The following is a 144,179-nucleotide window of genomic DNA, read 5'->3' on the forward strand; positions in this document are numbered from 1 at the left end:
TTTTGCTTCTTGGATTTGTTTATGTAATTCATTGTCGAAGTGATCTTTCATTGTCTGATTTTGCTGTCTAATGTCTTCCTTGAGACTCCAGATCATCTAAAGCATGTAAATCCTGAATTCTTTATCTGGCATTCCATCTGCTGCAGCTATTACCTCTTCTAAAGTTGAGTTGACCTGCATTGCTTGTGGTCCTTTCTTTCCTTGTCTTTTCATACTGCTTGCATTTCTTTCTGCTTGGTGAAACTGTTGTGTTATTGAATTTTCCCCCTATATATTTATATTGCTCTTGTATCGCTCTAAAGTCTCCCTTGCAGGGGCGGGCGGCAGCTGTGCTCCTCCTCCAATTGGGGTTATCTGTCTATCTCGCCGGCGGGCCACTGGGCCCCTTCTATAGGTCTGCCTACCTTGCGGGCAATGGCTGGGCCCCTCCTCCAATAGGGATGATCTGTCTACCACGCTGGCAGGCCGCTGGGCCTTTTCTCCAGGTTGCAGGTCTGCCTACCTTGCAGTCGCAGGCGGTGGCTGTGCCCTTCCTCCAATTGGGGTGATGTGTGTACCATGCCGGCGGGCCGCTGGGCCTGTTCTGCCGGTCAGTGGTAGGTCTGCCTACCTTGCAGGCACGGGCGGCGGCTCTGCTCTGCCCCTCCTCCAATTAGGGTGATGTGTCTACCACGCCGGTGGGCCTCTGGGCCTGCCCTGCCGGTCGGTCGCAGGTCTGCCTACCTTGCAGGTGCGGGCGGCAGCTCTGCTCTGCCCCTCCTCCAATTGGGGCGATGTGTCTACCACGCCGGCGGGCCGCTGGGCCTGCTCCGCCAGTCGGTTGCAGGACTGCCCGTCTTGCAGGCAGGTGCGGCGGCTCTGCTCCGCCCCTCCTCCAATTGGGGTGATGTGTCTACCACACCGGCGGGCCGCTGGGCCTACTCCGCCGGTCGGTCACAGGTCTGCCCACCTTGCAGGCCTCCTTTTCATTTTTGTAATTTATTTTGGATTGAGTACCTTTTGTTATTCTGTTTATCTCTTTCCCTAGATAACTAGTTGCTTCTCTTTGTTTTGTTGTATTAGTGGCATTTTTCAGAGGTTAAAGCATACATCTTTAATTTATCATGGCTACCTTCAAGTGATATTGTACTTCCTCACATATAGTATAAGATTCTTAGAATAATATACTTCCATTTCTCCCCTTCCAGCTTTTGTGGTATCGATTGCTATTTCCACATTTTCCTTGTGTGTGTGTGTGTGTGTGTGTGTGTGTGTGGCAGTGCTGGGGATGCAGTTCTAGGCCAGCTTCTACCACTGAACTATGTCCCCAGCCCTATTTCCCTTGTGTTTTAAACCCCATACCACATTGTGATTATTTTCATTCAAACTGTTCACCATAGTTGATCATTTGGGAAGGAAATTTGAGGAGGTTGATAATGACACAGTTCTCATTGTCTTCAGCTACCTATGTGTTTACTATAATGGTTTAACAAGATACAGAGTGGGGTCTTTTACTGAAAATCCAAATTCTCTGTTTGCAACAGACAAAAATTACCTGCCAAGCATGGTGGCTCATGCCTGTAATCCTAGGGTTTGGGAGGCTGGAGCAGGAGAATCATGAGTTCAAGGCCAGCCTCAGCAACTTAGGCCCTCAGCAACTTAGCAAGACTCTATCTCATAAAAAGTGGGAGAGGGATGTGACTCAATGGTGAAGCACCCCTGGGTTCAATCCCTGGTACCAAAAAAAAAAAAAAAAGAAAGAAATTACTTAAAAGTTACAAGATGATTTGTGGGTTTTCTTTTCCTTTTACAATGAGACAGGTGAACCAGATTTGTTGACCATTCTGAAATAAAAGGTGACTATCAATAGGATGTGAAGCCATCAAGAAGATAGTTTGGAAAATTGAAATACTTAATCTGTTTCTCTAAGGAAGTTTTTACATGTGTGAGAAAGTAACTGTTCTTTGAAAGATACTCATGTTGTATAGAGAAAGGATTTAGAAAATAAATGTTTTAAAATAGTTCTTTCATGACATGATTTTGTACCTATATAACCAATAAACAGGGAATAATGGAAGTATAGCAGGAGATTATGTTAGTTGATAAGTGATTGTCATAGGTTAAATATTTTGTACCACCAAGTTAAGAGTAACTAAATGCAAATACAGTTGAAAACAGTACACTCTAGAAGAATGTAGTATTGAATATGATATCCACTCGCCCCGTGTTTTTCTTCTTAGTTTAGTTAAAACATCAGCCTTTGTAAACATAACTCATGACCTGAATTGTGGATAAAAACTAGAAAAACATGTATTATTAGACATATGTATACAATCACTTGCAGTTCAATGTGCTAAGTCCCCTAATGAAAATAAAGTTTCAAGGGATCATAAATAGAAGAACAGCTGTCTGAAGAATCCAGGAAAAGTTCATACCTGAGGCATTGGTATTTAATGCTGAAAAGGAGCATTAGAAAGAAGTATAGAAATGCATAGGAACCATGTAAGGCTCAGGGAATAGCAAAAAGTTTGGGAAAGAGTAGATCAGGCAGGAACTGGAAAGAGTTGATGTGAATAGTGTGTATTGTGACTTTGAATAGTGGCCATAAAAAAAGGTCAAATATATGCACTAAATTAAAAGTGAAAAGAAATTTTATCCATGCAAATAAATTTTGATTTAATTTTTAGGCTAGGTATTCTTTTTTCCCCTTTTAAAATTATTATTATTATTATTATTATTATTATTATTTGTTCTTTTTAGATATACATGACAGTAGAGTTATTTTTGGCATATTGTACATACATGAATTATAATTTATTCTAATTCGGATCTTATTCTTCTGATTGTACATGATATGGACTTACCCTGGTCACATACGCCACTACCTGAATCAAGGATTTTGTAGACGGGCTTCATGAAAGTCAATAAATGCAGATGTTGCAAGAAAAAAAAAGTCTGTTTATTTTTTCCAAAATATTTATAGTTTATGAATTTATTGGCATAAAGTTGTTGTTCATAATTTCCCCTTATCTCTTTTTTTCTTAGAATATGCAGTAATGTTCCTTCTTTCATTACTGATATTTTTGTTTTCTCTGTTTTTCTTCATTATTCTTATTAGGATTTATCAGTTTTATTAATTTTTTCAAATAAATGGCTTGGCTTTGTTAATTTTCTCAACCATTTGTCTATTTTCTATTTCATTAATTTCTCCTCTTCATTATACTTACTTTGCTCTTCTTTTCTTCTTATGATAAAATTTAGATTATTTATTTCTTTTCTAAAATAAGCATTAAATCTATGACCTTTCCCTTCTGAGTGTTGCTGTAGCTGCCTCACTTTCCCTAAGATGTTATATTTTTATTTTCATTCACTTCAAAAATCTCTCCTAACTTCCTTTGTGATTTCTTTCTTGATCTATTTGTCAATTAGAAGTCAGTTGTTTGGCTTGTAAATGTTAGGGAGAATTTTGTTTCTTGTTATTGTAATTTTAATTCTATTGTGATCATATAGAATATTTTGAATAATTTTTATCTTTTGATTTTTATTGAGACTTATTTTAAGGCCCAGTATATGATATATCTAGACAAATGTTCCATATGCACTTGAAAAGTATGTGTATATTTAAAATATCTGTTATTCTTATCAATTGCAGCTTCATGTGCTTTATGTTACATCATCAGGTATGTACAAATTTAACATTATTATGTCTTTTTCATCATTTTAAAATTCCTTTCTCTATGGCCATGCTACTTGTTTCAAAGGCAACTTTGACTGAAAATAATAGCCACACTAGCTTTTTTACAATTTGTTTTTCCAGGCATGTAATTTTCCATCTTTTTATTTTCAAAATATTAGTATCCTTACATTTATGTACATCTCTCATAAATAATATATGGTTAGGTTCTTATTTAAAAATCATTTTTTTCTCTGCTTTCTAATGATAATGTTTGTCCAATTTATATTTAATGTGAATATTGATATGGTTGAGTTTATATCTACTGTGTTGCTATTTGCTTTCTATTTGTTCTATCTGTTCTTGTTCCTTTAGTCTTTATTTTTCACTGTGACCAAAACAAAACCTGACAAGAACAATTAGAAGAGGACACGTTTTATCTGGCTCACAATTTCAGAGGTCTCAATTCACAGGCAGCCAATTCCATAGCTCTGGGCCCAAGATAAGGCAGAACATCATGGTGGAGGGGTGTGACAAAGGAAAGTACTCAGGACATGGCAACAAGGATGGAGAGAGAGAGAGAGCGAGAGAGAGAGAGCGCGAGCAAGCTGTGCTTGCCAGGGACAAAATGTATAATGTAAATGCACACTCCCAGTGACCTGCCTTCTCTAGCCACGTCCTACCTTCCTAGGGTTACCTCCTAGTCAATCCTTATCAGTGGATTAATCCTCTGATTCAGTTATATCTATCATAAATTAATCATTTCACCTCTGAAAATTCTTGCATTGTCTCACACATGAGCTTGGGGACACCTTTTGCCTATACCATAACAGAGAGCTTAGGTATTTTATTTTTATGTTTTCTACTTGCTTTATAACTCTATCACCTCTTTCCCCCAGAGAGGTTGCTCTATAGACTACATTCTTATAGTCTATACTAATTCACATATTACCTATGAAACTTCAATGTTATAATGTCATTTATTCCCTTCCATAGTTTATTCTATTTTCTCCCTGTATTTTACAACATCATACTTTTAAGCTATACATGAAGTATTGTTATTTTGCTTTAAGCAATCAACTGTCTATTAAAGAAATTAGAAAAAAATATTGCTTTATATTTACCCACCTTTTCTTTCCTTTTTCCAATTCCTGTGCTGCTCTTTTCTTTCTACAGTCTCTATTCTGTATAATTTTCTTTTAACCTCAGTAATTTCCTTTAGCATTTGTTATAGTGGGGATTTGTTGTTAAAACAGATTATCTCATCTATTGCTAACTGAAAATAGCTTTATTTTGCCTACATTTTTAAGGATCTTATCACTGACTGTAGGATTCTATATTAATGACTTTCTTTTTTTAGCACTTGAACATATAATCCCATTTTCTTTTCCATTCTTTCTTATGAGAATTCAGCTTTAGTTCTTATTGTTGACTCCTTCCTGGAACTTCAATTACATTTGTGTTAGACATCTTGTTATTATTGCATGAATCACTGGTGTTCTGATCCATTTATAGTTTTTGTTTTGTTTTGTTTGGGGTTTTGGACTCTGTTTGAAAATTACTTTTGACTTAACTTCAAATTCCCTTATCCTTTTTTCTGTGGTGTCCAGTTTGCTGTTAAACCCATCTGATATGTTTTTCATAATAGATACTTTTAGTTTTTGAATTTTCACTTAGTCCTTTTTAAAGTTTCAGTTTTTCTGTTGAAATTACCTTTTTGTTCACCAATTCTGCCCATCTTGTTCTCTAAATGTTTGAATTTATTTATATTAGTTTAAAAGTTTTATCCTGCTAATTGTACTGAGTTATGTGTTAATCTGTTGATTAATGTTTTTGTCTCTTAATTGTGCATCAAATTTTCTTTCTTAAATCTTTGCATGTTTTATGATATCTTTATATGCCAGATATAGTGTATAGAAGAAAAAAATACATTGTATGTTTTATTTGTTTGTTTGTTCCCAAGGAGATGCATGCTTTCTTTTACCTAGCATCTATAGTAAAGAAGTGATAGATAGTTCAACCTTCATGAAGGGGTGACTGAGGTGCCTCTTTAGCAAAAATTAATCTCACTTCTGATAGCCTAATCTTTAATCTTCCAGGCTGCCTCCATTGAGAAACTAATTCCCTTTTTTTTTTTTTTTTGCATTAGTTGAGCTTAGAAGGGGTTAGCCTATAATTTTTAGTGATTTTTCCATTCCTTATATTTAGCTGCAGTAGGGTCTTACATTCCAGGTATCATCAAAATATGTAAAAATATAAAAGATTGTTCAAATTCTACATTTTTCTAAGCCTGGCTTCTCTGCTGTTTTCTCTCAGCAAAATTTGGGTTAGAACAAGAAGTATTATGCCAAGTGAATTACTGATATGTTGAAGCTCTTCCAGATTCCAGTGTGCCCCATCAGTTCTGTTGTTAGTAGACTGATTGCTTCGCCTTTAACCAAAATAAAATAAAATAAAGGAATTATTCTGGAAATGAGTTCATCAACTTTACTTCTACTGCTCTTAAGTAGTCCCCTCCATTAGTATGCTTTTTATTTTGTCTCTCTTTTTCACTTGCTATGGGGCAAAGGACACCCATGATCTTTTACATCATAGCTAAAACATTTTTTAAGGAAAGATTAAGAAACAAAATTATAGGTCCATGAATTACTATTAAAGAACTTCAGGTAGAGGAATTACATAACTATAGGTAGCAATGATATAACTGGTAATTTATGAAAATCTTCTAGTAGATATATGATTCCTGAATCAAAGTGGTGAGGAGGCAGAGAAAGTGAAATGTTTTGTAAGGTGATTGTTATATTCTGGACTAAAGACAACCTGAACAGAATCTACTGTGGACGGATGTAGAAGAAAGAACCAACTTGAGAAATTGAGATCCATACTAGATGATTGATGGAAAATAGGATTACAAGATTGTCCAGTGTACATTTATGAACTTGTCAGGACTTTTAAATTCAATAGGTTTTGAGGATTTTTAAGCAGAGAAGTTCAGAGATTAGTGTTTCAAAAAGTTAGTTTAGAAATGGCATGGAGAATCAATTAGAAACGAAAATAAATTTAAGGAGGGCAAAGCCAGCTGGGAAGGATCTTCATGGAATACAAAAGAGATGGAAGAATAATAATTATTAAAATAATAATCTTAATAAGTTTATTCCTTTTCTTATTATGAAGGGGCACATTATTCCCTGCCAAAAGTTTAATTTGAATCTGTATCAAGTTTCATCATTGGAAGTTGCTATGTACTTCTAACATTTGGTACTGTGTTACTAAGTGTACTCAATGTACAATAGCAGAATAAAAGGAAAATAAACCAATTTAAATGATTAAAAACTTGATAGCATCTGGCAATAATTAGAACCTAACCTAATAAATGAAACTTCATAAAGTCTAAAAAGAATCCCCTGTTAGAATACTTTTTAAAACAACAGAATTCTGGTTTCAGTAATGCAAAACAATAGTGCAATTAAGTATACAATTATGAAAGGTAAAGGATTGTACTACAATCAGTTGAAAGAATTTTCAACTACTATCATGAGACTATTTCTAGATATATTCAAACTTTTCTGCAGACAAAAGCTTTGAGCAGGCTGAATAGGGACCTGGACCCATACTAAATTAGAAAAAGTACAGCCTCTCCATCTTCCTTCTACAGCCGGGTTCTGTAAACTTTTTCTGTAAGGATCCAGATAATAACATTAGGCTTTGTGGCCCACACAGTCACAGTCAAAACTACTTGGTTATGTCACTGGAGTATGAAAGTAATCAAAGATAATGTGAAAGAATCAACATGGCTGCATTCCAATAAAATCATATTTACAGAAACAGGTGGTGAGCCAGATTAGGCTTGTGGCTGGTAGTTTACCAATCCTGCCCAACATAGTCTGTCTGTATGGCAGAGTCCTGGAAACTTAACTCTTCCAGGGTGATCTAGAGTAGTGCTCTCCAATAGAACTGTAATGTGAGCCACATGGAAATTTTAAATTTTCTAGTAGGTGCATTTTTAAAAAGGTAAAATTAATTTTAACAATACATTTTATTCAACTCAATATGCCCATAATATTGTCATCCTGAAGTGTCATCAACATGTAATAAAATAAAATACCTAATAGATTTCTAACTTACTAATGAGATATTTTATATATATTTTTTTCTAAATCTTCAGAACCTGATGTGTATCTTATACAGTACATCTCAATTTGGACCAGCCACATTTCAAGTGTTAAATAACCACTTATGACAGATGGCTACCACATTAAATGGTGCAGGGTTATATACTTAAGTTACCACAGATCTAAACACTGTCCTCCAGACTGGAAGTTACTCACTGGTAAGACCCTTTCTTACACAGAAAGGTGCTCCTTATACTTGCTTCCTACTCAACTTCAACTTTATCAGCATCACCACTGGAAACAACAAGCCCAAACAATGTTTCTCTAATTTAATATACATGACTCACCTGGGAATCTTGTTAAAAATGCAGATTTTGATTCAGTGGTTATTGGAAAGAACCTGAGATTTTGTATATCCAGCAAGCACCTAGTTAATGCCAAGGCTACTGGTCCAAGGACTCTAAGAACTAAGGGTTGAAAAGAACACTCCAGCGAATATGGCCATCACTAGAACTGATGGCCCATCTTCCCATAAAAATATCAGGTCTAATTCCAGCATACCTGTTCAGGTCACTACCAGAAATGGAAGCTCTTAAGGCAGCAAGCACTGTCTGATAGAATAAGATGTGAGCTACACAAGTAATTTAAAATTTTCTAGTTGCCACATTTAAAATAAGTAAAGTAGCCACATTTTAAAAGTAAAGTCAGGTCTGGGAATGTAGCTCAGTGGTGGAGCATGGATTAACCTATGCAAGGCCCTGTGTTTGATACCCAGAACAGAAAAAAAAAAAAGATGAAGTCAATTTTAATAACAATTTCCTTAACCCCGTATATCAAAAATACTATTCCAACATAAAAATTATTGAGATATTTTAGTGTCTTAAAAATCCATTGTATTTTTACTTATATCATATCTTAATTTGGACCAGCCACATTTCTAAGTGCTCAGTAGGCACATATGCTTAATGGCTACCATATTGGACAGTGCATCTTTAAGGTCATCATTATTATAACCTATGTGTTTATCCATGTGTGGCTTTGTTATCCCTGAATCTGACCCAGTTTCTCATCCCTTTTTGTTCCTATCAAATCCTTTCACTATCTACTCTGGAACTTACAGTCTTTCATCAGAAAACAAATAAACAAATAACTCCCCTCTATAATTAACTCATCTCAAAAATGCTCCTTTCAATTTATTACTCTAACAAAAACCTGATTCTCTCTTAGGACCCTGCTTTTCCTCCTGCCTTGTCAAGTATGGGCTGCTGTTTCTCATATACCCTTGGGGATTTGAGGTGGGAAAGATGTCCTTCTTTTTCCTCATCACTCTGTTTAGGCTCTTTCTTTTCATTCTTCTCTCAAAAATCGATTCCTTTGGTCAGATTAAGTTACTTGCTAGCTATCCTTTTTGTGGTCATTTGTGGTCTTCTGGGTGAACAGGTGGTGTAGTCTGCTGTCACCAGCTGGCTGGGCTGGCGAGATGAGCTGAGTTCAAAGGAACTGCCGCAGCAATAAACTAAGGAAAACGGTGAAGAAACCGCACAAAACACAAACATGAATTTAGAGGGTGGGACTGCTCAGTGACCCCAAGGGTCAGCTCTACCCTGGGCAGCCCTTGAAGGAGCAAGAGAGAGAACACACCCGGAAACCCTCCTATTTATTGGAGAAAAGACATTGGATAGAATATTCCACCCAGATAAAGCAAGGGGTTGGGTTTTGGAGGGTGGAGTCTTACTTGCTGATGTCTTGTGGTCAGCAGATTGATTGACATCTTGGGAAATCACACCCATCTCAGGTGCTGTGTGGGATCACAGGTAGAGAGGATAGGCACACAGCCCAATCAGAGCCTAACACCAGACCAGTCCCCTCATATTGCTCAAATGCGCATAGCTCACACACACAGCCCACGGATGGCTCAAGACAGCACTTGGCTCTCTACTATCTTACCACAGCATCTGCATGATGCTTTGACCTCCCTCCCACTCACTCATCTTTTCCTCTCCCTTGTCAGGTATCTCCACAAACCACTTCAAAATTCAAAATTCCCACTTTAAAAAATGTTTCCAGCTCAGTTAAACTTCTATATCCATAGGCCAACAGTTCTTCCACCTTTTGTGCCCACCCATCAACTAATTCAACCTCCTGTTCTTCTTCCTCATATCATCATTTCTTATACCATCAATATTAAATTCCATGGCTTATCAGTATAATTAATCTGGCGATTCCCTTGCCTCTCTTTCCCTTATCATTCTTGATGGTAACCCCAATGTTGGTAATTCCTACTCATTGCCAACACTCATCCTTACCTGAACAGATAAATGTGGTTAAAAGAAAATATACAATCATGCTTTCTGGTCTCATGTAAAACTTTTTACTACAAACTCTAATCAAATCTTAAATCATCCTCCACATTATATACTCTTAGTTGATAACTTTGTGTCTGATTTCATTGAAAAATCAGAAGAGAAGCGGAACCTCACACAAACAAATGTGCCACCTGTAACTACCTTCTATCCTATTACAATGAATAGCACGTCCCTGCTCCTGTCTAAGGCCAATGTCGTGACTAGGGAATTGGATCCCATCGTGCCTTTACTCAAAGCCTGACCCCTGCAACTACACGCTTTCTCTTATACATCATCCTTTTTCCTTTACAATAGTCATTCTTAATAGTACATAACCATGCTGTGGTTGCTCCCAACTTAAACAAAAACCTTCCTTTATTCCAGTAATCCTCCAACTAACACCCATTTCTCTGCTCTCCTTTCTGAGAAAATTCATTAATAGGGTAGCTGTACTTGCAGACTCTTTTTTTCCACCATTATCCCTCACTTTATCTGTAACTCACTCCAATCAAATTTTTGTCCTTATTTCTCCACTGGAACTGCCTTATTAAGGAAGCCAATGACTCTCGTCTTGCCAAAATAACCCATTCTTAGTTCTCATTTTACTCTTGGTGGCATTTTATACAGTTGATTACCCCTTTCTTTTTTAAATGTCTTTGTTGGTGGTGATAGGAGTACTTCCTGGTTATGCTACTGTAGTTCTAGTCACCTCCTTTTCGGTGTCCTTTGATTCTTCTTTTCCCTGCCCTGACCTGTACTTTTTGGAGTGCTTTAAAACCAACCTTGGCCCTTTCTCCATCAGAACTCACTCTTACCACAATCTCATCTAATTACATGGTTTTAAAAGGTTATTTCATACTTCTACTATGAGCCTCTTATCAACTTGGATTTCTAATGATCATCTCAAATTTAACCTGGCTAAAAATGGAGCCTTTCCTTTTCTCTTCAATCTGCTCCCCCTTCAGTCTTCTGCCGCTCAGTTAAAGACATCCACAATTACTCCTTCATCCAATTCCTAAACAAGTTTCATAGCTTTATCTGCAAAATGTCCTGAATCCCTCCGCCTCTCACCACCTCCACTGCTGCCACTGGTCTCCCAGACACCACAACGATCTCTAGCCTGGTGTTCTGTGATAACCTCCTGTAACCTGCTATCTGGTTTCCTTGCTTTCATTCTGCTCCCCTGGCCCCCACCCTTGAGTTTCTTCTTTAAAAGCATCAGGAGAGATCTTAAAACACCCTTTGTTTTCTTCTTAACTGGGATAAAATTTCAACTCCTTATCCCGGGCTTTACATTTCTTCTCCAATACTGCCTATTTTTTCTATTCCTCCCTCTCCTCTCACTACACTCCAGCCACATTCATTCTGTCTAAATGTTTTAAAAAATATCAATCTTGTTCTGCTTTGAGGGGCTTTACCTCTTGTCTGGAACACTCATCCCTGAGATCTTCACAGATCTGACTCTTTTATATCATTAACATCTCAGTTTGAATGTCAACTTCTAGGTAAACAGTTCACCCTATTTCAAATAATTCCTCTTATCAATCTCTATTCTTTGACATGGCTCTATTTTCCTCCATCACACTTAGAGCTACCTGAATTTATATTCTTAATTATTCACTTACATATGTGTGTGTATGTTAAACTCTTTACTACAAACTCTAATCAAATCTTAAATGCACATATATACACACTTGTGTATTTTTTTCCCTAACTCCTTTTCTAGAAATTAAGTTCCATGACTAAAGGGACATTATGTTGTCCTACACACTGCTGTGTCTCCTACATCTAAAACATCTCCTGCATCTAAAACCCGCACACAGTGAGTACCAAGTAAATGAGTCTAAAAGATCTCAGGAGATAGATCAGGTAGCTGACAAAAATCAGCATTAGTATCTTGAGTTTTCTCCTAGTGCTGACCTGGACCGTATTGAACCAGAGCTTTCTGAGAACGAAGTTTCTAGTACAAAGTAATTCCTGCGGTCTCGTCCATACCAGGTTCTTAGATGTTGGATGCAGAAATTCTCAACAATCCCTGCTAATCAGCTAATTTGCCCATAGCCATCAATAGTCGCTGGTTATTAGTTTCTGCTGTCCAGTCTCCATCTAACTTGGATTACAAGAGCTTGCTTTTAAACAGAATTTTCTTTGCTTGCTTTGCCATCTCCTTGCTTGGCTTTTCTTTCTTTAACAAGCACAACAGCATGCTGCTGCATCTTCAAAGAGTAGATTAATTCCGTCTGCAAAAGGGTCAAGTGCTAGAAAGTGCATAGCCATGCAGTTTGCATGGCAGGATACAGAAGATATGATGCTAATAAGATTCTAAGATGAGAACAGCAGACTGTCTCTCGGGATTCAGATGAAGGGGTCTGTAAATTTTAAAAGAAATGGTCTCCGAAAACTAATGATGTCTGCTTTCCAATTCATTAATAATGTGGAGTGGGGAGATGGGAGTGAGATCCAGGCCATGCTTTGAAATATCAAAATGTAACGAGGAAGAAAACAGTAAGAGCGATCTCAATGGGGTCATAAAGCTGGGAGAAGGAGGCAAACCGTAAGAAGATGTGGTGATGCTATATGGAGGGGAGGGAATCAATCCACCCCATGTGTGTATATTTATGTGCATATAGTACCTTTATCTATACATGAGTAGAAAAAAATACTGCAACATTGATAAGGCTTTTGCAATTTTCATATTTAAGGTGACTCAGAGAGAATATTTCAAGTATTGTAAAAACACGTCTAAGCCATCTGCTTTTCCATATTTACAAACCCTGCCCTTCACCTCTTTGCATTGCATACAAGGAACTGAGTAACAAGAACCTCAACCTTGTTTGTAGTTAATAGTGGAAGAAAAAAACCCTCAGGCAAAGCCTAATGAACCAAGAGCAATTCTGAGCTCTCCTCTGTAATATCTGCAGAGGCAGTGTCTTTCCAAGGGCTGCCTGGATGTATCGTGTGACCTTGCTGCTTTACATCATTAAAATTTCCCATTACTGGAATGGTGTTTGCATGGAGGGGCCGTTGTGCAGATATTATGGCTGGGTTTCTCCCTGCTGCATTCAGAGTTTGCACTAATAGAAAATGCCTCTCTGCTTGAACAGTTCCCTCGAGCTAGGAGGTGTGCAGCAGCAGGAGAGTTTAGCTTTGGCTTTTATTTTGACAAAGCTATTACATTTTGCAGATTGAGGTTATGGTCTTTTCTCCTATCTCTGTATTTTATCTGCATGATATTTTCTGATCTCCTTTTTAAACCCCCATTAGTTATGATTGAGGCTCTGGGGTGGCAGCCTGCCTTGGAGCCTTGATATCGTCAGCTTTTCTTACAAACCACTAAATAGACTCACTGATTCAGTGGGGTTCAGTCATGTGGAACCCTTCTAAGGGGCCCAGCCTCAGGAAGGAGACCCTTATGTGCCAGACAGGGACCTCATGGCGGGGTTGGGGGTGGGGGTGTTGGTACTGCAACCCCCAAGGGATGTACAATCTTAAAAACAAAAGCACAGTCTCATTCTCCACATCCTCCTTCTGAGCTTCCTTTTTCCCCAGTTGGCCTACTGGACCTCAGATTTGGGGAGGTTGACAGAATTGGTGGTGTTTCCAAACCCCAGGCCCACCCTCTGCCTATTCTATTACTCCTCCTAGGAGGCTGCTGTCCCAGCCATTCTGCTCCAAACTTGGTTTCACCCACAAGTCACATCGGTACACTTTCATGCAACTCTGATCTTTTGATTTTAGCAGAAAGTTTCACAATAATGAATGCTTCTGCCTAGAGGTGGCGGAAATATTTCGAAGTACTGGTTATTCAACTGTAAACTGTTCAGAACCAATCTAACTGAAAGGGAGAGTTTCCTTGGCCAGCTCTCACAAGTCTCTCAGGAAACCATAGTTCATTGAGAGGGTTTGAACCCAAAGCTAATGCTCTAATTTCTAAAAAGCAGGATCACGTGATGGTTTCTTTCTCTATGGCTTTTCCTAGTTTAAGAACCACAGCGAATTCTTCCCAATAAATGCTTCTGAAGCTGGATTGGGGTGGGGGTGGGGGGTAGCACAGCCACGTGCCTCAAACACTTCACTTTGCTCACCATCTCTTGAATGTGTGGGACATGGCAGTCTAGAGGGGGCTGTCACAGAGAGGGGGTTGTAGAGGTGAGGAATTTATTTCCCCAGGAAATCTCATTAGTGATTCAGTGCCTGTTTTTCATTGAGGTTTCTGCTCCTTGGCTTTGTTTTCGGCTGAGTAACCGAGCCTGAAAGCCGTCTGGTGACTCACAAAAGGTCACGCTGAGAGTCGGGGGCACAGACCAGAGCACGCTGCCTACCTGTGATTGATGTGTATTAAAGCTGTCTTGAGCCACTCATAAACACAGCAAGAATCCTGTTCTCTTTTCATCAGTGCTCTTGACCAAGACTTGATTTACTGTTTTGAAATCAGCTGCTCCTCCAGTCCTCTACAATAGCTTCTTTAATAGCTTGTCATAACAGTTGATGACAATTTGGAAAAGCTCACATATTCAATATATTTTTTAAATTGACTTTGCACTATTCCAGGTACCAAGTCTTTATAAACAGTCTAATTGTTCCCTGAGTGTTTGCTGACCTAAAGGAAAGTGTTGATGAATCAGACCCTTCTTTTCTATCTATGAGGGTATTGAGATGTGTATTCAATATTGTAGCAAATCACTGCTGAAAATTGGTTCCGTGTCCCTGAGGCTACTTACCTCTAAAGGTGAAATGGCAGAAGTACCTGCTAGAGAAGACCGACCAGCTCTGCTATTTCTTGATGAGATTGCTTTAAAGTTTGTATTGAGAAAGGATTGAAATTGGATCTGAGAGTGACAGTACAGTTCTCATTCTGGTAAACAATCATTATCATCATCTATGCCCATTGAGTGGGTTTTATCAGTTTGACTCATATGCCTGTATGACAATGAAGTTTAAGAATAATGTCCAACTGAGGGCCATTGCTCAGTGGTAGAGCCCTTGCCTAACATGTGTGAAACTGGGTTTAATATCCAGCATGGCAAAATAATATATATATATATATATATATATATATATATATATATATATATTAACAGGACTGAGACAGTTTCTGCATGATAATAAAAGACATGTTTGCACAGATATGTCTCTATTACTTGAGACAGAAACAATTAAAAATAAGTCTAGGGCTGGGGCTGGGGCTCAGCAGTAGCGCACTTGCCTGGCATGTGTGAGGCACTGGGTTCGATTCTTAGCACTACATATAAATAAGTAAAATAAAGGTCTATCGATAACTAAAATGCATATATATATATATATATATAATAAATCTATTTCCTGTCAATTTGTTTGTTACTTTTTGATGGTCAGGGGCAAGTCAAACTGCTCCCTGACCTCCAACAGTCACTTCTACATCTGTGTTGAAGAATGCCCCCAGGAGTATTTTCAGAATACCTAACAACCCATTTGACAGGTCCAGCAACCATTCAGAATGGCTTCACTAGTTCACAGAATGGATGCCAGCCATAGCAGCCAGTGCTGTTGTACCAAAATATCCAACTAAACATTAGCCCTGCTCCTTATTCCTCTCCATATGTACAGATCTTGCCAATCCTCTAGGATTTGGCTGAAATTTTGCTTCTTTATGAAGACTTTCTTGTTCTAGTCTATTTTGTTTTGTTTGTTATTGTTTGTGATGCCAGAGATTGGTCCCAGGGGTGCTAACTACTGAGCCACATCTCCAGCCCTTTTTTAGGTTTTGAGATAGGGTCTCACTAAGTTGCTTAGGGTCTTGCTAAATTGCTGAGTCTGGCCTCAAACTTGCAATCCTCCCACCTGTATGAAAATATTTTTGAAATGTTTACATATGACAACATAGCAATTGCTGGGATTATAGGCGTGTGCCATGGGCACCCAGCTCTATAACCTATTTCTTGATTGTGAGTTCCACAGTGCTCATAGCTGTGTTCTCCACTTGTCCCTATGTTGGATGCTATTGTTATGCTACCCACAGTTCAATGTTGTCATATGTAGACATTTCAAAAATATTTTCAAACATGGAATATTTTGGTAAAATTACCCACAAGATGATGTTTTAAGATGCTACATTGGGTGTAATGCTGATTTGAATTCCCTTTACGGGCTTGAGCTCAAGATTGGAATGCAGGGCCTTATGCATGCAAGGTAAGCACTCTACCAATTGAGCTACTTTCCAGCCCACCATTTTCTTTTGAAAGAGTCATCTGAAGGAAAAAAAAATGCATTTCAGAAAATAACTATAGTACCAGATTCTGTCACCAACACTTCTTCCACTGTAAATTTTCTTTCTATATCCATTCTACACATTTATCAGATGATGAGAAACTGCTCTGTTCTCTTTAATTTGGGGTGGAATTTTGAGTGAGATCTGCAATAGTAAAGGACAATTTCAGTTTTTACCAGAACGTATGGAGATTTGTTTATGTTATATTTGATTCTGAATACATTAGGTCATAGTTTCAGATTTAAGCAGCATATATAATTTCTCTTTAGAACAGAAAAAAAAAGGCACTGAGAAATTTTATAGGGATTTCTCCAATGTTTGGCTTTTTATTAAAAGGTAAGTGTGCTTATTTAAAATTAGGAATATGGAGGCTTTTCCTCTATAGAAATGATATCAAGAGACTTAGTGTTTCAGGCCAGCTCTACAGTGAATTAATAATCAAAGCCTCCAGCGAAGAAGGAAGCCTAGACTTTGCCAAGGGAGTTTTAGGGAAGAAAGGTGGAGATGGATTCTCTGAGGAAGACTGTGAAGGCAGAACATCCAAAGCATTGGGTATGGTCCCCAGGTGATGGCTAATGCATTTTTTTTAACAAAGCTAGAGTTGGGTTCCAGGAGTCTTATAAAGCAAATGTGAATAAGTGGGGAATTTCCTTTGCTTCCTGGAAGCATTTAGGATAAGCCAGGTAGACAATAAAATGTCAGAACAGAGTTAGGAGAGCTAGTTCTAGACCTGGCTCTGCCACAAACTCTCTGGTGGACACTGAGCATGTCATTGCAGCTCCCTGGACTTCATCTAAAAAAAAAAATGACAATTTCACCATGTAAGGATGCTTTCAGAAAAAACATTCTATGATACTACGATAATACCTTTCTCATAAGGCCACTCTACCCTTGCTGCCTGTCCCCTTCATGCTGCTTTGTTTCATTCTTCTGAATCCAGCCATTTCTTCCCGCAACCTACTCACAGCTAACAGTAGTAAAACAAAGACTGGACAAATACCTAAGCACCTACTAGATATTGTAGTCCATATTTTATTTGCTGTAAATATATTCATGCTTGTTCTTTCTTAACCTGTTAAGTCCCAAGTTCCCAATTCTGTAAGTATTTAAATGTAATTGCCACAGATGCATTGAAATATGTTGGGGAAATTATAATCTAGATCTTATTGTATAATTTATTCTCATTAATAATATTAATTACATCATTAATAAGATTAATGAATATTATTACTAATCACTCACCAATTACTTTTCTCAAAATAATAGAACTCTTAAAATATATTTATTTTGAAGTTAACATAAATGGTATATTTGTTGCTCAGTTTAAGTTTTTTAGGCATTCCATTAATGGGACAATTTAGGACATAATAAGAATCTGAAAGCTGCATGAGACCAAAGACAATACCTTCGGTTTATTCCTATAATACGTCTTATAGCACCTGATAGATAAAAAATGGTTTAATGAAGACAATGATGTTGACATCTTGAATTAAAGAGTGATATTCTTCTTTCCATTTTAATATTTCTGAATATATAGCAGAATATTGCCACTTATATACACACTTGTCATTAAGTCTGCTAATTTGAGTAGCTAGAGTTGGTACAAATCAATGCTAATTGTTTTTATGACACTACCAACTAATGCCACCTGTGAGTATATTAACTTGGTCTGCATTCCATATGATTTTATAGTGAATTGAGAAGCCTCTCCATTACATACCAGTGTGTGTCTAGGTAGCATCTCTTATAGAAAGAAATACAGATGGCATTATTGCTTTAGGTTTTGGGCTCAGGCTTTCTGTTACTGCTTACCTAAGTTGATTTTGTTAGCTCAAATTTTGGTATTTTTTTCAGAGAGGAGTGCTAGTGGTATCACCTGATTTAGATGAATATTTTCAAAAATCACTTTTTTTCCTATTATAGAGCTCCAAGGATGATAGAACAACTTCCAACTTTGTGCTTTCATAAGTAACTTGGTTCCTTAATTGTTTTGTTATTGTTATTGAATGTGGGAAGAGATACAAATGATGTGCTTTAAAAAAACAAAAAAAACATGTCGTAAAGATCTGTTCTTTCTTTCCACAGTAATAGAGTTACAGCATTGACATGACTAGTCCCCGTGCCCAGATTCACTTCCGGTAAGTTATGATCAAATGAGTAAGTTCTCCACAGTGGTATGTGGGCACGATGTAAACCACTTCTAGGCTGTTTTTTCATAAAGTAACAGAAGGCCTGAGCCAACAACCTAGAGCAATAATGCTATCTGTATTTCTTTCTATAAGGGACACTACATAGACACACATGAGGGCCTTCTCCTTACACTTGTTTCTTCTACTGGTTGGAAAGAAACAGTGTTCTGTGTATTTCTCTGCTTTAGTGAGCAGCAAAAATATCTTTCCTGGTATGTCCCTAGAAAAATTCTTATATCTTGGAACACATGGCTGTACCTAGCTCCAAGAATATCTAGGAAATTGATTACTTAGCTATTTTAGCCACTATAGTTACAAGTGGGCAAAGAAAAAGCAAGTTAGGAATAAATAGCTTATGCCTGCAACAATGACCTAACCACAGGATACAAGAAGTTAGAAGAGAATTAGTAAAATAAGCCCAATTTGGAGGAGATAATTAAGACGTTAAAAGCAGAAGACAATGAAGTAAGCAAAAGGCTTCAAAGGGCTACTCAGTAGCCATTAACTAATTATTTAAAAATTCAACACAATTTTCAGAGCTCTGACAATTATGATAAAAAATACAAAAGAGACATAAATAAACAATATAAAGCAGGAGACAAAAATGCCAACACAAAGATTTTCTTCAAGTGTGAAAGAAAGCTCAGTACAAATTACTGTCAAAAGTTTGGAAATCTAAACTAAAGGGTTGATTTCTCTGTGTGTGTGTGTGTGTGTATATATATATATTTTTTTTTGCAAAAAAGCAACTCAAGAAAAGAATAGTCAGTAGTCAAAGCTTTATCCCTTAAAAAGACCCTAACCCAGATGGTATCACAAATGAATTATATTAAATAATATAATATTGATAATTCCTAGGTGACATAAATTTTCCATAATACAAAAAGAATGGGAAACTTCCTCATTAACTTTTAATAGCTAGATAATAAATAGATAATAAATTGCTTATAAAGCCATACAAATAATAATAAATAAGAATAGAATAAGTCAGTTTAATTTATGAACATGTTTTAAGTCTAAAATAAAATATTAGCAAGTAAAAATCTGCACTGGGATAAAAGAAAAGGGTATGTTTATAATTAATATAAGACTCAAGTTATTGCTTGATTAAAATTTATTTCTGGAATGCAAGGATAGTTTAACATTAGAAAATCTATTTAATCTATTATGTTACTGGATTAAAATAGAAACCCATATAGTCATCTTAAAAGATGTCAAAAATCAGTTCAATAGCCTTTATTTCTAGTTAAATCCAATTTTTAAAATTCTTTAGTAAACTGGGAAAAGGAAAAAACAAACTCCTTAATCCAATAAAGGTATATGTTAGAAATCTACAATAAACATTGTATTTCAAGGTTTTTGGCAGAGATGGCTAGCTGTAACTCTAGTACTTGTTTCTTTGTTTCTTTCTTCTTTCTTAGAAAGATAAACCTTGTTTTTTAAGCCTGGCTTATGTCTGCCGACATGGAATAAAAACTACATTTCTTAGTTTTTTCTGGCCACCAGATGTAACCATGTAAATAATCTGACCAAAGGGATGTAAAACAAAGATATCAAGAGCAACTTCAAGGAACTGACCTTGTCAGCAAGGACAAATTTCAGAAGTCCACAATTTCAAGTTACATTTTGATGCCAGCTGTGTAAATGTTAAAAACATATAAGTCAATAAATATTTTAGAGGTACACATAAAAATCATCAAGATAGGAAAACATGCATGGGAATGAAACACACCAATTTCAGCAGGAATGAAAAGGGAAGGGATGGTGCTTTTGCTATATTTAGAACATTTTGTTTCCTTTAAACTAACTGAAACAATACAGAAAGAGTTCTGAATCAAATATGGCAAACAATCAACAGCTGTTAAACTTGAGTCACAATAACTGACCCATCTATTAAAGGAGGTCAAGTTATTTTTATGTGCTTTTTCTATGTGTATAAGATTTTGCATAATTTAAAAATCTTCTGTTACATAAAATAAGAGCTTGAAACAAAAGGAAGTCAAAGCATCAGAGATGATTGTACTAAGAGCAAAGAGGCCTCCCAGTTGCTTTGTTCTCAGATTCCAGGATGGCTGAACATATATGAGCCTCAGGGCTTGGCCTAATTGCCTCCTTCCCAAGTAAATAAATGTCCTAAAGCAAAGGCTAAAGGTAGTCACTTTGATTTGTCATATCACAGAGAGTGTTCTGATAAAGGAACCAATTCAGATGCTCTATTACTAGCAATAGATTATTAAGCAACTATCATCAGAGTAAAACTATCCTTATACCTTTATTTACTGGAAGAATTTTTGCTGACTTTGTCTAATAGAGGTGAATTAAGATAGGAGAAAATATAATATAATAGCACATTCATAAACAGCAACAAAAAACATGCAATGCCTAAGAACAAACCTAACAAGAGATATGCAAGAAAGTGACTTGCATGGAACAAAACTGTAAAATTTTACTGAAAATCATAAAAGGAAACCTAAATAAATGGAAAGATATTTTCTCTACTTCCCAGATAGGAACACTTAATATTAATTCTCCCACCTTAACCTACACATTTTAATGAAATGCCAATAAAATAAAACCTGAGAAGCTCATTCTTGATTCATCTGAAATAGAATCTCCAGTAATATTTTTTTAATATTTATTTTTTGGTTGTAGTTGGACACAATACCTTTATTTTATTCATATATTTTTATGTGGTGCTGAGGATCAAACCCAGGGTCTCTCATGGGCAAGGCAAGTGCTCTACCGCTGAGCCACAACCCCAGCCCCTCCAGTAATATTTTTTTAAAAGAAAATTTAATTTAGAGGGCATCCATATCAGACATCTAAATATATTTTGAAGCCTTAATAACTGAAACAGTGTGATATTGAGAAGAAAATATAAAAAATAGAACAATAAGAAAAGAGGGTCCAGAAGCAGATTAATACTTATGAAATTTAATAAAATAAGCATTACATTTCAAATCAGTAAATAGAGAAAAATACATGTATACATTATACATACTGCTATTCTCTATTTAACATTTACAAAAGTAAATCCCAAATGAATTAAAAAGCTAAACATAATGAACAATAAAATTATAATACTATCAGATAAAAACATAGAAAGATATCTCCCTGTTTATGGTGAGGAGGGCTGTCTCAAGCTGAAAACAGTATCCAAAATTCATTAATGAAGAGATAGGGTTGAATATCATAAATGCTGGGAGAAAATATTTGCAACCTGTGTAATTAAGAAAAGACTAACAAGGGCTGGGATTGTAGCTCAGTGGCAGAGTACTTGCCTAGCATGTGTGAGGCACATTCAACTATCAGCATCGCATATAAATAAATAAATAAAGGTCCATTAACAACTAATAAAAAATATTAAAAAAAGAAAATACTAACAATAAGAATTTATAGACAGACCCTAAAAACCAGTAAGAAAAACTCCAGTCAAAAATTTAATATATAAAGACAAATACAGAATAATAATAGAATATGAACCTAAAATGATCAATACATGTGTAAAAAGATCCTCCATCTCATTAGTAATCAGGCAGAATACAAGTTGAAAAAAAGGGATGAGATAGCCAATAAACAGGACAATACTTTAAAGATTAATAATACTTGGTATTCACAAGAGCCCACAGAAACAGATACTTTCATATACCCACTAACTAACTTTGTTCGCTTCAGTTCTGCCACACTGGGACGTCCCTGACGACCCGGGGTATTTTGCTGTTCCCTCTGCCTTGGACCCCCTCCCCTCAGAGAGCTGGGTGGCTTGTTCCAATACTCCTTTCAAGCTTTTCTCAGAGATTGATGCAACCCACCTGTTACTCCTGATACTCCTGAACATGCTTTACTTTTCCTCCACCACATTACATACGTAGGTATGTAGGTAAGGAGCCCTGAATTAACCTTTTTTTTGAATGAATGAAAAAAAATATGCCACTGATAAGAATGTAAATTGGTATAAGTTTCAGGACATTTTATTTGTAGTTAAATACTAAAATAGATAAAATGTGTGTACTCTTTGACACAGCCATTCCACTTCTAGGTATCTGTTCTTAATAAATATATTGATCCATAAGGAAATAAATACCAAGATAACCAAATATGTTCTTTGCAACATTGAGTTTTAAAAATAAACATAACAATAACATAAATAGCTACCAAATGAGAGGTTAAACAAAATATGGTATATTTTTGAAACATAAGAATATGCTAATGTTATAAAAAAATTGGTTCTATGTCCTCATGGAAAAATATTCTGGTGTTACAATCTTGAATGCAAAAAAGCAAGTCAACAAAAATATCTAAAATATAATCTTATTTATAGAAAAACAATACATGTCTATATACACACACATATATACAAATAACTGTAAATGAGAACGTAAGATATTGAAGACATATACCAAATTGTTAATATTTTAACTTCGTTCTTTGGGAAGCAGGAGTTTGAGCAAGGAAGAGCTGATATAGGAGTATATTCAATGTATTTCCATTTTGTCTGTTACAATAAGAATATATTCATGCATTACATTTTTAATTAAAAAAATAGAATGTCTCCAAGGTTATCCTCTGCAATGTCAGTCTCACTCATTTGTATCCTGAAATGCTCTCTTGGGTGGCAGTGAATGAGACGAAGTAATGGCCAGTGATCTGGGAATGGCGTTTAGAAGAGCATTGTGCTAGGGAACATTAGTCAAACCACGTGTGCCCCCGCAGGAAAAAAAAAAAAGGTTGAGAGCCCTGTTCATGCCCCATTGTTTCATTTCCTCCTGCAGCATCTAAAAACAAAAGAAGCCTCGTGTTGCCTCTTGTGTGGTCACAATATGTCAAAAGTGCAGGAGGGGGATTTTTTGCAGTGTAGACACAATTCCTACCTATAGAATAGCCCTTTGTGCTATATTCTGAGCAATTTTAAATAAATAAATGCTTCCCTGCTAACATCAAATACAGTGAAATAAATTGCAGGATTCAGGGTGCATAAATGAGTATGCTGGCAGTCCCTTCTTTTAGCTTTATGTGTAGATCAGGAAATAAAAGATAATATGTGGTATACTGACCTCACCTTTCCAGGCATTTATAAACCTTTCCTAGGTGCATTTATTCTTAGTTATTGTACTGTTGTTTTTTTTCCAATTTATACACAAGCATGTTTATGCTAACAGTTGGGAAAATACACACACACACACACACACACACACACACATTGAGCCAGAACTGCCTGTCTCAATCCCAGACTTTTTCTGGATAAGCATTGTTTGACCTTGCATCTATTTGCCATCGACATCCTTTTAATGACTACCCAGGGTTACAACTCACTGACCCATGGGCTAGCAACAACCTTTTGGGGCAGCTCTGTTTAAATCAGATTCACTTTTCTTCCTTCTTTCTTCTTGATGTGACAGGACAGAATCGAGTTGATAGGGTATGAGAATGAGGAGAGTGATTTCCATCTAGACTTGTTAACAATAACAGCAATACCAAAATAACGATAATGATGACTAATGTTATTGAGTACTTGCTATTTGCTGAGCACTATTCTAGGCATTTCATGGGTCTCATTTAATCTTCACAACAACTCTACAAGCCAGGTATTATCATTATCATTCCTATGTCCATTTTACAAATGAGGAAAATAAGATGTAGAGAGATTAAATAACTTGCTCAAATGCCACACAGCTATTAAATGCTAGAAATGGGATATAAGCACAGAAACAAGCTTGATAATGACCCAAATCAGAAAGAATTGAAGATCTGTGTGAATTCATTTTGGTTTTTACTGTTTCTAATTCATTCAATATTTTAAAATTACTATAATAATACCTGCTTGTGATAAGGGAAAATAATAAGATAAAACATTGTATCTAGGTAAGACTGATCATCCATCTTCCCTTTCATAAAACCCTGTTCACATCTCTTAACATGCCTTTCTCTGTATTTATTCCATCATAAAGGTATACATACACTTAGAAGTCTTGTTTATTTGTATGCATATGTATAAGGGGGTAACATTCTCCAGAATTTCCTTTCTTCTGTGGTTCTGGACTGGGATTGGCCAAAGGAAAAAATTTACCTGGGATTTGAAGGGAAAAATAAAAATAGTTTGATTGGAAAGTTAGTGTAGGATCAAGTGTTATCACAGCTTATACACATTTTTTTGTAGACCTACTAGCTTACCCTATTGGTATCAGATAATATCTATGCCCAAAGTTTCTCCAGCTCCTACAAGATTTCCTCCTTCAGCTTCTTCTGCTTTTACATATGTTCTGCTTTATGACCAAGACTTATCCTGCAGGTCACCCACATCACAAAAGTGGGAGAATTGGAGGAAGTAAAAGAACCATTTGGGTTCCAGTTTTAGGTTCCATTTTGTTTTGTTTGGGTTTTTTTTTGTTTTGTTTTTGTTTTTGTTTTTTTTTTTTTGGTAGAGACAGGGTCTCACTGTGCTGCTTAGCAGCCTTGCTTTACTGTGGCTGGCTTTGAACTCTCCATCCTCCTGCCTCAGCTTCCTGAGCCACTGGGATTACAGGCATGCGCCACCATGCCTGGCCCATTTTGGTTTTGAGGCATGGCATTTTATCACTATCTTTCCTTCCCAACTGCCTTCCCTGAAGATTTTAGGCCCTACATTGGATACAGAAGCCTTAGCCATACACAAACTGTTTTACCAGCTCCCACAACTGCACAAGGCCAAACTGTTATAATATATTCCTATTCTATATGGCTCCTAGAAGTTCTGCTTCAGAACTTCAAACCCTGACTGATACAGTGCGTTGGTTTCTTTTAATCTAGATAGAATCTTATTATGCAACTTTCTTTCTTAACTGATAGGTCGTGGAGATCCTTACAAGTCACTAGATCTCACCCCCTTCCCCCATCCATTTCTCTGTGTATGTTTATACACAATCACACTAAAATGTAAATTTCTATAAGTGGTATATATCATGCATTCTAAGTTCACTTAATGATTTATCTTTTTTCTTATTCTTCCTTTTTTCTCCTAACTCCTACCTTATGTCCTACACCTACCCTCTAGACAATTAACATTAACCAATTTATATATGCTTCTGAATTTCTCTTCATGCTCATATATAAACTAAAAGCTTTATTGTTTAATAAACTAATAATTTCCACCATGCGACCAGCGCACTGGTTTCATTAAAGAGGTTCTTGGCATAAAAGTTAGCTAGTGAGATCGAAATAAAACACACAGACTCAGTTACCTTTTTCTATGACCAGGTCCGAGATGGCTCTCCCTCTGATTCATACCTCGAACCACCCGGTAGGGCAGCAAGGATTACTCAGGGCTAGCAGGAGAGAGAGAGAGAGCACGCCAGGGAGTAGCCTTTTATTGGAGAACAAGAAATTCAGGGGAGAATTCCATCCAATGAAGGTTGAGGGGGGCAGCACTCCAAGGTCAGGGTCAGTGATTGGCCCCCGGGTCAGTGTTCAAGTCACACCCCCACATGGACAGGCTCTGGCACCAGGAGAGGGTCGGGAAAGCTCCGACACAGTTTAGCCAGAGCGCCTCAGACCCAAACCGGGAGTTGCCCAGTCACGTGTGAGAATGGCTCCCCACATATAATCTCCCTACCAAGGTATACTATCAATTTTTTTTCACATGTTAAATTCTCATATAATCTATTTCTGAATTTCCTATCTTATCAATTGATATATCTGTTCTTATGGTGATGCATAGTGATTTGATTACAAAAGCCATATCAGGTTCTTATATATTAAGGACCCCCACACATATACACTGTTCCTTTTTATATACGTCTAGATTATTATAAGACACTTATTCATATATGTAAATTTGAAGACAACCTATTTTTTTAAATTCTGTTAAGATACTAGTTGTAAATGTATTTTCTTTTATATTGGTGTGGAAGGACTACCATTCTATCATCTTTCATCTCCATGTTCAAGAACATGAAATGACTTTGCAGTTGCTTACATCTTGTTTTAAGTGCTTCAGTTGAATTTTTTTTCATATAATCCTATGCCTTTCTTTGTACTGCTTAGCAGCCTTGCTTTTATTCCTAATTTTTTATAGTTTTTGTCACTATCATGAACAGAATATTACTATTTTTCCATTTTTATTTCTAGGTTCATATTGCTAAAATACAGGAAAACTTTATTTTAAACATTTATCTCATATCCAGCCCCCTTAATAGATTATTTTTCTAATTCTGGTCCTCAGAGTTTATTCAGAGAAACAGAGCAACTAGTATCATGAAATAGGTTTAATTATAGGAAAAGACCTTACACAAGTGTTTGGAAATGTTTGGAAGAAAGTCTCCAAATGGGAATTAGAAGATGAGAAAAAAGTCACTAATGAGACCTCTGAAACGTATGTGCATGGAAGTCTGGAAAGCTGGATACATCTAGAAGCCAGAGAGAAGACACAAAGAACTGGCTGAAAAGTTTATGAATAGCTGGTCTCTCTGCATAGCTCCCACTTGTGGAGTTGCTGGAGGACCTGAGTTACTTGTGGTCAGGTCTAGCAGGAAGTAGAGTTAGAAATGGAGTAGGAAAAGAATGGTGATGAACTCAAATTCACTGGTACTTCTACAATTATCCATCAATTATCCCTGCTCTAGAGGATCTTCAGAGATAGTGACTTCCTCTGCCTCCCAAGTCTCATGTGACTTCTGATTTTGGCCAACTCTTGCACAAAATCACAAATGTGAGGAATTCTAAGAAATATATTTCCCATTATAACCTCCTTAACCATATAACAATCCAGCACAACTCTCTTAGTGGTTTCTTTTCTAATGCCTATGCATCTTAATTAATTTTCTTGCCTCCCTATAGTTACTAGAATCTCCAAGGCAATATTAAAATAGTAATTACTAACAATGACCCTCCCTAAATAGTTCCTGATTTGAATTGAAATGGTTTGAGAGTTTTCTTATTTAGAATGACATTTTCTGTTGGTTTCTGGAAAATTGCCTTCATTGTAGCTAAGTAGTTTCCTTCTACTTATTATTTATTGAGAATGACTTCTGAATTATGCTAAATGCTTTTTCAGCATCTACTGATATAATCATTTTGTTTTTCCTTTTGGATTTCATGATGTAATGAATTATGTTGATAGATTTCCAGACATTAAATACTCTCTTTGTCTTGGAATAAACCCTTCTTAGTCATATTATATTAATATTGTGATATGTTACTGAATTCCATTTGTTATTACATTATAACTTTTGCTTATATATTTATAAATGAGATTACCGTTTTAACATTAAATCTATGTGAATTGTGGAGTATTTTTCTGGGACACTTTATGCTGAAGACCCAATAATTTAAATGTATCATTTATGGCATTAATAGGTGACCAGCAGAATGGGAAAAGGAGAGGGGATTCAATGCTCATTCTCACAGCAGCTTTCCTATTGGTTGACCTCTGGGTCCTGAGATAAATGACTCACTGCACAACTGATCTGCAATCTCTCATGTCTTTCTCTTCAGCATGTTTATTATTTCATTACGTACTCATTAATGGGAAGGACCATCTGCTATGATGTTTTTATATAACAGATTTAATTAGTCATTCATTTGATGCTCAGAAGATAGAGGAAGGTATTTATATAAAATATTATTAAAAGTATTTTTTTTCTGAATTCAGTAGGAAATAAACACTATTATTGGCTATCCTCTTCACAAAATTCATATTTACACAATGTTAAAAGCATAACTTCAATTCCATAAAATTGGATGCTCTAGGAATCCAAGTGTTTTTCATATACATCAACCACAATGGTTTTGATATTTCACTAAGTTCATATTAAGTTCATTCCCTGAGCCTGATATTGTCATCCAAAAAAAAAAATCTGCCACTTCCTCTTTTTTCTAAATATGCAGATTTCCTATTTGAATTACTAAAAGCAAGCAGAGACTTGTATACAAATGTAATTTATATAGTCTGTTCTCTATGAGGAAGAAGAAAAGGTTGATTTAATTCTTTCACTTGCCTTTGAGGGAACATGTAGATATAAGCTAGTGGTACTAACATCAGGCTCTTGTCGGAAGGGCTCAGAAACAGAGCAAGGATTCTTAGGGGTCAAAGAATCCATAAAGGCAAATTGGTCTGCGCCTGCCTCAAGCTGTGGTGTTAATATTAGTAGAGAAGATGCTGTAGAAATGGGGGGGACGATAAAAGTGATATTTAAATTGCTATGAAGCTTGAATTGAGCTCTTTTCCATTATTCTAGAATCATTACTAATATAAGGGAAGGATAGAGAAACCCAAACCCAATGAAAAGCCATAGGAAGCTAGAGAACACATGAAAATCTCAGCTGGTGAATAAAATCTATCACATTGGCAAAACAGTGTGAGTGAAAATCTTTTAAACATTTATCAACCACAGGGGCTGAATGTTGAGTACAAGATTAAGATGATGCTGGGGAAAAGGGGGGGGGGGGCATTCATGCTCACCCCTCTAAGAAAAGCTTGCCCGTGCTCCACTGAGTCACATACCATCCTGGTGATAAGGCAAGCTCAGCTGCTAAACACATGTCTTGCCTATGATGTATATATCACAAAGCATGACAGAGATGTTGTGGCTCAGCTCCCTGAATCAAGTAACCTCTAAAGTGAAGATTAGATATTAAATAGTTTTCTTGCTCTATTATCAGAGTTATAACAAATCTAAGTGCTAAATTCCTTTGAATATATTGTCCTTCACACCAAACTGGCAATACCATAAAGATAATAACTAAAATAGAATATTTAACAAATATTTATTGATCACCTACTATGTGCAAAACTACAAAGATAAATCAGATATGGTCTCAGAGTTCCAGGAGTAAAAGTTCATGTTCTGGGAGGGAAACAGACATACGTAAATAACACCAAGCCGAGTGTAACAAGAATAATAATAGAGGAGCAGAATTCTGTCAGAGTGTGGGGGGAGGAGGAGGAAGGATGAATAAAGATGACAGCCGGGAAAAGGTAGTTCATACAACATTCTGGCGTGGTTTCGGAGTTCTCATCCTGACTGGATTACTAACGAGCTGCGTGACCTTCAGCCGGTCTCTGGGCTTTCGTTTTCTCTTCTGTAAAATGAAAGAGTTTTTCTATAATGATCTCTCAAGATCTGCCTTCAGAACAGAGTCTCTCTAATTGTGTTATCCTATTCACACAGAAAAATGGCAAGAGTAAAACGGTTCTCAGAAATAAACTTTAAAAATTTTACCATAAAATAGTTTAAGTAGCAGAGCATCTTATATACACTTTTCACTGTGTATTTCATATTTCTGTACAGGTCTGCATCAATACGTTGGGAAGTCGGAAGAGAACATCTCAAAAGTTTTGCATGAAAAAAAATATTAAAATACGGAAAATTACAAAGAATAATACAAAGAACAATATAATTACAAAGAATACTATTATAGTATGTTTAATATAATTCATACTATTACAAAGAATAATCTGATTATTATAATATATTTACTATAATTAATATAGTATATTACAAAGAATATTATAATAATAATTTATAGTCTGCATTTAAAAAACAAAATATTACAGATAAAGCTAAAATCCCCATAACCACATCCCTCTTGTGCAGTTCTCTTCTTACTCTCCAGAAGCAACTACTAGATTTTGTTTTAAGTTGCTTCAAATTCATTTTTTATCTCAACATATATCCATCCACAGACAATACTTAGACTATCTGGTATGCTTTTCACTAATACATGTATCTTATCTTCTATTTTTTTTTTTTGCTTTTATTGCTTAGTGTCAGGTTTTTTGAATCTACTCATCTGACAGCTTGTTCTTTTTCATTGCTGTGTAAAATTCCATCGTATGATTTTTTTTCCCATATGGATCATTAGGAGTCAAAGAATCAATTCATAAAGGCAAATTGGTCCAAAAGGATTTTTGGATTATTTTCAAATGTCTAATATTAGAGTCAATGCTGCAATGAACACACATATATACATCTCTTTCTGAACACATATGAGAGTTCAGAGTAGGACATATATACTGAAATGGAATGGCCTATTATAGGGACAAGTGTTTACAAACCTTATTAGGTATTGCCACATGCATTCTAAAGTTGAACCAGTTTGTACTACCATCAGAGGTGCATGAAGTCCCCACTTTCTTACCAACATTTGATATTGTCTGACATTTAAACTTCTTCTGATGGTCTTGATGAAAAAAAAAAGGTATCTCATTATTCTTTCCCCCAGTAAAACATTTTTTTTGACTGTGCCTTTTAGCCAAGTAGATTTGAGTTGTTGCTCCTTTCTGTTTGCCAACATTCATGTTGTTGTATAGGAGTTTTAATTTTCAAATTTTATCATTTTATCCTATTTAAGAAAGACTTCTTAATCTTGAAGCAACTCTAATAGTTCAAGTTTGTTTTTCCCTTTAGGTCTTTAATCCAACTGGAAAATATTCTTGTGGACAATGAGGTAAGGAATATATATATATATTTTTTACATGGGAAGGGAGTTGTCCAAAACCATTTGTTGAATAATTTGTTCTTTCACTCAAAGATTTGTGAAGTAACTTCTTTTAATTACCAACTTGTCATAAATACTCATGTCTGTTTCTGGATGCTTTATACTGATCCATTGATCTATTTTATTCCAGTCTATTTTTTTATTTCCTAGTCATTGGCTATTTTAATAAAACAAACTCATTAAATGAGTTTAACCATTTCTGTTATTTTAGCCCAAGGATTTTCTCCACTGCCCTTCCAGATATCCAAAGTCAGCTAGCAGCTACTGTGGGGAGATGCCTGCATGGAGTAGGCATCTAGTGTCCCTGGAATGGAACAATTGGATCATGGTGTGCAATCTTTTTCATGTGTTTTTGAATGCAGATTGCTAATATTTTGTTAAGAATTAAAAATTTTATTAATAGTTTTTTATTAAGGTCCATATGGATATTGGTCTGTAGTTTTCTTGATGTGTCTTTATCTGGTTTGGTATTAGGGTGATACTGACTTCATAAAATGAATTTAGGAGTGCTCCCCCCACCTTTCTTTCTCACAGAATAATTTGAGGAGGATTGGTATTAGTTCTTCTTTAAAAGTCTCATAGAACTCAGATGAGACTCCATCTGGTCCCAGGTTTTCTTTGTTGAGAAGTTTTCTATTACTGCTTCAATCTTGTTGCTTGATATTTGTCTGCTTAGGTTTTCTATATCCTCTTGGTTCAATTTGGGTTAAGTCATATGTGTCTAGAAATTTTTTAATATCTTCCATATACTTTATTAGAATATTAGTTTTCAAAATGTTTCCTAATGATCCTTTGGATTTCAGCAATGTCTGTGGAGATGTTTCCTTTTTCATCTCTAATTTTGTTGATTTTGGTCTTCTGTCTCTTTCTTTTGGTTAGTTTGGCTAAGGGAATGATGAATGGATCAGAAAAGAAATGGGGAGAAATGGGAAAATTTTTGGAAACAAATAAGAACAGGGATACAACATATCAAAATCAAAATCTCTGGAACACAATAAAGGCAGTTCTAAGAGGAAAGTTTATAGCATTAAGTGTCTACATTTTTTTAACAAGTCCCAAATAAATAATCTAATGTTATATCTCAAGGCCCTACAAAAGCAAGAACAAACTAATTCCAGAACCAGTAGAAAACAGAAAATAATTAAGATTAGAGCCAAAATTAATGAAATCAAGAATAAAAAATACAAAGATCAATAGAACAGAGTTGATTTTCTGAAAATATAAACATGATTGCTAAACCCTTAACCAAACCAAAAGAGAGAATAGACCATTTTTGAACCTACTCTATCTTCTATCTTGTTTTTCTCCTTATTATCTTAATGTGCACATAAACAGTCATTTCAAAGGATTCACAAGGCATTTTGAGACCTCTAGATAGCCTTTCCAAATCTACTTTTTTGTTTTGTTTTGTCCCCAAATCATGTCTGATTTCTAGCCCAAACTCAGATTTCTTCATTAATTCAGTACATATTTATTGAATTCTTGCTCAAAACACTTTACTAAGCACTTTAGGAGATATTAATTTACCACTCTAGAATCCCTACCTATGTAAAATCTACCAGTCACTGGGGAAGTGAAACATTAAATTCTGACTATTTGTGTATTAGTGACCTCTCAGGTACACAAACTAGGGAAGTTCCCAGAAAAGTAATAAAAAATTTCTACCTGGGAGAACAGGGAAAGTAAAATTCAATTCAGGCATTGGGGGACTTCTAAAAGCAGAAATAATGGAAGAAGAATAAAATTATTGCAGAAGACAAGTGGAAATATTTAGGAAACAGGAAATATGACCATTTGGAGAAGGGGTGCTAAAGAGTAATAAGGGTTTAGGCATTGGGTGAAGGACATGAATCCTTAAATTTAATTTGTTGCCATGTGTATATCCACAGAAGACTTAGGTAGAAATAACAGATTAGAACTGTATTATGGAAGATTGTCACTTGTACATGAAGTGGTATGGAAGTGATTTAGAACTTGCAGAAATTATGAGACTTCTTAGAAAGCTTTACAATATTGCATTTGAGGTAATGAGGGTTGGATAAGAGCTCACTTAAGAAAAAGGAAGAAAGAGGAGGCAAGGCTAGAGATTAATGAATGCCAAAGAAGCAGAAGAATCAAGGATCCCCAGTTGGCTGGTAGTCAAAAGTCCTGGCTCTTAGTCCTAATTTATTTATAATCTTTGGGTTACAATTTTGGTGGGCACAGCTACTTTGAACAGAGTGTAGTAGAACCAAGTGGGGCCATGCAATGGCCATCCTGTTTTCTGATCAAAATTTTCTTCATAGTAAGAGTCAAGGACATGATAGTGTCTTCAGGAAAATGAAGCATCTTAGGCTATCTGATTCAAAGAAAGACTTGAAGTAAGAACTGTTTCACATGTAACATAGGGCAAAAGTATAAATTCTTGACTCTGTTTCCTTGTCAATAAAATAGGGACAACAATACCTACTTCAAAGTACCCCCCCACAAGGATTTAAGACCTAATGACTTCATATATATAAAATATCAACACAATGTGAAGAACATAGCAATGCTTAATAAGTAGTAACCCATGTTTTCTTCCCTAATTGTGATTTCCAAACCTTGCCAAGATTGGTTTTTGTATGAGAATAACTTAAAGACTCATACATATGTACTAAGAAGTTATTTATATAGATCAATCTCTTCAACTTTCCTTATTTTCACTTAATATTTCAGCAATTGTTTTTATAAAGCACTGCTTGGATAAATCAGAAAAGGTAGTTTAATTGAAAAATTTTCAATCCATATAAAAATCTTAAAGCTGATGTGGGCAAAATAACAGTCAGAATGGCCAAATTTTGAACAGAAAGTGTATACCTCACTACACAATGAGCTTGATTCTTAAAATTCTCAGTTAACTCGAATTTTATAAATTTAATTCTCAGAATTTCATTGTCAAATCTGGATTATAACTTCACCACATTTATTCAATAAATCTATTGACAGCAGCCCATAATATGTTGGTTTCAGTTTAATAGTCCTATTTGCATAATTTTAATCTATATAAACAAATAAAAATGCATTCGCCATTTAAAAAAAGTCTGCTGAGCTTTTAAAAAATACAATACATATTATTCCTTTGTAATTTTTATGATGCAATTTGTATTTCTTATTGTTTGCTCATAAGTTTTTTTAAACACTTTGATTTATTCCTTTATTTATTTTTAAATAAGATCTATGAAGGTGAAGAACACATTTGCTTGGTTCTCTACTGTTTTATTAGCATTTAGCAGAGGACCTGGAACAAAGCAGGTATCCAATGAATATTTTGTTCAAGGAATGAATAAGTACCACAGGTAAATCATACTCCTACACACAGACTTTAACTGTGATTTTAGTATATAATGTGTTCAAAAATAGCATATACTTGCCCTCATTAAGCTTGTAACTGAATAAAAGTGCAGAGACACAAGTAATGAGGCAATTCTATCATTGTTTAATAAGTTCTGTTATGAGTACTGGACACCACGTACTGTGGGGCTTTTTGGCAATGTAGAAAAAGAGCATTAACTAGAAATAAACATACTGTTCAGAAAGACAAGTGTCACATGTTTTCTCTCATGTGAAATCTACAAAGAGAAAAGACGACATGAATGTAGAAGAGAGACATACTGAAAAGGAAGGGGATTGGGGGAGGCGGGAGGGGAGGGGATGGGTGGGTAATGGTGGGATGGAAATGATCAAAATGTTGTACACATGTACAAATATAATACAATGGCATCCGTTATTCTGTAAAATTAATATATGTTAATTACAAGGTCTTTAAAAAAAGAAAAAGATAAATATACTATTTGTTGCTCTTGCATATGAAAATCAATTTATAATCCACTATTTATAAGCCACAAAACACTGATTTTAAAAAACTATAAATAAGGGGCTAGGATTGTGGCTCAGAGGTAGAGTGCTCGCCTAGCATGCGTGAGGCACTGGGTTCGATACTCAGCACCACATAAATATAAAATAAAGACATTGTGTCCCTATAACTAAAAATAAATATTAAAAAAACTATAAATAAATTGCAGAAACATCAGTAGAGTAGGTAAAGGGGAATGGAGTGGGGGAGGAGGGAAGACAAGGAAAGTGCTGGGGACTGATTTAGTGCAAATTATATTCCATGCTTTTGTGATTATGTCAAAATGTATCCTGATGTTATATATAACTAATAAGAATCAATAAAAAATAATAAAGTGGGGACCTGCTTCATTTATTCACTTACTTACTTTTCTGGTAATTATAATCCACTTTCATTAATTCATTTTCTCTCTCTTGGTCTCCCTAGTGATTACCCAAGACCATTACATGTATTCTACTTCATGACTATAGGTTGCAGCTCTCACTTCCAAGAATTTCCTCACAAACTCACGTTGGTTCTTCACCACAATGATAAGCTCAACAGGAGGATCAAGATGCAACAGCCCAAATCTATCACCTACTTAGAAGTTCTAAGTTCATAGTCAATAACTAGTTCAGATAAAATATATAATGCTATATTTTACAGATATCCTTTTACTGCTATTTATTTTAGAGTTCTTTGAAAACACAAGTCAGATGTAAACTCATGCTTAAGGAGAGACTGGTTAAGCAAACAATCATTCCTGGTCAGATGCTTTCATTTGTAAAGGTTGAATATTCTGGTTAAAAAAAAAATGCCATTCAACTCAAACTAAGGAAATCAGGGAGTATTTGGTGCACTCAACAATTCTTTCTGCTTCCAAGTTACAAGGAAATAGCTAAGCCACTGCTTCAATTAATCATTAGTGCTAATGGAGATTGTGACCATAAAGATCCCTGCAGAGTGAGATGAATAAAGGAATTGGTCATTTGGGATATGGTGACAAAGAGTAAATCAAGGAAAAGTTTGTTTTTTCTTTTGTTTTGCCAAATGCTTCATGAAATTTGAATAAGATGACAGAAAACTTTGTCACTTTAACTCCTGATATTAGTATATAACATAAAATTGCCTTCATTATATTAATCAAGTCTAAAAGTGTCTCCTCTTTAAATTGGATATCAAAGTTGTCATAATGGAATTACATTTCAAAATGTGGTTTCATCTCAGTCAATAAACATACATAAAAATATTCAGGAACCTCACAGGCTTCAGTTTTGATTGCTGTACGGTAGCCTAAAATTTTACCATCACAGGTTTGTTGGAAGGTAATTTAGTGGAAGATTCTAATGCAGTGGCTGGCATTTCCTTAGAATATAAATGTTCACTTTATTTCTCTTCTGCTTGGCAAGGAGGAAGCCTTATGTATTATCTAATTCAAATTCCCACTTAGCTGGAAGTATCTTGCTTCTGCTCCAAAATAAAGATATTCAATGCCTGAGAAACCAGTGCCTTTCCTGGGAGGCTCTTGTCCCTCTAGAAGAAGACCAGGAGATCTTCTCTGCCAATTGGGATTCCCCTTTACAGTTACTTGCTGCATTTTCATTTCCTCTAACCTGAGATTATCCTTCTGGTCAGATGATGGAAATGCCAAGGAGATTCTCTTTAAATGTCAGTTTTCTAATTTGTTAAAGAATCATCCATTCTTTTGTGTACTTTCTTTCCATTGACTCATTCATCAAAAATATATTATATACCCAGCACTGTTCTAGGTGGAAAGAATACAGAAGAGACAAAAAGCCTGATGCTTTCAAAGATCTTTCAGACCATGGTCAGCCAACTGCATTGCTCCGGGCCCACGGTGAGGCAGAACATCATGGCAAAAGGGGGTGGTGGAGGAAAGCTGCTCAACTCATGGCAGTCAGGAAGCAGAAAGAGCCCTGTCACTTATAAAAAAAATTGAAATGCACAAAATAACGTGAAAGAAAATAATTTTGAATCAAGAGTCATGATCAAGAAAATAAAAATTAACATAATTGATCAAAATAAGGTCAGACATTGAGAGATACAGAAATTTTATTACCCAAGACCTCTCTGTGAAATATTATTTAAGGATATACAGTAGCCAAACCAAAATGAATATAAGAATAAGGAAGATATGGAATACCAGTTACTTGGGAGTAAACAGATTCAACCAAAAGTGTAATTTGTTTTTTGGCTGGTAAGATATTCTATGAGTGAAAGATTTTTATTCCTTCTATCAGAAATCTACAGATATCATAGATAAAGATAAATAAACATACAGAAGTTTGAATAAGATTGACACGATCGAATTTTAAAGATGAGAACTTTAGGAAAACTAGTCCATATAGGAGCAAAATGCCAGAGGGCTCCAGAACAGATAATTCCTGGAAAAAGGAACAGGTTGGTTAATTGACATTGGCCCCACTCTGTCAGTTTGAGAGAATAAGTTATTGAAAATTAAGCAGATGAAAAAATCATGTAAGCACTGACTCCATGGAAAACAAAAAGTTGTAGAACAAGAAAATACAACCATAGTACACTCTATGACTCAGTTGTCACTAGTATCCTGGTGGTGATAATACTGTAAGCACTGAATAATGTCTTAATAAGAAATTGTTCTATGACCATATTGAGAAGACGGCTGAGGGACTGTGTAAGTGTGTAAGGGCATGCACAAGATGTGGGGCAGCATCAGAGTTAAAGCCTCATCTTACACTCTCTGAAGTCAGGACAGCATGCCTGAAGTAGAAGAAAAAATCAAGACATTGCAATATCAGCATGTTCTTTGGAAATATTTAGACCAATTACAGAAGAAATGTCTAAAATATGTTATATCATTGACTCTAGAGAGTGGAAGTTAGAGGTAAAAAATACCTGGAACAGGGGGTTGCTTTTTCCATTATAATTTATGTGATATTTTGACTTTGCAAATGCATCTATTTAAAAATCCAAAGAACAAAAATTAAATAAATAGGTCATCAAAATCACATTGAATCTGAAAAAGCAATTGACTATTGATACCTAATCATCATAGGAAATGATGTGCAATCAAGTTAACTGAAGATCAAGTACAAAGGACTCAGCACACCAATCAGTAATGTGGAGATACACGAAGCAGCAGGCTCTGTCCAACTTGACATGCCCAGAATATTTTTCCATTATGACAAATAATTTTTGAACATCTCTTGTTATGAATTTAAAATCATGTAATTTGTTAGTGAAATTAACTATTAGTATGCTTTATGGTTGTTTTAAAGTCTTGGTTTATCATAAAATGGGAATAATGATTTTTATCCTTCTCATGAGATTATTGTAAAGATTAAATAAAATGATATAGGTGTTATCTGTTAATCTTACTAATGTTCAGAAGGGGCTTGATGATTATTAGGCATTATTATTGCTTAATAATAATATAACATTAACATTAGTCTGTTTTTCAATATAAAATATATTTTAATATTTTCAACAAGCAAAAATATTTTTGAATTTATATCCAGTTGCATTGGACAATGTCTGTAATTGTTATTTGAGTTCATTTGCAGTTATTAAAATTGATTACTAGAATTCAATCATTATGAACAATATTGACACCAAAGTAGTAATTCCATGTTTTGAGTTTTAGGTATTGATCTAAGCATGTGATCGACACTGATAATAACCTATCATTATGAGTAGTGAATGGATGATTTTAACCTGTACTTAATTATGGACAAATCATTTGTTTCCCTTTTGTTTGTAAGTGCCTCTTCTCTGTGCTTTCTGAGTTCTATGGAGAAGACTAAAATTTTTTAAGTCAAAGACTATCATGTACGTTAACAATGGCATCTCCCTAAAGAATGACATCAACCAAAGGAAAAGCACAAGTGAGAGTCAGGATGCAATTCTAGATGGTGCCAGTCCTTCAAAATGTGTCAAAGCAATGCGTGTCTGATGTATTTGGATCATGCCAGCAACCATAAAGATAGAGACTGGAAGGAAAAAACACAACAGTATAGTAAGTTCTAAATGTTATCATTTAGATCACAACCATTAATCCTTATAATAACTGTGAGGAAGATTGTTTGGCCCAATAAACTGCAGAAATGAGTCAAATCTAGGTTCAAAGTGAACAGACAGTCTTTCTACCATACATACTGCCCCTTTGGGCAGGTACCCCAGTAAGTGCCTTCTTGGAGAATATCATTGTTATAGTTCACATCAAAAGAATTGAGCCTAGGCAACATGTATTTAAAAGAAAAACAAGAGCCTAGGTGATTTTGCTTTATCAGGACTTGGCAAACTTTTTTGAAAAGGAATAGTTGACAAGTCTCTGTTGGCATCCACTCACCTCTGATAGATACAGACAATATGTAAATGCATAGATGAGCATGGTTATAGTCTACTAAAACTTTATTGACAAATATAGACAAGTAGCCATACTTAGTATGATCCATAGGCTATAGTTTGGCCAATCCTTGCACCATCCCAAAGATAGTAATTTTTGACATATTTTAATCTATTTGGTTTCAGAGCTTTCTCTCTCAGTAATTCTTAAAATTTTCCTAGTTCTGCATCCAATAGTGGTTTCCCAGTGTCCCTTACCATGGAAGCACCCACATTTTATTAAAACTCAGACTTAAGAGAGGGTGTGAGGCAAGACCCAAGCCTGTGCCCATGATGGTAAAATTTGTGTCATTAGAAGAATATTTATAAAGGGACTTGGAAAAGTTAGAGTTGGTGCCCCACTGTGTGTATCAGAGATGACCCTGTGACAAGAGATCTCATACAGAGGTAGGCTCTAATTGCACAGGATAAGAATCTGGCCTCCTGTGAAGGTCTCAGTTGGAACTATTGATTACATGGTAGAACAAGATGAGATTGACAGCACTTGAGCCCCCAGTATCTAAATTCTGTGCAGAGAATTTGGTGCCAGTCAACTTGCTGATAGACCCTGCCATGCTAGCCTGTGTCTTGGTTTTAAAACCCCTACAATGCTACCAAATTATTCATGTTGGCCTTGTTTTCCTACTCTTTCTTCTTTTCTGGTATTTTGTGTTTTATATGTATGTGTGGGTGCTTTAGAGACATTCTATCACCCTTCTGACTTGTCTGGATCAGGGGGAATAGGCGGGTCATGAGTGCAATCTTAATAACCTGTCAAACAGAGCATTTAAATCCTGTTCATGTTATTTTCTTTCCTTACCATGAAACACAGATAGCCAGGAAGACAAATAGGGGAGGCCCCTTGGTATTTTTTTTTTCCTTGTTTGTATAATCCTGAGGGTTTTGATGAACTGGCCTTTGCAAGTTACATTGAGATTGTTCAAGCCAGCTTCAGCTGGGTCTGACTTGTTTAATGATTTGGCAAGGATCCAAGGCATCGGAAATCAAAACAAAACAAAAAAAAAAGAAAAAAGTACTCAGATCAGATCAGCATACATCATAACAATATAATCATTCAGCATCTTATCTGGTTACTTATTATAGGTTGTGCAGTGATTGAAATGGAAATAATTTACTCTGGCTACTCTGTGTTACTGTTAAATCATTTATGTGCTGTGAAAGGAATTGCAAACTGTTGAGACTCAAATATCCCCTAACTGCATTCTCCCAAGGAATTCTCCACCACCCTCCCTGGTTCTATTTTATATTTTAAACATTTTCTTAGAACCTGAGCTTTATTATCCACGTTCAAATTCAGCAAGCCTTACTTGTCTAACTAGATCACCATCAAGAAATATAGTAATATGAAATAAAGCTACTTCTGACATTTTTATAGTGTGTGATATATGATATAACATGATGTATTAAGCTCTTTGTAATAATTTTTATTTTTGAAATAGCTGATTCTTTGGGGACCATTTAATACATAATTCTATAGATTTTAGTGATATCAGATATCTTTCAAGTATCATTTTAATTGAGCTCTGGAGCTTTTTGTCCCCATCAACTGTGAATCAAACAGGAGTTTGTCAAATCCTATTGAGTAGTAAATCATAAGCCAAGGAAAAATTGGCTCCTAAGTCATGCCTGAAGACAAATAAGATCTAATCCCTGCCTTCAAGGAGCGTGTGGTTTAATAAGAAGAGGGAAAAGTTCATAGTAAGCTATAAAATAAAAATGTTATAAACTTAGTAAGATGCAATAATACATCATGGGAGTTAGAATAGGTGATAATAACTGTTATTTATAGTAGCTACATTTAGTGAGCTGCATTTACTTATTATGTGCTAAGCAGTATTTTTATACTTACATATATTTTTAAAACATAACTTTGAGATACAATACATTGTTCAGTTGAAGAAAGAAGGCCCAGAGAACTTAAAATGCTTGGGTAAAGTTGAGTTATTAGTGGTAGACCTGGGATTGATAAGCCAATGGAATAAAGAAAGTGCATCACAATACTGGAAAGATTGGATCAGAGATTCAAACAGGGAGTCCAGTAAACAGAATCGTGAAACAATCCATAGATTATTTTGAGAGATGGGACTAGAACCATGGCCATGGAGATAGCAAGGAGTGCAGGAGAGCAGAAGGCAAGATTTCCACAAGAGTTTTGGAAGAAGGAGTCAAAAATGGTACCTGGTAATGAATTTGATAGTATGGGGTATAGAGAGAGTGCGTCAGAGATGTCTGCAGTGTTGTAGGCTCAAGTGAATAAGTGGAATGATGACATAGGGAGGGGCAGCCTTAGCAGATTAGCCATGGGCTGAGCACTTGGAGTGCACTGTGCACTTTCTCTGTTCTCAGCTCTCATCACACTATGTCTGTAACTAACTGTTTACAAATTTCTCGCCCCAATTAATTCTAAGCTCCTGTGCCTCATGGTTTAGATATGCCCAGCAGCCAGAAAAGGGTTTGAGACATAATTACATCTTCCATAAATATTCCTTTGGAATAAACTTTAAACATATTAATATAGAAGTGTATTCCTAAGTGATGCTTAGGAAGTTGACACTATGCAACAGATGTTTTAGAATGCCATCAGGTTGGGAAAGTAGATTTTTTAAATGATTTTGTTTGTTTGTTTGTTTTTAGTTGTAGATGGACACAATACCTTTAGTTTATTTATTTATTTTTATGTGGTGCTGAAGATTGAACCCAGTGCCTCACACGTGGAGGCAAGCACTCCACCACTGAGCTACAACCCCAGCCCATGGAGAAGTAAATTTCTGTTATCAGAAAGAAATGATATTTGAAATCCTGAGAAATATTAACCTGTTAATATTTTGAATGAGAATATGTAAGAGATGGAAAAGTGAGTAAGTAGATCTGAGGGTTAAAGAAAACAATAAGGGAAAAGAGGAAGAAAGGTTTAGAAACAGAATTGAAAGAGATCTTTATTAAAAGGAATGGCTGACCAGTCATGTCAAATGCTGAATGTTGAGGGAGTTTCTGTCAAATGCTGAATGTTGAGGGAGTTTCTGACTCTCTGCAAGAATCCAGAAGAAATTTGGGGGATTTATTACTTATTTTATAACTGTATGTTATATTTGAAGAGGTACAGATGCTATATACATTAGAATGCTTATTAGGCATTAGCCTTGTATTTCTTTTAACAAATGTGTGTATCCTCCTCAAGGGAAAAGGAAATATTTCTATAACTAATAAGTTTAGATGAAAAAAATAATACATTAAAATGAGCTAATTACAAACTATTACCTTTAAGCCAGCCTCATATAATCACCCAATGTGGAATAAAAAGTAACTTAAACTTACTTGAAATTTACCATTTTGAAAACTTTCATGCTACCTACTACATATTACAATGTCAGATATTTTTCACTAAAGGTTTCTGTTTCTAATATTTCAGCATTTCCTGTTCACCTTCCCCTTAGACAAAAGCATTACATACTTTGGATAGGTCCTGAGGACATTTGTTTGGGAGAAATTTGGGAGAGTGCCTAGTGAGCTCTCTTCTATTCATATTTGAAATATTTAAAATGTACTCATTATCCAGTCATCTTTAATGTATTGACTTATGAAAACTGACTCCAAACATCCTTGCATATATTATTTTAAAAATACAATTGCTTAGTTGCATTCTTTTTAAACAATCACAAAAGACCTCATCTCCTTAGAGAGCTATGAACTCAGACCATTAAAGAAAAAGAATCACCAAAGTTATTAGCATGGTAAATATATTATTCTTATAATGTATCATAAGAATAAACAATTAAGGACTTTATTAGGTAAGATATGCCATTTCCCTCCAGTTGTCCCATATCATAATTAATACATTAGGAGGAAGAGTCCCTTTTCATGCATACTGGAGTGCACATTTCTTAAATTCAGAATAGTAACCCTAGAATGATGTTTTAAAAATCTATTCTGTATTGGAGTCAGAATGCCATCTTAATATCTATAGGTAGAAAACTTAAAAAAACTCAATAGATGGAATAAAATCTAGGTTACACACAGGCAAAGAAATAATTAATGACATGAAGGGCAATAGTGAGAAATTCACAGGAAAACAAAGAAATAACACAAAAGTAAAAGCATTTAGGATAGATTGTGAGGCTCCAAGTCACATATAAAAGTAAATCCACAGGAAGCAAATAGAGGGAATGGAGGGGAAAACTACATTTTAAAAAGTGGTTAGCTGGGCTGGGGTTTGTGGCTCAGCGGTAGAGCACTTGTCTAGCATGTGCAAGACCCTGGGTTTGATCCTCAGCACCACATAAAAATAAATAAATAAAATAAAGGTATTGTGTCCAACTATAACTAAAAAATAAAATTTTTTAAAAAGGTAATTAGCTGAAATTTTTCAGAATTCAAAAGCCAGAAAGTTTCTCTTTTAAATTTCACTTTGAATAGTGAGCAAGACAAATAAATGTACAGTCATATCAAGTCACATTATGATAAATCTTCAGAACATAAAGGATAGAGAAGAATCTTACAAGCTATCATGGAGAAAAATACAGATGACCTAGAAAGGGAAGACTATGCTTCCATCAATCTTCTCAACAAAAATAGTAAATATCAGGGGCTGGGGCTGCGGCTCAGTGGAAGCACACTTGCCTGGCATGTGTAAGGAACTTTATTTATATGCTGATGTCTCAGCATCGCATATAAATAAATAAAATAAAGGCCTATCAACAACTAGAAAAATATTTTTAAAAAATAGTAAATATCAGAATATGATGGGTTTTTGGAGAAGTAGTTGGCAATTTAGAATTTTATACTCAGCTGTACTGTCATTTAAGAAGGAGAGCAAAACTATACAACCAGAAAAATATTAAAGAAAATGAGAAACGAAGTTAACCCAGAGGGAGACATGGGTTATTAAAAAGAATCACAAGCTTAAAAGCTGATAAGTACATTGTTAGTTGCCAATTGCAAAGAAGTTTGGGGACTTTTTTGTTGCAAAAAAAGATTAATCCAGGGATTCGGGTTGTGGGTCAGAGGTAGAGCACTCACCTCACACGTGGGAGACCCTGGACTCGAGCTCAGCACCACATAAAAATAAATAAGTGAAATAAAAGTAATGTGTCCAACTACAACTAAAAAATAAATATTAAAAAAAGATTAATCCAGAAATAAGAAAAAAAATAACAAGACAGTAAATAGTGTTATTTCATGGGCAATAAAAGTACACAAATATCCATGTCATATGTAAAAGGAAATATATGTAAAATATGTCATATGTAAAAGAAATATATCTGATAAAATATTTAAAAGTTAACAAGTAATTTATGGTTTTCCATCCTGAAATGTAAAGCAGGAATATCAAATATTTATTCAGTATAGTATGCAGATAAAAGGAGTCAAAATTAAAGTAGGCCTGGGGCTGTGGCTCAGTGGTAGAACACTTGACTTGTGTGTGCTAGGCCCTGGGTTCAATCCCCAGTTGCACAAGAAGAAAGTAAATAGAAAATACAAAATTATTTTTTATAATGAGTCCAGATATATTAGTAATCATAATAAATATATAATGGATTTATTGAATATTGGGTTCAGTGGAAAAATAAGCAAGAAATAGCCCAGTTTTCCTCCCACTAATCCTCTTCACACTCCTGTCTGACATACTTTCTCCCAGATAGACTCCATTGCTTTTTGTCACTTTCAGGAATTAATAAGCAAGATCTTTTCAGGCAGTAAAAAGTCTAATCCATTCTAACTCCAAGTTTCAATCTCTCATCCACTTGAAGGCTTCTACCCTTCACTATTCCAACCAAGACATAGGAACTTGCAATAGAGAAATAGCCTCACAGTTTGTGATTATGTGGCTCCTCCCTGTCTTGCCTGTTTTCTGTGTTGCCTTAACTCCTCCAGGGTTGTGTGGAGAAGGTAAGAGGGAATTCTGTCATTGCTGTCATATGCCTATTGTCGTGGGAGAGATGAACATAGGCTGGCTCCTTATCATGGAGTACTTTGGCAGGTTCCTTTGACCATGACCCTATCATCATTCCCACATCCTGCTGACCCTGGGCCCTGAACAAATTTGTGGTAGGATTTTCTGTACCATACAAGCCTCTGAAGCAGAAGATGTACTCTCAGGGGACTTCTGATGGCCACTCTTCCCAACAGCTATTGCTCTGGGTAGATAGTTATTTTCCTCTGAGGTCACCTGTCTCAGTCAGGAAGGCAATTCTCTTAGGAACCATCCTTCATGGATTTAACCTGATTAACCTCCAGCATCCACTTGGCTTCTGCAAAATTCCCTTGCTCCTCCTCAGTGGAAGGGACCTTGGCCTGAAACACTTTTCCTCATATTGCCATCAGGGTGAACACTAGCTGGACAACTTTCAGGCCTGTGCTCTCCAGCCCTAGCAATTGCAGGACTTTAGGTCCTAAATACTTCCTCTCTTCTTTTGGCTCTATCCCAAGGCAGCATCAAGTCTGTGGTATCTTCATTCAGCCTTAGCAAATGAGTAAGATTTCCATCTCCCCTCTGGCAAGCACTCCACCCCTATTTTCACTTGGCTTGCAGGAATGGGTTAGGGAGGGTATAGCACTCCTGCCAGGCTAATTACTCTTTTAATGCATTCTCTTCTCTTCTCTTCTCTCTCCCTCCCCCTCCCTCCCCTCCCCCTCTTTTCATCCCTCCCTCTACCCACTGCCCTCCCCCATCGTCTCATCATCCACCCCTCACATTTTCTTCTTTACTTTTCTTCTCTCAAGCTTTTTTGGTAATCTGGATATAAATAATGGGGTAAAGGTTGCAGGACCAGTTTTTCTGGGAGGCCATGTGTACATGAGCATGAACAGAACCTGTGTTGTCCTCTCTAAGCAAGGCACAGAAAGTCTAGCTCCTTCCTTTGTCATATGATGTTCTTCACCTACTGCCTCTGGCTGTGACTGAGACTAAACGTCTTTCAGTTAATATCTTACTACGATGTAATTAATTCATTCATATTTCAAAGAAGAAAGAAAATAACAAAGTTCTGCCATTTTCAGATCACAAAATACATATCTAAAGCAAAAATGCAAGAAATGTTGAAAATAAAATGTTGAGGGATAAAGAAAGACTTACCAGACAAATACTAAAAGATGTTTTTGTAGTATTTAAGCCTTGTTAAAGGCCTTAAGAAGGACAAAGCACAGGTCTCAGTGGAAGAGCATGTGTGAGGCACTGGGTTCAATTCTCAGCACCACATATGAACAAATGAATAAAATAAAGGTATAAAGGTCCATTCATCTAAAAATATTAAAAGAAAATAAGGACAAAGCACAATAATACAAAATACCATACTCAGAAATAATAACAATCATGAACTTGAAATAGAGAAAAATTATAGGTTTCAGGAGGATTTGAAGCAAAACTATAGTAGTAGTGGGAGATTTTAATACATCTCTGTCACAAATGAGTACTACACAGAAAAAATATGTATCCCCACACAGAGATGGGGTCCACATAGAAAAACTATAAAATATGAGCTTGTACTAAATGACAAAGTAAACCTCAAGAAAGTCCATGCAAATTTTTCTTAGTCTACACTGAAATTCAATTAGAACTCAACCATTACAAAAAATAAAAGGCATGTATGTTTGGAAACCTAAAAGTTTATTCCTTAATAATTTTATGGTTAAAATCAAAACCACCAAGAAAATTTTTAAATATTTAAATATGAAAGAAAATCAAAGCACTATTAAAATTCATGAACTGTAACTACATGGTACTCAAACATAAAATGTATATTTTTAAATATATTTGTAATGTCAACTGAGCATAAAATTAACCTCATCACAAAGAAAATTACACTTATTTGGGACTAATTAGGATTTCAAATTTGGGTAAACACTGATTCAAGCAGTCTTCAAAATGTATACAGAGGCTTTATAAAATAGCAGCTATATTTATTCTTGAAACCACGAAGGTGTTGGAAATTACAACACTTTTTAGTCTGAAACTATGATTGATCTTTAAAAAGTTAAGGTGTTTTGTAAGTAAAGAATTGGGTGTTTTCTCAATCTTGGTATTTGGTGGAAGGGTCCAGTTGTACAGGTCAGCAGATGGTAACTATGTTTCAGGGCTAACAATGGGGAGTGAGTGAACTTGTCTTGCAGCCAAGTTCAAGGGTTTTGTGACTGAGTAACAACAGCCTCCAGACACATTTTAAGTACCAAACCAATTCTTCTCCATTTTGATTCTTTTTTTCTCTTGACACTTACCAACAAGAAAAATTGAAAATAATACATATTCAACTTAAGAATCTAGAAAAGACTAAAGAATGTAGGACAGAAACTGAAATAAAGTAGAAGGGAAGAAGTCATGCCTGGTACAGGAGGTACTGGCCAACACAATAAGGCAAGAATGAGAAATACCAGGCATAGTGTGGAAAGAATGAACTAAAAATTCATCTTTACCCACAAATTGCTAATAATCTTTATTGGAAATTCCAAAGAACCTATTTTTTTAAGCTCTCAGAGCTTCTTCCCTGAGTTTAGCAAAGTCTCATGATACAAAATCAATAATATAAAAATCAATTGCATTCCCATAGAATAGCTATAAAAAATTGGAAAATGTCCTCATTCAGAGATGGAGAAAGTTTATCTGATTGAATGTTCTGGAGAGGAATTGAGCATTCCCATCTGAGCCCCACCATTCTCCTTTCTGTGATCTTGTCATTTGTAGACATCTTGTTAACCTCTCCACCCAAAAGCTGAAATGTCAGAAACCTTGGGAAAACCTGATTCAGGTGGCTTTCTTTGCTTATCTCTGGGGTAAAGTATTAGGAAACTCATTGTTGCTGCACACCCAAGCCATGTTTTTCTAGCTTACAGGAAGAAGCTAATGTGGTCTTTAGAATTTGGAAGAGAACGTATATTGTGTGCTACTGCACACACTTAAGCCATGTTGTCCAATATAGACCTCCCTGGTTACACAGCAGATTTTATTCCCATCTTCCTAACTTCTCTCTCTCTCTCCATTGAGACAGAACTTGGTTAGAGAAAAGGATATAATCCAGCTTCCAAACTTCAACTGTAAGTACAAAGATGTTGGTTATATTCTTTTTGTATATATATATATATTTATTTATTTATTTTAATATTCATTCCTTAGTTGTAGTTGGACACAATACCTTTTATTTGTTTGTATGTGGTGCTGAGGATAGAACCCAGGGCCCCGCATCCGCTGGGCGAGCACGCCACCACTGAGCCACAACACTAGCCCTTTTTTATATTTTTAATCAAGAAAAATACTTTAAAGAGACACATATAAGTTATAAGTATGTGTATGTAGGGAAGCTCCCACTTTCCCTCAATTCAGTAATAAAATCTGCTAAAACGAATTGACAACAAATTAACAGTAGAAAGGCATACAAGTTTGTCAATGTGCATGTGTGTGCATGTGTCATATAAAGCATGAAATTCAGAGAAGGGCAAGATGGTTGAGGCTTAAATACTGTCTTCATAGGAAAGAGGGAGGTAGAGGACTAAAAGCAGTGTTGGAGGAGTTGGACATGATTTTTAGGGAGAATGAGTCTGGAGAACAGACATTGGCCTGGGACAAAGTTCCTCTGGACTCTAGGTGTGGCGTTTGATTTTTAGATTCTTCCTCTGTGGTATGAGTTTAATCTTCCTTTATTAATGAAATTTTAGTAATAAGATTGGAAGGCCACCGAGTTCCTCTTTGATGGATCCAGCCTTTAGGTGGATAAGGGAACTTCAGAGAATGAACATGCTGCCCCCCAGGTACTCTGATTTTCAAGTCCAAGGCAGCATGTTTGGGGAATCATGTGTTCACAGATATGTATGTATTACATGCACATACCTAATATGTATGGACTATGTGTACATATTGTGTACACATAATTGTGTGTATATGTGTGTGCTCATATACATACATCTTTATGTAGTTGACTTTTTGTGAGAATTGTTGATTTCCCACAATGATTGAAGAATAGTTATTGAAGTAGGAGGATCTGGCTGAACAAGAACTATATTTAAAGTCAGAAAGTGCAAACCAGGGAAATAAATTAACTTTGTTTTTCTCCCACATCAATAAAATAAAAATACTCTGGAAGCAAAAATATCCACATTTTGAACAAACTCAGAATGTCTTTGTATCAACTCTATTAAAAACATACATGAAATGGAAAATGGATTTTATGGGAAAAGATTTGGGGTTTTCTTTCATATCAGAATCATCCAGTATAAGAAATTAGTAAAACAGGTATCAAAAGGGATAACTGGTTCATCAAATTTATAATTCCTTCAGGTTTGACTCCTCCCCACCCCCTTCACTTCTACTTTGCTGTTTTCCTGTGGACCACGTTTCTATACTTCCAGGACTAGAGCTTGCGCTAAAGAAGAGACAAAGCTGAGGTAAAATTAGAAGGTTTCATCAAAGCTTTTCTAGAAAGCATGAGCCATCAGCAAACACTGAACTGGACAAAATGAAATGCCATTCACATAGAAAGAGTCAGAGCTTGCAGTTTTCCCCAACCAAGAACGTGATTCCAAAGCTTACTCTCCCTCATCACTTCACCACACGCTTGTCCCAACACTGGGTGTGTATGAAATGTGGGTTGTTGGCAGAAGGGAGTTTGGGGGATGGGGGCTGAACAGGGAAGTCACAGGACTTTGCTTCCTGTTTGCTGCACAGAGCACAAGTCATTATTTTTCAGTGATGGTATCCAGAGACTGTTTGAATTTGCTCTGAGTTTTGTTTTGTTTATTTGTTTTTTGCATTGGTTTTCATTTCTTAGAAATTGGCTCATACTTCAGCCTGTAGATACATCTGAATGTGTCATTTTTAACCACTATGGGAGAAACAAAATGTGCTTCTGACTTTGGAAAGGAGGTCAGAGAAGAAAGAGCATGTGTCAGAAGGACTCCACACCTAGATAAAAAGTAAGCACAAGCTGGTTTTTTCCAGCAGGCTCAGCACTGTGAGCTTTAATTATGACTCACGGGTCAGCATTTTGTCAATTAAAAAATACCCAAATGTGATCAATTAAGCTAGACCAATTATATTGTTTCTAGAATTGACTGTTTTCAAATAGCTCCCCAAATTTTGCAGAAATACAATGAGAATGTAAGAGAGATGTCAGAGGATTTCAATAATAAATCCACTAGTTCTTTTTTTCAGAACTGATTTTAAAGGAATAAATCTGTATCTCTTCTCTTAGACTGTAAGACCCAAATGTTCATTAAAATAGAAAATAATGTTTACTCTTAAAGAGGTAGGATATTGTGTTTTTTTTGAGGGTTTTTTTAAGAATTTTGCCTGAGTGAAATTAAATTCACATTTGCTAATTTAAATATATTTCATTCCATCTTTATCAGAGGAGAGACTCAGCCATGGGCCACCTGGCTGCTGCCACAGTAGCAGAAAAGTGGCCCAATGGGAATAAAGGGGGAGGAATAAACACCCAAACTTCCTCCTGCCCTTCCATCTCCTACTGATGTAATTAGTACATAAAGATCCACACGATGGAACAACAGACATCAGCCCAAGTAGAATAGCCAGTACGCTGTCCTCTGCCAGTGATGGCCATTCATCCATATGCTCGCATTTTAGTTCATATTAGAGATCATTACTAATAGTACATAAGAAGATAATAAACATACATTTCATTTGTCATTCACTGCAAACACCACCCTCAGCCACACAGTACATCCCAACATCATATATTATGACCTTAACCTACCTTTTTATCTTCATCCCTACTAACAATTTTGAATTTTATTCTCTAGGTAATAAAAGTTGAAGTCTTTAAAGAGATTTAAAGTTGTAAAAAGAGAGAGATTTTTTTTTTTAGTCATACGAGAGAGAGAGAGATTTAAGATTGTATTGTGTTGTTTGTTTAGGAAAGTAAGTCTGGAAACAGTGAAAGACAAGTCAAGTGGAAAGACATTGGTGGCTGGATGAGTGTACTTGACACAGTGCTTACACTATAGTGGGGTTGGAGAGGAGAGAGCACCACAGCCAGGTTCAGGAGTTGCTGCTGGAATATATTCTACAGAATTTGGTGATAGATTTAAAATGATGAGCGACGGGAAGGGAAGAATTGGGATTGGAGTTGACACTTCTAATTTTGGAGACCAGCTCAATTTTTATACTATTCATCGAGGTAAAGAAGCTATAGAGGAGCAGGTTGTAGTGAAGAAAGATAATGAACCTAGTTACATGCAGGTTCGACTTGAGACGTCTTAAGGAAATCGCTGAAATTCAAAGAAGGGGATTCTGGTCAAGATGGCTGTGCAGGTTCATATTCTGAGCACTCTAACCCTCTCCTCACGCCCCACCCCTGCCTACAGAAACACACACACAAACAACAACTCATTTTTTTTTTAATAAGAACTGTGTTTGCACTCATAAACAAGATAAATCTCTCTGAGGCCAAAAACTGAAACCAAACTGAAGGTAGTATGTGGTGAGAAGAGCTGAGTCCGTAAATCTGGAGGCCCATGGGCATGGAAATGAGGAGGCCTGGGAAGCTAACCCCAAAGGATGAAGGGGACTAAAAGCACCCTTTTTGTGAGGATGGAGATGCAAATGGGAGCCAGACTCTGTTTCCCACTAAAGGGGGACTGCCTCCAGCCCTGAGGGTGGTTGAAGGAAGAGCCTTCCCTCCTGGGGCTTCAGGAGGGAGCGACAATCTCAGTTTCAGAAAACAAACTGATCTTCCTACTGGTTCAGTGACTGATGTGGTGGTGTCCCCAGTATCACTTGGTAGAGGGATCCTCAACCCAAATTTAAGTCTTGGTTTTGAACTTGGAGCTCTGAATGATGATTACTTAAAGTCAACTACAAGAGAGAAGAGAAGGTGGGGGAAGAAAGAAGAAAGAAAGAAGTTTTTAAAAACCTCCCCCCTTAAAAGAGTCTCCAACCAAAAATTCAAAAAAAAATCTGTGCTAAGAAAAACAAATAAAAATTTAATCAAAACATTAATTAATTCTAAATGATATAAATTTTAAAACCTACTTGGACAAAAACTTTAAAATATCACTATATAACCACTAAAATAGAAAACAACCCCCCACACACACACACACAAAGTATAGGCAAAGGTAAGTAACTGCTAATAGGAAGGTAAACTCATTCAACCCCTTTGAAAAAACCATTTGGCAGTACTTACAAAAGCTGAACATATGCATACCCATTATTAACCATGAAAAAAATAATGTTCTACATATTCCAAAAAGTCTACTCCATAGATAGTTTGAGGAAGTGTCAGTCTATATCTCTCTTCTACAGCTTGTTTCAGGTTTTACTTTTCTAAAACACACAAGTTTTAAATGGCCAATGGCTAATTCTGTTTACATTTTGTCCACTTCTGTGTTTACCATTTTTCTTGTGTTCCATGCTGTCCTGGGTCACAATTGTCACAAACCATTGCTTAGAACTTCCCTTGAAGCAAAGTGCAGACTTACACCAGCCTGAGTTTCGATCTCCTCCTCCACTCATTGCCTGTGTGACTTTGGACTGTTAATACTTAAGTAGTTTCTCTCAAGAGATTGTTTCCTTAACTCCAAATGGGAATAGTACTACTTACTATTGCTACTTCCCACCAGAACATAGTAGGGGTTTTATTAGAGCATGCATCATATTTTAAAATCTCACAGTGGTAATTTTTTTTTCTTTTTTGAGGGAAGATTTGATTTTTTTTTAAATTGATAAAATCCATTCATAGACAAGTCTTGTAACATGGTACGTGATTAAACTGAGCAACACTGTCTAGGATTTTTTAAAATTAGGTGTTAGAAGGCTTGTTTTCTCTCCTGTCTTGTGTACAGATGCTGAGAGCAATTCTGTAAGAGAAATAGCAAGAATGCTTTAGTGGCGATTAGTGCTGTTGGAGTTAGCATATAATCTCCTGAGGTAGCAGCTTCACCTTACAGAGTGTAAATCCCAATTTCTTATTCTACATCGTGTATTCCCCAGAATTTGCATAGACCTAATAAGCATATGCATACCCACTTCTCTATTCCTCTTTCCAAATATTTTTCCTAATAGATTTTTGTTGGAAGCTGTACTTTCTTTTTCCTAGTCCTGAAAAGCCACTATGTCACTAAACCCAAGAGACAAGAGAGAGAGAGAGAGCAGCTTTGTGCTCCTAGACTCAGATTCGAAAAGAGTGGGTGGAGGAAAGGGAGGTCAGAAAATAGGTTGTTATTTCCATTGCTGGCAATTTAGATTCAGAGGCATTTCATCGGCAGTTCCCTCAAGTGTTGAATTGAATAAAAGTAGTAGCAGAAGCAGTGGGAAGGGTGGCTGGGGGAGGGGCTGTGAACACTTCCAGCTAAACGCAGAGAGACAGGCAGCTTGTAAACGTGCATCCTCAGCTTGGAATAAAAAGCACAAGAAGCCTTAGAGCCAGCATTTATTGAAACAAGATACAGCCATAGTGAAACAAAACAAACCGAAATCCATCTACACTCGCAGGGTGGTGAGATTTACCGTGGGCTCCTCTGAGCGGGGTGGGCTGTGAGTGACAGGAAGAACGCCGAAGCAGCGCTGCGTGCATCCTGCCTATCAGGTGGATGATTTAGGAAGAGACATATTTCACATGCACCTTTACTAAGAAATATGTCCATAAAGATTTCCTCCTTATTTTACATGCGATTCAACCAGCACTCACATTTGCAATGAGCCAGGCGCTATGAAATTACTGTGTACAGGAAGCTTATTGTTTACAAAGACGTGCTATCCCCAATTCCCTTTTTAAGACATGTTAAGTCGGTTTTCCTTTGAAATATTGTCACGCATGGTGGTAAACATCATAAGCTAGCCCTCGAAGTTCTTTTTAACACATAATATGCCTAAAGGGTAATACAAATATAGAGAAAATGAATTGAAAATAATGCTGAGGGATATATTCCATTCATGTACGGATATGTCAAAATGAACTGCACTACTACAGATAGCAGTAATGCACTAGTAAAAACATTTTTTAAAAAAAGAAAATAATGCTGAAGGAAGATTAGACATTTAAACAGGAAAAAATAATTAGATAACAAATTTATTTATCTCTTTTGCTTGTAATCCTGAGAAAATGACCTAATTAGGAAAATGATGGAAAAGACAAAGATATAAATTTCTGAAGCACATTTTTGATGTGCTTTGAGGATGTAGAGATTCATAACACTGATTCTTTTTTTTAAAATTTTTTTAGTTGTAAATGGATCTTCTATTATTTATTTATTTATATGTGGTGCTGAGGATCGAACCCAGGGTCTCACACTTGCCAGAAGTGCTCTACCACTGAGCCACAACTGCAGCCCTTTACACTAATTCCTTATTATAACTAACTTACCTAAAAAATATCTTTCCTTTTCATTGATGTCATTCCAGAATTATATAATAGGTATTAAGCTCATTCTATACAAAATGTAGTACATTATGTGCTGTAAGAGACAGAAGTACTATTAAAAACAGAGAGCCCCTCATCAAAGTTCTGATGATTTAGTCAATGAGATAAAACATACATGGTACAAAAATATATGTAATCAACACCATGAACATAAATACAGAGGTGTAACATGGAGAAGTGGGAGAAGGATGGACTGCAATGTCAGTTTTTAATAGCCTTAGTTTTTAATAGACCAGAATGTCTATCAGCTAAATAACTATGAGCAAATTTCTTAATCCCTTGGAGCTTTAGTTTCCTTACATATAAAATGGGAATAGCAATATCTGTCTTGTGAAGTTATTATGAAAATTATATGAGATAATGCAAATAATATGCCTAGTAAAGGCATAAAGTAGGTGCTTAATTGGGTAGTTCCCATGTCTTCCTAGGACTGAAAAAACCCACCATACCTGGCAAGTTAGTGAGGAGTAGATATTTGAACAGGGCCTTGAAAGCATGATTAAGAATAGTGTTGGCTGGAATTGGTGGTGCATGCCTGTAATCCCAGCCACGCAGGAGGCTGAGACAGGAGGATTTCCAGTTCAAAGCCAGCTTCAGCAAAACAGAGGCACTAAGCAACTCAGTGAGACACTGTCTCTAAATAAAAATACAAAATAGGGCTGGGGATGTGGCTCAGTGGTCAAGTGCCCCTGAGTTTAATCCCTGATACAAAAAAAAAAAAAAAGAGTAGTCTTAATTTCATTTTACATTTATTTTATGTTTTAACCGTCTAAATTCCCTTCTGGTAACTGAGGCATTTCTTTCTTGTGTCTTAATGGAGACCCCAGACACTAATTCTCCAAGTCTATTCCAGGTAGATTTGACCAATTAGGCATTGTCATGATTAGCAATATTCTTACATTTCTATCTTGATGCTTCAGTCTTAGGTGGTACCTAATAGAATCCAGGTTGCTAAAAGCTGTGGTTCTTAATATAATTACATTACTTCCCATCCTCTTTGCCCTTTTCCTTTCTTACCCATAATTTCCATCAGTTATGAAATTTGTAAAGTCTTCTAGTGGTTGTCTTCATGATTTGAAATATTCTTAAAAGCCTATTTCTTGAATGATTATCATTAGAAAGTATAAAAAAAAAAGATGGTGAAAATAGTGTATCTTTCCCTCCTTCCATCACATCTTTCCATTTGCCACCAAATTTTTGGTAATTGCATGTTTTTATTCTTCCAGTGTAAACATTTGTAATATTTCTATAACTATTATTGTCTTATACACATTGTCCATGCTATGATTCTAAGGATTCAAGATATGCAGTTTTTACATTATGATAGTCCTGTCACAATAGAACTATATAGAATGATAGAGAAGGAGGTGTAATGCTAGACCATTGGAAGGTTGCTCTTTGAAGAAGACTGCCTCAGACACTCAGATCTCTCCAATTCTCTTTAAATATCTTTCTTTCTTTATATCTTCCTTTCCTTGGCCACCTGTTTGTTTGGTTTTTTTTTATTTTATGTAATTCTCTTCTTTGGGACCCTTTGTCATTTATTCAAAACAATCTACATAAGTAATTTTTTAATATAGGATCTCTGGGTGATAAACGTTTTTTATACAAGTAGTGAGTACTTATTACATTCCAAAAAAATGTTACATCTGCACTTATATTTAATTAGTAGTTAGGCTAAATGCAGACTTTTTTTTTCTTCCTAAGGTCTTTGAGGGCATTGCTTCAGGGTCTGCTAATACCCAATATTGCTAACAAGAAATGTGATATTAGTCTGCTTTCTACTTTGTTATGGATAACCCCACACACACCAGTGCTTCACTAAAAGTGAATTTTCTCTTAACTCTTAAAGTTCTGAATTTTCACAAGGGTTTAGGTGTAAGCCCTGATACACTGGCTCTCTTTGGTATTCAGTAGTCCCTTTCAATACAAAAGTATACGCATTTTTTAATCACTCGGGGAAATTGTATATTATAGTCTATTACTTTTATGATTGTTTGCTTCTATTTTATTTTCTTCTTCTAAAACTTATGTTAAATATTTCTGTGCCCCATCCCTTATTTTTAACAGTTGTACTATATTTATATTTTTAGATCATATAGCTACTATATACCATGATCTCTTTTTAATCTCTACTTAGTTCTTCAAGTCATTTTATTCATCTAAACTTTTCTCTTTAGTAGATTCTTTAGGTATAATTTGTGGAAACAATTTCTCTGAGATCTTACACGTTGACAACTATTTGCCCCTTTATACTTGAAGGTCAGTTTTGCTGGATATAAAATCCCTGGTTTACACATTCTTTTCTTGACTATCTTTTTTCCTCTGATGTAGAAGACAGCTGTTGAAAGTCTGATGATTGATACCATAATCTCGAATCCATTTCTTTTTGATTTTTTAAAAATGTTCTCCTTTGATGCTTCTTTTTCTAAGGCCTTATTTATTGTGCCTATTTGTGTGAATATCATAATAGCAAAAATTTTATTGAATTCCCCCATATGTCAGGCACTTGGAGTACAATGCTAGGCACTGCCATGCTTTCCAGGGTCCCTACAATAATAGAACCCATATAACATTGAATATCAGAGCAGGTTTCTCAATACTGGTCCTATTAGCATTTGGGGCTGGATAACTCTTTACTGTAGTGGGCTACCTTGTTCACTGCAGAATATTTTGCTGCATCCCTGACCTCCATCTACTAGATGTCAGTAAAGTACTCCCCCATCCCCATTGTGACAACCAGAAATGTCTCAGACACTGCCAGATGTTCCCCAGGAGTCAAAATCAGCCCCAGTTGAGAACCACTGAACCAGAGAATCATACAGACTATTGTCACAAGTATAATAAGAACTCTCTGTTTCAGCAAATGGCATTCATCAATTCTTGGGTCAAAAATCTTAAGAGTCATTTTTGGCAACTCTTTCTTTCATATCCACACCTGTCTTAACAGTAGGTTCTGATTCACCAACAAAATTCACCAGAAACTGTATCCTGATTCTGATTTTCCCTACCACCTTCATTGCTGCCACCCTAGTTTAAGCCAGTGTCATTTCTCACCTGATGTACCCTGGTAGCTGGCATCTCCATTCCCACTTTTGCCTCCCTGTACTCTTTTCCCCCATACAGTTGCCAGAATTCATCTTTTATCACGTAGATCAGATAATGTCATTCTCTGCTCAAAATCCTCCAATGATTCCTCATCACTCTTAGAATAAAAAAATCAGGCCTTACCTGGCCTGCCTGGCCCGACATGATATAGCTCCCGGCAACCTCTCTGAACTCTCCTTCTGCTGCTCTCCCCCTTGCTCATTGCACTTCAGCCACACAACCTCCTCGCTGTTCCTTAAATATGCCAGGCATGCTCCATCTTTGAGCTTTGTATTTGCTTTTATTTTGACGGAGAATGTTCCTCCCCCAGACATTCCCTCAGCTCAACTCAACTTCAAACAGGTCTCGGCTCTAATGTCCCTTCCTCAGAGAAGCTTTCCCTGACTTCCCTGCTTTAAATGACCCCATCACTCTCCCCTCTGACCCTGATTTATTTCCCTTTCTTCCGAGCCCTTATCGTGACCTGACATGACAGCATCTGTTTGCTTGTTTATTTGCTCACATCCTTCTCCTCTACTGGAATGTAAACTCTATGAAGGCAAGGACTGTGTCTCTGTGAACAGCCTTCCAAGGCATTGAGAATACCACTGAAAGAACAAGGCCTGGGGCACGGTAGGTCCTCAAATCTTTCTGAATGAATAAATGAATGAATGAATGAATGAGAAGAAGGAGGAGGAAGGGGAGAAGAAAGAGAAGAAAATGATGATGTCATTGAACTGGTGCTTTGAAGAACTGACCTGATCAGAAGCATCAGGGAAAGCCATTTTGAGGAAGACCGGAAGTTAACCAGGTAGAGGGATGGTGGGGGGAGATATTATGAAATTGAGAAAGGAAGGAAGAGAGATGTGGGCAGTGCTTCCTATAGGACCCTTAATAGTTGTGAAATAAAGAGAATCGAAGAAAGCAAAGTCTTAAAGGCACTGAAGAAAATTCACTGTTTTAAGAAGAAGGTGACATGCTAAGGTTTGTATATGAAAAAATTACCATTCTGGCTCAAGAATGGAGAACAGATGGAGTGAGGCCAAGAGTCAAAGTTTGAGAGCTGTTTCAGGAGGATGGTACTTAGGACTAGGATGGTAGCAGTGGAAGAGAAAAGTAGAAATACTCTAGATCTGTTTGTTTAGGAAGTAAAATAATCGTGGCTTGTGATACATTGGACAGTTGGGGAGATGGAAAGTGAGGGAGAGAGAAGCTAAGTGCCTCGGAGTTCTGCCTTCACTGAGACAAGGAATGTGTGGGAAGGATCAGGTGGCAGGGACAGGAGGTAGTGAAGGCTGTGAGTTTTGTTTTATACCTGGTGAGCTTAAGGTACCTTTGTGGCATCTCAGTAGAGCTGCCCATTGAAAGGAAATCGAGGAACCAGGAGATGGGTGAGCGAGAAATGAAAGACAGAGACCAGCAGAAATACACAGGAGAGTTTAATTGTCAGAGCTGACAAATAAAGGCACATCTCTCCATAGACAGAGAGGCGCAAAACAGGCTTGGGGTTCAGGACTTTTATGGGGCAGGCTCAGGGTTTAGAGTTGGGCAGGTCCCAATGCAGGCAGTGAAGGGTTGGGTTGGTATGAGGGAGTGGTGAGCCTTTCTCAGAAACACCCTTGGTGGGAAAGCAAAATTTTTCTTAAAATGGCAGCTGTCACTTAAGATGGCCATCCAGATGCTAAGCAAGGACCTTACGCTCATTAGTTACCTGAATGCGTGCAATCGAGCTGGGAGAAGAGGTTTGGGAGAGAGAAAAGAGCTTGACACTCACTTGATAAAGGTGGTCACTGAAGCCATGAACATGGATGAGCATGTTAGAGAAAGCCTGGCCTAAGAAGAGAAGACCTGAGGCTGAACCTTGGAGGGTGTTTAATGACCATATGGGAAGAGGAGGTAGCAAGGAACCTGAAAGTGTCAGAAGTAAGAGGAAAACTAAAGCTGAGAAAGAGAGTGTTCATTTATATAAAAACATGGAGGTACGGCTGGTACAGGTCATATAGATATTGACCTGTTTGCGGTGGTGAAATCCAGAATAGAACACTCTGGTCAGTCTCTGAGGTGAAGATATGGAAGAAAACTGAGAGAGTGAATGTCATTGCCTAGGTCGGCTGTGTCTATCCTACCTAACCAAACAGTGCACACCTAGTTCTCACTGGGGCATTCACTTCTTTTCCTGGGCACCCTTGCTTCTAGTCTGCTAGTAACAATGGTGATTCACCAGGATACCAGAGTTGAGAGGCTTCCACAGGGATGTCAAGTGGCAGTTCTTCATCTTGTGCCAGTTGACATCTCATGCTTAGAGCTTCAGGTTGTATATTTGTTTTTAATGGGTAGCTTTTAAATACATTAATTAATCTGAATTTTAATTATTAAGAGGGAGTCAGTACATTTACAAGGCACAAAAAAATAAAATAATTAAAAGACATATGTTGCTGTACTGGGGATGTAGCTCAGCAGTAGAGCATTTGCCTAGCATGAGAAAGGTCCTGGGTTTGATTTCTAACACTGAAAAGAAAGAGGCATAATATTGAGACACCTCATTTCTATCCTGGGGAAAATGAACCTGTCATTTAATAGATATTTTCAAATTCCTCACCATGAGAGTTATACCATTTTGCATTTCTACCAAAAATCTAGGAGAATGCCTATATTAAATATTAGTTATGGTTCTCCAGAGAAACAGAAGCAATAGTTTATATGTGTGTGTGTGTGTGTGTGTGTTTAACTACACACACACACACACAGTAGAAGAGAGGGATTTATTTTAAGGAATTGGCTCACATGATTGTGAGGGCTGACAAGTCCAAAATCCACAGGGCAGGCTGGGAACTTCAGCAACAGTGACATTGCAGTCTTGAGTGTGGAGGCAGAATTCCTTCTTTGGAGGACCTCAGTCTTTCTCTTTAGGTTTTCCCTGATTAGGTGAGGCCCACCCACATCATGGAAGGAAATCACAGTAACCTAAGTCTGATTAAATTTTAGTCACAACCAAAAAAATACCTTTACAGCAACATCTAGACTCATGATATACCTAATGACCAGACACCATAGCCACTTTGGGTGGGCAGATAAAATTAACCATCACAGTGCTTATTTCCCCCACAACCTTGCTAACAGTATTCATTGTCAAAGTTTTTGACTGTTTGCCAATCTGGTAGGCATAAAGGTGGTTCCCAACATAGCTTTAATCAGCACTTCTTTTATTGTTAGTGAGGTCGAGCATCTTTTCAAATATTTAAGAAAACATATATTTCTTTTTCTTTGAACATTCTGATTCTGTACTTTATTATTTTATTCAGCTTTTGGTACTGTTATTTTAAGTATTCTATTTTGATTGAAACCTGTTATTTTGTTTAATATGAAGTGCCTCCTAGTTATCCATACTCTGCTGTGCTTCCTCTTCTCGCCCTGGTAGAAAAAGGAGACGGAGGGAGAGGCACTTGAAGTAGATGAGGCTTTAAAGGAGTACGAGGGGAGATCTCTGTCCTGATGCTTCTTTGCAATATCTTCTGGGATGTTTTTTAAATATCACCTTGGATTTTTTAAATCCTGGTTGTTCTTTCAAACTGTTTTCCCTCCTAATTCTAAAATATTTAGAATTTTTGATGCCCAGTAAGTTCATCGTCGACTCTCTGTATGGATTTCTCCTTCCGGTCATTTGACCTCCTGTTTGTAGAACAGAACCTTCCCCTGTGCCTGGGACACTCCACCCCGCACTGTCTACACAGCTGCCTCCTATTTCATCATTTTCTCAATGACATCTCCCCTGGCCATCCTAACTAAAATAATGAGCGGTGTCCATCCCAAGACTACCGTCTCACATTCAGAAAAATACCTGGAATCCAAATAGTAAATTAGATAAAAACCTATTAAGCAGACCTAGTTATTGGGCAAGAAAATATAACAGCATTGTTCCTGTTTATTCACCCATAAAGTGAAAATAATATTATTTACCTCATTGACTTTTTGTAAGGATTAAAGGACAGAATAAATAGAAAGCTCTTTGCAAAGGTCACAAAAAAAAAAAAAAACAATAAATGTACCTTTGAAAATACCCCCAGCGAAGTCCTAGCGGCAGGCCTGGGCCGGGGCGATGGGGACACCACAAGCTGGAGATTAGGGTTGGTGACATAGTGTGAGGAGAGAGCAGGCCGTAGGAATAGTGGAGGCAGAGTGCTCATTCAGCAAGCATCGACTGAATGCCTTCCACTTAATAGAAAAGAAAAGAAAAAACAGGGCATAAAGGGCATTAGGAACTAAAACTGACCCTGTGGTAACAAGAGCTCTGTTTCATGCCTGGTCCCCAGTGCCTATAAAACAGAGCCACAGGGCTGGGGATGCAGCTCAGTGGCTGAGTACTTGCCTAGCATGCACAAGGCCCTGGGTTCAAATCCTAGCACTATAAAAATGAAATAAAAAGGACTGGGGATGCAGCTCGGTGGTAAAGCACACTTGGGTTCAATCCTCAGTACCCCAAAAAAAATCCAAAACAAAAAACACCCATACATTTGGTGCTTAATATAATAACTCTTTGTATAAAGGATCTACCTTGTTGGGGGGATGAGGAGGAGGGATTCCATAACTCATTCACTACAGAGATAAGTAGAAAATACAAAATCCAACAGGCGGGGTGGTGCACACTTATAATCCCAGCAGCTTAGGAGGCTGAGGCAGGAGGATCTTGAGTTCAAAGCCAACCTCAGCAAAAGCAAGGTGCTAAGCAACTCAGTGAGACCCTGTCTCTAAATAAAATACCAAATAGGGCTGGGGATGTGGTTCAATGGTGGAGTGCCTCTGAGTTCAATCCTCAGTACCAAAAAAAAAAAAAAAAAAAAAAGAAAGAAAATACAAAGACCAAGTCCTCCACAGTGTGTAAGCACTCATGCACAGAAGTGTCTCTCAAAGACGGCAGGCAGTGTGGCCAAGGGTCAGCAGTAGAGGAGGCAGGAACTCCAGTGGCTCCATGCTCAGCACAGCTGAGTGGCTAGGGGAAGGACCTGAGGGGAGTGATTATAGAAAAGAGAGGGAGAGAGAGAACAAGAGAAAACCAAAAAAGGGAGAACAACATGGTATGGTCAAGTCCCTGTGCCCCCAACATTTAGGGTGTTCACACAAGTACCCTGTGTGACTGGTTCCCTCCAGCACCTTTTGTAGTACTGAGGACCTCCCGTGGATTGGTACAGACCAGGGGAAGGGTTAATTCCAGAGGCATAAAATGCACAGTAAGAGCAGGATTTCCAACCACTCCCACCCAGGAATTTGCAAAAATCTGAGGAAGAGGTTGAACTTCCCTTTGAATGAGGGTCAAAGAGAACAAATCACTTGAAAAAGAAATCTCAAAGGCAAAGTGACTTTCACTTTGCAGGGGTTGTACCTGATACCCTGCTGGCTACTTCTGACCCAGAAACCACCTCCTTCAGAGTGATCCCAGGTTATACCTTTACCCTGTATTGTAATTATCTGTTTATTTTTCTGCCTCTCCCATTCGATTGAACGTTCAGAGCTGGGCAGAGTCACAGTGCACTGGTACCATTACAGGGAGAGGCTGCCACTGACATTAGACATCCTGTAAAGTGGCACTGAAGGCATTAGAGGAAGGGTCAGAAATAACAGAACACAAGGGGCTGCAGCTGTAGCTCAGTGGTAGAGCTTGCACATGCGAGGTACTGGGTTCCATCCTCAGCACCACATAAAAATAAATAAATAAAGATACTATACCAACTACTATTAAAAATATGTTTTGTTTTTTTTTAATAAAGGGAAGAAACAACAGAATCCAAGCAGAGTTGGTCAAGAACCAGAACAAGGGGCTGGGGTTGTAGCTCAGTGGTGGAGGACCGAATTAAGCCAAATAATAATATTTCAAATCTGAGCATCCTCAACAGGCTAAAATGAAAATGTAAGTATGCCATGTGGGTACTCTGGACACCACCAAGGTCTCATCCCATCTGAAGCCAGGTGCAGTGCCGGTGCTTGGACACAGCAGAACTAATTATGGAGAGAGGTGAAATTTTCTGCATCTTCTTGTCACTCCTTATATTTGTTGATGCAAGTTAGAATCCGTCTTTGTGGCCCATGTCACATGAGATCAGAAACAGAATAGCCTGGACCACACTGAGGAGTGGGGACTATTCCACTTGTTGTTGTAACCTCCTACACAAAGCAAAAAGAGTCTGAGAGAGCTTTTAACATGTGAAGTGTCTGTGCAGAGACCTAGGACTTCTGGGACTGTGTGTACAGAAGAACTAAACAAACAACAAATGCAATTTAAGGAATTTATATATTTTGTGGCTGTGACTTCTCCCTGTTACCCTATTTCCGTTTTTTGCTTTTCAAAAGCAATTACTTCCCTGTCATTTCTAGACATTCAGGCAGAAGAGTCTGTCTTGATTAGAGTCTTTCCTTTCCTCTTTTCCCCTTACTTCAGCTATCTCTCTTAATACGAGAATAAAATTTTTTAATTCTTTTATAAAGGAAGACAAAAGATGGCTTTTAATATGTGGGTCAGAGGGGCTGAGGTTGTAGCTCAGGGGTTGAGCGTTTGCCTGGCATGCGTGAGGCACTGGGTTCAATCTTCAGCACCACATAAAAAAATAAAATAAAGATATTGTGTTCATTTACAACTAAAAAAAAAATATTTAAAAAAAATATGTGGGTCAGATACTGTGCGCTGCTTTTACTAGATTAACCGGAGAGTGCAGTGTTTTTCCTTGTGTCGCCGGCAGTTCCATGTACGTGCATAAGGACTAAGGGACACGTGAATATTTTTCTACGTGGTGGCCATCATGTGTGCTTGTGCCCTAGCACCGCCATTTGTGAAAGTTCGTGTGTGCCTTGTGCAAAGGAAAGAGACTCCTGCTCCATTATTCCAAGCAATTAAATTCCAACAGCACAAGCATGAGGAAGCAGCCCTGATTTTCTTTCCTTTTGCAGTAATTGCCTCAGCAATCATCTTTGATCAGGGAAGAGCAGAGGAGGAGAGTCCTGCAAGTTGACATCCCCGGTATAAATATATACATTTACATACACGGGGCAGCCGCAGCTCTGCAGCTTTTTACTGACGTCTCTGACCTGAAACCATTGTAGCTCCATTGACACCTCATTTAATTGAATCCTTCCCCAGCAGTGCAGAAGCTGGAGGACTTGAAAGGAGGAGGGAAGTGGAAGGATGGGTAATCAAGGCAGACTCTTCTGCCTGAATGTCTAGAAATGACAGGGAAGTAATTGCTTTTGAAAAGCAAAAAACAGAAATAGGACAATTTGTTCTATTTAGCAAGATGCTAAAGGGGGATAAAGATATGGGGATTTTCCCCAAAACATACCCAAATCCCTACCCCAAGAATAAAACCAATTTGGATTTCTGAGCAAATAAGAATGAAATAGATTCTATTAAAGGGGAAGAAAGAAAAAATACAATCCTAAGAAAGAAAAATCCAGAGGCTCTCCTGTTCAAAATGGCCAGAGACAATAGTAAGATATTCTGAGCCCAGAGCCACAGCACAGCCCCTTTTGTCAGCTTCAAATCAGCGAGCCAGAGGGTCGAGTCAGTTTAACCTGCCTCGGTGACACATCACCCACCCGCCTGACCCTGGAGCAGCCTCATTTTTATGGATGCAGAGGCTCACGGTGTAATTCATTCCCTGGCACACCCCGCTCGTTCAGCTGCCTGCCTCTGCCACAAAGGTGCACTGCATATTCTCTGCTGGCTGAACCGATGAGATCTCAGTAGCTCCCTGTTTAATGCAGGAATCACCGTGCCTTGCAGTTGAAGACTAATGTCCCCTACACAGCATCAAGGTGGGGGCCTAGATCATTCATACCGATTAGCATATGTCCACAAACTCGGAGTCTTGAAGAAAGCAGCCTGGACCTGAAGGAATCATCAGGTTTAAGAATAAAATATGAAAGGTGTGTAATAACTTTTGCCCCTTTTGTCATCAGCTCTCTATCTTTGCTTTTTTGATTATATATATTATATATATATATATATATATATATATATATATAAAACATAAGAGGGTGTGTGCAGCAGGAAGCTGCTTTGCCCTTTGATTTAGTACATGGAGAAATGGAAAACAAAACAAAAATATGGCTTAATAATAATACATGACTAGTATAAAGCACCCGTACAGAGCCCTTTATGTACATTATTAAATTTTTTAGACTTTTCCACAACTAGATATATTAGCAGTAGAAGCAGCTTTATTATCCTGATATATATATATATATATATATATATATATGATATATATAAATATATATAAGACATATGTATAAATATATATAAGATATACATAAGACATATATACACATATATGTGTGTATGTATGTGTGTGTGTATGTGTATGGAACTTGCCTCTGATAAGCAGCAGAGCAGGGAGTCCTGAAGTACAGCAACAGGGGCCCCAGTTCTGGGCCCCATATTAGAGAATTCTGCTCTAACCTCACTTTGGCTACATCCCATCCTTTCCCATTTCATGAGGAGTCCGCGCAATCAAAGGACAGAATACCCACTAACCACTTACCAGTGTTCCCCATCTCTAGACCACATTCCACTCTCCAGGATTCCAGAGTTTCAAGAAGGCTTCCAAGACCTGTACAGGTTTCTTCTTGGATCCATTCTTTTGGTCTGCCACTAGGCCTAAATGGTAGCCAAGGGATGACTATTTACAAAGGGGGAGAATAAGGTTTGGATATGCACATGGTATCCCCCACATGTACATGAAATCATCCATAGCATGAGACAAAGCCAGAGGTGGAAAAGGAAGAGGAATGGACTGTGGTCTGGGACCTGTGAACAAATTCCCCACACAGGCTGGGTCTAAAGTCCAAAGGTTGCTAACTGGAAATGTGGCCTCCCAGGGATATATGTTATGAAGGTATATATTTTTCACAGTAGGAAGCTAGAACATGTTTTATGCTATCAATTAATTTTTAAAAATTTTAAATATTTAGACAAAATGTATATAGATCTCCATTTGAGTTCTTACTCCATGTTCTGCAAATGATAAGGGCAAGCCAGTTGAAGGGGTATTGGTGTATACAGTAGAAATGAATTGAAATTTGGAAGAGATTATACAAACCAGGCTGACATAAATTTCTTTTACCTCTCTTTAAAGAATCAAAGAATATATTGGCCTTCATAATCACAGCATTTCCTCCAGTAATCTGGATATCTCCAATATCCCTGATATTTAAGTGTACTAATGATGAATCCTTTATGTTTTATACTGTTTTATACATGCATTAATACAAGCTTCTCATTAATTTTCTTGCCAAAGTTCCTAAATGATATTACATTGGCCCAAAAAAGTTAGCACCCTGGATAAAAGTGAAACATTTCTCCCAAGCAATGTTGAGTTCCTCTTCATCCGCAAGATCAGACATAAAACTTTTCCCCAGATTCATGACTAACTGCATCAGCTATCCACTTCAGCAGGAGAATCAGTTCTGAAAGCAGGCAGCCCAAAACACATGAGATAATGTATGAATATGGCTCCCTTCAACAGTTCGTGTCTGGTTTCTTACAGAGATCAGCCTGCCGACAGAAGGGACATGCCAAATCTCATCTCTTTCATGAAGTTCTCGCTCCTAAGGCTGAACTTCCTTAGCACTGTCTCCATAAGGTCAATGTTTGATTCTTTATTCATCTGCCCTTTATATCTTATTTTTCCTAATAGATTGCAGAGGTCTAAAAGCCTGCATCTTTCACTTTGGAATCCCCAGAATGTGCAGAGTACACAGTAGATCTTCATGGAGAATTAGTGAATGAATAGACAGATAATGCCTACTTTTGTCATTATTATTATAATTGGCTTTTAGGGGAATTTTTGCCAATTTTTGTGTGTTCTAAAGTCTCAGTGGTATTTCTGTGATTTTCACTAACCCTTGAAGAATACAATTAAAAACAAACGAAGTATCTCTTCTACTTTGGAGATACTCAGAGTATATTCCTGTCTGTAAGTAGAGCAATTTTGTATCAGATGGCATCTTGGGCTGAATATTTGTGTCCCTCCAAAACTCTTATATGTAAGTGCTAACCTTCAGTGTGATGGCATTTAGCAAGTGAGAAGGGCTAGATGAGGTCATGGTCTTTGTGATGGGATTAGCACCCTTGTAAGAAGAGCCACCAAAGAGCTTGCTTTCTCCTGCTGCAGATGCACACACTGAGGAAAGCCCTGTGAGGACACAGTGGAAAAGGCAATTGCCACAAGCCAGAAGCTCCTGGACTTCCAGTCTCCAGAAGGGTGAGAAAATGAATCACTATTGCTTAAGCCACCAATCTATGCATGTTATTATGGCAATGTGGGCTAAGACTGTTGGGAATGCTTTCGGTGAAAGTAACAGGAAATTGAACCTCTGTTTGTTGAGTATGTAATTAAAGACATTTAGTCTCACATAGTAAGAAGATGTTGGAAGGTTGATAGTTCCAGAGAGTCAACAATATTATTGCGAACTCAAAACCTTTCATCCTTCTGTGTTCCATCTTCTGTATGTTGGAAGATGGTCCTAGTGCTTTTTATTTCTGGTAATGGCTGACAAAGTATCTATTCAGGAAGGGAAGTCAGATACACACAAGCCAACACTCCTTTTAGAAAGCATTCTTTCCCAGTAGTCCTTTCCTTAAACATCATTGGCAGGGATTCTGTCACATGACCACCTTCACTTTAAGTTGAGTATCAGATAAAAGGAAATGGGATTGCCAAACAGGCTTATGCCAATTATGACCCATCCCTGGAGGCTGGGAACATTGCCATTTGGGCAGCATTGGGGCTTTTTAGCAAGGTGAAAGAGCTATAATGGCTGCTGGGTGGCCAATGGATAGTGTCTGCCACCATTCCTCTCTAGTTTCAATATTATCAACAGATCTTATTCTGTATCTTAGTCAATCTTGGCTGTCATAACAGAATATCATATACTGGGTAGCTTATAAGCCACAGAAATTTATATATTATAGTTATTTATTATACAGTTCCAGATGCTAGTTCCAAGACCAAGACACCTGCAGATTCAGTGTCTGGTGAGGGCTTGTTTCCTGATCCATCGATCAAACATTCTCAGTGTGTCCTCCCATGATGGAAGGGGCAGGGCAGCAATTTGGGACTTGTTTTATTAGGTCACTAATCCCAATGAACTCATGACCTAATTCCTTCCCAAAGGCACCATCACATTGGTAATTAAGTTTCAACATATGAATTTTAGAATGATACAACTATTCAGACCCCAAATATTTTGTTTTGAGATTATTCTAAACTGAAATTTTCCATTTCAGGGGATCCCTGCCAGACTGTGACAGCCATTGAGTGACTGATTTGTCATATATAACACCCACAAACTCAAGAGAAAAATAAAAATATCCATGGAAACACAAAATTGGAAATTTACAAACCATGATAGATTCTGAAAGTCTTGCCCAGTGGTTCTATACATCAGAATAACATAGGAGGGTTTTCAAAATCACTGGTATTCCAAACTACACCTACTAAATCAGAATTTCTAGAATGAGGGCTCCAGCATTGGGAGTCTTCCGTATGATTCTCAGGAGTAAGAACTACTGCAAGAAAGATTTATAGGAAGCAGAGGTGCAAGTCATCTCAACTTTTACCCTCACTGGAAATCCTTAGATGACCCATGAGAAATTTTCTCTTTGCTTCTCAACATCCATATTTATTCATTAAGATATTTCTTATGTGTATGCTATGCACATGTTGCTCTGTGTGCGAGGTGTTGGATGTTATCAAAGAGAATTTAAACAGCCAGTACCTTGAGAATTTTCTGTTCTTTGGAGTAAATCAGTGAAATATTTTTATTTAAACAAGATAATATTTATTAAATATCAAATGAGAGGCCCAGATATTATGGTCTTTAGAAGATCAGAGGAGGGCCAGATAAATACAGATTTGAATGGACAGTAAAGATTTCATATGGGTGTCAGAAAAAATTGGATAATAATGCTGAGGGAAAGACCATAGTTGTTGGTAATCACACATGCTAACAATTCTGGCATGTTTGGGATGTGACTAAATCAACTAGTTCTCTTGGGAAATAGAAGATAAGATTAGAAGCATTGAAGAAACATGTTTTGATCAGAAACATGTTCTCATCACAGCTGAGAGGACATAGTAGTCTAAACAGGCCTTGAGATCCTAAGTTTGTAGGAAAAAAAAATTCAGGAAGAAGCTCAGGTGGGGTTGGAAATGTCTACTAAGTAGCCAGATATCCAGGAGTATGCATGAGACAGAGGTCTGTCTGAGGCACAAAGTTGATTGTAGAAGCTGTGAACATGGGCACAAAGGTAGAAAACTGGAAGCCAGACCCTCAAATATGTCCTTAGTATTAGATCATTCCCTTCTTGGAGCCAATACTCAGCCTTGTATAAACTATAATTTAAGCATCTGACACAACTGAAGTCCAATTACTTATAGGTGAACAAATGTCTATCAATCACCTAGTGTGTACCAAATACAGGATATAGCAACCACATGATCGAAGTAGGAGCTAAATATGTAAACAAGACCATTTCAGAAATGGGTAAACTCCATCAAGAAAATAAGGTGGGAGAAAGTGAAAATGTGTGGACTTGAGTGGGTCTCTGTAAGCAAGTGTAGTCAAGTGGACCTGAATGATTAGAAGGAACCATGTGAAGATCCAAGTAGAAGGACCACCAAGGGCAAAGTCCCTGAGAAGGGAATGAGTTGGCACATTCAGTGCACAAAGGCTGGAGCATAGAGGCCAAGACAAGAGGGAGAACAGTGAAACACTCACACAAGTCTTTTCTTCTGTCTCCCCACTCTTTGTTAAGAGCCTGCTCTTTAGGTGCTAGGGGAAGAGTGAAGAAGCAGGGTTCATCCCACATGAGAATTCTGGGAGGTCCCATGTATAGGCAGAGTCTTCAAGACTCCAGTAAGGAATCTGAGTTTTCTTTTAATTTCAATGGTGAGCTTCCAGAGTGTATTTTTTATTGGAAAGATGTGATCCAGTTTGTTCTGCTTATTTCCCCATCTACCTCTTTTTGTCAGACCGCGAGGACCTTCGAAGGAGAGACGGTTTCACTCACCTTTGAATCCCCCATGTCTGAGCAGAGGGCCTGTCCCTTCATAAGCATTCAGTAAGTGTTGGTTGAAAGAATGAGGCTGTCATGAATATCTGCACCTTAGCTTAAGCAAACTGCTTGAAAAAGAAACACAGAAAGTAAAACGTACAAGTAACAACCCAGCAATTCCACCCCTGGGTACCTACTGAAAACAGGTGTTCAAAACAAATATGTATACATGAATGTTTATAACAGCACTATTCACAGTAGCCAAAAGGTGGAGATAGTCTAAATGTCCACCAATTCATGAATGAATGAACAGAATGTGGTATAGCCACACAATTCAGCTATGAAAAATAATGAAGTTCTGACACATACTCCAACATGGATGGACCTTTAAAATGTTAAAGGATCCAGACTCTGGAGGTCACATGTATGATTCCATTTATATGAAATATACATAAAGGGAAAATCCATAGAAATGGAAAGCAGATTATTAGTTACCAGGGACCAAGGGGTGGAGGGAATGAGGAGTGATTCCTTACTGGTTAAAATGTCTCCTTTAGGGACTGATGGAAATGTTTTGGAACTAGTTAGAGGTGATGGTAGAACAACATTGGTGGCACTGAATACCACTAAATTGTCTGCTTTAAGAATGGTTGATTTTATGAAGTTTATGTCACTTCACTAAGAGAGGGAGAGACAGAAGTGTCAGTTACTTCAAATCATGAAAGAAGCAGGTATAAATTGTATTTTGAGAAATTTGGCAGAGAAAGGGAAGAGAGGTATAGAAGGATAGCTACATGGACACTTGAGAAAAGTTTTTTTTTTTTAAATAATATAAGACATTTATGTATTTAAAGGAAAAGAGAAAAAGGGTCAGGGAGATGCCAGGGAACTCTCTGGGTCCCAGACCTGAGAAGCTGGAAACGTAGACATAACCCTATAGTAGGGAAGAGAATAGTCATTCATTCTGGCAAAGAATGTTGTAATTTGAAAATTTCAAGGATAAATATAACTGGAAAGAGCCTACATTTCTAGCCTACATTTCTCTTTGTTAATGAAATAGTAGTTCACATTCTGGTAGTAGAAGTCAATTATTGGATAGAACAGCTATAATAATTTGTATTTTATCAATAGTTTGGGGTTCTCTACAAAGGCCATTTGCTGTTGATCCTGGATCATACCCTTCATTTTTAATTTTTGCATTCAACAAGTGTACCTGGTACATGCCAGGAATTCAGAAGACAAGTATGTTTGGTGAGTTTCTCTTTCCTAATTATAGCCTGTGTGTCATTAACTGCTGGAGCCCACTAGCCTGATAATGTTGCCAAGATTCCTGCATGCCAGGGATTTATTTATATTTCCACGTCTGAGATCTGATAGCAAAAGTCTGTGTGTATGTGGTTATGGGTATGTCTATGTGTGAGAGCTATTTTTTAATTAATTAATTTGAGACTATATTCTTTGAATTCAAAAAGCAAAATACAAAGAATCATGGTGAAAATTCTCTCTGTGTTTCCTACCTACCTGGCTCCCTTTCCAATGGCAATCCCCATTGTCAGTTTTCATGTATCCTTTTAGAGATATTTTATGCATATACAAGTAAATACATACATAGGTATACACTCCCTTCCCCATTCTTCATACAAATAGCATACCATACATGTGAGCCTTTTTGTTATTTTTTTCATTTTATAATATATCATATTCTCAGATATGATGATTTTTCTGGAGCTTTCCTGTTATCTATTCCATTTTCCTACAAAAAGAAAAAGATTTTCCATGTAAGAGAGTCCTCAGTATTTCTACAGCTTTATAGTCTCCTGTTATGTAGGCAAACCATTGTGTATTTAACCAGTCTCCTACTGGTGAATATTTAGGTAGATTAAAAGCTGCAATGCAAACATTTGCATGTGCCTTTTCACATGTGTGCAAGTATATCTGTATGATAAACTCAGACTGGACTTGTTAAGCCAAAGGGCATCTGCCTGCAATTTTATTGGGTCTTGAAAAATTGCATCCATAGAGTGTAGGCCAGTTTGTTTGTTTTTTTTTTTTTTACTTCCACCAGCAATGTATGAAAGAATACATTTTTCCACAACTTCACAAATACATTGTTTTATCAGTATTTTGGGAGTTGTATCAATATTTTAAATATAAAATGGTATCTCAGTGTGGATTTAATCTGCATTTCTCTTACTATGAGTGATATTTTAATATGTTTAAAAGTCATTTTATTTCTTTTCCTATGAACTGTTTACTTGTTTTCTATTAAGTTAGTAAACCTTTATACATTGATTTATAGGAGCTTATTATATACTATACAACTTATCCCTTTGTCTGTTAAATGAATTATAAATTTTCCCAATTTGTCATCTCATTTTACTTTGCTTATAATGATTTTTGCCATAGAAATTTGTTTTATTTTTATTGTAATGAATTTACAAGTCCTTGTGTTATGACCTCCAGGTTTTGTGTCATATTTAGGAAAGACATCTCTCACTTAAATATTATTCTTAAAAATTCTTTCATTATTTCTTCTAATAATTTTATTACTTCATTGGTACAATTTTTAATTCATCCAATTTATTTTAGTGCATGTGGTGCATTGTTGGGTGTTGTCCTAATACCACTTTCCTTCCCCTGAATAAATAACTATTTGTGTTTATTCCTCTAGTACAACTTGAATCAAAATACTGCTTTGAATTTCCAAAAGAAATCAATATTGATTGAATTCCTACTATGTACAATCTTATCGTAATGGAATCTTTATAATTTTCTCCTGGAGAAGAAATCGAGACAGGATATTGAGTCCTGAGATGAAGAAATTTCCTCTAGTAGATTAAAATTTTTTTCAGCAGTAGGGACTCTTCATAATAGTAGGAACCATTTATAACTATAGTCAGGGAGACAGAGAGCAAATTAAAATTACAAACAAAGAAAACACAAATGATTCTTCATCCATGTGAGTTCTCCTCTCTTCTATAACCCAATCATAAAAATTAAATAAATGACAGAAAAGATCTTCAAAGACCACAGTATCTATGAACATGAGATGCTGTTATATAAAGACCATGGCTGTGGATACTTCAGGAATATGCATATGAAATGGAACCTTTGGAATGGAGCTCAAAATGGATTAGTACCAAGACATTCTAAGGCATAGTCTTTTGAGTATACTTTCCTTTGGTATGGGAAAGAACATCATGAAAATTGTAAACCTCAAGTCCTATATTGAAACATTCCTACTTATGTAACTATTAATAGGAACCCTGTGATTTGTTACAGCTACTGATGAATGTCCCTGCAGTCTACCTCTACCATAGCCTGGAATCACTGGCTATTTATTCCTTGGCCTTATTGCCTTTATACTTCTAGTCAGAATCTAATTCTCCAATTTTGTAACTCCTCAGCTCCATATCCTAGAAAACTTTCTAATGAAAACCCAGTTGTACTCCACATTGCAGATGGGTAATATGTGTGGGTGTGTGTGAGTCCTCCAGATAGACAGTTACAGAAGTATTCCTAGTGGAGGGAAGGACAGGCATAAGAACCAGTGGACATGAGTCAAAGACAGGGAAGAGAACAAAATGTGAGGAGAAAATAAATAGGATCCTGCTCTCTCAAAGAGCATAGGGAAATTGAGAAAGAACGGGAAGGAGAGGCATTTACGGTTGATACTGCCCATGTGTAGTGGGTTGAATAGTGTTCCAAACAAAAATTCATACCCACCCAGAATCTCAGAATGTGGCCTTATTTGGTCTCTACAGATATAATTAGTTAAGAGTTGCTTGTTGGATTTGGCTGGGTCTCAAGCCTCAAAACTGGCTTTTTCTCCTAATAGAAGAAAAGAGGATACACAGACTAGGAGGGAGGTCCTGTGACACAGAGACAGAAATCAGAGTGATGCCACTACAAGCCAAGGATTGCCAGGGGTTGCCAGGAGCCACCTGGCAATGTTTATCTTAAGAAAACAGACTTAAAGACTTCCTTTCTAGGACTTACTTATTAAAAATAAGTTATCCTAATCATTAGGCATCTCATTTTTCCTCTGTCTTGGAAGGTAACAGGTATCAAAGATGTTATGAACCCCATGTATTCATTTTGTAAATATTGTTGAGTGTCCACATCCCAGGTACTATGATTGGTGATGATGATGTGGTGTTTAAAAGCAAGATAACAAAAGGGTAGGTGACAGAGATTGGCCTGAGGCAGGAAGCTCTAAAAAGGTGATATTTGAGCCAATGCCTAAAGGACAGCAGGAGCAGTCAAGTGAAGACTTGGGGACAGAGCACTCCAGGCAAGAGAGAGCTGTGAGCACCTAATACACCTGGACCCTGGAGTGTTTCCAGATCAGAAAAGTGGCCCAGAGACTCCAGCAAAGAAAGTCAAGGGGTACTGGCCAGAATCTGTAGGGCCAGGCAGACCTTGACCAAGAAGTGGGATTTTAGTCAAAGTGCAATGGGAAACCCTTGGAGAGTTTTAAGCAAGGAAGTGACATTATCTGGTTTCATTTGTAAAAGATCACCTTGGCTACTGTGAGAAGGATTGATGTTGAGGTGCCAGAGTGGAGGAAGGAAGGCCCATTAGGAAGTTTCTGGGGCATGATATGATGGACCAGGATGAATTTGGGGTGGTGGTGGGAACAGACTTAATACATCAGAAAGGATCAACAGCTGTTCTTGTGGATGGATGGGATGTTAGTGTTAGGTAAGAAAAAAACTGACGTCACAAACAGCTCTACATGGTACAGTAGACTCTATAAACCATTGCTATTTAAAATCTCTCTCCCACTTGGATAGATCTGCATTCTCCATTGGGAGAGAAATGAATATAATTGAGCTCAGTTGTGTCTTATTGGCTGCTCAGAACTCAGCTTGCTTTGAAGCCACACACTTAAGTTCTCTGTCAGCCCCTCTTCTGCTTAGGGCTCTGAATACTTTGCCTCTGCTTAAATCTGCTAAAGAAAGCTGGGGTGTTTATCCTACCCCTGGCTCTTTTATAAATTGGGAACATTGGAGTCATTTTTCATCCAATAAATGAGGATATTAATGCCCATTCTGTAGAAGTTTTCTGTTAATGAAATAGCTAGCACACAATCTGGCAGAGAGTTGAACTTCAGTAAAAGATAGTGACGATGGCAATGATAATCAGTGTCTCACAAGACAGATGTGAGTGAAGTCACCTTGATTTCTTCTAACCTTGGAATCCTGTAGTTTCATCTAAGACTCTCCAATATTAAAAAAAAAAAAAGACACCTCACTTCAACCTGAACCAGGGCTGGGATTTGGTTCATCCGGAACACCAGCTCAGGCTGATCAGGTAACCTCTTGATGTCAGTATCTCACTTATTCCTACTTCTTTTATGAAGCATAGGAATAATGTTTTAAACAGTAGAAAGGGAAAAAAAAGTTTCTGATAAAATAATGAGCCTTCCTTATTTTGAGCTTTCCTTTGATGTTTGCCACCTCGCTCCCATTATGTCTCTTTGTCCACCATTGAAAAGGCCAGTGTCCTCAATTTGTGCCCAGCTGGAAAGAGAACATGGAGCTGAAGAGTGCAAAGAAGCAAAGAAATCACACTGAGATGATATTTTCCTTTATGAGACATTTCAACAATCATAACAGAGAGAATGTCTTATGAGCTGACCATCAGTTTTAAATATGGAAAATGTTTCCTGTCTCTAGAGCAGTCATTATGTCCTTATATATTTGATGTCACTAACAGAGCAGCTGAGAGGTTTGTCCTATAAAAATCACATATTTAACATAAGGAATGAAAAGGGGAAAAGAATATGATTGCTTCCTAAATCTTGATATGTACCAAGAGTCCTATATATTTGGTAACATGCATTCTTGATCTGGCTGCACTATTCTCACCACTTCAGTTTATTATCTTTTTTCATAATCCATTATTATTTTTGCATGGTTTTGGTACCTTCTTTTATGTCTTTAATAGTGTTAGACATACTTTTGGCAGTTTCTACCAGACTATTCTATCACCTGAAATTCTCAGAAGCCTCATTCTGCTGTTTGCTTTGCATAGCACTCGCTGGTTTTGATTTTGGAGCACGTGAGTCTATCCTCAGCCATCCTTTATCATCAAGAATCATAGGTGACCCACATAAAGGTGTGGCTCTCCAGAGTATTTTGAGGTTTTCTCCTGCCAAATGCCATAGTGATATGACTGGACTGAGACTAAGTTTGATTTTAATATTTCAGCTTAGAGGCTTCTGAACTTGGTGGATTATAAATATAAATCCCTAAACTCTATAAGTCTTAGTCACAGATTCTCAGGGGGAGACTTATGGGCCAAGAAAAGACAAGCCCTGTTGTGACCACAGATGGGTTATTTTTCCCTAGGCCAAGAGTCCCAGTGTTGTGTGGAGATCTCAGTTCCAACTTATTAACTCCCACGGGCCCTTGTTCCCAGATGGGTGCTAAAACCAAATTCCTGCAGTCACTGAGACTGGGCCAAGCTCCTCAAGGCAGATAAGTTCCCAGGGCCTCCTGCTCTCATTTCAGTTCTCTCTTTGGATCTGGTGCTCGGGGAGTGCCCTACTTGCAAATTTAGCCCTTTATTTTAAAAGAATGCATGTTCTATTTTATTCAGAATATCTTAACATTTGGGGTAGAAGGGTTTTGAGGTTATCTGGTCTACCATATGGGTGGAAATGAAACTGTCAACTCATTCTTCATGCTACAGCCAGCGAGACCTTTTCAAAATACAAGTGTGATTTGTTTATTAACCTCGCATAAAATCTTAAATAGCTTCCCAATGGTCTTAAGACAGATTCTGAAATCTATAACCTCTAAGGCCCGGGATGGAGTTGGCCTTGCTTCTTTCTCCACCCTTATGTTGCAGTTATATCCCTTCACATTCTCTGTAGTTTACTCTCTGTAGTCTAGGGTTCTTTTAGATTCTAGATTGTACCTAACTCTTCCTTATCATAGCAACCTGCCACACTCTGCCCTCTCTTCCTGGAACACCCCCAGTTTACTCACCATTCCAGATCTCAGTATAAGTACACAATAGCAGTCATCTAGGCCTGTTTCCTCTGACATGTATGTATATTGCCCCAGGCACCTCTCCTTTATTGTGCTTATCACAACTGTGACTTATATTTATTTTTGTAATTATTTTTTTAGCTTGTCTCTCACCCAGTAGGTTGTAAATTCTACATGAAAGCAGGGGTCATGTATGTTTTTGTGCACTGTTTTTATTAGTAAAATTAACACTAGCTGCTAAGCTCACATTGACATCAACAATCCTAAAATCACCATCATTCAACACTATACAAATTAATTACTCTTGCCATATTCTAAAGTGAGTCATGCCACTTTTCTCCAGTTGGATTCCCAGAAACCCAGGTTGCAATGCATCCCTGTCACCAATATGTTACCAACAAGGTCACATTGGAAGGGAAAGAAATGAAGGATTATGTGGGAAGTTTTTAATGACCCCAGGCCAGGCACACTACTCTTTCACTCCCATTCTATTGGTCAGATCTAATCAGATCTAATTGCCCCCATGCAAAACAGCTGGGAAATGAAGATAATCTGTGTACCTGGGAAGAAAAGGAGAAAAATGATTATTAGGCAAGCACTCATGTCTCTGCCGTATCATTTTACCAAAGAGTAATTCCTGACAATAGAAAGTTCTTGATAAACATCAATTGAACAAATCAACAAATAGATGAGTGGGTGCGCATATGGATGGAGGGATGGTCATAATGAGGGGCTTATTCATTCTACTATTCTATAAGCTCTTTGTGTGAACAAGCCATATTTGTATTGTTCATCATTATGTCCCTATTGTAAGGGGAGATTTGGGCTCAAGTAGAAGCTCACACAGAGCACACGGTTACCACTACTTGGGAGATTTTGTGGAAATGGAATGCTACTAGGTCTTTTTTAAAAGGTGTGGAAAGACCTTGGAAAAACAATTTAAGAATTTGTGAAGGCATGGGAGAGATGGGGTGGGGAGTAGCAGAAATGATGAAGAAAAGTTGGCATGCATGTGGTTGAGAGGGCCAAAGAAAGGAATTGGTGGTAAGAATGGAGAACATTACAGGGGCAACATCACCTGGCTAGTGTCCATCTGAACACCATATCTGCTGAGATGCAAACTCCATTATTTTCTCTTTGATGTCCTGTAGACTTACACCTAGGAATAAGGGTGTCTCTTCAGTGAAACAGCATATTCCCTCCTCCCATCTTGGCCCACAAGTTTAAAATGAGTAAAATATGCACATGAAGTATGGTGTTTGGATTGAGCAGGAGTTTGGTTCTGTAGAAGGCACTTTGCTTCTGGCCATGCAGAATGGAAAGCCACACAAGTTCCAGCCCCAGCTGTCAGGCCGGGATTTCGCCCTAGCCTCTCTCCAATCAATACATAGAAATGCCTGGTGCCATCAGGAGGGAGCTGCATTTTTTAAAAAACGAATGAAGCAGGACAGCCAAAATCTTTACCTTCTTTATTTTCTTCTTGGCAGCTTCATACCAGGGATGGAGATGATCCTGACGGGCAGCATGAGGGTGCTACCTTCCCCATCCCCAAGAAGGGAATCAGGGCTACAAAAAAGTAGCCCTATAGCACAGGCTTCCGAAATGCACTGTCAAGTTAGTGACAGGGGAGCCTCTCTAGCTCTGGGGCTACAGCAGAGCCGTGAGCTTTAGTGGATCAATACTTTAGTCTTGTCATGCTAATTGCTCATTGGTTGACATTCATGATCCTTCCTTGCTCCCTCCCTATGTAAACTCTTTACAGCTGGAACAGCGGGATGCAAAAATCCCAAGCCTTCAAAGCCAGCTCCTGCAGAAGACAGAGGGCCTGGCAGCTGAGGTATGGTGCTCCCCCATTTCCTTGTCGCCCCCCCCTTAAAAATGCTTCATGTGTGTGTGCATGTGGTGGTGTGATAGGGAGATGCACGAAGAAATACCTGGGGTCACTCTCCTGTAACACGTAAAACAGTATTACCTTTTCAGAACAAAACAGTATCGCCTCCCCTTCCACTCCCTCCAAAAAGAGGAAGAGAGAAAAAAAACAAAACTGAAAAGCATCCATTTGCTCTATGAGTTTGATCACAGCCCTTCTGTTTTGGTGATTGTGTCACTCTCCACCAGTTCACAATGAATATGTACCTGCAACTGTCCTCTCTGCTCCCAGACTAAAGCTGCTGTGAAAGAGAGAGAGAGAGAGAGAGAGAGAGAGAGAGAGAGAATGCGTGTGTGTTCACGCCTACCATATTGGCTTCCTGTCCCTGGAACATCAGCTTTTCTAGCTGGCTGAGCCTGTCCCCATAACCACTGTTGCCACTGAGACCACCCCAACTCCTACCCTGTAAGCTTCAGGCCTATGCTATGCAGGGTTTTGTTAAGCTGTTTAGTATTAATTGATTTTTTTTCCCATTTTTTTCTTTCTTTCCCTGGGCGGGTCAATAGCTGGATGCTTCAGGAGCAGAGGATCTATCAACTGCAGACCAAGCATAGGGAGCCGCAGACAAACCTGGAACAGTAATCCAGCCAGCTCCAGTCGCTCCCAGTCGGCAGCAGGAAGCAAGCTCTGGCCATGGGGCAAGAAATCGACTCTGACCCAATCCTTGAGGTCTGGTAAGTTTCTTCACTTTTGGAAAGTGAGGCAAATAATAACCAAGTCTTTTTTTTTTTTTTTTTTTCGTACGCAAAAAGATTCGGCAGCATTTTGGCTGATTTCAGTTAATGACTAAAGATCAAAATCGGGAAACCCGCAGGTCTGGGAGGATGCATTGGGGAGGGTGGGTTGCTGGATCGACAAGGGCTAACCAAACTGCGATCCTAAGGTGAGCCACTGCAGCCAAGCAGATGTCCTGGACATCGATCCTTGCATCCTGATATTGATTTCCTCTTGGGGCCAAGAATGGGGTGGACCTATGGAGGACAAGAGGGGAACTGACACCCTCCCGGAGGGCCAAGCAGCCCTAATCGGTGATAACAGTGTTAAGTGGTCAGCCTAGAGATGAGGTTTGCTCAGATCTATTGATCTACACTCCCCTGGGATATAAATCCTTCTGAATTTGCTTCCGTGGATATAAATATTTATAATTAAAATAGCTGAGAAGCTTCTTATAGGCACAGGGAGAATGGCCCATCCCAAGATTAAGCTTGGTATCAATCTCTACTGTCTCTCTACTTTGTGTACTCTTCTCATTCTCTTACATCTTTTATACCTCTCCGTTCTCTGTTCTGAACCCTATTTTGCTCACCCTGAGTGACAGGCACAATGTCTCAGACTATCAGAAGCCGGAAAAAAAAATCTATTCTTTCTGAATGCTGCCTCCAGCTGAGGAGGGGGTGCTCCTCTGGCCAAGGCTACACAGTTTCTTATGCATTCAGGAGCCTGGACTTAGAAAGGGATGGGCTATTTGGGGGGATCGAGGGAAGACATTTTTAGTTATTGCTTTGTTTTTGCTTTTATTTGGGCATCTGTTTGGATCCTGTAACAAAAAGGTTTCGAAGTGCAAATGTGTTAACCAATGCCGGGACCCTGCTTTGGCTTGCTTTGCTGTGTTAAATCTAGGAGAACAACTTGAAGGGCCTCACACTCCTATTTCTCAGCACCTCATAAATTTGGGCTCCCATGAAGTAAACAAAACCTTTCTCACCCAAGAAAATGGAAAAAGAAAGGATGCTATTGGGGAACTACTGATGGGCAGAGTCCCTGAAGCCACCTGGCAAGACTGAGACTGTTGATCAAAGCTTTGTCCACTGAAAGGACAACCTTAGAAAAGATTGAAACCATTCAGCTTTAATTTTTAGGACCTTGGATTGAAATTTAGGTGGTAGGGCGAATGGACTTGAAACTCATTCACTTAGCTCCTTAAACCCATCATTTATGCATCTCCGTTCTCTGTTCTGAACCCTATTTTGCTCACCTGCATCAGTCATAAGACATAAATCTGTTCACCTCTAAATCCATCATAACACTTTGGTGTTCAGGATGCAATTTTTTCAGTTTGGGAACTTCTGAGTATTTTTATCAGGTGTCTGTCTTGCTTTGTTGCTTGTATCTTGAGTGTTGTGTCTTTGTGGGTCTATTTGAAGCAGGTTCCATTAATTTATAATTTATACCTACAAAAATTTTAAGTACTTCTGAATCTTATGTTGGTCATCATGTGTATGCATACACTGCATAGGAGGTGAAGAGAGTTCTTTGGATTTTGTGTCTCCCAATTTTGTTTGTTTGCTGGTGGTCCCGAAGGTAAAATCTATGGCTTCATCCATGCCAGGCTCTAAGCACTCACTATAACAACAGCCATGCTTCTCTGATTTTAAAATGTTCAGTCATTTCAGTCCACGTGGGTCAGCCTATAAATGTCTGTGTATCTTCATGCAGGAGTTCATTGGGAAGACATGAACATAAGCAAGTTAGAATTGTGTTCTACATTTCTCTCCCATTCATATTAACCATGTCTTTCCCAGATGCAAATTAAGCTTTGCTTCCCCACCCTTTTTATCCAGAGGTGTTAGTTTCAGAACTCAAATATAGCTCATTTGTCTCTTTTAGCACATGATTGAGGGTTAGGGACTATTTGAATTGGCAGTTAAGGGTTAGTATTTTGGACCATTTGGCTTATATAATTTTTATAAAATAAAAGTCTCACAGGTATAATTTCAATAGCCTTGGCTTAAGAATGTTTCTCAGCATGCATGAGAATAAAAAACACTTCAAACAAAAAAGGAAGAATGTTCTGGTTAGTAACTTGTATGCTTTTGTGGTAATGGAGAGGATTGGAATGCAGTTCTCTTTGTTTGAATTACATGATAACACCCAGAATGTAAAAGGTGTATTTTACCATAGAAATAAACTTTAATATTGACCTAGAGAATGGAAGGCCCAGGCTGGTACTTAAATCCTCCTCTGCTAGATTATAATGAAAAGCATAATAAGAATAGGTTTTTTTTTTAAGGGGGAAAAAACAAGATCTGCATTTTTCGCCTATTGTTTATAATATTTGTCAATATTTGCTTGCATTATTCCTCTGAAGAAGAAGCTTATTTGGAGAAACTTATCTAAATTTTAATATTGAATATGCTTCATTAATGAAATGTGTATGTATTTGTGGTCTTAGTGCCACTAAATCTAAATAACAGATAAGTTCGTTGCTGTCTTGTGCTACAGGTCATATTTGAAAGCTTGGATGCCAGGTATAGGGAATTGATTGTATTATGGAATCATCTAGTCACTTATGTTTTATTGTCTACAGTCTTATAGGAATTTAGCTCCTGTATTATAGATAGATTTGCCTGCTACGTTTGCATCTTGTATTTTACATATCAGATCTATTTTTTAATTCTATTTCTCTATAAAGTTATACCTTCAATATATTTTCTAATGCAAGGATATAATAAAATTTCACTGTTGTTTCTATATGACATAAAATGTAATTATGGTGGTATTTCACTATTTTCATAATAATAATATACGTATTATGTTTCAAACCTTTCTAATCATCTCAATGTACTCATTTGATCCTCAGAGCAAACTTATAAGTTAAAACAAGAGTCATCATCTCCAACAATGAAACATACACAGGTGCCACAAATATTAATGTCAGACTTGAGGCTGTGACCTGAAGCTATACACCCCTGGTCAGGTGTTCTTTCCACAACTACCAGCTGCCTCCGTTAATGTTTGATAGCAGTTTAGCATATTCTATATTTCCAGTGTTTGTTACAACCATTGAAATGCTTGTAAGGCAAATGTTGGTTGATCTTAATTGGTCTGTAGCATCCTACCCATGCAAATAAAAGTAGCAAATAAGTATTTCAGGCATCTTTCCTTGCCTGTATCCTACCACAATCTGCTGCAGAAGCTGATATCAGGACGGACCATTTTTGTTAGTCTCAGAAATTCTGTATGCACTGTTAATATGCTTAATAGGTTTGTTTACCAGGAACATGTCCTTATGAAAATATGGTGAGCACATATTGCCTAGTATATTTTGCAAAATTGTTACATACATGTTTTTTCTTGATACATATCAACATTTGTTTTAAAGAAACATTGTGTGATTTGAAGCATCAAGATGAAATGCTTAAAGTCATGGGGAAGTGTCTCCTTTTCCTGCTTTTCCCCAAACTCCTCCCCATTCAGGGTTCTTAAACTCTGCTGTGTCTTGTACCCCACTGCTAGTTTGCCATAGAGATAAATCTTATGGATGCTTCTGAAATAATGCACTTAAGTGTGCATAAAATAAAACATGTCAAATGACAAAGGAAACCAATTTATATGGAAATTAAATTATCAAGATATTAAAATCAATTAAATATTTTAAAGTTTCTGGTATGATAATGTGTGCTTCTTATTAATTCATTGATAAAGTACAATAGTGAAGCTACTCCTATAATTTTAAGGCAATGTTGAGCCTAAAGGATATTTTGAAAAACCTACAACAATGTCTTATATGGATATGATATGATGTCTGTGATTTCTATTGATGATACAGTCACTGGTACTGTGAATGTTGCTGTGATTTATAATCTATGTTTATAATTGAAGGGAGTGATAAATAATGGTTCAAAGTTAGAGAAAAGAAAAGGTTTTGTTCCCCACCCATGTCATAGGCCTGCTGAATTCTATCTATCTACTCCTTAGAAATCAGTGGGTGCAGGTTAAAAACACCTCTTCCATGTCATTTCTACTTACTTTTCAAAACCCAACTAAAGCACCATTCCTTCTATAAAACTTTACCAACGTTCCCCCAAGGGGACTTAGCTGCCACTCTTCTGTGCCCCCAAGAGCACTCTACAGCCTCTCCAACCTAGCACTTGGCGCTCCACGAGGTCTGTATTAACTTACTTACCTGTCATTCCTACAGGAGCACACATTCTTAAGGGCATGGGTCATACTTTATAGACTTTTTACCACCGCTTGGCACAATATCTGGCATGTAGCCGGGGCTCACTAGACGTTGAAAAGGAAGAGATAGGAAAATTCAAAGACAAGGGAACCATAAATCATAGACTATGATCTTAAAATAGAAAATTAAAAGTCGGTAGCTTGAATGTTTGCTTAAGTCAGATTTTCCATCAGTGATCCCTTTGGATCCCAGAGTGTAAGATGACCACATGGACTCGTTCTGCTCCCCTTTCAGTGCAACTCTCAAGTTACAACCTCTTAGAAACCATGAGCATGTGCTAATGACCTGATAATAACAATATCCCAGGTTCAGACTTGTTTCTTTTCTTGTAGGTTCTCATTTGTACAGGCAAGAGAAAGGGGCAGGAAGGGCTTGGAGATAAAAGGATTTCTTCCTCTTTCAAGGGCTTTATCAGTCAAATTTCAAAAGACAGGGAAGATGACTTTAATGTTAGGGCACATGTATAATGAGTGAGTCCTCCCTAAGACTCTATGTACTTGAATCATCGTTAATATCTCCTCGAAAAATAGAACACTAATAATAAGCTTCCTAAGTCCTCAGCACAAATACTTTATGTAGGATAAAGACAGAGGAAGGCACACTATCAGATGTGTACTCAGCTTCTCAATATTAATGTCATATAAAAATCAGGACTTATTCATGCATATTGACTTAATTTTGTATGCATGTCTCCCTTGCCAGTAATAAATACTTGCCATTCCTATCCAAATGAATGGGTGTTCACATATCAATGTGAAGCTGTATATTTCCTGGGTACAAGTTGATTTTGATCTGCATTGTGTTTGTTTATTACAGGAAGAAGATAGATATCAGAATAGAGATAAAATTGGGGGGGAAATTATAGCCATTTTTATTGTCTAGTAGCTGTCTTCCATTCAGTATTCCAGTGCACAGCATATGATGAACCTGAGTCTTTGATTAACAGTTCAGTGACATTCAATACGCCTTATGGAATATCTGAAATATACTAGTCAGCCTCACTAAGTTACTAAATTGAATCTGATTTATATAAACTTCTAACATCTTAACTTAGATAAAGTTAATTTCACCTCATCGTTTAATAAGACACTGACCCACATGCCCTGCATGTTTCCTACAAGTGGTGTCTTCTCAGGGTCATTTGGTAAAGATCTAGGGAGCAGATGCTCACCAGCACTCACCACCCACTGTGGGGAAAAAAATTGAAAAGCAGGATTCTCAGCCCTTTTTTCCACTAGCATTCCTAAATGGTGTGTGGGTAAGAAATAGAGGAAAAACCAGACAGTGACTATGACAGCAAGTAAGAAGTAGCTTGTGGGAAGGATGAGAGCCAAGGGATTGATCTCCAAGGATCAGCTCCATTTAAGCCTTGTCACCTTTGGAAAGAAAGCTGCCCATGGGCTTAACTGATGGGACTGTGTTTCTAGTTCTAAAGTTTCGCTTATGCATGGTCTTTCCCCTGTCTCTCTGATTTCATCATTCTTTGCTTTGGTTGTCATGCCTCTCGTTCCTGCTCTCTCACTCTTTTGGAAACATCTTCCATTTTCTGTTAACTACTACTCTCCATTTACTGATTTTGAGCTCTTCAGGGGGAAAACTCTACCTAAACCTTAAAGGTGAGAAATATTTTGAGAGAGGAGGCAAGTTGATCTAAATACACACAGAGAAACATTGCTAAGTTTGTTTGTTTGTGGGTTTGTTGTTTTTTTTTCTTTTTGCAAATAAATATAGACATTCTTAGTGAAGATGATCATTTTAGCATTCCAGTAAGAATTTAATATTTATAATCAGATCACCCTTAACTTTACACAAGGCCGTGCACATCTTTCCTGGGTACAAGGGAAAATGACTCTGGGAACACAATCCCAACAAGCAGAATAGGAAAAATAGCTTAAATACTATCCTGAACTTTACAACAGACACTTATCTTAAAGGAAACCAAGAAAGATTATTAAAGCAATTTTCTTATGATTATTTTCTTGGATTATTAAAGCAATTTTCTTATGATTATTTTCTTATGTATTAAGGCAATTTTCTTATGAATTTAACAATGGAAATTATTTTTGACAATGTACATTTTAAAGATTCTTGAAAATTTTTAAATATTTTCTGCACAGAAAAAGGTGTCCTCAGTAATTATCATCTGGTGAAATGTAAACCCCATGCCTAACGATATAACGAATCAGATGTTAAGAGAGAAAAACTGAAAGGCTGTAGAGGATAATGGAGCCCAAGAGCATGAGGTAGCTTTGGGAATGGATAAAGGACAAATCATTCCAGACAAATGTGATCACTCTTTTAAATCGCATTACGAGATTAATGGATGAAGGGAATGCACTAGAGGTAATATATATGGATTTTACTAAAGCATTTGATACACTGCTCCATGAATTTTCACTTGCAAAATTAATTCAAATTGGGTTGAATATGTGCATGGTCACATAGATCGAAAATTGGCTGAAGGACTGTAAACAAAAAGCAGTGACAAATGTCAGTCCCTCACATTTAGGTGGGAGATAGTGTCCACCTCATCTATGAGGACCCATGTCCACATGGGTCCATGTCATATAACCACCTCTCTAATCATCTGGGGAAGGAGAAAGGGAAGGAAATTACAGAATTCACAGATTTTGACATAGGATGTGTCACGAAGCAAGGCATGGTTAGAGCAGGGAAAGCACTAGAGATAAAAGTAGACAATGGAGTTTTATTCAGTCATAAAGAAGAATGAAATCATGTCTTTTGCAGGAAAATGAGTGGAACTTGAGGCCATTATTTTAAGCAAAATAGGCCAAACTCAGAAGGTCAATGGTCATATGTTTTCTCTCATGTGGGAGCTAGAGAGGAAAAAGGAAAAGAAAGGTGGGTCAGGGATCTCTTGAAAATCAAAGGAGATCAGTAGAGGAGAGGAAAGGAACCCGAGGAGGGAGGAGGGAAGAGAAAGAGGAAATACTGGGGAACCAAATGGACTAAATTATATTGTTATGTTGTGTGCATGAACAAATATGTAACAGTGAAACCCACTATTAGTACACCTGTAATGCACTGATAAAAACATGGGCGAAAAGTAGAGAGTAAAATTTCATAGAGGTGATGCTTTGCTTTTGTAATGATGACAGGAACAGAAGATCATTAGGAAATAAATACACATAATTTTTTCATTTTAATTTGCTTAAGTGAATGGATACTGGAATATCAGTCATTTCTCCAAATATGTAATGAAGACAAGGCAAATAATCATCTTGAGAGAACTTTGGCTTATAGGACTCCTTCTAACAAAAAAGTCCCCAAACACCATTTTGATAACATTATTTGGTTATTCAGATTTTCAAAATCATAAAATTTCATTGTTTAAAAACACTATTAACTCTTAACGAGTAGTCTGTATAAAATTTGATTTTTCTTTTACCAAGAAAGAGCAGAATCCTACTTATTTTCAAAGCCCTTTCATATTCTCCATTCTATCCAATCCTCTTAACCATACTGGGAGGGAAGTATTCCCACCTTTGACTTACAGATGTGGAAACAGAGGCTCAGAGGAGACAGATGACTTACACTATACCATTGATAAATGACAGGCTTGTTACTTATGCACAAGTTTTATGGACATCTACTCTTGGGGTCTTTCTCCTAAGCATCGCAGCTTCTAATGTGCATTCCATTTAAGAGACTTTTTCGGAAGCCTTATACCAGGGTCTGACCTTGACTTTAAGTTTATCCTCTGCTGAATTATATAACATAATGAAAAGGACGTCCGGTGGAATCTGGGACATAGAAGGCACCTAATAGTGTTTAGTTCATTCTCTTGCTTTTACCCTATTTACAATTTCATCATTCAGCAGTTCCCAAGCACCAAATGAGTACTGGGCACTGCCCAGCTGTGCAGATCAGTCATCTTAGCTCTTTTTAAATTCAGGTCTCCAAAATTAGACCAGAAGCTCCTTGAGAGAAGACCATTGTGTCTGTCTGGTCACTGTAGTGTCCCCAACACCTCACATACAATCAAATAATGACTTCCTGCCCTATCATCCCTCCCAAGTTCCCTTGAGCTTTGAACAGAATAAAGCCTCGTGTGCCCACCTCATTCCTACATGCAACCTAGAAGAGAAGTCCTAGACAGGGACTGGATAAGGAAGCTGGATCGTGACCTTTTGACAAGTTGTTTGTTGTTGCTTTATTATTTTTTTCTTTCTTGTCTTTTACCAACTCAACCCTGTGGCTTGTATCACCATGACTGATAACAAGTTAACCAGGATGGGAAATCCTTTGGCTGCTGGGAGGACCTACTGCCTAAGGATGGGTACTGACCTTCTTCCATGCCTATCCCCAGCCTTTCTGCAGGAAGCTATAGGCAAACAGCAAGAGCCCATGACTTTGCAGTTTTCCCATAGTCTGCTATCCTGCAAATTTGAAATCAGAGTAGAATAGGGGAAACCCAGATTATAGAAAAGCTTGGAGACCCTTTAGTGAATAGACCAAGTCCAAGGACAGGATAGCTCCGGTTGTCATTCATAGTTCAGAGGCCCCCATGCATATGGCCACAGCTGGGCAAAGACCTGATCACTGCCATCTCTCCTGCTGTGGCCTCTCCTTAACTGTGTCCCTGGCTAGTTCACATTCCCACAGAACAAAGGCAAATATGCATATCCTGCCTGGGATTGCTTATCTCACAGATATTGCTTCCCACAATCAGACTAGTTGTATTATTTCCAAAAAGAATTCTTTGGTAGTTTCCAACCCTCCTCTGCATTAGGCTTATTGCAGTTGGGCGAGTGCACCTGAAGCCTTCAGTGAAGTGTCAGGTGTAATTTAGCACTGGGAGATGAATTATGGGATTGCCCTTTAGGAAAAGGCTGGGAGCTCAGCCCTGCCTGTCAAATAGGTCCCTGCCTTAGAGTGAACTCTGCAGGTGAATGAATCAGTATTTGGCATATCAGCATTTCATAGAGCCTCCATGCTAATGTCTTTTTGAAATGAAACCGAGAAAGCTGTTAACCTCAGTTAGCCGGGTGTCCCCTCTGTGACCGGGATAAATCATCAGTGTAGAGGCTGAGAACTCTGTTCTTACTGCTTTGGGGAATGAGAGCTGGGGATGTAGGAAAGAGGATGGGAAAAGTCTCCAAATCTCAGAAACCTAAATAAGGGGTTTTATTTCCCTTAAAAGGAGAAAAAATATTATTTCTCCTTGCCCAAAAAGGATTTTGAATAATTTCCTTCAAGTAGATATCAAAACCTTACATTTTTCCCCCAAGCCTTTTAGTGTGTGTGTGTGTGTGTGTATGTGTCTGTGTGTGTGTGTGTGTAAGCTCCCAGAGTATCTCACAATTGAAAATCTGGTCTTAACAACCAGAGCAGCTATGGTCAGCCAATTGGGAATTCTCTTCCATTTCCTGAACATTTTTCCCAAGATTCACGTTCAAATAACCTCCATATGAAATCCTCACGTGAACTTTATAAAGCAGGAGTCATTACTTCTTGGTTTATGCTTGAACACACTCAAGTAGGGAGAAGTTTAAGGAAGAGGCAAAGCCTAGGTCAAACCCAAAACTTCTTCAGTCCCTGGTTCCCTAGTCAGCAGCTGCCTTGCAGCCCATTGCAGCCAGATGTGAGGCCAGGCACTGGAGTCTTCTAACAAATCACTGCAAAGAGGTTTGTGACCTAACCACACAGGCTTGTGTGTGTGTGTGTATGTGTGTGTGTGTGTGTGTGTGTGTGTGTTGAACCTAGGGCCTCACAGCATGACACGGGCTCCTTTTTTGCTCTAAAGGCTCTTGACTGCTTCCTCCTCCAGCTGTCCCCAAGGGAAGGCTGTTTATTACTACTTACATCCCCAGCCCTTGGTATTTACAATCAGCTTTGCAACTGCTTCTATTAGCTCCAAGGTGCATGTTATTCCCTTTTCCATTTTGCCTTCTTGAGCTTTCTGAACTGAGAAAGGAGTAGATGACTCAAGGTAAAACCCACAACTCTGAGTATTCAATACAGGCATGGAGCGAGATGCTGGAAGAATTCTCAACCAGCAGGGAAACAAACGAGGGTAAGTGGGCCGCAAGGTTTTTAGAACAATTATGGATTCATAAGATTCTTCAAATATTCTTACATCCTAGAAAAAAAATTAAAAATATAAAAAGCATAAATTATAAAAAGGGCAGTAGGAGGCAGGCATGTGTGGAGGTGCGGCTGTGCTTTACAAAGGAGCTTTCTTGCTTACTTGCTCCTCTTCTGGGTTTTGTGGAAGGAGGATCAGAACAGCAAGGAAACCAGCTTGCAGTGACAGCACTTAATTGTGGATAGGATATAAGATACAAAGGTCGGAGAACCACCAGTAGAATCCACCTGCATCATTTTACAAAAGTAAAAACCAAAGCTCTGAAGTGTTAAGCAATTTTCCCAAGGTCACAAAAGTTGTTAAATTGAAAAATTGTAACTTAAATGCAAATATTCTGATGGGAAGTCAGTGTAATTTTGTTTGTTTCTGCGGTGCCTGGGATCAAACCCAGGGCCTTCCACATGCTAGACAAGTGCTCCATCACTGAGCTACCTACCAGCCCAGGAAGTCAGTGTTCTTTGTGACATCTGAGGTTGTCTAGAGGAGTTCCTTTCCTTTCTCAAAAGTCCCAAGTGACAATCTAAAGAAATGAAGAAAATAACCACCCAGTGTTACTCAGCTGAGAAAGCAAGCCTTTATTTCAGACCTTTATTTCACTCTTATTTGCCAAGGTCCCACTCACCTGCTGCCATGAAATCACATCTTCCACTAGCTTCCCCTGACCTTCGCAGACAAATGAAACCAGATAATTTTATCGTGGTTAAACGTAGTATGTATTTTACCTTTGAATGCGCCTCTGTACTTGCACTTATCTCTCATGTGGTAATTTATTTGCTCACTGGTCTCTTGTTCTTACAGGCTTTGAATTCCGTGAAAACTTATTAACCTCAGTGTTCTCCTGCACCTAGTACCCCATTGGAGCCAGGAAATGGCAGGGTACCCCATAGAAGTTAATTGAATTGAGTGTCATTTGCTCTCCAGCAAAGCAAAGTAGCCAGGCAACTCTGAATTTCCCATTACTCAGCAATTATAAAGATCTATGCTCTTGGGCCCCAAGTGGAGTTTGAATGTTAGTAACAGCTTCTTCCATTCAATTGGCCTCTTTTTTGGGGGTGGAGGGTATTGGGGATTGAACTCAGGGGCACTCAACCACTGAGCCGTATCTCAGCCCCATTTTGTATTTTTTTTCTTCTGATACAAAATAAATTTTTTGGGCTGGGGTCGTGGCTCAGCGGTAGAGGACTCGCCTCACATGTGCGGGGCCCTGGGTTCGATCCTCCGCACCACATAAAAATAGATAAATGAAATGGAGGTGTCATGTCCAACTACAACTAAAAAATAAATATTAAAAAAAGAGAAACATTTCTTATATAAATAAATAAATTTCTGTTCCATTACAAAAGACCTAATTTTCTTAGAGCAGTTTTAGGACCAGACAAAACCGAATGCAGGACACAGAAATCTCCCATATATCCACTGCCCCCATACCTGCATAGCCTTCCTCATCATCAACATGTGAGGTGCTTTTTTTTATTCCTATTTTATATTTTATTTAAAGACAAGATCTCACTGAGTTGCTAAGTGCCTCACCATTGCTGAGGCTGGGTTTGAACTCACAATCCTCCTGTCTCAGCCTCCTGAGCTGCTGGGATTACAGGCATGTGCCATCACATCCAGCCCAGTTGGCCTCTCTTTAAAGATTGAGAAAAACAGAAAATAATTTTCAAGCTTTTCTGGTACTTGTAACTAAATAATATTTGCAATGATTTGCAGATACCCAAAGTGTGTCTTCTCTCTGTGAATCCACTGGAATTGGGATTACATTAGTTTTATTTCTTATTCTTTAATGACAGTCAATCAAGCTTCATGGAAAATTCACACTTTTTTTTTAAGAGAGAGACAGAGACAGACAGACAGAGAGAGAATTTTTTAAATATTTTTTAGTTTTCGGCGGACACAACATCTTTGTTTGTATGCAGTGCTGAGGATCGAACCCGGGCCACACGCATGCCAGGCGACTACTGCTTGAGCCACATCCCCAGCCCACACTTTTTTAAATATATATATTTCCAGAAGTAGAAACATACACAGAAATCAGTTTCCAAATGGCAAAAATAAAGGTGTAAGGAAGCAAAGAGACTTGACTTCACCCTTAAAGGAGTAACATTGATGGTGGGAGATGGTTCAAATGGACACAAAGGAAAATTCTAATTTTTCCAACTTGAACATCAAAACTAAATTCAGGAAAATGTAATGTTTTGCATTCCCAAGTGTTCATTTGACCCTCAGCATGTTAGTGGGAGGGAGACTCCCAGATCATAAGTGTCTCTCAATTAACATTTAAAAATACATTCATAGTACATTAACATTTTTGAAACTGGCTTTGTCTTCCTTTGTTCCATGTGGAAAAACCAACTTGGACCACAGCTGAGTCACATTTTCATCCCAATGGGGAATTTATAAAGCTTTCCATGGAAAGAGAAGACAGGGAGAGCATGATAAATCCACAAACACTCCTCAAATCCAGCTCCAGCAAGGAATTCAGCCCCCACTCACCCTTCCCCTTATAAAAGCCACCTTAACAAACAGCAGGGTTGACAAATTGAACTGCATCTCCTAGGATTTGCTTAGCATCCCTTGAACATGAACATGTCAGAGGAAAGCAAGGAAAATAAGAGAAAGCCCATAATTGTCATGGAACCCACATAGCTGAAATTTCATTATATTTACCAAATATTACTAACTATGATAGGTCCCTCACCATCACCTATAAAAGAGTAGAAGGTCTCCCACTTTGCATCCTTTATCCTATAAGAAAAAAATTCAAGTTGAAACAGAAATCTCATATCATTCTCCCCACCTCCATGTACTGTGTGCTGGGGAACTATTTCTCCCAATGGAACTCTAAATTCCTTCTGCTCTGGTTTAAGCAGAGGGACTGCAATCAGTCTTTCCTAATCATCCCTCAGGTGAAAGGGGCAGGAAGGAAAAGAAGATTGACTGACACTGGTCCATCTTAGACAAAGGAATTTGGGACTGTTTTCACTTTCTCATTTGGAGTTTACCAAGATCAGAGGTTGGCATACTCCAGCACATGGGCCAACTGCCTTTTTTTGTAGACCAATTTTATTGAAACCCAATCATACCCATTCATTTACATATTGCCTCCGGCTACATATTGTAGTGTTTCACACTACAATAGCAGAGCTGAGTAGTTGTGACAGAAACCATCTGGCTCTTAAAGCCTAAAATATTTACTATTTGACCCTTTACAGAAAAGAAATGAGAAATCTAAATGAAAGCACATATCTCAATAAAGGTCTATTACAAATTGTATTTAGATCCTGCAATTATAATAGAATGTGACACATTTCTAATAAATAGCAAATGTCTTTCAACCAGTTGGGACCCCATCCAGCTGCAAGTAATAGCAACAGTAGTGGGCTAATGAAATACTTGATTTTCCTCATGTAAGGAGTCTAGATGGCACTGATTCAGCAATCGAAAGTGTCATCAAAGAACCAGTCTTACCTACCTCTGACACCAGAGCCAAAGATGGTAAGATTCTTGGCTTTTTTTTTTCCTTTGTGTTGGTTACAAAATGGTTGCAATGGCATCAACTCTCATGTCCTAGTCAAGGAAGGAAGAAGAGGGAATAGGAGAGAAGTATGATGCCCTCTGTGTCCAATCCTTTCTACCTAGAAATGAACAGTTTTCCCGGAAGCCCCCTCCAACCCTTCTGCAGACATTTGCTTACATCTTACAGCCATCCCTTACTGCCCATAACTCTGGGAAAGCAAGTGTTACCACTCTCCGCTCATCATGAGAAGCTGCGAAAGACAAGTGGCTTTGGGTAGCCAATCAACAATGTCTTTCATGGACTTTTTCTCACTTCAGTGTGTAGGCACAGAGGGAGTGATCAATATTTATTAGGTGGATAAATATTTATTCATTGACTTAGTTGATTATTTTTTTTCTTTTCTTTCATATCAAAAAGTAAAGTCCAGATAGGCATCACAAAGCTTTATATATAAAATTTAAAAAAGAAAAAAAAACTCCCAAAGATCTTTTGAGGATGTAGTTGGGAAGAATAGGGGCAGGACCGGTAGATGCTCTGGGTGAATGGCCGGGCTAGGATACCCGCAAACACAGAGGACACTGCCTTTTATTTTGTGGCCCAGATAGTTCTAACTGGATTGGTACAGGGTGGATTTAGGACCCATTTTAGGAGAAGGCTTTACCTTGGAATTTGTGTTGAAGCTAAAAGCTTTACCCCCCCCCCCACCACTTGATGATAAACATTGAACTAGTCCCCTTAAACATACCAATAATATAATTAATTGGGTCAAAACCTATGGGTTGAGTTAGTCTCATCTACATATGAAATTATAAAAGAATCTCTTATTTTTTTTAAACTTACACTACTTACAAGACTGTTGTGTTTGTGATGCGTATTCAAATTTTACTTACAATAGAGAACCTCAAGAGTTGAAGATTAATAAGTTTGGAACATGTTTCATTAGCACTGTCTTAGAGGCCTAATGCCATTGCTACAGCCCTGTCACCTTTATTATCCTCTATCTGTAAACCTGCTGCATGTGGCCAGATCTCACCTCCTAGTCAAAGAACTGGAAAGGACAGAAAGTAAACATAGCATGACAGGAATTTAGTTTTAATAGAAGAGTTTTTCCATAATCATAATTCTATTGGAATAATAACAAAGACCAAAACAGATTGCTTGTTTTTCAGAGTCTAGCCATTTACCATAGAGAGAACTTAGCACAGAGAAGTCAGTGGGAGTGATGAGGAAACTGTGGCCCTTGCTAGGCTGCTGAGACAATGGAAGGAGGAGGGGCTAACAGCCCAGAGGCCAAGGTCATCTCAAGGAAACTGGATTCCTGGAAAAATTGTGTGTCAGATCTGGAGCTCCTAAAGATGGGACTCCTGTCCCATCCCAAAGTAGAGTGAAAGGCAGAGATGTACCCAGATTCTCCCTCCCAATTCCTTGCTTCCTTCAGCTCCTCCCCTTACCTAGCTGGAAGCCAGGTGAATTGTCAGCCTTCAGGGAATCCTCTCCAGCATTACAGAGCAGAGCAGGGCAGAGGAAGGAATGGATTGGAGAGCAAGCATCTAGAAACAGCACGGGAACTCCAGCTTCCCCTCCACAGAGGAGGACCCGGACTTTGGTCCCTAGTAATTATTACGTTGTGCCTCTCAGCTGACCAGCTTGAGTTCTTTGTGGCATGGATTAGGATATATATGTCAGTACCTTAGTAATCTTTATTGCACATCCAATAGGTGGTGAACATTACTAGATTTTGTAGGAAATACAAAAAAGAAAAAAAATAGAAGACAGCGTCCCCTGATTGTATGTAATTTACTTTTACATTTAGACAGAGAACACTTGCTAAAAAGGTGAATCCTAAAAGAAAAGATAATAGATTTCCCATAGAAGGGGTTAGGAGAGTATTTCCCATGGAGGGATTACCCTAAAGAACTGGGGAAAACATTTTACATGGTACATAGATATGCCTAGCTGAAAGAGTTTGGATGAGTTTGGTGACAGAGAAGTCAGCAGGAAACTTTGAAAGTCCAACAAAGGACTCTAAATTTGATCAATAGAAAACACAGTAAATGTCATCCACAGTGGCACATGCCTGTTATCTCAGAGGCTTTGGAGGCTGAGGCAAGAGCATCACAAGTTCAAAGCCAGCCTTGGCAACTTAGCAAGGCCCTAAGAAACTCAGGGAGATTCTGTCTCTAAATAAAATATAAAAAGGGCTGGATATGTGGCACAGTAGGTAAATGCCCCTGGGTTTAATTACCAGTATCCAAATAAAAGGAAGGAAGGAAGGAAGGAAGGAAGGAAGGAAGGAAGGAAGGAAGGAAGGAGGGAAGGGAGGGAGGGAGGGAGGGAGGGAGGGAACAAAGCAAATTTTCCATGTACAAGGTGGTGTGGTGTTGAGATCAGCTGGTTCTAAAGAACACCAGGGAGCTATGGGTATCTAGTCAGGAGGTAGAGTCAATTGTTTGAGTGTGAGGAGACATCACAGTGTGGTGGTTGAAAACATAGGCTCTGAAGTAAAACTGCCTGAGTTCAAATCTCACTTCTACCGCCTATCTGATCCTTCTCTGAAGGACAAAGATGATAATAATATCCGCCTGCCCCCCTTGCCGAGTTCCAAGCATCAATTCTGTGCCTGACACATGATAAATGTTAGCTATTATTGAAATCATATTAGAGGATGAGCTTACCAAGGAAGGAAAGAGAAAGAGTAAAATGCCCTTCAGGCAGCTCAAATGTGTATCTGGAACCCCTGGTAATCGAAATTGTAGTTGAAATCACTATGAACACATGAACTGAATGCAAGGTTAAGTTCAGAAGAAAGAAAAACAGAGGACCTGGGATAGATAGAGGAAACCATAGAAAGATCAGCTGGGGAACTAATAAGAGAATTCTATGGACCAGCATATTAAAACCTCAGAGAATAATAAAGCCTTACAGAACAGTGGTCACTTAGCAGGGTGTCGAAGACCTTGGATGGATGGCATCTGTTCTGTTTGCCAAGTGGGCCCTCTGCTTGCCTGGTCCTAGCTATTGCCATCATTTTTGCTCATTGCAGCATTTTAAATAGCATTGCCGGCGGGAAAGCCAGAGCACAATGTTGTCTAAGTGCCTGCCCTCCCTGAGCATTAGAAAACTGGCTGATACATTTGAAATCACCCTTTGGGAGTTGAGTATACACTTCTAAACCCTCCATAGGAATGAATTTGGCAATGACATGGGCACAACATTTTCTCACAGGGTGTCAGATCCATATCACTGGTACCAATTTCCTTGCTAAAGGCTGAAAGACAGAAAGAAGAAGAAATAGCCACATAACAGCCAAAATTGCTACCAGAAGTCTGGTGTCAGCCTGATACCAACTCTGGCTGAGGTTGTACACCTGGGTAATGTGTGGTTATTATGCCTGAGGTTTAGAGTGAACTGTGGAGTGTGGACCTGGAGGAAGAGATCAGAAAGGAGGAAGGGAAATGGGCAGACAGATGTGCTGTAGAGATTTGTGGATTCATTTTCCATTGTCGTTTAAGGAACGGGTATCCGGAACTCCATTTGGTAGCAACAGGGCTCTCTGTGTTTCTCCTTTAATGGAAACCAGTACGATTAAGGTGCTTAGGAGGCTACTAGGGGTGGGGAAGGGGCTGCAATCTTATGACAGGAATCAAAGAAGCAGGACCAGGTGGGTATTGAGGCTTATCCTAGTAAGGGAAGCCATTTCCTTTGCTTTCCTTAAATGCCCTGAAGTTCTTAGTCTCTAGTCACCACATGGGACACAATGAATGGCTTGGAGAGCAGCCCAGCCATTGTTTGGTTTTTCTCATAATTAGGGTGACCATATAATTTATCCTCCAAACCTTTTATTGAAAGGAGGTACAGAGAATACTTTCTCTAGGAGTAAAGGTATACACTGGGATGTTGCAAGAAGGATTAGAATACGTAATCATCCTACTCATAAGCCATTTCCAAACCTTTTTAGTTCACACAGGGTTAAAAACATAGACTCTGGGCTATGTGACCTTAACTTCATATCTCTGAAGTTTAGCACCCTCACTGGTGAACTAGGGCTTAACAATCGCTCCTACCTTTCAGGGTTAAGGAGCTAAGTTACTCTGTGGATAGAGCAGCACCTGGTGCTCAGTACAAGCTGAGTAAATGCTGCTCTTGTTGTGTCAGGCTCTCCCGGGTAGAGACTCAACACCTATAGACTTGACACTCAGCCTTCTTGCCCCATGCCTTGGCATGGAGGGGGATTCAGCAAGTGTGTGTTGAATGAATAAATTAGAAGATAGAAGGAATGAATCAAGGAGGAAAAGAGTACAATTCTTACTCGGTATTTCTTCATTTTTTGGATTCTTTATCATTTAACTATTTTGAGGATATATTCACATGCGAGGATACTGATGCCAACTCATAAAATCTTTCAAATGCATGTTCTAACCTATCTTTGCTATACCTTGGGACCCCTTGGTTTGGGGGCTTCCCCTGTATAATTGGCCTATAACCAACACTGGCCTGTCCTCACCATCTTCTCTTCCACAGCTTGCCCCTCGATGGCTGGTAGACCTTACTGGAGAAGTTACCTCTTGTCAATTAAAATTAATTTTGTCAATTAGTACTGTTGGTACCACCTCAACAAGGACTATTAGTGATAGTAATTTCATTGGCTCCCTATCATTGTTTCCCCAAAGGTCTCAACTTTCCCATCCCTCAGGGTCACAAACTCTCACCCACACACCTCTCCTAGGAGATGACCTGCTTTCTGCCTTACTGAGATAAGACTAACTTGAATTTCAACTTCCTCCTTCCACATCCAAGTGATCTGTAAGCCTTCCTATTATTTCTTGGCCTGCCTCACAGGGAGTAAAGTGCCCCATCTCCTTTCCAAAGCTAATTCTTCTGTCTTGATCCAAATCCATTCTTCTTCCCTCCATAGCTCTGTTCCACCAGTTATCTCACTCTGTTTGCTTTTGACAGGTCTCCCAAATCTCTGTCCTTTTCATTTACATATTAATATGCTCTTGTATTTTTCCATCTTAAAACAGCAAGAACAACAATCTTCTCGTCTTTCTCTTTCTATTTATTATTGAACCTGTTGAAAGAATAATCTATACGTTTTAGCCTCTTTTGCCCTTAATCATTCCTAAACCCCTTTAAAGTAACTGCTCATGCCACTAATTTGAAATTGTCTTCTCATAAATTACTATTGACATTCTAATCCCTATATCCAATGACTTCTTCTGAGTCATTCTCCTCAATCTCTCTGTAGCATTTTATGTCATTGATCACTCTCTCCTTCATAAAAAGCATTCCTTGGCTTTCTTGGCTTGGGTTGATCTTGGTTACCCTCTTGCCTCTCTAATTTGCCTATGCCTCTTCTGTCTCCCACCCCCAAATAGAGGTGCTCCCCCAATATTTGATGCTTCCCCTTTTAATCACTCAAATCCCTTGGTGATCTTAATTATAACCACGCCCTTGACTGTCCTCATTGAAGATGGGCTCCCAGATCTATATTTCCACCCCAACATTGCAGGGCCTCATTTCTAGCATTCTGCTGGACATCAGTGTTTACTAAAAGCTAGTCTCTTCTCCTGAACAAATTTTCCCAAACCAACTCTATCTCCTAGGTTTCTAATAACAGCACCTCTCTCCTCTTACCTCATTCCCCTGGGTCAAAAATGCAAATTACTAACTCATAATAAGGGGTGGTGGGAAGAGAAGAACAGAAGTACTTTGGATTAGATAAAGGAGAATGAAGGGAAGGGTGGGGGATGGGAATGAATGAATCAGTGAATCAGACATTACTTTCCTATGTTCATATAAGAATACATAACCAATGTATTTCCACATCATGAACAACCAGAAGAATGGGAAGTTGTACTCCACATATGTACAATGTGTCAAAATACATTCCACTGTCATGTATAACTAAAAAGAACAAATTTTTAAAAAGAAGAAAATGCAAATTATTTGGGGACCTCCTTCAACTTCTTAGTCTACAGGTCCCACCTCTCTCAAACCCATCTCTGTCTTTCCATGACACCTGCGACTGTCCAAGATGCTGCCTCTTGTCTTAACACAATGGCCTGCTAACTGCTTTTTTCCTTCCAATTTACTTTTCCTCAGTTCTCTCTTGATTTTCCGTCACTCTCTCTCCTAATAATACTTCATATACTAGAGATAAAGTCCCCAAATTCCACAAGTAGGCCCTCTCATTTGCCAGAAGTAATTCCTACTATTGGTCTTTATACACTACTCTCCAGCCAATCCCAAATTCACTTTTTCAAGAAAAGTCCTACACTTCTACCTCTGAGCCACTTTTTTTCTTTTTTTTTCTTCCATATATTGATTTCCTGGGGCTTCCATAACAAAGCACCACAAACTGAGTGGTTTAAAGCATCAGAAATCTATTTTTACTTAGTTCTGGAGGCTCAAAGTCCAAATGCAAAGTGTCAGCAAGGCCATGTTCTCTCAGAAGTTCTAGAGAAAGAATCCTTCTTTGCTTCTTCTAACTTCAGGTGGTTGCTGACAACCATTTGTGTTCCTTGGTTGGTTTATGCATTACACCAATCTCTGCCTCCATCTTCACATGGCCTGGGTTCTGTGTTCGAATTTCTATTCTTGCAAGGACACCTGCCCACCCTAATCCATTATGATTATATCTTAACTTGACCTGTAAAACCTATTTCCAAATGAAGTCACACTGTGTGTAAACTGAATGTTTATGTCACCCTATATGTTGAAACCCTTCCCCATAGTATGGATGGTATCAGGAAGCAGGGCCTCTGGGAGGTAATTAGGTCATGATGGGATTAGTGTCCTTATAGAAGAGACCCCAAAGAGCTCTTTCACTCTCTATCCAATAGTCTGTAACTCATAAGAGGAAACTCACTAGAACCCAACCATGCTGATGCCCTGATCTTGGACTTTCAGCCTCCGGAGCTGTAAGAAGTAAATTTCCATTGTTTGTAAACCACATACTGTATAATATTCTGTTATAGCAAACTAAACTATACTGAGACATATTCACAGATTCCAGTAGTTAGAACCTTATATCTTTTGGAGGGACACCATTCAACCTATAGCGTTTCTCTGCAGAGATGGACTTCTCACTCCCTCCAATTCAGTCAATCAAAATCATTCTACTGCTTCAAAATCCAGTCAATTCTCACCTCTGCTATGAAGTTGCTCATAATTCCCAGACAAACCTCTCTGAGGTAATATATTTTGCCCCTTTTATAACATAGCTATATCCATACATCTTCTTTCTGCTGCTAATTTCTAAACTCCTCAAGACATAAGACATATATATCATTTATCTTTGTATCCCCCTAAATGTCTAGCAAAGTGCCTTTAACTCATGAACTCACCTGGTTAAATCAAATTAAAATAAATTTCTTTATAGATATAAAATTTTGACCATTACTATATTTTTGTCACCTAAAGTAATTTTTCACTTTTACCATTAAATCCAAAAGTTGGCCAGGCCCAAAGAATTTCAATCTATTCTTACTTTTCATTGAAATGTTTCAACATTAAAAACATATCTCTCTTTCTCTCTTTTTTTTAACTCTATAAATTGGTTGCTATAGGTCATTTTTCTATGCATCGATTTCTTCCTTGGATTATTTTGAAGTTAATATTGCAGGTGCCCTGAATTCTGTTGGAATCTAATCATCTGGCATTCAGAAGATATATCAGGGGATGGTCCAGGGAGCCTGGCTTGAACCTACAATTTCATCTTTCCAGGCAGTTATGAGGAGAATCTAATCAGCATAGTCAAACACAGCTTCCTTTTGGGCCTAATTTTTGTGTTTTAAATATGTAAATAATTCTGTATCGTAGGGTTGTTATAACTGATATGGTATTCCCAATCCCATATTAATTTATTTTTTATTCCTAAAGGTTTTTGCAGTTTTAACTTGGAAAGCAGGTGGAATAACTTATGAATGCCCTTATATCTTAATTAGAGGAGGTGGCAATCCTAGTCTTTCATCTAGATTTGCTGCTGCTGCTGCTGCTATGTGTGTGTGTGTGTGTGTGTGTATGCACACATACACCTGCGCACTCTCACGGACAGGCTAGAATCTGATTAATCTCTTAAATAGACTAAACACATACACAGCAAGAGCATTCAGACTATAGGCTTTAGTCAAGGACATGGTTCTCTTTTTAAAGCATATTTGGGACTGACAGACAGAATTACTAAGGATCAGCAGTCATGGGGAGAAAAGGAAAAACAAGTGAAACGGTAGATTGCCATGGGTTTAAGGGCCAGTTTCTCTGCATGTGCTCGCTCCACGGAAGGGGTCCTAGGGGCTGTGGGGAAATAAGGTGGCCTCCAGGCTGTGAGCTAATGCGGCACTGCTGCTGTTTGCATAGCTGCACAGCCCTAGGAGAGACCCGGGAAAGCTAGCTTGAATTCCAATGAATATTTACAATTACACTGCTCCGGAGCAGAATGCAATCACAGCGCTCCAGTCTACAGGTTTTATGCATCAAAAGAAAATGAGAGGAGAGCAGCAAAAATGGAGTTGCCTTCGGAGAGACTTATAAACACAGATCTCACCGCTTGTGGCAGAACTAAAATGCTTTATTTCTGATAGGAGCAATTTATTCTTCGGGCACCTTCCTTGATAGTAGAAAGCACCCGACTGGGTTTTGAAGTGAAAAAGAAAGTCTTCAGTCGATGGTTTTTAATTCTGAGCAAGAGAAAGGCATGGGCAGAATTGGATTGCGTAATTTTGATTTTGTTTTTTAACAGCAGGCCCTAGAGGAGGGTGGGAAAATCCCTGAGCCAGTTCACAAACTCACTCTTCTTTTAGTTTGTGTTTTTATCCTGCTCTTACAGATTGACCTTTCTTCGTAGGGTAGCCCAGGGAAAAGATGCCACCATTTTGTGTCCCCATTTAAAGCCTTTGGGTAACTGATGGCCAGGAACATGTGCTCATTTTTCCTCGTGAGCTGTTGATCCACAGCAAAGATCTGGTGAGAACTATATGGGAAAAATTAGTCAGAGCCATTTGGACCCAGTGAGGCAATTTTTAACTTTCAGAGGTGCCAAGGTAGATGAAATTGAATGTTTTAAAAGGACTCCATCAGAACCTGCTTTTGTGGCTTGGCTGACTAATCTCTTGCACTACTAAGATTTATATTAGATTACCATTTACTAGCAGCCTGGGCTGCTGCACTAAGCAGAGGCCCTCTCAGTTACCTATCTATACTTTCACCTTCTTACTAGTCCATTTTCTCCTATCAGGGTACAAGTGACTTCCACCCACATACCTGCTTGCTTACCCACTGACTCACCCATCTTCTCACATTTCTCTACTTCAACTTACTTGTATATATCCAAACTTGGAGCAAAGGAAGGTAGGAGCCATGTTCCTGTATTTGTGTGATTGGTCAATGGCAGATCTGAAAATAAATGTTTCCTTCTCTTATTATATCTTCTCAGATTCTCAGTTAGTTATAGATACTATAAAAGTGTCAAACCAGGGGCTGGGAAAAAGGGCAGCTTTGGGTTTCCAAGACCTCCATTAGCTCTCCTGTTCTTTGCTGTAGATGTATTTTCTCAAACATATGTAAGTACCAGGCAAACACAGCTTTAAGCACTCCTCCTTCCAATTGTACCACTGCCTCTAAGCCCCTCCTTTGAGGAAGTTCGGTAGCCGCTATGGTTTTTTAGTAAGTGCCTTACTCTGTACAAAACTACATATGACCTATGAATGTGCAGCGCATGCATAAATATTTGTTGTGAAACCCCATAGAAGTAGTTTTGCTAAATTTAGGACAAGCAATCACCTTAATTAATGTGAGTGCTCAATTGATTCTTTATTCAGATGGTCAAAGAAGTTTTACATTTCGGCCTTGTGATTCTAGGAGGCCCCATGCATTTGTTGCAATTGTGTTGCTCAAAACATTTGAGTCTCCTTTTCTAGAAGTGCCCATTAAACATTTAAAAGTAGGAAAAGGACTTAACTAGGCTTTTTTTTTTCAAAGATATACAAATGGCCAAGAAGCACATGAAAACAAGGTCAACATCATTTGTCATTAAGGAAATGCAAATCAAAACTGTGAAGTACCTCCTAGAATGACCATAATTTTTTTAAAGGAAAATAAGCATTAGCAAAGATTTGGGGAAATTGGAACCTTCATTACATTGCTGACATAAAATGATGTAGGTGCTGTGGAAAACGGTTTGGTAGTTCCTCTAAAGGTTACATAGAATTACCATAGGCCCCAGCAATTTTATTCTTAGGTATATGCACGAAAGGAACCAGGTGTTCAAACAAAACCTTCTCATGAATATTTATAGCAACACTATTCACAAAAGCTGGCTGATGACCCAATATCCTTCAACAGATGAATAAACAAAATGTGGTATATCCATACAACAGAATATCAATAAAAAGGAATCATACATGCTACAAAATTAATGCATCTTGAAAATATTATACAAAGAAGTCAGTCACAAAAGACCATATGTTATATGATTCTATTTATATGAAATATCTAACAGACAAATCTATAGAGACAGAAAGTAGATTAATAGCTGCTTAGGGCTTGGGGTGGGGAGGGAGGATAATGAAAAGCAGAGAGATAATAGTTAAAGGGTACAGGGTTTCTCTTTGTGGTGAGAAAAATATTTTCTAAATTGCCCATGATGATGGCTTCACTGCAAATCATTGCATTATATATATTAAATGGGTGAATTATATGATATGCTAATTATTTCTCAATGAAGTTCTTTTGTAAAGCAATTTATAAGCCATACTAAAAAATACTAACACATTGCTTTAAGATCCTCCATAATATTTTTAGGTAAAGAATAGCATTATCCAGTTTATTGACCTGTTTATTTCAATTCGTCCCAAATGATTTTTAGCTACTTTTAGACAAAGTAGTAAAGATTTACCACCAATGATACTATCTAAAATAAAGGTCAAAGGAGATGAAAAACTTCCCAGAGAAGAGATTCCCAAGGTTTTCACTTGCATCTGTGAAATAGATGGACTGTGACTTCATATGATATCAGAAAGGACAACTTTCATTTGGAGCTATAAATTTGGGTATATATGTTTTAAAAAAAATAGTGATACTTCATGTATTTATGTAAGTCTTGGTATTTACATATATACATATACATTGTTATATACATATGCATATAATTTGATATGTATATATATTAGATAAATAAACAATATGTGTATATATGTTCAATCTTTGATTTGTAATAGGATAAATAGAAGAAAATGGGAGTGAAAATTTTTTCCTACTCATTCATTCAACATTTATTGGGCATGTAACATAGGGCACAAAAAAAAAATCATAAGAAAACTCCTTATCAGATTAAATAGATAATAGCACAGATTTTTGGTAAACTCTAGAATCCAGACCAGAGGGTAGAGGCCAAATAATACATTAGTGCTTAAAAGCAGCGAAAACTTTGTAGGATAGTCAACAGAGATAAGTGTTTCCCTGGAGAAATTCATTGGCAAATATGTTTAAAAGCTTCTAAAAGAGTCTTTAGCCAGCAGAATATCATACCCAGAGGGGGTATAACTAATTGTCTTGGCAAGAACTTCTATGCAGTTGCTATTTACCTACAGAAAGGAATGCATCTTTAATTCTTCCCATAGATTCAGGCCCTGCGATGCTAAGTACTCTATAATTTTTATTAAAATGGTTCCTGTTAGACCTTTCAACACAGCAACTGTGTAATCATGTAACAGGACAGGTGTCATAAGTATTGGTGGCTTCTCTGAAATTCTGTCCACTGTGCTAATGATCTATGAGAAAAAGGAGCCACTTGTATATATCTATAGAATTATTTTAAGTTTTTGTCATTTTTTTCCTTTTGTTAAAAAAATGTACTAAGTCAAGTCATAATAACTAGCTAACTAATTGCATCCCCCACTGATGTTGAACTTCTATAGCAACTGAGTTCAAGTGGAAACTTAGAAAATGATTTTTGTGAACTCCAGTAAAACTCTAATGATAACATCACATAACAGAGAAACTGCTACCATCATATTAAAAAAGTTAACGCAGATCAGATTGGTATCTAACAGAGGCCCTTTCAACTCTGCAGGTAGTGGTGTTTTCAAAAGTTTGCAAGCTGATCATTTTATCTGGTATTGTTTGAATGTTCAGATGTCCCCCAGAAGGATAGAAAGCATTTTTATTCTAACCTTGAAATAGACACTCAATGGAAATAGAAAATAATGAGATTTTCCTGTACATTTCTACTAATATGTCAGTCCTCACTAATGGGTAACATATCCAAGATTTAATTCCTTGGCCAGCTTGAATCCTCAGTTCACCTCCCAAAGCAATGAGTTTGTCCTGGTGAGGGTCCAGGTTTTATGGTTTGGGGGAAAATTATTATTGTTTTTTAAAATTAAGATCTACCTGGATTTTGGATTCCTACCTCTGGGTAACTATTGGTCAGTCCCCTCATCCTTCTTTGTTTATGTAGACATTTGTTAAATAGACACATAAAATGCACGAAACCATACCCAGCGGAATATAGGAACCAATATTGCAAACATATCACCTGCCAGAGTTTGTGTTTTGTATTTTGTAGATCTCTTTTAGTCCTCAAAATAATAATTTATAATGAGATCCCCCATTTTACAGGCAAGGAAATGAGAGTTCAGAGAGATGTTCAACCTGTGACCTTTGGCAAATGGTAGTATAAGAGTTTGGCCCCAAGTGGAAAGCCAAAGTCCTAATATTTAGGGTCCTCCATACATACCTCCTCCCTACCCCCTTACATCTCAGATCTTATCCCTGCTCCCACCTCAGAGCCTTTAGTACGTACTGGCTTTGCCTTCCACCTGAAACCCTCTTTACTCCCTATCTAAATGACTCATTCCTTCACCCTCTCTGTCTTAACTCCAATGTCACCTTCTCAGTAATGCCCCTCCTAGTCATTCTACTTAAAACCATAGCTACAACCCACTCCCCACTCCCAATCCTTCTTTTCCTGCTCTATTTTCTTTTCCTGTAGCATTTATCATGTTATCTTTACTGTCAGAGCCTCCTACTAGAATGCATGTTCCCTGAGACATAGACTTTTGTCTGTTTTGTTCTTTGATGCGTCCTCAGCCACTAACACTGTGTCTATCACGTAATAGGGGCTCATTAAATATTTGTTGGCTGAGTAAATGAAAGACCCCAAAGGCCTCAAAGCCTGGATCCTCCCTTAATGGCCCCAATAATGAACTTCTAGAGATTGTCTTTTTAAAATATCTTTCATCTGAATCTCTCCTTCTGTACCCTGACTTCCTCATTCCACCAAAGAGTGGAGTGAAAACTCTCTTGTCAGCTAACTTGTTTGTGTTTAAGTGATTGAGTGTCAGAGGGAATGGACATTATTTCCTCCATACTCCTGGGCATTTCTGTTGGGGGAGGCTGGCATTGTGGGAAGATGACCTGGGGTTGCATGTATGTGTACAAGCAGCTAGATAAGCCATCCTTCTAGTTACCTGGGAAGGGAAATGACAATTCTCTGCAAGCCACTGCCCCCAGGGTGAATGAACCTGGTACTGGGCAAGCCTACAAACTTCAGCCCTTAGGGAAGGCAAGGAGTTCTCCTCTGCCTCTGGCTTCCTATCTTGAAAACAAGGTCCTTGCTCTACTTGGCATTTACAGTCTTGAGGGATTCAAAATAACTCTGAGCTTGGATTACATTTCGAGATGGTTAAAATTCAGAATTTCATAATGAACAGTCACAAGGCTTAATGGATTTTGTGCTTTGCTCTCACTGTTGGATATTTGTTGAAATTCAGCGTGGAACTAATTCATCTTCGAAAGCCATCTTAAATTTTTCTAATAACCCATAAGCTTGTTGGAAGAAAAGCAATGACAGAAAACAGGTTCTTATCATTTCATTGGTGCAGTTCTTTGTAGGCCTGAAATAAACCCACTTTTTCCACTTTATTAAACAATATTTTTTGCTGACTCACTCTATCAAAAGGGAGAATACCTAAATACAAACCCTGCAAATAGTTCAATACATACATACAGAAATACATATGCACTTACATAAATACAAGCTATCTATCTTTTTTTTCTTTCTAGGCTTTCTTCAATGTATGTGCATGCATATAGACTAGGAGGAAATATTAAGTTGTTTCTGAATTTTAGGTTTGGGGTGATTTTAATTCTCCTTATATGGCTGCACATTTTCTACAGTAAATGTGTGTTATTTTATAACCATCAAAGCAATTAATTTTGTCAGTAATGCTTTAAATTTTTACATCATTTTCCTTAAGGATCTATAGGTTTTCTGTCTTTACCATGTTGTTTTGAGACCATTTGCTTTTTCTTAAGCCCTGACATGAAACTAAAAGTAACAAAGCATTTTAATAATTCAAATGAGACTTTCTGATTTTTTTAATTAAATACACTTTTTTATTTTTCCATCCTAAAAAAAATACATTTTAATAATACATCTGATTAATTAATTGTTCACGGACATGTTGTAAAAAGGTCAATCTTATACATGATAGGATAGGATGTTGTTCATAAAATAATAACCTAAATTCAGAATTATTTTCACATTTAGTTAATACTTGCTTGCCATTCCTTATTATTAGCCATGAATACATTTGGCATCCTAAAATATGGAATATTAGAAAGAGGTGAATTGGTATATACAAACTGACATGGAAAGATGTTCATGAAATACCCATAAGTAGAAGAAAAAGTTACTAATCAGGATATAGAATCTGTTAACACATTTATATGAAACTGCTTTGTTTACATATGTATGTATAGAAAATGTCCAAAAGAACGAGTAGGAAATTGATCCTAGTAATTATTGGCAAAGGAGTTTTTTCTTAAATTATTACTCTGCATTTTTTAAATACTAAGAGTTTAATAAAATTATATTCATATTTTAAGTAAGTCCAGCTATTCCATAGTTGAAAGCATTCTTCCTAATTCCAAAAATTGTTGACATTATTTCTTTCCCCTGAACTCAGATGTCAGATTAAGATATTGTTGTCTTTCCAAAAACATTCACAATGTCTGACCTACAGTAGGTGCCCAATAAAAAAATTTACTAGATGAAATAATGAGCATATCAGTATGTTGTCTAGTTTTTAAAGATTAAAAAATATATATGAGGAGCTGGAGTTGTGGCTCGGTGGTAGAGTGCTTGCCTGGCATGTGTAAGGCCCTGGGTTCGATCCTCAGCATAACATATAAATAAGTAAAATAAAAGATCCATTGACAACTAAAAAAAATTTTTTTAAAAAAAGTCTGTGAATTTGTTCTTTATAGTTTAATAAATTTTTTTTGTTCTCCAAGAGCTAATAAAAATAAATCCAGGGCTGGGATTGTGGCTCAGCGTGGAGCGCTTGCCTTACACATGTGAGGCACTACGTTTGATCCTCAGCACCACATAAAAATAAATAAACAGAATAAAGATATTGTGTCCATCTATAACTGAAAAATAAATTTAAAATAAAACATAATTCCAAACACAATACATTTTTTAAGAAAATTTTGAGGAATGGGCCCGTAGCAAACATTCTTTGCCTCCATGCCCCACCAGCACATAAATTCATGATTTTGTGCTTTCATGTATCTAGCCAAGGTCCCAAGGTGACATCTAAACTACTTGTCTCCTCAATTTACAGATGGAGAAGACAAAGACTCAGCTGGAAGAAACTGAATTGGAGGCACCTACTTTCAAGCCTAGACTTTAAGAGAGGTAAACTACATACCTAATCCTTCCTAATAGATTCCAGAAAGAACACGGATGAAACTTCTCTTGATCTTTTTTTTTTTTCCTTACACAAATTTAATACTTTGATCGCTTACAACTAAAAGGCAGTATTTAAAGAAATAGCACAGGTCACTTTTATTATATACGGCTCCGTTAGCAAGATACTACCTTGAGTAGCTGTTTAAAGGGATCACACTTCAAAAGGTAATTGACCTAAATTCTCCTTCCTGCTCTGCACTCTGGTGAGTCTTCTCCATGTGCAGCCCTCCCATGGGTCTCACACATGGAAGAGATACAGTGGGGTCCTGGGGAAACTAGGCCACTGTGATTAAAACTAATTCAAACATTATTTTAATGCCTGTGTTTAGTTTGCTAAAAATTCTCAACTTCAGTGGGTGCCTAAGGGCTGACAGCTCCATTCTGGAATAAATCAGAAGTTGATTTATAGAGAAGAACACTTTAAAGTGATTACACCTGCTCTGGTCCCATCTGGTAGGGATATGATGAAGTGGAGTTCTATGTCTCTGTCTTCAAAGTGTTTGTTTTGGTCCAAATCATGAGGAAAGTTACAAAATAAATAGATCCACCAGAAGAAACTGCTCTAACCATGTGTCCCATGAGCAGCTAGCCTAATGCTGTCTAATTTCTTTTGTTCTCATAAAAAATATTTTTATTTGGCAAATGTTCACTGATTCAGTCACATTATCTGATGATGTTCATGTTCCAGGTCCATATCATTGCTTTGCCCCCAGTGAAATGTTATAACTTATTAATTTAAATATCTTAGGATGATTAATCAGTTGACTGATGCTCTCTAGAATTTATAAGAACACTAAGGTTTTACATTGCCAACACATTTCCTTGTTGTAGAAATCCTGTTGACATCAGCTGATAATTGTTCCAAACATCTTTGAAAGGAAAAGGAGTCAACAAACATCTTTGGTACATGATCTTCCTGGAGTGTTCTTGTGCCTTTCTCCCATTATCTTGGAAAATAATATTGTTGCAATCGTTTTAGAACACTTCCAGAAAGAGGCTTGGCCTTCAAGTTCTGACTCGTTTATAAAGCCATATGTTACAAATCACAGCTTTTGGTTCTGTGCACGGTAGACCGAAGCAGATGTTTGGTTGAAAGTGTGTTGTATTACCTAAGATCATGTGCTAGCAAAGAAGGACATGAAAACCAGATTTCTAAATGATATTTTTATTTCTGGTAGGTGTCATTGTATGAACAAGCATTCCTATTGTGTGTTCCTCAAACAAAACTGTAGCCATTGTCCTTTAAATTGTAAAACAGGATTTAAAAAATAAAGACATTGTATATATCTTTATTTTAAAAAATAAAGGAAAAAAAGTCAAGCTCCTTATATCCTGAGATTATATAAATGTGAAGAGAAAAAAACCATATGAAGTCACTTAATAATGAGGTCAAGAATACTGAATAATTTAACATACCCTTGGATCTTGATTTGTGATTGTCCAAAACTAATATTTCACAAGCCACATTGCATCTTGTCACCAAGTCCTATTTCTTCCTCAAGATAATGTCCAAGTATTAATGGACTCAATTTGGTGGAAATTACCTAATTGGCTATAGTCACTTCAACTCAAATGTGACATTTTGGACCGTTCTGTAGACACAAGGATAAGTTAGAAGCTTGAGCGGCAGTCTTGCTCTTTGTGATAATTGTAGCTGAAGCTTGTGTTATCACCGAAGCTTATTATTTTGCAAGTTGTACACTCAGCTTTTTGTAAAAATTGTCCTGTAAGGAAAAAATCCCTGAAGAGGCTCTTTTCTCTCCTGTTTTTTCTAAAACCCTCAGATGAGGATGACCAGACAAAATGTTCTGTGATTGTATTTCAGTACACTTAACCACATGCTGCCTGGTAAAACAAATCTCTTAGTACCATTAATTAAACAGTTTCCTTAAGCCTTGGTGTTCTTTAGGTCTTATGATTCTTTAGCTGACCAAATTACTGCTAGTGAATGGCATTGGTTAAGGGCACTCTTTCTGCCTTGGGACATTGTGTGCCTCTTCATCAGGCATGTATATGAGGAGTGAGAAGTCTGCCTTTCAGGTGTTGTCCTTGGCCTCTGTTTTGTGCCTGAGCTTTGTGCTTGTGAAAACAGTATGCTCTTTCTTACACAGTAGGAGGGCATCCAAGAGTGAGTCTTTTTATCTTGTTAATAATAATGTGTATTTCTACAATGCTTTATAATTTCAAGAGGATCTACCTTCCCTCTCTCCCTCTTTTCCTTCCTTCTATATTCATTAAGTAAATAAAATGATTCCAGATCCTGTGCCGGGCACTGAAGATACAGAGATAAGTAAAATATTTTCTCTGCCTTCAAGGAATCCCTAGTTGAGAAGGGGAGAAAGAGAGATAATCAATCAATTCTGATGCAATATGGTCAGGGTTTAGTGAACTATGGAAAATGCTAGAAGTCAGGAAGCTTTGCAGAGAAAGTAATTTTGAGGACAGAGCTTGAAAGATGGTAGGTATTTACAACAGGGGGAGGGGTAAGGAGAAGGAAATGGGGAAATATTCACCTCAACAGACATGAAATATGGGGCTAAATGGTAGGTGAGACCAGATCATAAAGGACCTTATGTGCCATGTCCAGGTGTCTGGAATTTGTCATAGTGTGCTTTATTATTTCATCTCAATTGTTCCTCACAATCCTTGGGAGTCATTCCATGGCAAATCAGTGTCCTAAGAAATAGAAGGCCTGGGTTATACAAGGGTTCTACCACCTACCTCCTTTCAACTTGAAGCAAATCACCAAGTTCTGAGCTTGGAACACACATCGCCTATTTAACACTTCTCTAGGCAACAGTAACTTAATATTAATGATATTATCCTTTCTGCAACCATCCATTACCATATACCACAAACATATTTGTCCCAGACTCTGGATAATGATAGCCAATGAGAGCTAATGTTGCAAACTGTAGTCTCCTCTCTCGACCAATGAGTATAAGTATACTATCCTGCAACCCACCTTGCCCAATCAGCTCTCTGCCTAACTATCCAGAGGGGACTGTCTTTTGCAACAGAGGTGTTTATTCTGATATGATCTCTCTGCCATTTATTTTTGCTCTGAGAAGCAGTTTTGATCCATAAGGGCTAACAAAAGATGTGCAAGTGGTGGTGCTGGAAGAGAGAAATAGTGTCATGCTGGCTGTGTAATAGGGTTCAAGTGAATTTCAAGGAAATGGTTAAAGAAAGAATAAGACAGAGGGAGAAGGGAAGAGAGACCCTCAGCAGACAGAGGGCAGTGGCAATCTGACTTTGGGAAGGACATCATATAGAGCAGGGCATCCTGGGAGGACTGCACTGTCCCTCTGAAAGTGGATTAGGAGAAAACTTGGCTGAAGGGAATGTGTCACACTGAGGAACCTGGAGGGAACAGAGTACATACTTTGGCCATTACCATAATACTAGGAATACATTTCTTTAGGGATGTGTTTTCGGGACCACGTGCAGCACCCTCTTTCCTGAGATGGGTGCACTCCTGTGCAAAAGAGGTTGAATGGAGAATTCTCAGCTTACTAGAGTTTAGTATTTAAGAGAAAGAGTTCTGGAGCCAGGCCACGGGGTTTAAACCCAGCTCCACCATTTACTAGCTGTACCATCTTGATGACTGAACCTCACTCCATCTCAGTTTACCCACCTACAAAATGAGAATAACAATACTACCTTCCAAGTGGAGATTATTGTGCTAATAGAATACTTGTATAATGCTTACAATAGTGACTAGCACAAATTAAGTACTCAAAAAGAAGAAGTATAATTATTCATATCGCTGTATTCCATTTTACTATTCAGTTTTCTGCCTATCACATAAGGAAAATTAACTAAATAATCCTGCAGCTTCCTGCTAGATGAAATATTACCTGAATCTTCTAATCCCTTTTATCCTAGGAAAAACCTTTAACTCTCTGGGTTTGACTGCCCTACGAGGGTCACATGGGGAATAAGGAGTAAAATGCAAAATTGAAATTGAAGCGCAGGTCAGCCATCCCCTAAGCTCACCATTCAATGTGCCAAAACCTGACCAGAGTGTCTCCTGGCAGGGACCCCCACTCCTTAACTTCTTGCACCCTTGCATGGCACAGATTACGCCAACTCTGTTAGCATTTTTGTTTGTTGTTGTCTGTTTTGTTCTGTTTTTTAATCCCTTCCATTCCTCTGCAAATCAAGAAGGAAAGTGGGGGAGGGGGGTGAAAAGGGATTTGTTGCACTGGAAGAAATAAGATTTAGCATAACATTAAATAAGCTAAAAGAAAAATATTCTCCCAGCGTTTGTAGCTCCAGCATCTGCTGTTGGTCTCTATGCCATGGGGAGACAGATAATCCTTTCAGGGAAGTGGAAGAATTTCCCCCCCAGTTTGGAGAAAAGACAAATCTCTGGACATAGCTCTTTGTCTTCACTGCTCTTTGCCCTTGTTTTATGTGGCTGGAATCTAGTGGTACCTTTTCCCTTTGGGAGCATTGATGTAATTCTTCAAGGGTGCAGTAGAGAGGGAAGGAAGCTGAGAGAAGAGAAGGGACATATTACCTGCAAAATGACCTATCCCCTAGTGGCAATTTTGGCAGTTTTTGCTTCTGTATTCTTTCCTACACATCTACAACCCATATGTGTGTAGCAGGAAGTCAGATTTCTAGCTACTGGGAGTGAAGCTTTCTTCTTTTGTTTATCATATCTTCTTCCTTGTCTCTATCCATTTCAATATTAGAACAAACAGTGCCCTACCCAGCTAAAATATCTGTGTAGAGTATTTTAATAAGTATTTTTCATTCGACTGAACTGATTTCATCAGAGAAAGTTAATGCAATAGGTTTAATTTGAGAAATTTCTTCCTCTTTTTTATTTCTTCCATATTTGATTTTGAGCACATGTCTGAGACTTTCTGATGGTTTTGTGCTTCAGCGTCAGTTAGACACACAGAATGGGCTCTAGACAGTCTCAGAACTTGATTATGACCAAGGAGCCACTGTTCTATAAACACCGAAAATTAGAAATTATCTCTGGTGCTGTTGGTTAACGAAGTCAAAGGCTAACCTTTAGGGCTCATTAAAATTCCTCTGATGAAAACCCAAGCACGCAGGTCTCTCTCACAAATCCATCCCTGTTAGGAGCTGGCGTGTGGAAATTGGTCAAGGCCCTCCCCTTTGCCCTCCCCTTTAATCTCTTGGTCAGGTTTAGGCAGAGATTTTTAAAGCATATAGATTTCTCTTTCTCCCTACTCAGGGTATGTGCTGTGAATCCAAACACACTGGGCTCTAGTGTGTAACTCACTGAACCACCTTGACCAGGCAGTTCTGCTGGATCTGCCTCCCTCCAGCAACAAAGCAATGAAGTCATTGTTACTGGGGGTAAGTAAGAGGGGCCACAGGAGGATGTCTTCTGAACCTGACAGCAGAAATAAACATGGAGGGAGGGGCAGGAAATGATAACCCCCCAAGTAGACTGCACATTTGGTGGAATGTAATGAGTTATTCTAATGAATCTATCTGCTAAGTGACAGTTATCAAGATGTCCCCGCATGGTGACGGTGGCTGCTGTCCTGTGCTGCTGGCAAATGAGACCTCCCAAATCCTCCCAATGTGCTACAGCATGCATGTGCAGCAGAGTATTTGAATTCACTTGGTACATCCTTGTAAGAGAAGGACACCATTGGTGACAAATAGCATCACTATTATTGTTGCTAAACAGATGGACAATAATTGTTGATGGAATTTGTGTTTTAATCACATTAATGTATTTGACAGGGAGATCCAGATCCACTTACATACACAATTCAAAGCCTGCCTTAATCTGGGTTCTTTTTTTTTATGACTGATAAACAGCTCCTCTGATTTTATAGACAAATGATGAAAAATATTAAAAAAAAAAAATGAAGAGGAGGAAAAGGGAAGGAAGGAAGGAGGCACCAGGCTCCCATGTGGGCATTTTCTCTTTGGGAAACCAGGTGAGCTGACCAGGCCTGCAGCCATGTTGACACTTTGATTCACATCTCACCCAGTGATCGCCCACCCAGGGCTCCGCAAGAATGCCCTCATCTTTCTCCTCCCCACTTCTCCAGTTCCCTCCTTCCCTCTATACACAACACACACATGCTTGATGCAAGAATTCGTGGGTGCTGTCTTTTCAAAGCTTTCTACTGCCTTTTTACATAAACCAGTTTAGATGACTGTAAAATACTTGCCAACAATGGCCCTCACACCTATTAAACCCTCTAACCCGTCACATGTCTCAGTTAGCATTATTATGTGACATGATAGAAATCAGAAACCCTGCTTTTAATGAAAATGTTCTAATTGTGGAAGAATGTGTCTTCCAAATATTCTACTGTACATCGGGCTGAGTGCAGACATAGACAAGACCAAACCCTATTAACTTGCCAATTTCCCCCTTACTGAGTCTCAAAGAACAGAAGCTAGTGTAGAAAATTTGATATCCACAGAAGGAAAGAGTTCTACAGATTTCTGCTTCAGAAGCACAAACCCCATCTTTCCTTCTCTTGAGACAGTTGATCAGACACTTCCCTCCTCTCTTAGAAAAAAGAGATCTAAGGAGATTTTAAATTCATGGATAGATTTATTTGTTTGTTTGTTTGCTGGATTTCCCCCCCTCTCATTCTTTCTCCTCTGTAGAACACAACTAGTAAATGATTTGGATCTTTGACAGAACAAAGGTATTTTTGATGGGCTCTGTAATCTAGTGCGCTAATGCGCCCGGTCCCCTCATTGTCTTGCTGTCTGATCCCATCCCTTCTGCCAGACAGTCACTGCGGGATGAGTCACTTTTAATGTCTGATAATCAAGGTGAATTTTCAAAAAGCTGCCATTTTGGAATTATGCACTATATCACAGTGTCAGGGACGAGAAGAGGAGGAAGGATGAAGAAAAGGCTAAGATAGACACCTACTGCACGTTTGGAGAACTGCAGGACAAAGCCAGCATGGTACCAGAGAGGACGTGTCCGGAGGGTCCAAGTCGATCAAGGCGTACATAATGAGAAAGAGACTATGTTAATTATAAATTAAAAATAACTTCTATGATAATGAAGATTATATGCACAGGAGAAAACGTCTTAGTTAAAACAGACTGGAGGCATAGAATTAAGCACCGGCCATTTGGGGGTGTGAATTCCTTACATACTGAATATACTGTGGTCCATTAAATAACCTAATACAAACTTGCATTTGAAAAAGAATAGGAGTGAATCGTAGCTGTCTCCATGGATGCTATATTGTCTGTCATTCTTATTTAAAACAACATCAGCTAAGGAACATTACTGACCAGAGGGACTCAGCCTCCCTTTAACTAAGGAGACTGGACATTTCTGGAATCATTTAAAAGATGAAAACCTTCTCCCCATCCCCCCTGAAATAGTAGCCAGGGAGATATTGGAAACCCCGGTTAAACAAAGGGCAATCAAATATTCCTTCAGGGATTTGACTATTCAAATACATGGTGGTCAGTGTCTTCTCTAAGCTAGTTAACTAAAGCCACAGATACGTATTGTGGCTCTAGAAATTTATTTAATTATTGGCATTGTATTAAATAGTAGGGTAGTTGAAGGAAAATGATATGAGAATAGCCTGCTACTTCTGTTTATTATTCAGAGAAGTGAATACCTATAAATAGACCAGGATGTTTTGACTAGGGAAATGCTGTCCTCGTTACAGCTGGGAGATGCTAGGGTGATTTCAAGCTGAAGCTTCAAAGCTTTGTCCTGCTTTATAAAAGCACAAGCGTTTTCAGGGCTGTTTCAGTGGCTGGGGAGAATCTGCAGGTGCTTTATCTGTCCTGGGGGAGGGAGGGAATGATATTTCAGAGAATGCTATTTTGTAGCCATGACGAATGCTTACATGTAAACTCTAACCGAGGTGTTTAAATACCTGCATATCCTCCTTAACATGAGTATGTTTGCAGGGTATTACACCCTGGTATTGTTTATGGAGGTTATCTATTCCTCTCTCTCTCTCTCTCTCTCTCTCTCTCTCTCTCTCCATCCTCCCACCTTTGCCAGTATGTCTGTCTATCTCTCCCTCTCTCTCTCTTTTACACACATACACACAAACACACAAAAGATTGTTGCAAAATAAGCAAAGAAAATATAGTTATTGTGTTACTGGGTTCATGTATATAAAAGATTCAAGATATAGAGTATATGTGAGAAGAAAGTAACCTCTTACACATCTATTATTCCAATCCTAATTGTATCAAGACAATAGAAAGGTGACTTGTCCTATAACACTCAGCCAGGGAATGGCAGATGCCAACCTAGTGTCCAGGTGTCTAACTCCCAGGCAGGGCTGCTTTGGGCTGCAGTGTCCTATCCTCCCATTTAAGAATCAGGTCTCTCTACAGGTTGGCGAAACCATGATTTAAGCTCAGACGTCATGATGGAAAAAGGAAAACCTAAGGAAAAGATAAGAATCATATACATTTTCAACCATGATACAAATGAATAAAACATAATCTGGCAGGAAGTGAAGAAAATCAAAATGTTGACAGAGAAGTTATACTCTATGTATGTATAATATGTCAAAATATCCTCTACTGTCATATATATCTAAAAAGAACAAATAAATAAATAAAATCAGTGGGGAAAAAAAGATGTTAACAAAATGTCAAACCAAATGATCTACCTAGCCAGGAACTTGAATAGAAGGCAGCATTGTCCTTCCTTTAAAAACTGAGTAGAGATGTTCAGAAGTAGCATAGGAAGCAGACGGTGTTTGCAAAAAATGATGACACTCTATTTTTCTCTGTTTATTTTCATCTGAAATGTTTAAATTATTCAGTTACATTCAAGCATGCAGTCCTTGAGATCCTAGGCTCTGCAAATTAGTGAACACAGCTGAAACTAGGAAGGAGCCAGCATTTTCTTCTCTTTTCTAGAATCTAGATCTTTAGAGGGTATGGCCTGCCTTACTTCCTGAGAAAAGGTCTACCAGATATTACCTGGGAGGTATTTTTAAATCTCTACCTTAAATTTTCCTTTTGCTGTGTTCTGTCTCATGTTGGACTAAACTCTAGCTGAAATTTGCATGTTTTTATTAAAATAACTCCCATTGTGCTTGAGAATCCTGATGCCTTGGGCAAGAAATTCCTGAACTCTCGGGGTACGTTTCCTGTTTTAGTAGTAAGTCTTATGAATTTTGTTCACAAACACCTAAAGACAATAGGAACATTCTTGGAGGCACTAGACGGTAATCATGATAAAACACATTATTGTAAACTAGGACTTTGCATTAGCTCAGCTTATCCTTCAAAGTATCTTTTAAAAGGCCCACACTAAGAATTAAAAGGTTATAGTAAAATCCATGTAAATCAAGAATTGTTTTAGCATGATGAGGAATCTTCTGTAGGTAAAGGAAAGATTCAAAAGATGATGTATCCATGTAAGAAATTGTAACAAATAAGATGGAGGATGGAGATGTAGTGGTCAATAGACAATGAAAGGGTTGCCAAAAAGCAATTGTGATTCCTTCAAGTGTCAAAAAAAAAACAAACACCTTTCAGTCTCTCACATCCTACATTTTGCTTCTGAGCAAGAAAAAGTGCAAGAACTTATGTGTGGTTGGTGGGGTAAACACAGAAACATGCTCTTTGTTTTTGCCCTGAAGAACCATCAGGAAGGGTTCATGGGACTTCGATTTTGATAGTACTCTTAAGAATAGGTACTCTTCAGTCTCAGCACTAATATATGTAATGCCAACAAAATGCTTGAAAGGAAGTTAAATACCTAAATAAACAAGACAACCCATGGCCATGGACTGAAAGACTTCATATTGGTAACACACCCTTTCTATAGAGCCATCCTTCTAGAATTTTTAAATGACCGAGGCAAGAATGACTTTGGAAATCTTATCTTCTAATACCATTTGGGACTGGATGATTTTTTTGTTGGGAGAAAGAAGAGGAGGGAAAGACGACTGTCTTGTGCATGTTAGGATATTCAGCACCATTCCTCCCTGGCCTCCATGCACCAGATGCCAGCAATACTCCCTCACCAGTTGTGGCAATTAAAGTCTCTCCAGACACTGCCAAATACCCTCTGGGGAGCAAAATGACCTCTGATTGAAAACCACTGGACTATAGAGAATGGTTCTCATTTTAGAAAATAGGCTCTGTTGTCCTGTATTTTGGAGACAGTCTTTATACAATAAAGCCCATGTTTCTGAGCATGCTTTGTGATTCCCAATGTTGCCCATACAACAGCGCTCAGCATCCAAGATACATATGATTAAGTCTAAAGGGAGGCATGTTACAAAAAAATTTTGAGCAATTGATTATTGATACATAAAGAGTTGGACAGGATCAAGTAGGCACAAAGCCAGCCACATTTTTGAAAGAGATGTAATGCCAACAAAACATTTTGAGGAAGTTTAATACCTAAATAAATGGGAAGACAACCTGTGGTCATGAAGTGAAAAATTTCATATAGGTAAGATTACAACCCTTCTTATATATAGCCACCATCCTAGGTTTTTTGTTGTTTTGTTTTTATGGCTATTTGAGAAAAGAGTGACTTTGGAAATCTCTGCTTCTATAGAAAAGATGTCAAGCCACAATGGAGAACACCTTTTTAATGCCTTTTTCGGATGTGGCCAAGGAGGACGATGAGGAAAAGGATCTTTCATAGTTATAAAAAACAATGAAATGGAAAGCTTCCCCACAGAGTAGAACCAGAGCCTAATTTGAAAGCAGTTTCTCCCCCTAAGGGCCCTTGCCATCTCACAGAGGGTTCAGAATTGCTGCGACTGTGACTGTTCCAAGGACTTCCATTCTTTACTTTTCCAAATGGGAATGCTTATTGTAGTACTCTTAGGAATAGGGACCATTTCCTTCTGCCACCATATGTTGGCTTCTTCATTCATAAGTGTCTGGATCCAGAAGAATCACATGAGATCCAGGGCCTTGAGTTTGTAATACGTATCTTCTTTAGAGAAGAAGTGAGAGTATTTTACATACAAAGGAGGGAAACAAATACCAACAAAAGAGCAGACTGTGGTAGATTTTATTACCGTTCTCAATTATGTGCTACCCATCCCTATGAAAGGAAAAAGAAAGTGTACATATAAATATATATGCACATATGTATGTAATTTTCATTTGATTTTCAGTACCTATCCATCTGAGATGACTGTGTTTTTTGACATAGAACTTGGCCAGTGAAATGTGGGTAAAAGAGATGGTACAATTTCTCAGCAGCTGCTCATGGACCCTTGTTATGGCTTGATCATTGCTGGCCCTCCCACCTCTGTCACTTTGTGTACCTGTAATCTTAGCGAGTACTACCAAATCAATTCAGAGACTTCAGCAGAAGGAATGATGACCTTGATCTTGATTGGGTCTTAGGTGTGAAGGTTTTTTTTAAAAAAATCAAACTTATTATTAAAAACATTTTTTGATTTTATCTTTTTCTGGTTGGAAATTTGAAATAGTTGTATTTTTCAATCCTCTTTACAAATTGGCAAGTTCTTTCTTGAGCTATTTTTTATTGTAACTTATTAAATAAAGCTAACAGAAACTATGTAATGTTAGTAACACACTTTTTCTTATTTCCTCACATAAATGCATAGATTTATTAGGAATAGACTCTACCCTCTGGAAAAAGCCAGACTAAATAATTCAATTTTTAAATTTAAAAACAGAGAAAAAAGAAAAGGCACTTGATAAAAATTTTTTTAAAAAAAACTTTCATAATGAAATAGTCAACAAAACTAGGAATAGAAGAAAAATTCTTCAACCTGAAAAAGAATTTATTTTAAAAAATCCCAAAGTTCATATCATACTTAGTGGTGAAAAACTAAATATTTTCCGCTTAAGGTCAGGAGCAAGACAAGAGTCCATTTTTACCATTTCTATTCAACGTTGCATTAGAGGCTTAGCCAGGGCAATAAGACAAGAAAAAAATTAAAAGCATTCAGATTAATGGGAACATGATCTCATATGTAGACAATTCTAAGCTATCAATTTAAAAAGGAACTATAGCAACAAGTGAACAAATTTGGCAACATTTTAGAATATGAGATCAATATGCAAAAATCTATTGCATCTCAAAGAACAATCCAAAAACAAAATTAAAAAACAATTCAATTATTAATAGTATTAAAAATAAAATACTCAGAAATAAATTTAACAAGAGGAATGTAAGACTTATACCTGAAAACTCAGAAAACATTCTGAAAAAATGTTAGAGACCTAAGTATATTGAAAGACATCCCAAGGACATGATTTAGAAGACTTACTGTCAAGAGGCCAATTACATCCTAAACTTTTCTTCATATTTAACACAATCCCTAACAAAATCTGCTGTTTGTTTTCAGAAATTGATTAGCTAATTCATAATATGCATAAGAAAATTCAAGGAACCCAGAATATTCAAATGTTGAAAAAATAAAATTATAGGCCTCTTTCAAAACTATTACAAAGCCACAGTAATCAAGACTTTATGGTAATGCCATAAGGACAGAGAAGAATAGTTAAAAGGAATAGAAATTTTTTAATGCAGAGTAATACTCCATTGTGTATAAATGCCACATTTTTTTTTATCCATTCATCCATTGAAGGGCATCTAGGTTGGTTCCACAGTCTAGCTATTGTGAATTGTGCTGCTATGAACATCGATGTAGCAGTGTCCCTGTAGCATGCTCTTTTTAGGTCTTTAGGGAATAGACCGAGAAGGGGAATAGCTGGGTCAAATGGTGGCTCCATTCCCAGCTTTCCAAAATCATAGAATTTACAGGGAAATGGATGGCATTAGAGCAGATTATGCTAAGTGAAGCTAGCCAATCCCTAAAAAACAAATGCCAAATGTCTTCTTTGATATAAGGAGAGTAACTAAGAACAGAGTAGGGTCGAAGAGCATGAGAAGAAGATTAACATTAAACAGGGATGAGAGGTGGGAGAGAGAAGGGAAAATGCATGGAAATGGAAGGAGACCCTCAGAGTTATACAAAAGTACATACAAGAGGAAGTGAGGGGAAGGGGAAAAATAATATAAGGGGGACAAACGAATGTCAGTAGAGGGAGCAGAGAGAGAAGAGGGGAGGGGAGGGGAGGGGAGGGGAGGGGAGGGGGGATAGTAGAGGATAGGAAAGGCAGCAGAATACAACAGACACTAGTATGGCAATATGTAAATCAATGGATGTGTAACTGATGTGATTCTGCAATCTGTATATGGGGTAAAAATGGGAGCTCATAACCCACTTGAATCAAATTGTGAAATATGATATATCAAGAACTATGTAATGTTTTGAACAGCCAACAATAAAAAAATTAAAAAAAATAAATAAATTAAAAAAAAATAAATAAAAAAAATAAAAGGAATAGAAATGAGAGTCTAAGAGTATACCTTTACAGTATGGTCAGAAGACTTTCAAAGGCTGTCAGGACAATTCAATTAGTTAAAACTAGTCCAATAAACAAATGCATTTGGGACAACTGGATATTCATATGCAAAAGGTGTATCATATCCATTAACTCAGATTAGCTCAAAGTGGATAATAGACCTAAATATAAGAATTAAATTATACGACTCTTAGAAAATGTTAAGAGTCCGAGTCCTGGTTAGGCAATAGTTTCTTAAATAGGACACCAAAATATAAGTAACAAAACAAAAATTGATGGATTGGACTTCACCAGAATTAAAACTCTTGTGCTTCAAAGAACACTTTCTAGGAAGTGAAAATACAACTCACAGAATGGGAGAAAACATTTGTAAAGCATCCATCTGATTAGGTACTTGCATTCAGAGTATATGTAGAACCATTACAGCTTAACAATAAGAAGACAACCCAATTTTAAAATGGGCAAAGCATTCAAAAAAATTCCTCCAGTGAGGTATTTGTCCAAATCCCTAGATCTGTTCCTAGTTTTGTTGACTATTTTCATTATGAAAGTGGTTTTTTTAAATTTTATCAAATGGCAAACAAGCAAATAAAAACATTCTCATGATCATTGGTTTTTAGGGAAATGCAAATAATCAAACCACATTGAGATAGTACTTCACACCCATTAGAATGGCTAAAATAAAAAAAATTTTTAAAGTGTTGGTAGTGGGATTTTAAAATGGTTCATCACTTTGGCAAACAGTGTGGCATCTCCTCAACATGTTAAACATGAAGATAATGATGTCCCAGCAATTACATTCCTAGATATAGAGCCAATTGAACTGAAAATATATATCCACAAAAGAACTTACATGAAACCCCATATCAGAATTATTCATAATATTCAAAGGTTGAAATTACTCAAGTGTCAATCAACTAATGAATAAACAAAACATGATATGCCCATACAGTAGAATATTATTTGGCCATAGAAATACAACATGAACAAACCTTGAAAAGATCATGTTAAGTCAAAGAAGCTAGACATAAAAGCTACACATTGTATGACTAGAGTTATATGAAATGTTTAAAATATGCAAATTCATAGAGATAGAAGTGAAGTAGTGGTTGCTAGGGCTGGGAAAAGGAGGGATTGGAAAATGGCTATTAATGGGTATAATATTTCTTTGAGGGAATGATAAAAATTTTATAAAATTAGATCATGGTTATAGTTACACAACTGTCAAATGCTAAAAATCATTGATTTACATACTTTAAAAGTTTGAACTGTATGGTATGTAAATGAAATGTCAATAAAGTCGAATAAATATTAATAAAGGACAGTAGTATTGGTGATCATTCTTTTTTAGAAACCAACTGATCTGATCATAAAGATAATATATCCCATCCATATGCTCAAAGCATTTACCTGTTACATAATCATTAAGAAAATCTAAAAGTATTAGAGCCCAACAAGGATGTAGGATACTCATCTCCTCTGAAGGTTTAAGCAAGCCACAAAGACCTAGTTCTTTTCATTAATTATCACTTGCCTATTTATGGATATCTCCAGTGCTCAGTCACAATGATTCCTTCCTAGAGACGTGACTCTGCTTGTATAAGAATTTTGAAAGGTAGTTATGGGTAGGGCATAGGGGCACTGGTATGTGTGCATAAAATTTTTAGTGGAAAATTATTATACTGATAAGGGTTTTTAACTTCTATCTTCACCAGTAGGAGGTTTGTGTATATCCTTGATTTAAGGTGAATTAAACCCTAGTTTTCCCTTCAGCAATTTCTAGAAATGATTTATCTTAACATTTGGGAGTCACTTTATCTATATACATCATTTTGTAGATGTTTATATTTTCTTAACAATCTGCTAGTAGAGTTAATCACTCTTTCGTCTACACTACATCTGTATCTTATATAAATTCCTATTTCTGCATGTCTGCCACCATTTTGCAATCATTTTGCAATCTGCCCCTGCCCTAAGACCACAAAAACAGAGACAGCATTGTATTAATTCTGCATCCCCAAAGCTTCGAACACTTTCAGTGCGTATTCACGGACCTGAACGCCCTCTTCCACATGATTTCTGTTTTTCACGATGTGAAGGCCATCCCTGAAGTTTTCTCTCCTCCAACCTCTGCATGTCCATCCCCTCAAATTATGGTTTGATCTATAAATCAATGCTTACTTTCCCCCATGCATTACATCCACTTCCTTATTTCTAAATTACAACTATCATTTTACTATTGACCCTAATGAGAAACAGCTCGCGGGAGTCATGTTAAGTGTGTTCTCTAATGGGGTTTTAGCCACAGTATGAGAACAGCTTAATCTGTGAACAAGACTTTAAAGGTAAGAAATAAAGATCTTTCTCCATTCCTTCTTTTGACTATTCCTGCTTCATCAATATTTCTCAGCCTTTTTAACCTTAAACAACAGTGGATCTGAGAAGCTGTGGTCTTCCCTCCAATGTTTAAGCATAGACTACTCATGTCTTTCCAGAGAGAAAAATCTTCCCCTCACCTTTAGAATGAGGACAGCAAGAAGCCTGCATGTAGCTCCCGCTTGATGGATATTTATGGTTCAATAGAGGCTAAAGGAATCTGCCCTACCTCTGGTGCTCCTCTCACTCTATCAGCCTCTCAAATCAGACATCATGATAATTGATTGAGATCTAGTGGGCATGGAGGAACATTTTTAATGGCTGATTTATTGGCTGAAAAATCCATCACTAAACAATACAGTGAACATTATAGTCACCGCTTATATACTCCCTTGATGAGGATTTAAAATCTACACAACCATTGTGTTTCTAGAAGTTGACTTGGGGCTCACCAGTTTGATGAGTATTTTCTCCTGGAGATGGTCTCAACTAGGCCTGACTAAATATGCAAGTTTTCCAAGCCACAAATAGCTAAAATGTTTCATCTTTAAAAGAAAGATACATGATCATTAATTAACAAATTGGTATCTTCCCAAGAGCATGTCTTGGTGAGAAAAATCTTTCCCATCTATCTTGAGCAAAACCTTTTAAACAGTGCTACCCAAAGTGTAGTCCCTGGATCAGTTCCAGTGAATGAACTTTTTGTTACTGGTTTGTGATGAGATAAATACAAAAATTAAGGATAATCATTTAGACAATTTTGCAGCAGTTTGACACAGTGCTTTTTGCTTATGTAATCTAGTCATTAAAAACACATCTTATATTATGTGTTTCTGTTACATTTGATTTTTCTGATATTAATTTTATTGTATTTTATAAAAATACTAGTTTATGATGGCTTAGATATATTTTTTTAAAAACTGGACGTCATCACAGATAGTTTGAGAAACACTAATCTCAAACGCCATACCTCATCTCGACTTCTTTGTTAGTCTCATTTGTCTTATCTCAGTCTCCAGACCAAAAATTCCATTTTATAATCACTGCCATCTTCTAAACCTAGACTTTTTTCTCCTCTTTCACCTGCAGACAGTAGATGTGTACAAGGCTTGAGGCACTGGTCAGATTCTCATTTAAAACCCCTCATATTGGGGGGTTCATCGTGGTCATGAAGTTAAAGAAGCCCACTTAGCAACTTTCACCATGAATTTATCATCGGGGGTGAGAAAAGTTCATTCCTGTTGGTTATGATCTTGGCTCCTGGAATTTTCAAGCTATAACTGACTTTGGTAAATGGTCCTCTCTCGAGCATCAACACAAAGACCATGTAGGCCCTCCAGACTCTGGCAAAGCTGTTCTTAACCCGCCATGGCCTTCCAGCATTCCCACCACATTATCTCTGCACAATCCAGTGAATGTCAGTTCTCCATGAGGATTATTTCAAGCAAACTGATATATCGTTCATTGTTATATTTCATTTGATCATTGTGCCAAGCAGTACCTATGTACAGCAGAACTGTTTAACTTATATGTCTCAACCTATGTCATCATAGTTCTTAAAGAACATGATTTGAAGACACTTGTATCTATTGCTGTTTACAGCTCTTTCTTATCCAGATTTATTATATTATGCTTATGACAAGAATATGAGTGATGTAATGGAGGGAACTAGACCAGGATCAAGGATACCAGCTGGGAGATGACTACAGCAAGAAATAATGAAGGGCTAATCAAGGCAATGACAGTTATGGAGAAGGGCTGGGTGTAAGAGGTACTTGGGCATTAGAACAAGAGGATTTGGTGCCTAATTAGATGTTAATATACGATTAATGGTTGATGGTAGTCTCCAAGTTTCTGGTTGGAGATAATAAAGTAGGTGGTGTTAAGATAGGAAGACAGCAGGAAGAGCAAGTTTGGACAAATATGGGGAGAAAAAGGTGATGGATTCAACTTGAAAGCTGCATTTACCCTGCCTGGTCATATAGGTGATTGAATCAGAGTCAAATTAAGAGAGAGTTTTGAGCTAGAGACTTGGGTTTTTGAATTCATGAGCATGTGAGTAATTAAAACCATAAGCCTGAGCACAATATTTTCAAGTGGCTTAGAGCCATTTCCATTTATTCAACTTCCACTTGAAATGTAAGATTTTTATACTTAATGATCTCTATTTTCCATGTGATAAAGTAGGACACTCTGGTTTTAACCTAACAGTTTGTGTATGGACATTATGGGATTTTATGAAAAGCCAAACCAATCAGAGAGATCTGTTTAATTGTTTTCTAAACTTGAAACTCTATTCTTCTAGTTCAGTCCAACTTTCCTGCATCTAGCTCTCCTCATTAACAGTTTGTAAAAGCACATAAATGTATGTATTAGGATTTTATGTGCGTCATCCCATTTGATTCAATTCAATCATCACATGACCCCCTAAGAGGTATCATTAAATCCATTTACAGATGAAAAATAGGCTCAGAGAAATTACACGGATGGGAAGAGGCTAAAGTCACCATCGTTTAGTAGTGTGTATCTCCAGCTGTCTGGTAACATGTGCCATTGGACAGCAATATTTTTAGGGCCTCACTCTATGTTGGTCACCCCAAATGATGATACCTCTATCTACCCTCAATTTTTGCAGCTCAAAAATTGGCTTCTTTAGCTATTTCCCCATCACAAACAGCAAACACTAATGGACACAGGGGAGGCAGTTACTTTTCAAATGAATGTCTGACAACTTTTTGCAATAAATCTTACCAAGAATGCATCAAGAGGCCTAAAAATATTCATCCCCTTGGTCTCAGTAATCCTGCTTCTACAAAACTATCCTAAGGAAATAAGAGATACTCCAAAATTTTTTCATGAGCGTCCACTAGTACCAGACACTCTACTGGGGACTAGGAACCCAGTGGTCAATAAAATAGTCTCTATCCTCTAAGAGCTCATGGCCTAGAGCATCAAGAGGATGTGGTACTCACAATCATAAAGAGGTTGGCTGGGTATCCTAGGAACAGGGAAGAAGAACCTCTTACCAGTTTGGGGCAGGGAACGTTTCCTAGAGGAAATAATGTACAGGCTGAGTCAGTGGAAGATGTTATCCTTCGAAAGACAGGAGTTAAGGACATTCCAGACAGGAGCAGCAACCTATGCAAAGTCATAAGAAAAGGAATTACATCAGGGTCTTTCAGGAATGAACAGTTTGAAGATGTCATACACCATGTTCTGGAGAGTGCCTTTTACCCTGTAGGTAAGTTTCCCCCAGGGAGTTCAGAAAAGCTGTAGAAATTTTGGGGGTACATGTTAACAGGAAGGTGGGAGAGTTGGGGTGGGCAGAGCTGGGAACTGGTGCAGGCTCCAAAACCCACCCATGCCACAACCCAAGTTCCCTGAGAAGTCCTACTTATGATATTTAACAGAGGGTTCTACTGCAGAAAGAAAAGTTTGAAAACCCTTCATGGGAAACTACAGAAGATTTTAAGCACAGCAGTAACTTATAATATACACTTCAGGCAGATTATACTGGTGGCTGTTGGGAAGATATTTCACCTGCTATCTATTTATGACTGGAAACAACCTAAATGTCCAATAAGAATGTGATAAAATAATAATAAAGAGCTACCATTTATTGAGTGCTTATAGTGTGCAGTCACAATGCTAAGTACCTACATACCCTACAGCATTTAACCTTGATAGAAACCACATGTGGTGACTGTTGTCAATATTGTGCAGATGTGAGGCTTAATGAAGGTAGGTAGCTGGTTCTGCATCACCCAGATGTAAAGGGGATGTAAAGTCTGTCTGACTCTTAAGAGCTTGCCATTCCATTGCCACATGGAAAAATCTGACGCAGCCCTTTGAAATCAAATTTTCAAAGACTAGTTAAAGATAAGTGGGAAATGTTTATAGAATAATGTCTAATAAAAAAAAATTCCTCAAGTACAAAAAAATATGTGGAATCATTCCCATATTAAACATACTGAAATGTTAGAAATCTTTATCACTGGGTCATAGGACCATAGGTAATTCTCATTTTCTTTCTTACCCTTTTCTTCCAGATTTTCTGGAGTGTAAGCATGTATTCGTTTAATCATTGGAAGCATAACAAAAAGTTTTTTAAAATTCAAGGTGAGGCTGGGGTTGTGACTCAGTGGCAGAGCGCTTGCCTCATACATTTGAGGCACCGGATTTGATCCTCAGCACCACCTAAAAATAAACAAACAAAATAAAGATTAAAAAAAATTCAAGGTGAATTGCTGTCATTCTCAGCCTAGATTCAAAAGGAAGGATCAGTTCTTTGGTGCACCTTGCAAAATAACAGTGTAGACTATTTTGTGTGTGACATATGGGAAGTCAGCCTGTGCTAATTGTTACCATATAATCTTCTTTAAAAAATTTTTTTTAGTTGTAGATGAATACACAGTATTTTTATTTTTATGTGGTGCTGAGGATTGAATCCAGTGCCTCACACATGCGAGGCAAATGCTTTTACCACTGAGCTACAGCCCCAGCCCTAGCCTTATAATCTTAAAGTAAACTTCTCTGGATGTCAGTTTCTTTGCCTACTAAGTGAAGAAGTTTAAGCTAAATATTCTTGATAATTCCTAAAAACACTAAACTATAGGTTTTTTGTTTTGTTTTGTTTTTGAAAGTACAAATGAAATCAGGCAGAGGAGCATAAAAGAGATATATTAAATTTTTCTTGCTTTAGTTACATTTTCTTGGGCATTTAAGAAGGATGGGTTCTTTGATATGAGGTCTCTGCTCTCTAGTAATATGATAATGTGCTCCAGTGCAGTCAGCAGCCAAGCGCTGCTGGGTACTTTCACAAAAAAATTTTCTCATCTCATCTTCACTAAAACCTTTTGAGGTGAGCATTATTATCCCCATTTTTGCTATGTAGATCAGGGCATTAAGGAATTCACAAAAGGCTTCTCATGACATGTGCCCAGGTTCAAATTTAAATGTTCCTTTGTGAATTCCTAGAATGTTGTTAGTTCAGACGTGGAAATATTTATTTGCTTATTTGTTTATTTTATCACTTCAACTACCCACAGTTTTGGTTTCCAAAAAAGAAAAAAAGCAATTTCTCTCCTCAAATATTTTGTATTCTAAGAGAGAAAGAAGGTTCTCACAAAGAAACAATTCTGAAATTAAAATTAAAAACAATATGTAATGGGGACAAACAGATGCTTTTGGCTATATTGCTGTGTCCTTTAGTGAGAAGCAAGAAAAAAGACATTAATATAAAATTGCAGATGGGGGCAGGAATAGTCACTCGTCATTAGTATCAGGGTCTTTTTAATGAAAATTAACCCCAGAAATGCTTGACTAAGCAGCAGAAGCCAGGCATCATTTGGACCCTGACAGAACCAGGGCAGTTAAATCTTTCCTACCTGTGTATGAGCTTAAGAGAATAAATCAGTCCAAAGCCACTCACTATGCTAAATTGCTCTAATTATTACCACTGGAGACCCTAGATAATAACTGTGTGGTAGCAAAAGGTAGCCATAGCCTGGAATCATCCAGTAACCACACAGTTCCCAAAGGAATGCTCACAAAACCTGGACCAGTCCAGTCAGATAATAAAGCATAAAAATATATATTTGACAGGGAGGATGGGTTCTACAGTCCAGGGTATGATCTCCACCTGGGGAGGACCATGTTCCACGGAAATACAACATTGAGAGGAAAAAACTGAGCAAGGGCATCTCAGAGAATCATTATTGGTAGCATACAGACACTTGTGCCCCCAAAGATCACTGCTCTGTGTGTGTATACAGGCTCGGTAGGAAGGCATGCACATGTGGCCTTCAGGTGAAAGAACATAGTGTGATGATTTGTCCATCTGCAACCCAGCCTGATTTCTTGAAATTCGACCACTCATCTAGCATCTATGGACTACATATAGAGAGTTAAGTCTAAATAAGACCAAGGAGTTCATGAGGGGTCATTGGCTTCTTAGATTTCCTTCAGCCCATCAGTCTGAAAGATGTCAAGCTTAAGCTCAGAGACTAAGTGAAAACAAGGGTCTTGAGTACTATGGGCACCAATATGTCATCTGTGTCATTTGAGGTATAGGGAAGGACCATCTTTGATTCTGCCCCAACCTTGCTATCTTGTTTTAGGGAGTTAAATAAGTAAATACTTTGAAGTGTTCTCATTATTTATGGAGAAGTACAGTGGATTCAAAACACTAGACCAGAAGTCAGGGAGCTACCTCAACTCCACCACTGTGTCTTACCAGTCAATTAATCTACGGGTGCCATTAATTCTCCATCATCCTGATTATGTAAGTAACCCAAAAAACATGAAGTAATGTGGGTGTGCTGGGAAAGAACAGGCGCTTGAACTATTCTGACCAGGAACAGCCTTAAACAGACTTAAAATTTCATTTTAAGTAAAGTATAACAAAGTTTAGGGAGCTCTGCTGTGTGCAAAGTACAGATTCTGTGGAGGACATAAAGGTCCAGTTCATATCTTTAAGGAACGTGGAATCTAGTGAAGTGACAGGCCCATGCATATCCTGCAGCCAACTGAGATGTAGGAGACAATGTGCTAATTGCTATAAGCGAGTTTATTCAGTCATTCAACAAGTATTGGCAGGCACTGTGCAAACTAAAAGTAAATTACTTCTCTCTGAGATGGGTATGGGGAGCAAGGTCATAGATTTATGGAAATGTGTGCACTGGGACTGGGCTTTGAAGAAGAGGCTAAAACTACCTAGCAGAGATGAATAGAGGCAGGTGTGGCAAACGTAGTGGAAGAGTAAAAGGTTTGGGGAAGGTGCAGGGTGCGCTTGGGAAATGTTTAGAAACAGTGCAATTCAAAAACGCATATCCCCACAGTGAGAGATTATGCCTGAGAAGATCACCTGGGAATGGATCCAGTGTCTCAATACTGCAATGGACAATTTATCCATCAATGGAGTTCATGAGGAGAGACTAGAGGAGAGAAAATTCAGTAGGAGACTTTTGCAGAAGCCCAAAAAGAGAAAACCAACTAGTACAGAAGGACAAAAGACAGATGGATGCAGCAGATAAGAGAGGACATAGAATCCAGAGAACATGGCGCCTATTTGAACATGGAGCCAAGGAGAGGGTTACAAAAAATACTTGTTACATGTTGCCATCATCAGCCCGACAAATTTTTGAAATGGATTAATTTGGTTTGCAGTTTCGGAGAGCTCAGTATGCTACCATTGTTCTACTGTCCAGGGCTATGAGTGTTTACTTCCTTTCCACTGTCAAAGTCTATCATCTGGAAAGGGTGTGCAAGGTCTTTCAATGTTATCCTTCCCAGGCATTCACCCTCCAAGAGACCTCTAAGCTTTAAAGTAGAGATAGGAACCTTCAAGAAGCAAATTTCTGGGGCTAGGGATGTGGCTCAGTGGTAGATCACTTGTCTGGCATGTGTGAGGCACTGGGTTCGATCCTCAGCACCACATGAAAATAAATAAACAAAGGCATCATGTCCACCTACAACTAAAAAAAATTAAAAATTATTAGCACTAGCTAATAATTTTCTCTTGTATATTGTTATTCCTTGCAGAATAAGATTTGAAGTTCCAGAAACTAATTCCTATACCCCAGTTTTTCTAGTTCTTGTGACCATTTGGCAGCCCTCCCCTGGCATTTCTTTAGTAGGTCTAATATTTTTAGTCTTTTCTTTTCTGTTCAGAATATTCACCAGACCCAATTTGTTAGCCCTTAGTTATGATTGGAGAGGTGACCTACCCAATTAGGAAGTATTTTATTCTTGTATTTCATATATTTCAAAATTTGGCTTGGTCTTGCCTTGATTCTTGATAAAGATCATATTCAGTATTCTGAATAATTCTTTGCAACATAGTCACTGACTGGTCACAAAGAACATCAACTGTAAATACCTGTGAGGATCATCACAGAACATCCAGATGAGTTTCCGCTTAGATATTGGCATCTTCTGAGTAGTTACAGAGTTAATTGCAAGTGTAAGGATGGGCCCACATACCTGTTATAAAGAATTTTACCCAGTCTTTTAAAAGCTACATTAAAACAACAACAACAACAAAAAGTTGATCCACTGCCCCATTTCTGAGCTTGCAAAGGTTACTGACACCAATAGACCAACTACTGACCCAGTCAAGGCAGGAAGGAGTCATGGAATAAAACACGTGGTATGACACACCTCCTTGGCCTTTACCTTTCTCCCCCAGTGCCTTTGAGAAGTTCTGGAGGAAAGGGATCAAAACTGCCACCACTCCTCGCCCTTCTGCCCTCCACTTCCACCCAGCCCAGAGGCACCGTGAGGCTGTGTGTCCTCACGAGGTGTCCTGACTCTTATTAATGCCCAAGATTATCCACTCTCCCTTCTATTTGAAAGATCCGAACAATTTTAAATACCACCCAAAAGGGTGCAGCTATCTCTAAAAATGGAATTCTCATTGAAATTTCTACTGTTCCTTGAAGGGTCAACTTAAAATGTCACTTCTAAATAATAATCACTGACATTTACTCAGTGCTTACTTTGAGCCAGGCACTTTGCTAAAGGGTTCCCAGAGATTTTTCATCTCATTTCATTCTGAAAAAAAAAAAAAAAGCCTCTCAGGTAAGTACCAGTATTATCCCCATTTTACAGATGTGGAAACTGAGAGGTTTAAATAACTCACCCAAACTGAGACCTGCTAGGTAGGAAAGCCAGCAACCCAACTCTGGGTCCTTGGTGCTGTTATATAGTAGCCATTCAATGAAGGACCTGAATGATGGACATTCTGTTTCCCATTGCACTGAGCTCTGAGCATGACCTTTAATCAGGTCATGCCCAGGACTTACCCAGCACCTGTCATCCTAAACTCAACTCAACAAGACCACCATTTATCACCCCCCGCCCAGTGTAATGTTGTGCAATAAATACTTGTGGAAGAAAGAGCTAAAGGGGGCAAGAAAGAGACCAAAAATGCCTTCTAGTTTGAAATTTGAAAACTATAATTTACCCAAATATAGTTGTGAATGAAAAGGTGTCATACCGAGGGTTATATTGGCCTCTGGTTAAAGCACAAGGTTGCAGACACAACTCCACCATTGACTGGCCAAGTGACCCACCCTGTGTTCAAAGGGCAATCCTTTGAGTCTCAGTTTTCGATAGCTTACAAAGTGGGTTTCTTTTTTGGAGTTATAAAAATTAAGTGAGATAACATACACAGATGAGCCTAGGAAAGTGCCTACTACTCAGTAACTGCTGGCTGATTGCTGTTGAATAAGAAATACAGGGAAGGGGTTGGCCCGCTTCACATTATAGAGAGGAAAATGTAGCCCTTGCTGCTATGTAACATATTACAGGAGCCCAATAACTGTTTTGAGTGATTAGGCCAAATGTCTGTACGTCTAAACATTAAAGTATGACATATGCAAGTATCACCGGAACATCTATTTTATGTCTCAGTGCCAGCTCCACTGAGATGAGGATCTGTTTATATTTATAATGCAAATGCACTAGGCTGTTCCTGGTCAGAATAGTTCAAGCGCCTGTTCTTTCCCAGCACACCCCCACCCCCTCCCTCCCAAGAGTAAGGATCCTTCCCCACGCTCCCTCCAACACCCCTCACCGCCTGTCACTTTTCAAAGACAAGCTCCTCAGAATGAAATCTCTGCTTTCTTTGTTTTCCTGGTTTCCATTTTGTATCCTAAAATATTCACTCCAAGTTCCGCTTGACAGACGTCCCTAATCTAATCTCCACGTCTGCTTTCTAATTTTCACAGTCAGGATAAAACAAATAGGTTGGAGTTAATTGCCGGAGCAGCGGGCCGGAGCTCTGAGCTGTGATTTATGAGCTGAGTGCGGGCGCTCTGCAACACATTTTTCTTAATTTATTTTTAATGAGTCTCTCAATTAATTTTCTTGGAAACATCTTAATGATGTTGGAGGCGGGTGTTAATGAGGTCTGCACCAGCTCCAAATTTTGCATATTTTAAAGTGCCTAATGTCATCTTGCACCCTTTCTTTCCATTTTAAGAAGAGATGGGGGGGGGAGAGATTATTGTTGAATGGAGAATTTGCACTCTTCATGCCTCAGTCTTTGCTTAACCTTTCAGACTTTATGGGCTTCTGGTGTGTCTCAGAACAATCACACGCACTCTGCTCCCCTCCCCCACCCTTGCTATCTCTAGACTTCCTGACCCTGAGGAGCTGCAGCAAGAAATACAGGGGAAGTCACAATCCCAGGAAATTAAGAGTTCTGGGGAACAGCCACCCTGAGTGACAATGTCTAGAGGGTACTTTTGCTTGGTGACCTAGCCTTTCCTAAAGCAGACAGCTAACAGTGGGAAATACACATTGGAAGAAGCAACTCTCAGGGTGTCTTATTAGCACATGGCCATTTGTTCAAAGCCCCGGATGCCTGAGTGTCTCTGCAGAGTTCGGGGCATCAGATCCACAGGGCTGCAGCCCTGTCCACCATGCATCATGGGAAGGCCCAGAAAGAAGTGCCCCCGTACAGTGACAATCTCAAACCTCCCTGAGACTTTTTCATCAGCAAGTTTTCTTTGGTCTTCATTCTGCATTTGCTAGTTAGACCTTATTTTTCTGATTAAACAATCATTAAATGCGTATGTAGTAAGTTTGGGAAATGCAAAAGAATAGATCAAGTAAGAGAAAACCAAGTTTACTGGCTAAAGACAGGATTAAAATTGTATGCTGTTTTCTTCTGGGCATTTTTCTTTTCCCATTCATGGTTTTTGGCTTCATTTTCTATATCTGTGATGATAACTGAATATCAATTTTTCTCCCATTTTACATTATAACGTGAATAACAAACTCCTTTTGAACATTGTTTTTAATGGCTATTTAATATTCTATCTAGTAGATCCGTCATCATTTACTAAATCACTCTGCTGTGGCTGGGCATCTACTCTAATTCTCAAACTGTTATCACAGATGCTTTGTGATGAATATCTTTGTACAGAAAGTTTTTTTAATTAGGAATTATTTTCTGTGGAATAGTCTGAGGAATTACTGATTTAAAGAATATAATTCTTTTTAAGCCTCTTGAGATTTATTTCCAAGTTACTTTTGAAAGGGTGATACCAGTTTCCTTCCAACAGTACAACATGAGAGCATCGGTTTCTTCGATCTTGTGAAGCAAGGAATATTATAATTATAAAGCACTAAAGTCTAAGCTGGCAGATTAAATGCATTTCTTTAATTTGTCCACAAATCCCCTCTTTGGGTAGGTAATGTCTCCAGGAACCCTTCATTCACCTTGGAAGGAAGGGGCCACATCATCAGAAGTCTGAACCCAAATGACCCATCCATTATGTACTCTTTTCTGTCTTTCCTGCTTTTCTCCATGGATGCTCTCTGCCCCTCATTTTGGAGTCATTGTAGATGACTCCAAAACCCTACTTCATCCTTGTTCTTTCTCTGGAACACCAGTCTCAACTCTCTCCCACTGAGTGCCTCACCTCTCTCTGGATCTACCCAATGACCTCCCTGACTGAGCACGTTTCCTCCTTATATTTTCCATCAAGCCGTAGGAGTCTCCTGCAAGGCAGTCCCCAACATAACCCACATTTGGTCAATGAACAAGTCCTGAGCCCACACCTCCATGCTCTTCTTCCTTCCATTCCTACAGCCCAGCTTTAGACCCCTGCCTCTCACCTAAGCTAATGCAGAAGCCCCCAACAGTCTTCTGCCTACAGTCTTGCCCTCTGCATTTAGCCCTCTGCGGGGCCAGTTCTCTCCAACACAAGCAAAAAGCCACACAGTGACTCTCTCCTCCTTGTATATAGAATATAGTCCACAGTCCTCAGTATGCCCTTGGGATTATCACCTTTTCCCCCGCAGTGCATTACCCAATTCTCAAATATGCCATGCACTTTGTTCAGACTATTTCCTAAGCCTGGGATGCCCTTTTCCAAAACCCATCTAGCAATTCCACGCATCCTCCTGTGTGCAGGCCTGTTCACCACAGCAGCTTGCCCGTGCCTGGTGCCTACCTTGCATCTGGTAGATGCCTCAGGAACACTGGGCAATGAATGTAGGAAAAAGGCATCTGTAGAAATGTGCTGTTATGGGGGCTGGGGTTGTAGCTCAGTTGGTAGAGTGCTTGCCTTGTATGCACAAGGCCCTGGGTTCAATCCCCAGCACTACCAAAAAAACAAAAAACAAAAGAAATGTGCTGTTGCCTATGTGTTTTCTGCAATGTTTTGCACACTAAGTTAGATGGTTATACTTGAAATTTATTTTGTTTGTTCTAATTAATTATACATGACAGTAGAGTGCATTTAGATATATCATACATAGAGGGAGTATAATTTCTCATTCTTCTGGTTGCACATGATGTAGAATCCCACCGGTCGTATAGTTATATATGTACATAGGGTAACAATGTCTGATTCGTTCTACTTTCCTTCCTACCCCATACCCCCTCCCCTCCCTTTACTCCCCTCTACCTAAAGTAAAACTCGATTCTTCCCTAGCACCCACCCCCAATTTATGAATTAGCATCCACATATCAGAGAAAACATTTGGCCTTTGTTTTTTGGGGATTAGCTTATTTTACTTAACTTGATATTCTCCAGCTCCATCTATTTGCTGGCAAATGCCATAATTTCATTCTTCTTTAAGGGTGAGTAATATTCCATCATCTATATATACCACATTTTCTTTAGCCATTCATCTGTTGAAGGGCACCTAGGTTTAGAAATGTGCTGTTATACATAAATATATAACTATACAACTGGTGAGATTCTACATCACATGCAACCACAAGAATGAGAAATTATACTCCATCTGTATGATGTATCTAAGTGCATTCTACTGTCATGTATAACTAATTAGAACAAACAAAATAAATTTCAAGTATAATCATCTAACTTAGTGTGCAAACCATTGCAGAAAACCCAGGGGCAACAGCACATTTCACATAGTTTGGCTATTGTGAGTTCAGCTGTTATAAACAATGATGTGGCTGCATCACTCTAACATGCTGATTTTAAGTCCTTTGGCTATAAACCGAGGAATGAGATAACTATGTCAAAACATGGTTACATTCCAAGTTTTCTGAGGAAGCTCCATACTGCTTTCCATAATGGTTGCACCAATTTGCATTCCCACCAGCAATGTCTGAGTATATTTGAAATTTTAAAGAACCCTTCAACCCAGGGTTAGATGGTTAGTTTTAGAATTTTAGAGAAGTCTTCCACCTGGGGAAAATATACCTTCTCAAGGCATATCTGTTTTCCTAAGGAAATTTTGATTTATTCCTGGATATTTCTTAATTTTCATTAGAGGATCTTTTGAGTGTCTTTCCCATCAATTCCTTGTACTTAATGTAAGTATTGTCAGAATAGTCTCTGAGAAAAGACCACTATGGATTCTAGATTTAGGCCCAAATTGAGTCAGATAAGATTTTATACTCACATATAGGCCTAAATATCTAGTTGCTTTATAGTTAAAACAAGCTCTTTCAAGAATTATCTTAAAGCCAAAGGATTTTTTCAGAAGCCTTGAGACCAAAAGCTACAATTCAACTATACCCGTGATTCTGGCCTTTGGCTCCAAACATTTATCAAATAAATTAATAAACTACAAGTGAAGTTCTGATATCAGAGGCATTGTTTTTGAGATACTTTTAAGCCCTGGATTTACACAGGAAAATTATAGGGGTCCCACGTGGAAGAAAGTCAAGATGAACAGCATCCATGATGCCCATAGTTTTAGATATGATGTTGAAAATGGTTGGCTTTTAATATGATATATAACATCACTATTATTTCTAGTATTGGCCACTATGATTTAGTTATTTTTAATACTTCCATTAAGTGAATCCTTCATTGTTTTTAATTTTTAAAATTTTCTCACAAAGCATATCAGTCATGATAGGTTTTTTTTAATATCACGAATTTCACATTTCTGAGATTTAACATGACAAAAATTTATTACACAAAGTTTATGGTAGGACAACATTTCTGGGCATCTCCCCAGTAACTCCAGGATCCATGCCCAGCTGTCTCCTAGGGAACTCTTGGTGTCCTCTCTGGATCCTCTGCATGAGGCTGGCCAAAAGAGAGACTTTGGAGGGTCATACTACATATCTTAGAGGCGAGCCGAGGAAGTGGCATTCTTCAGCCTCGTGATGTGCTGGAGCTGACTCATCGCAGCACACAGGGTAGCCTGGTAAATTTTTTGACATTTTTCAAGCTGATTATTAAGCACAGGTATCATTTAAAATTGAAAAATTAAATAATTAAAGTAAAAATGAAAAACAAAGGTAATTACTCAGATCTCATCATTCCCTAGTTCATTGTATTTTATCATTATCATAGAGATTATTTATAAGAGATGCAAAGGCTCTATAATGATGGCTACTGTGCATCTATTCCTAACTTCATGTTTGCTGACACCATTTTAGTAGTTTGGAATAAATCATCATGGAGGTATTTACACCATGAAAATTGGCACACACTATAAATCAGAGATTGATTTTTTGTTTTATTGATTATCCCAGAGACTTTTTAAAGTTGTAAAATATTATAACCTAGATTAATTACAACACGGTTGCATCTGTAGCCATTATATTGAGAACAGCACAAAATATTGAGGAATATTCTTCCAGTATTTGAAAACTGACCATTGATTCAGCCAAGAATTTGCCCATATTTGTGATAAACAAGTAATTTTTGACATATAGCTTTATTATTTTACTTACTCATTAGCATAAAAGAAAACAGAACCCAGTATTCATGTAGATATACTCATTTATCTACCCTCATTAATCACTTGTAACTAGGGGTAGCTACAGTGCAAGGGTTTGATAAAAAAAAAAAACAGTGACAGCATTCTGAGCAAATCAATCAGCTACTACATGATGACATATTTTTAAATGTAATTGTGATATTATTAATTGTAAATAATGCACTACCCATCCCTCATGTTAACAAATTTATCATTATTCAAGTACATAGGCATATGTTATCTTCTGTTAAACATTTCCTAGCTCACCTGTGCTCCCCTGGCCAGATTTCAAGTTTGTGGTCTCAACCTAGATGCCAGGATTGCAGGGTAATTAGTTTATCTGTGTGTCTAGAAAGGAGAGAACCTAGTATTTGCGAGTACTGTCTGTCCATCTCTCCCAAATCCACCTTTCTGGTCAAGTAAGGAAAAAGTTCATCCCTTCTTCCTGTGGGTAACACATACCCATCTCCTGTACAGACAGTCCAAAGTCCCATCCAGTCATGGCATCCAGCTCCAAATCAAAAACCTCTGAGTAGCACAAAGGCTTCTCTATCATGTGGGGTGTGACTCTTCTTGGCATGGCAACCAATGAACTAAAAGAAGTTTATCTTCTCTCCCCACAACGTATATAATGCAGTGGAGCAAAATGACTCCAATAATTGCAAATTCCCTATTTAAAAAGGAGGTACACTACAATCATTTATTCTTCACAAATGCTAGAACCCTATGGGAAGGTTTATGAAGGTCTCCTCCCTGATAAAGACCCAATTCTGCCCTCTAGAAAGAAATCCCCTCATATCTGAAATGGGTGCTGTGAAGTTCACCCTTATTGGGGAACTGGGTAGACTTAATAGCCTATGGCCTGCTTTCTGCTTACACAGGAGGGACTAAAGATGTTTTATGTGTCAAGTAGGCAAAAGCTTCTTTAATCCAGACTGACATTATGTTAGCAGTACAGTTCTCCCAAAAATTAGTTGTCTGTTTGCAGCCCACTCAGTAGTGTATGTGCCGATAACTACATCCAAGGTTATACCCTACAAGGTGGCCTTCAAACCTGCCTCCCTCTCTCCTTGTTTGTCATTCATCCTATACTGTCAGGGACCTAGAAGCACTGAGCTTTTTCAACCCCTTTGACTCTGCAAATATCTGGACTCCTTTTACTCCCATTTATTTCTGCTTACAAACCTGCTTATTCTCTCCTGAGTTCATCTCCTTAACAACTGAACAAAGGTTGCCAATAAAAACCAACACACACATTATTAATAGTCTGATTTCTAGACTTCTCCTCTACAGCTACCAGCTTAAGAGATCTCATAACTGCTGTGTTACCACCGGTGAGTTTCACTACTAAGGACCATGAGCCTCATCTTCCTAGTCTGTTATAGTTAAAGCTTCGTCCCAGGGTTTCATAAACTGACTTCCAGACCACTCACGTATAATCGAATCAAGCCTTTATTGAAGCACACCGGTGGCGGCTGACCAGAACATAAAGCTGTTCCCCTGATCAGCCCCGAACAATTGCAAGGGCACTCCTTATAAGCCTGAAAACCGCAAAAGGGATGTTCTGGGGGTCTAGCCAATGCAAGCAAGCCAGGTTACAGAAGCGGGACAGTGCAGTCAAGCGGAGGGAAGCCTAACCAATCACAGTTAACCCAGTCACCCCAGTTGCAGAAACAGAGCCCTGTTACCCTAGTTACAGAAACAATACCCCAATAGGTAGTTCCGTGTTCTTAAAGGTTGGTTTCTATAGCAAAAGGAAAAGAACATCTTGCTCCAAGTCATGACTCTTCTACTTGGCATGGTTGTTTTACAGGATGAAGTCATAAAACAAAATGGAGTCACATTTGCTCCTACTATCACAGTCAACTATAACGTTGTCCTGGCTACTCGCTGCATGACCACTAAGCCAGTGTCACATGTTTTAGGTTATTAGGGTATCACTTCTCTTCAAGGCATAAATTTCTTTATTAGTCAAATAGAATAGGCTAAGTTATGGTTATAAAAAAAAATCTAGCAGGTTGACACAACAAAATAAACATCTTAACACAATAAAATCATTTCTGCTAATGGAAAGTTCATGTGGCTTTTTGCAGTAGGGAAACTGTCCTCCAGGTAGTGATTCTGGATAGAAGATTTTTCCCACCTGGTGGCTCTCTGTCCCCTGAGCCTTCCTTGGGATCCTCAGCACTGAATCTTCAGCACCCAGCTAACCAACCAGCAAAAAGAGTGTAGAAGATCACACGGGGCATTTTAGGGCCAAGTCCTAGAAGGGGAATGGGGACCCTCGAAGGGTCCCTCCCCGTGCCATCAGTCATGACTCAGTCACATGATCCCATGTACACATAGGGGATCTTAAGTGCTTTCATGCTGAGTTCATCTCAACACTACCAGGTTCAACTACTGAATTCATCTCAGCACTTCTTACCAGGGAAGAGAAAATACAGATACTGGTGAGCAGTAGCATCTGTCGACACACAAAAGAGGACAGAATTAATTATATCCTTTTCCTGACTAAAATCAGACCCCAAAAGGCCTGAGCTTGTCTCCTAACTTCCTCCACCCATCTTCTCCGTTGAGATTTTCCAGTATTTCAGTTTCACCATTCCTTATTTTTAAGCCAAATGTGTTATTTGTTGGTTGGTTGAGTGCTTGCTTTTGTTCATTTTTGCAGTTGAAATAAACTCAGTTTACTGGTGTGTTTCACCTATTTTTTGTTTGTTTGGTGTTTGTTCACTGCTGCTTCCTCTATCTTCTTTTCTTCTAGTTTAACTTTCCTCCTCAAAACTATTTCCTCTATTTATTCATTCAGTGAAGGACTCAGACAAGTAGACTCATCTTTGTATACATGGAAATGTCTTTTTATCACCTCAGTTTTTGAATGACAATTTAGTAGAGTAGAAAAGTCAAGATTGTCAGTCATTTTCCTTGAGCATATTGAAAGTTGTTCCATTATCTTCTTGAGGGTTATTCTGACAGAATTTAGCTATCAGATTTAATGGCTGCTTTTTTTGTAGATGAGCTGGCTTATTTCTTTCTGGAAGCTTTTATTTCCTGCTTCACTATACCGTGTCTAGGCTTGGATTTGGTTTTGTTTTTTGTTTTGTTTTGTTTATCACACTTGAAAGCCTGTATGCTTTTTCAATCTAAGAACCCACATCCTCCTTCAGTTTGGAATTTCTCATCTGTTTTCTGAACTATTTCCTCTCCCCACCCCCTCTCTCTCTCTCTCCTCCCTCCTTCTCTCTTTTCTCCCTCTCCCTCTCTCTTGTCCCACCCCTATCATTTCTACTAGACCTGCATTGGAGATTTTCATTCTGAGATTTCCATTACTCCTTTATTGTATTTTACATCTATCTCTTTATATAGTACTTTTATTTCCTCTGGTTTCTCTTCCAATTTGCTCATTCTCATTTCAGCCATGTCTAATCTCTGATCCACCATTGACGGTATATACATCAATGACTGATTTTCATTTCTGAAATTATCTTTCATTTCTTAAAACTACATTGACTTTTTTCTTTTTTCTGATGTCCTAATCTCATCATCTAATCTCATGTCCTAATGTTCATCATCTCTTTGAATATTTTAAGCAAATAATTAAACTTTCTTTTATATTCCTCTAATTGCTATTGGATCTGTGGTGTGATTTCTTCCTATTCACGTACCTTCAAACTATCTCTCATAACATTGGATTTACTTATGTGTT

At 37.8% G+C, this 144,179-nt stretch overlaps 2 long non-coding RNA genes and 1 other non-coding gene across 3 annotated transcripts; 2 read left to right on the plus strand and 1 right to left on the minus strand.

Moving 5' to 3' along the window:
* Positions 1-29,383: 29,383 nt before the first annotated feature.
* On the minus strand, positions 29,384-57,946 carry LOC124086247 (uncharacterized). The gene is made up of 2 exons (XR_009225886.1): positions 57,870-57,946; positions 29,384-29,600 (listed from the first exon to the last, which is right to left on the minus strand). It is a non-coding gene; the product is annotated as an uncharacterized LOC124086247 (long non-coding RNA).
* A 9,937-nt stretch (positions 57,947-67,883) lies between these two features.
* Positions 67,884-110,134, plus strand: LOC131423829 (uncharacterized). Its single transcript, XR_009225902.1, has 5 exons — positions 67,884-67,975; positions 70,748-70,836; positions 79,534-79,608; positions 80,208-80,375; positions 109,926-110,134. It is a non-coding gene; the product is annotated as an uncharacterized LOC131423829 (long non-coding RNA).
* A 27,682-nt stretch (positions 110,135-137,816) lies between these two features.
* On the plus strand, positions 137,817-137,889 carry Trnat-ugu (transfer RNA threonine (anticodon UGU)). The gene has a single exon. It is a non-coding gene; the product is annotated as a tRNA-Thr (tRNA).
* The last annotated feature ends 6,290 nt before the right edge of the window (positions 137,890-144,179 follow it).

The sequence above is a fragment of the Marmota monax genome, unplaced genomic scaffold (genome assembly GCF_021218885.2).
Source record: "Marmota monax isolate L192 unplaced genomic scaffold, Marmota_monax_Labrador192_F-V1.1 WCK01_AAM20220418_F8-fsc00024, whole genome shotgun sequence".
Lineage (NCBI taxonomy): Eukaryota > Metazoa > Chordata > Mammalia > Rodentia > Sciuridae > Marmota > Marmota monax.